The following is a 142,630-nucleotide window of genomic DNA, read 5'->3' on the forward strand; positions in this document are numbered from 1 at the left end:
TGCTCTGTTAGAATAATAATGTACTATGAGGTCTTTAAGATATAATAGAGGCTAATTATTCAAGACTTTGTATTTAAGGAGAAGGATTCTGGATTCTACATTGAGCTGTTGAAGAGAAGCCAGTAATGGAGAATTGTGTCCAAAAATGCATAACTAATGGACAATCACGCCCCTATACGAGAGAAAAAGAAGTCCACACATGGAAGAAACAGGAAGCAGACAATGTTTGGCATTCCGGCTTGATAAATGACCTCAGTGTTCAATCAATTAACAAAATAGATGTTGGACTAATCCCTTCAGCAGTGAGATGGTGTAAAATCCTGTGGCACAGTCATGATCCTCAAGTCCCATTTAATCTAATACGGTGCATAATCCATGAACATGAACTGCATAATAACACAGATGATGGATCTGTTCGTGCCACCAGCATTACGGCTGAAGCTCTTGTTCTTCAGTAGGAAGGGAAAAAAAATGATGACAAAAGTGAGCCTCTATTTCTGCTTTCCCCATCACTTAGAAGATTAAAAACCCTACACTCCCGCCTCAGGAGGGCCACATCAGACTGGAATCAGATACGGGTCTCTCAAAGGAGAGCTCAGTGACTTTTTAATGGACACTTTCCCCTCTGGGAAAAATGTCTATTACGGGTTGGACACCTTCTCCTCGGATAAAAATGTCTTTAATCACAGGAGCGAGCTGAGAAAAGTACCCAGAGTCAAAGCTGAGAATATGAAGCCTCTTGTCCTGAGGGTCTGCTCTGAATCAATGGCACTGCTTCAAACTGCACCGTGTGTTCATGAAACAACGCTCAATTGCTTTGGAGTGTGAAAGAAGAAAGAACTAAGGCACAAAGTCAGAAACACAAATACGATTTTTTTTTTCTTCCTGGGGTTTTTGACGCAGAACGTGACTCAGACGTTAATCGTTTTTGTCAAGATTTAAAAAATAAAATAAAGGGGCTGCACAACAGTTTCTTCTTTGCTGTTTCACTGAACTTCCATCACAGATGGCAGACGAACAGGATGCATTGAAAACGGTGGCTCACCCGCAGTGAGGGAACACTGAACTCCAGCAGACATCTTTTTTTATTCATCATGTCACACGCCCGAGCCTCAGTCTCAGCCAAAATAGGGAACAGTAATGAAAAAGAGTGCACAGCCTCCCACCTCCCTGCTGGATACCTTAGCAGAGCTGCGAGTTTGGCACAGCCCAATAAAATGTGTGGCATGAAAACTCTCTGATCTGGAGCAGGTATTGACAAGCTCAGACAAAGCCTTCCTACATTTCAAGCAGGACTCATCTGCCTACCAGATGTTTCATTTTTAGGGTTTTGGTTTCAGCTGCCGCATGATGTTCATTATGATGATGTTTTAGCAAAAACGTGACAGATCGTCACAGATGGAGGAATAGATGACCGCTACCCTTCAATGCCCAAAGGAAACAGCACATATAAAAGGTGAAGTTAAACGCCAGGTGGTGCTGCACAAAAGGAGCACTAAGACTGGGTTTGGGTGAAGACTGAATGTTTTGATTTTACACCCTGAGATAAAGCTGTGCTCCATTTTTCTAGAAAATGTGAGAGGGGGGAAAAGGAAAGGAAAAGGGAATAAAGTTAAGTAGATTTAAGATTGATGACATCTCCTCCAAAATGAAAACTAGTCATGCGTGATGACATGCTCCCACTCAAAAGATAGAGTCCATTTATGTATTGCTTTTTTAGACTTACTGACCATTTAATGTGCTACAACATACATTCACCCACTCGTTCACTTCTTAAGAAGTGTTTACAGCAGTTTCTTAGGACATGTTTTCCAAGGACACTCTGTTTTGCAGACTGGAGGAGCCGGGGATCAATTCTCTGATCCACTGATTTCTTGAGCTGCAGTTGCTATGTAAGTTCTCTATTAAACACTCTGTTCTGTGGCACACTGAGGTGTGCAGATGAGCACACTTCAGTTTTCCGAATTGGTATTATGAGAAAAATGAACCGGATTGCTCCGCGGAGTCGCTGCCGATGCACCATCAAAACAAAGTTAATGAGACTGTGTGATTTTTCGCAGTCATTTATTGTACATTAAAACATTTCCCACAAACCTCCAGTGGCAAAAGCTCACTAGAATATATTCACACAATGATGGGTGCGCAAGGAGGCCCCTCATCAAAAGACACAATCATCATAATAATCATTAAAAGTGTCATAGATACTATCGTCATTTTAACCATTCGCATCACCGTCACCAGTAACATCACCTCACAATAATCTCCTTCTTAATATTTAATATAAAGTCCTAATGAAGCAGACAGCACAAGGGTCTGCAACAAACTGGGGTCAAGTTTTGTTTTAACCTGGGGGGTTACTCCAAGGATGTTTTCCATAATAACAGATCGAAGAGAGAAAAATAACCCACTGTGTTATCTGGAGGCATTTTTGTTGGGTATCTGAGGTGTGCCAGGTGTTACTCAGCCACATCAGATAACTGGTGAATAACTCACAGGCCCCTGCAGATCTGTGCAAGCTAAGACAAGCGCACAGAATCATCTGCAGATTCACAAAATTTGACCCTAGTTTGCGTCATACTGCACATACTGCAATCACATCCTACAAAAACAGGGGCACTGCCCCGATTTTTCTTTTACACGGACAAAACAAGAGGACACACGTACTAATGCAAACGTGTACAGAGGCGATGGAAGGTCAAACTGATCCTTTTTTTGTGTTTCTCATTTGTAGATTTCCCGCAGAAGAAAAATCTATTAAGCTCTGCTTGATAGCAGGGTATTTTGCAATAAACATTTTGGCCGCTCCGTGGGTATGCCTGGATGGCCAGATGGGTGTTTATCAACCACAACCAAAGCTGGATTTAAAATTATAGCTGCAGCAGGCTGCACAAACACACCCGTGAACATCCCCTCCGAGCGCCTCACGCGTCTCTCAGTGTGCCGGAACTGGCCGAGGGACAAGAGCCTCTTAGAGCAGATTCTGCTCGACTTGTGTTTAACTAATGATAAACAAGAGCACTTGAGGCACATGTCAAAAACACAAGTGAGCCTCTGAGGACTTCTCAGTGATTCTAATCACAGCGACGGCGGCGGCTGCAGCAGCTTTGGGAATGCAAGTCACAGGAAACATCCTATTACTGCTCGAGTTCATCCATCCATCACCTTTTATTTGATAATTAAAAGTTCCTAAAATGTACAGTTTACACAAATGACAGGATTTAGAATAACAAAGCGAACAGTTGGTCTCAGAACTGATCTATAATGGTCAGATTTTTCACATCTGAGAATTTATGCATTTGTCTCTGCTCAGTCAGTATGATTTACAAATGTTTTTGACATCAAGACATATGATCAAACATCAGGCGTTGTGTAACTTAAACATGATCCAGCATGATGACACTTTTGTTTTTTAAACTACTGATACTTTATACACACACACACACACACACACACACAAAGTATTCATTTCCACCAATGAGCAGCATATGTCTGCACAACCTCATCACCTCAGCAGCCTATGGACTTCTATAATCATTCATTTAGGTGCTGGTGCACACAGAACTGGAACTTTCTGCACAATGATAAAACCTGTACAGACACATGGATGTAGGAGGAACTACCATGGTGTCAGAGACAAGTTTAAAAAAAAAGTGCCAGCAGACTTGACGAGAAGATCGCTGTCCAACCAAAAGCCAAAATAGGAGCCAAGTGCTGTCAATCACATTCCACAGACAAAGCTAAGCCAACTGTACAGCGAAGAGAAGACAAGTGACCGGTATCCACTGTCCACTTGTTTGGACAGGGAGACGGAGGGAAAGAGAGAGGGACGTCAAGTCTGAAAAGCCTGGAGCTTGATACGGAGAGCAGAGCCCCCTGGGAGTGTGCAAGGTGGGCCTTAGACAGTTACTTTAAAACTGAGGATAACTTTTATTTATTTATTTTTTCCACTGCTGCCACAGACCTCAAAATAAGCCCAGGGGTCCCCACTGTCTCCATTTAATGCCATCTTTTTCATAAAAGATGCAGAATGAGGCTCAACAGCAGGCTGTACCTGTACGATCACTTCAAGTCAAAAAGAGAAGAAGAAGAAGAAAAAAAAAAAAGAAGTTTTTAGTTTTAAGAGCAACATCGAGCACAATTCCTACACCGAACTGAAGGAAAGAAGCATTTCAAACACCCTATTTAACATTTTGAAAGTGATTTCTTAAACATCTTTTGAAACACGTGAAACCCGTGGATTCATCGATGACGGATTCATCTGTCAGGACAACTCAGATCACAGAGGCGAGCAGCTCTTAAAGGCGTACAGTGTTGATTCGCAGTGGCTGCACATTCTTGCCATTAGCGTGACTCTGGCCAGGGCTGAAGTAGGGGAAGACCTTGGGGGGGAATTTCTCTCGGTAGGTGTAGAGCCAAGACATGTCATCTGCGTTGTAGAAGATGAGCAGGCCTTTGGGGTAGTCCAGGAACACCCCCACCTTCTCCAGCTTGCTCTTGACATTGAGACGGGTCCAGGGCTCAGTGCAGGCGCTGTACTGGTTCCCGTCGTGCATAACGATGCAGTAGAAGCCGCGGCTCGGCTGGATTTGGATGCTGCCTTTGCGACTGACTGTCTCGTTGGCCACGCCGATCATCCACTGCGTCTTCTCCGACACCATCACCTCCCAGTAATGAACGCCAGACGAAAAGCCCTCTGCACCCAGAACGGACACCTCGACATCAAAGCGCCGAGGGGAGTCCTGCAGAGGCTGTGGATGGAGATTCCCGTAGGCCACAATGGTGCAGTCGTCTGAGAGAATCAGTCTTTGGTGGGCTGTGATGGGGTCGAGGGTCAAAGCTGCTGGCACTGAAGAAAGAAATGAACAAGTTGAAGTTGAAGTAAAGAGCGAGCATTTTATTTAGTTTCAGATTTAACCCTGAAAAGAGACTGAACAATGAAAAAGAAAACACCAAAAAGTAAAACAAGGAAACACACACATTAATATGTTATGACTCAGCCAGACAGAAAAGCAAGGACAGCAGTGTTATTCTCAGCAAGTCCGTTTGCTTCATCGTGCTGCCGCTGCGGGAACAGTTTTATGCTGAGGCAGTGAGTGAACACTCGAAGGTTGCTGGTCACTTTGTAGGAGAGGTGGGGTCAGGGTGATGAAACAGAAAAGTTACCATCGATTTCGTCATTTTGATCACAAACTGAAAGTTGGAAAAAAAGTCCTGGCTTTATTCTCAGATTCTGATTTGCAGTACTTTGCAAAAAGTTTTAAAACTTAAAAAAGTTTAAAACTTCAGATCTTCTTATCCATCGGGGAGGCTTCTGATCAGTCCCAAATTTATTCTGCTGCATGACAACAAGCTCAAACCTCCAAGCAGAGTTATGAAGAACCGTCTTCAGGATCTGTGATTGCTGCTGTTTTTAAAAGGCACAGGATGGTGACAGCAGATATTTTAATTAGGGGCATGATTTTGGAGGGTAACTCATAGTGCAACAACTTGGCCATATGTTGTCCATGGTAACTATGACAACCAGCCAATCTGGGATACATCACAATTTCTCTGTTTGCCTTTATTTGGTGAACTGAACCTCTGGTGTTTGTATCATCATCATCATCATCATCATTATGACGACGACGACAACGACAACAATGATAATGATAATAATAATAATAATCTTTATTATTGAGTCTCTTACAAGTTAGTTTCTAAAAATGATTCAGGGGCTTAATTGTTGTGTAATGTTTCTGACATCTGAGTGAAAGCACAGAGATCCAAGTTTCATAAACTTTACCAATCCACACTCACCAAGCTGTGAAATTAAAATTTAATGAATCAGTTAGTTAGAGATGCAGCAGCTGTGAATGTGGCTGACAACCAAAATCATTTTGTTTGCTCAGATGCTAATCGCTGTTAATTCAACAAAGCTGGTCAATGCCGATGTTTGACCAATAATGTCCCACTAAAGAAAACTTTTGTGACCGTGTGCAGTGACCCTGGGATCTCGCTTCCTTTAATATGAATGCTTCACAGACCACTTTCAAACAGTTGCAATCAGTCTGCTAACAGTCTGTGGTTGAACGGGGCCAAATCGTCAATTTTAAGTAATTGTGTCACAGACAGGTTGCACTTATCAGTGGTTTGACTCAGATTGCTAACATGTTGCCTCCAATCTATCTGGATTTATAAATTAGACGTCAATTAATTTCAAACCTTCATCAATCTGTCTGAGACTGCAGTGAGTCCAAGTTGGGTTGTGACTGTTTGTACAGGTCACATGATGGGAAGCAACCCTTCTCCAATCGCCTTGTAACTATAAGTCTTCAATGTAGCTACATTTGATTGGTCACCAAAGGGAGGGGGGGGCTGAATGCAATCACGAAGTCTGACAAACCAGATTTTTCCAAGCCATTTTCACTAGGAGGCATTTCTCGTTGTACATTTCTTTTTTGCAAAGTACACTCTGGTAAAGGTCGGCTCCTTAAATACCAAAATGTCTGCACTACCACTGAGTTAAAGTAAGAGGTATTGTGTTATGTTTTGGGAAAACCAATCATTTAACCCAAACAACATTACACTATAGTGTATGTATAATTGCTGCCAGAATTGGAGAAGGTGACCAGACTCCTGGCCTGTGGTAGAGGACGAGTAATGACTTGTCATTATATGGCACACCCCACTGCAGCTCAACTCCTATTTCAGGAACATGACCCGTATGCATGTGAGTGTGCATACACTGTGATGTAGTCTTCATAATGAGTTTTTACATTCTTGTATATATCATATACTTCAAAAATGAAGTGCTTTCATGAGTCTGCACAGGATGTGACCATGTGAAGAGAAGAAGCAGTAATTACAGGGATGGGAGGAGCAGCTTCAGCTCACAGCCCTCCTCGCCTGTAGGAGGCCATTTCTCAGTGCAGTTAAGCAATTTTAGGCGGGTCTGCAAATGTTTAGTTATAAGGGAAGCACTTCAGGCCAAACAATAACATCTTGTTCCCTTTGCCCTCTTTTATATGAAGCAAATTCAGGAAAGAGAGGCAAGGGCAACTTTCCAGTTCTCCCGTATTTATATCAGCCGGGATAAATGGAGGTGAAATGTCTGGCAGCCTGCCAGTGGACAGCACAATAGCTTCTTCACACAATGACATCTGCAGTGTTTGTTACAATCGAGTCATTAAAATTTCATAAGCGGAGTGCCTCTGTGTGTCATATGAAGAAACATGAAGGCAGACACACATGAGGAGACTATTTCCCCGCTGCTGAACATGAGGAAAAAAAAAAAAAAAAAAAATGGGAAAAGAGAAAGGAGGGGAAAAAAAAAATAATAATGGCACAGGGTCTGGTAGTTATTTCTGCTAACCCATCAGTGACAGCAAGGGATGATGGGAAGAATGTCTTTGTTGCATCTCTGGCAACTGCTGGTGATGGATCGTAACCAATTGTTCCATTTGGCAGGCAGTCAAGGGAGGCCAAGAAAGTGCCCGGCCTCCACTCAGCCAGCAACGGGCTGAAATGAGAGAATTGATTGAGGGAGTAAAAAAAAAATCCTCAGCACATTATTTTAAATAATCTCCTCTGAGTGAGTGATGGCTGTAGGGCAGAGATGGTAGAGCTCCTCTCAGGACCGCAAACACAGAAGGACATTACCAACCTGCAGGTTCGATTACAGACGAGAAAGAAGCTCAAAAGCTTCCCAGAAATATTAATGCTGGATGTTCCTGCACTCTATATTTGTGAAGAAAATTAGATTATCAACGTATTCTAGGCTCCATCTTCTATGGAAGATGTGGTTACTTGTTTTCTTTCCAGGTTAGTTGAGATGATTAACTCCTTTCTAATATCCTTGGGTAAAATATCAACACAACAGCTAGAAACAGGGTGAAAAGAGTAAGTATGGCTCTGTCCAAACACAACCAAAGCCAGCAGCCAGCTCTTTTAATTTCTCTGATTAACATGTAAAGTCTTGTCTGTTTAATATGGACAAACAAAGTATAACCAGCAATTTGTGGTTTTAAAGTCTTAGCACAAAGTCAAACAGGCCAAAAAAGAAGCTTTAAAACAGGAACAGACAGCCACACAGAAAGCAAAGTGCTGCTTTTAAACTGATTTAACAAACATGCAATGTAAATGAGAGCTTTAGAGGGGCTGCTAGATGGATTTCTTTCAGTTATGCACAAAGCCAGACAAGCTGTTTACTTCCACTGTATCTGAGAAGCTAAGCTAGCCACTGTCTAGACTCATTTAGTGGTAGGATGTGGGAGCGGCACTAAAAGCAAGCAACATTTTTCAAAAGTGAGTATCCACTCCTTTAACACCTGTATATTTACTAAACCACATGTCTGAGTACATCACAGCACAGCTATACATCTCATGATGTAGTTATAGTCACACACCAGAGGATCAGTGCATCTACATATAAGCAAAGCTCATTTAAAACTTTGAGATCTTTTTACTTTACATAAAATTTAAGATTATACTTGAGATTGAAATGCACATCAAATGTGAAAATATACGAAAAAACAAAATCCCACTCTTATTGTGTACAATCTCGTTATAATTCTAAGCTGCATTGCATTGGCTCAGTTTTGAAACACCTTGGACACACAGCAGTTTTCTTCAGGCTTTTAGTGCTTTTGGCACAAGAGTAATAGTTATTCTTATGCCATTAATTGTTCCACTTGCATCTTCCCATTTCCAGAGACTAACGAGCAGGTTAGCTTGCAAAGCTCTTCTTCATCACCATCTGGCCTAAACGGACCACCTCCTTTGGCTCAGTCACACTAGATTAAAAATAGGATGCCAACATCCTTGTGACTAGGAAAATAATTTCTGGTTATCTGGTGATTGCATTCAGTGACTGACTGCAAGTACCTGCAGTGATGCAATTGCACAGATCGTCTGAGGGGTATACTATGCAGGGAGTTCAACACAGCAAGGGTTTTTTGTGTTAGCTTGCTTGACAAAACTTAAAACCGCAGTAGGAGATAACATATCACGAGGATAATTATCAACTTTCTGTTAAGCCGGACTTTCTGCCTCAAGTTTTACGGACATGTGACTGTTTTTCCACACAAAACGATCCCTACGAGCGCCACCTACCCGAGAGATTCAGATTATGATAAAAACTTACTAACAATAAAAATACTAACAATAAAATATGATTTTATAATTTTATAATTTTACACATGCCCATTCCTGTGACAATGTAATACAGTTTGTTTTTCTGGTTTTAGTAAGGTATGGCTTAACTTGCACATATAAAACTGATTTCCCCAGAAGAGCATCTATATTGCACTTAAAACATGCTGTAAATAGAAGAATCCATGAAAATAATGCACTTCCAGGCATCTTTAAACTGAAATTTGAAATATAACCAACTGCCAGCCACATTATGTGTTTGGCATGGTGCGACAGTGATTTAGCCAAATAAAAGAGCAGAAAACTCTGACATGGTCAGATCGACATGGTTTATTAAGCTATTAATCTCACTTCGTGGTACATCCTGTTGTTTAAAAAAACAACAAAAAAAACAAAAACTAAACTAAAAAAAACCTTTTGTTGTAAATCCCAATTCTTTTGATTTTTGTATTTATTGCGTTCACTTTCTCATACCTTTGCAAATGTTATGTTACCTACCCCGTTTGCATTTCTTTCATTCAACCCATTCAACGTACTAGGTCTGTACGTAAATTAATGGTCACTTAAATTTGAACCTGTGACAATGAAATACACAAATACACAATGAAGACTTTATTTTTTTCTTATAATATAATATATTGCAAACTTGGCCCAAATCAATAACAGACATATGGCAGACATTACATTTTTTTGCTGCCTTGAAACCAAAGTTGCTTTGACGATGCAACTGTGAGTTGTTGCAGACCTGGTTCCCATCTTTCAAGCAACCATTTTTTAAGGCAACAGGTCAACTTTTTCCAAGTTCATTGCACACGGTTGTAATAATTTTTGTCAGGTTGCATTTCCCTGGTGTAGATATAGCATAAGGTAGGATCTACAACTGTTAAGTTATTTGAAGTATCTTCAGCTTACTTATATAATTTCTACACATTATTACAAATATAAACCTGAATGAGTTAGCCAAACAGTAAAATGTGTTCAAACTGTGAAAACAGTAGCATTTTGTTTTTGGGAATTCTCGCATAATGACAATAAGAACATTTCAGACTCATTCAAATTGAATTTAAGACATAAGACTCATACCTGGTGAAATGTCCTGGAAGAGTGATTTCCATATTGTATACTGTAAAGGGCCCATGTACTTTGATGTCGGGAAGTCCTCATACGTTAGGTTGGTCTCATGAATCTTCCCCTTGATCCTGAGTCAGAAAGAGAGATCAATAACAGTCCAAATCCAATTTGCTGCTTTTCCCCCGCCCTTAATAACACTGCCTGTGGTGTTCAGACCACAACATTGACGCCTCAAGTAATAAATCTACTTTGTGTGTTTTAAATATGCCATTAAGCAGCTGACAAACTACTTCATGAATCTCAAGGCACAGGGAGTTAAAAAAAAAAAAAAAAAAAAATCATCACTGTACAATTCAATATGAACCTCTACATGAATCACTCAGAGCACTTACATGAAGTTCAGAGTTCAGGCAAGCAATCGAGTGGGTTGTTTAACACTGAAATCTTCATGGGACTTTCCTACGCTTCTGAGCTCTTCTGTTTGAATGCTTTTTTAAGGCAACCTATGTCGATGTGCTAATTCTTCCTCCTGTGTCAAAACAAGATTTTACATGCGTTTTCGATATCTAAGATCTTGGGTTACTCTTTCTTTATCCCACTGAAATATTTCTGTGCCTCATCTTGAAATTGAGAGTGCAAACTTTTTTCTTCTTTTATCTGATCACAAGGTGATTTGGGTCAAGCAGCTACTGTAAGCCATCTGACTGCATAAAAGAAATGACTGTAAGCTCGCAGAGAGATGGTACGGGTCACAGAAGTGTTGCTGGATCTGCATTTACAAGAACAGCATGTTTCAATTCATCTCCAGATCAATGGAGATGGGGGCTTTTTTTAAACCATGACCACATCACATATTTTAAGAACACTTTTGCACTTTACTCTGAAGAAAATATTTATAGGCAATGCCAAGTGATGTCTGCACAAACAAACAGCCTCTTACGCACACAACTGCATATACGGACAAAGTGACAATTTCTTTACGTAGAGCCCATTGTACACCTCTGACCTTTGCACACTTGTGGTAAAACGAGAGGAAAGGGCGTCTAGAGAGACTTCAAGTAGCTTAAAATGATGCCATGATATTATTACAAAAGATACTGAGATGGATCAGTGCAAGTATCTTAAGAAATTTCCTTTATAAATTATTTACAGGCTCAATGTTTCTGATAATGAAATTATTGCAGGTCTAACAAATATAAACTTATTACCTTAAGTATGGACGCACTGACACAGTTTGTCTTTCTGTATTAAAATGATGAGTTTCTTGTTTGGACCATTTGAGTCTATAATAAAGATGGAATGACTGACAGTCTGCCCTCATACACTGATTTAGAAAATATAGGACAAAATGTTAGGACAAAAGTATTATGTGACACTCCTTTTAATCTTCCAGTTCAGGTGTTTTCATTCCTGTTGTCAAAGGTGTATAAACCTAACCATGTAGCCTGCCTTTACAACCTTTGATGCGAAACACTAAAGAATGGGTCGCTCTAACAAGCTCATTGAATTCCAGAGTAGTACTGTAATAGAACACCACTGTTGCAACAAGTCAGGTCATGAAATTTCTAGCTATGTAGATATTTCATGATCATCTGTAAGTGGTGCTATTGTAAAGTGGAAGGTTTTAGGAAATACAGCAACTCAGCCACGAAAAGGCAGATCACATAAAATTACAGAGGAAAGGCGCACAGTGCAGAGCTCCAATCCTCCTCTGGCACTAAAAGGAGAACAAAAACTGTGCGGTGGGAGCTTCATGGCGTGGTTTTCCCTGGTTGAACCGCTTCTGCAGATGTAATGTGTAGGTGGTCTAGTACTTTCTTTATTGAAGCAACATGTAGCCCATGTAACAAAACTACATGACAGAAAAAAAAACAAAGAGCATTAAACATCTTTGTAAGGTGCCAGGCCACCATGAGGCTCATGATTACACTCTACTGGGAAGACCGACATCATTTCTGTTCTTCATTTCTCTTTTTGTTAGTATTTTTGTTCCTTCGTCTTCTGTGTCCACATTAACAATTGATGATGTGACTGTATACATCCCCTAATAATGTTTGTAATGTTTTTTATTTTCAAAACTGGTGCCAAAATAGCTCTTACCTCTACCTTTTTAAAAATACATCAGGATTATAGAATATGCTGTCATCATTTAGACTGACTACAAAACCTTTTATTCCCCCATACATCAAACAACATTGCTGTTCAACATTTTGACATAGCCTGTTCTAAAACGAACCCAATAAAAGGTTGAGGGAGTTGTGCCAGTCCCTTCATTCGATGTGTGCCCATGTTTGATTTTGAGTGCTTCAAATGCTTCATTTCATGCCCTCTTCAGTTCCCGGGACTGTTTCCAGCTCACAAAAATCTAAACAAAACAGTATTGGTCACCCCTCATTTTGATTACACCACATTTGTACCAAACTCTAAATTTAAGGCATCCTTGACTTAATTAAAGCTTTGCCAACTCTAAAGTCAACCTTATCAAGACAATTTAAAGATATTAAACTGTTCAATTAAATCATAGTCAAGTGCCACTCCCAGATTAAACATTACAGCTGGTTTATTGCAGCGCTAATGCTCCATCTGCTCTGGGATTAGCCACTGCTGTTACTCAAATCTGTACTTTCTCCTGAACGTCAGCACAAGCAGAACACACATTTGGCCTGTTCTGAGATACTACTACAACCATTTTACTTCCATATACCTAAATCCTCTCTCGTATTTTCTTACTGCACTACAATACATTTTAAGTGAGAGAGAGAGTGGGGGAAAAAAAAGAAGCACCTCTCAGATGTGACTGCTACACCCTCCAGGAAGTCGTGTCGCCCTGTCTCGTTGAGGCGCTCCTGCAATATCTGGATGCCCTCCTTGACATCTCTCAGCTGTTGACTGTAGCGCTGGATCTTGTGCTCAATGTCGGACAGCTTGCGGGCCGTGTCCATCTCCAGCTCCTCCAGCATGCTCTTCTGACGCTCACGCAGGAATCGATGAAGGCGCTCAAATGCGTCACCGATAGTTGCCCGCAGACTCTTGGCCGAGGACTGAAAAGCAAAAGACGGTGGGAAAATTAGACCCTTCTTAGCCAGGCTGTTTGAAAATGCCATTACAGGATTGTGAAGCAGACTTCATACTGTAGTTACTGAGTGATTCAGTCACAACAGTCTAACTCTTAATTAGACATGGGTCAATAATTCAAGGGCTTACACAGTACTCTAAATTGTGTTAATATTACATTAACACCCATTCATTGATTCAGCTTGTACATGTATTGATTTTAAGTGGCTCTCTGAGAGCATGTGTACAACCTCCCAGGGAGGAAACAAACAGATCTGTTTTATAATACTGTGCTGAGGAGAAACAAGAGCACACACTAACAGAAATAACCCCAACAAATGACCAGTAGGAGGTCACAATCTTGTGGAGGAAGTCGGCCGACCGCGAGATCGGCGGAGAGGCTACTGCAGAGTGAACCGAACAGTTGACAGAGAATGGCAGATTGGAAGAACTGGAGAAAATGATTTGTAGCTTAACAGGAAGAATGAGAAGATGGACATCAAAGAGAATTAATCATCTGAGTGTTAGCAGCTGGAGTGTCAGAGAGGCAGAACAAACGGATGTGACGTAAAAACCCAGCAGAAATTGCACTGAGACGAGGGGAGAGATTTCAGTTTGAAACGTCTGAGCAAGATTTTATTAAAACTTTTATTTTTCAAATAGTCATCATTTTAATGGAAAAAAATTGAACTTGTGTTTGCACGCTGACTGAAAAGAAATCCAAACATCTGCCCATCACAGAGCAATTCAGAATTAGAGAAAATTAATGACCTCAGAGCGATCCAAAAAAGAATTTCAGATGAAAGTCGTCTCTAAGAGGCTTCAATGAATATTTTGCCTGATCAGAATTTCCTCTGATCTTTACAGGACGAGCTGGATTTTGGAACTATCATCTGGGTCTTTTTTTTTTTGTAAATTACGCTCGCCTGAAAATTCAATCAATCCTCTTCAAACAGCAGGCATGTCTCTCTGGGGCTTTTCACAGGCGAGGGACAGGTATTCTTAGTCTGCCTGTGAGAACCCGTTAACATGACTTTGAGTGCTGTGGCATTAAAGTGAGCTCCAACACAGCCCTCCTACCTAGTTAAGAGTTGAAAACTGACGGTGAGGAGGAGGACTGCAGCAGCCCAGCTATCAGTCACACTGACGTGTTTGCTGTTTTGGCCCAGCAGGCTGCGATGTCTGTGATGGCTGTTTTGCAGCCCTTGGAGACAGCAGGCTGGGTACCTTTCCTGGGAGCAAGTGATTATCAAGAGAATCCCTGGCGGGCGTGTGAATGAGAATGTCGATCCTTCACGTGGAGACCCTCCGCATCTAACGTGAGCCAAGGTATCAAAACTGGAACCACATACAGGTAAAGGCCGACCTGCTGGAGGGATTGTTCCTCTGTGTTGGTACCAGAACTAAGATGGCAGAAAGGTTTAATGTTAATGCAACTGACATGTGCAGAAAAGAAGTAACACAATGATCTTACATTAATCCATGTACTCATGCTCTGGACCACACCCATTCTTAAACTTGGCCTTCATTTTGACTTAAACTGCACAGCTGTTCAATTTCATGACTTTGCTCTGCATGGATTCTCTTTGCTGAGATGGAAACTACACCCACACGAACACTGCCAGCTACACTACTGCGGTTGCAACCTCTCTTTCAACAAAACAAATAAGCAATGCAAGGAGACATTTCATTGTCAGCTCCCTAAATGCATCAGAGATCGATATAGTCACAGTGCAGCTCTCTTCCAGGCAGAGCACTCTGTGCAAATGGATGTAAATCTAATGAAATCAGCTCACTTCCAATGAGAAGTGGGGGGCAGATAAAAGGCCCGCACGTAGCAGTTAGAGCGATGAAATGGACAGGCCAGGCTCGCTCTGGCAGGTCTCGGACACTGAGGTGAGTTGTGTGGTGGTGGACGGTGCATACAAAAACGAGAGAGAAGACAAATGTACTCCCTGAATAACAAATAATGCTGATAGCGGCAACACAGTCAGAGCTCCTTACCTGGTCAATATCAGTTACAGGAGAGAGGAGCGGTGTGCGTGAGAGGTCAAAAGACTGACATATTGAGCGGATGTTCACAGCTCCCTGATTAAAACATGGTGTCTAGATTAAACAGTCGCTCAATAAACCAATTTATGCGTTGGAACTTAACTGTCAGTCGAAGCGGTAAGAAGGAAAGATGCATGATCAGTGGCTGAAAAAGTGCACATAGTACTCTGAGCTTTCCCTTTCATTTCTTGTACCGCTTGTAATGAGGAAGTTTTACTGTCTCTATTTGGATGTCTAAAATGGAAACAAGATTTCTTGCTTCTCTAAGTATCTTTGAAGTCTTTTCAAACTGACATGTTCGGGCATTTGCTTCTTCAAGCTATTATACTCATTAGTTAAGTTTTCCGGATTAATTGTTCCATCTTTGAAAATGCCAGAAAATAAAAAAAACAAGCCTAAAATCTCCTTGTTAGCAATTATTTATTTACTAAATGAAAGCAATTGAAAAAAATCTTTTTACAACTGATTTTTTTAAGCAAACATGCCAAAATGCTCCTACTTCTCAACTGTAAGTAGTTGCTCAGACATTTCCTCTGATCTATTTGTATATGCGCGATTTTAACTAAAAGGTAACTGAGGGGGGAAAAAGCTAATGAAAAAGTGTGAGTTGCAATTTCACTGAGCATATTTTGTTTACTATTCTGAAAGGGAAAAAGGCAGCAAAGGCACTTTTTCTTAAAAATAAATAAATAATTCCAACACCTTAAAAAATTGCAGATCTTATCTACTAATAGATAAACCTATGTGCTTTAGCAGGTGGAGGGATATTTAGAGGTACAACAATTACTCTTACTCCAAAAATCACACAAATGATTCATGGTTCAAGGTGCATTTCTTGTTAATATCATTGCAAACTGAATTTTTTGGACTTTTGGATGCCAAGCTATCACTATTTTAAAAGAGCTTTATAAATGATATGGATCAAGGAAATTATCTGTAGTTGAAGCTCTGTATGAGTTGTTTTTTTGTTTTTATAAAGCAGAGCTGTTACAGTACCTTGGTCTCAGTGAGTTGTCTCTGCAAGAGCTGCAGGGCCTCAGTGTGTCCCCTCTCACTGTCCTGCAGGGTGGCCAGCTGCTCCTTCATCTCCCTCTGCAACACAAACAACAAAACACAGATCAGCGACTAGTAATTGGACTTCAATATGAAAGAACTGTTGAGCTTAACTCAATTGTGAAACACACTTGAAAGATTTCCCTTTCCATTTAAACCAATCAGCTTCTGCTCGCTTCCGGTAAAGTCTCAAAAACACCATCAGTCACGTTGAACTAATGCTAATCGTGTTAGCAGACCAGTATTTTTCCAACTCTGTGATACTGTATTTATTTAAATTGTGTTATTTGGGTAAGAAATCTCTTGATTGGGTATGAGGCAGCAAAGATTTAAGCTGCAGCTTAAACAAACAAGCCAGACGGAGAGTAAGATATAAAAGAGATAAACTGTAATCTCTGGAGACACTGGGCTCTGTCAGACAAAAACTGGGTCTCATCTCTAGTCAGGCACATGCTGGCAGAACCTGCACTGCTCAGCCACCTCCAAGTCTCCCTAAGGCAGGAGGCTCTGCAGGAAGTGGCTGGGATGTCCGTTGTCATGAACGGTGCAGAGTTTTTAAGCAGGTCTCACTTGCCAACAACACCGGTATTTCAGATTCAGGTTTTTGGACATAGGCATTTTAGCTGATGTACTCCCTTAAGCACAGACATCAGTAGACAAATCACCTGCATCAAAAAATGATCTGACGGATGAACTGGGATAAAAGCAGCCCCAAAACAAGCCCAGAAATGTCTCATGCAGACACATTTCCACAAAAATTGAATAAGCAATGATCCCCATGCAGACAGGGAAAGGACTGACCTGTGTTGCTAGCGTAAGCAACAATATCTATATATTTTTTAAAAAAGACATTTTTCTTTAAAAGGGTTAGGGCACATTGGACCTGGAAAATCACACATTCTTTGTATGATATTAAAACAGGGATGAAACAACACCAGACGCTAAACAAATCCAAAATAACAAGGAGGAACTATCTTGAGAAGCTTAACACCTCTTAACATGAGTAGATGAAAACGTGTCACAGTTTTGTTGCCAAAGACAAAGGCTTTAAAAATGTTTAATTATTCTTTATATAATATAACTGCCTTTAATTTCCAGGCAAATAAGGGCAAAAAAAACAATAACAAAAAAAAGAGCATGCATCTGTATTGGTTAACAGTTATTTAAGCGTCGGCATTAGTATCTGCCCAGAACTCCACCATCAGTGCATCACTAGCACCAACTGCTTTGATTCAGGGGAAATTAAAACTAAACTGAATCAAAGGAAACAACCTCAAGCCTCATTTATTTCAAGTCCCCCCTGTTAAGCTATCCCGCTGCCTGGTGTATTTGCTTGAGTAACCTGTGTGCCCCCTTCTCTGTGATCCACTAAGTGTCACTTCCTTTGAACACCAACTGCAGCAAAAATCCAGCAAATGGAACTGTCAGCTTAGAGGGGCTAATAAAACAACTGTCACTCCTCACTACCATCCAAGCCTGTCTGACAGGGAAAAAAATAAATAAAAAATTACTGATTCGAGTATTTTTTCCTACCATGGGACAGGAAAAATAAATAAGAATGAATTTAGCAGAAAATGTAAGACCTTTGTTATTAGTTGCAATACTAAAAGAAGCAAATGTGGGCAGGGGAAATGAAGCATGTTTCTTCCCAAGGACAGGAACAGAAAACAATGGATGGTGCAGAGGGGGAGCGTGACTCTCCATGTTAATGATAGGAGTGCGGCAGGCTCAGCAGGCTCTCTGCCTCATCGCTACGCATTTGTCTGCAGCGGGTCAAAGGCCACTCCCACACATTGAGATAGACCGGCACTGACAGACTGGCAGAATAAAATAAATTAATAAATTAATAAATTAATGCTCCGCCACTTATCTGCTGCACGCTGACTGACCAGTCAGGGAAGGGCAGCTTTAACAGTTGCTGCTGTCACAGCATTTAGATGGATGTACAAACACGAACCCCCAACATCTGTTGAATGCTTCTAAATAAATACAATTTTAGATTTACATTATCTGGGAGTTTGGCAGCATGCATCATTAACTTGCCACCTTAGCAATAGTCTTTAAAAAATGAAATTCACTGGAGAGCTCATGTACTTAAAGAGATTTTAAGGAGCATTTTATAAACTGCAACCCCCCCCCATCTTCAGATGAAGATTTTATGAGAGGACATCAAATGGAAACCGGAAAGCACGTGTACACGGGTACCTACAGAAAAAGTTGGTCTGTGCAGGAGTGTGTGAGTATTTGTGTGTTTTCTGTGGAGGCGTCTCTTTCCTGTCCATCGAATCTGGCCAACACAAGTCTGACATGACATTTTCCCCAGGACGTCGAGTTGCAGGAAATGGGGGTCACGGCTTGGGGATTATAAATCTAAAACTCATTTCATCCTGCTGTCATTTCCTTCGTCCGCTTACTTTCCTGTCATATTAGCAGCTCCTGGGCAGACACATTGAAGTAAATCAATTAATATAGAATAGTCTATACCGCACAACACTCTAAACTACTGGCACGTTTTTCACACAAAAAAAAAGAAAGAAAAAAAAATGTAAACAAGCTTTAAAATTCCTCAAAATTTCCATTCTGCAGCTTGTTTGGGATTTACAGAGCATTATTGCTAGACTCGACAAAGAGGCGAACAAAACAACATGCAGTCGCGCAGTGTCGCAGCATGAATAATAAAAAGCTCACAGGATGAAGAACTTCCTCTCACACACAGACAAGAGTAGCTTCCCGTTATTTCATTCACACATAGTGACAAGGAAAAAAAATAATGAAAACCTTGGAATTCATATTCTTCCTGGAAGATTCACAGAATGCAGAGCCAATATGCTTTTTGGGCTCTAATTATCTGGGATCCTTTTCATTTGTTTATTGCAAGGCAATGGGCACAGGCCTCGGTAACTGAAAGTGCTGCAAAGTGACTTTCAGGAGGGCGGTTTGGCATAACCTTCATCGAGCCGAGGGTGTAATTCTGTCAGGTAGCAGACAGTGTGGGTAAATAGGACGTCAGCCAATAACAGAGCGGTGAACAAACTGCAGTCATCACAGTCTGTCAGTGAGCTTTATGGGCCTGTGGTGATTTAGCTTTTAGAGCAGGACTGAAATATCTTGTTCCTATACTCAATATATTAGAAGACCCAAAAGAAACAAAACATACTGTGTGATCAAAACTATCAGCCTGGATAAAAAAAAAAAAAAAGGAAGTCGTGCCTAAAATGTTTGGGCAGTAAGGTACACTGATCAGCCACAACATTAAAAGCACCAACAGGGTCCCCTGCTGGGGAACCATGGGGGCCTGATACTTACTGCAGATGTAAATCTGAAACTAAACACAGCAGCACACCAGCACATGGGGGTAACAGCCTCCTCGAGCAGGAAGCACCACACCACCTGGGTTACTTAATCGTGGTCACCGTGATTAGGAAGCTGGTATTAATGTTGCGGCTCATGTGTGTCATCTAGAATATACAAGTCATTAGGGATTTCAACTGGTAATAACCTATCTTTGAGACTCAAGAAGATGATTAAATAAATATATAAAAGTTTAGTATATTACTATATGACTTCTGTCTGTATGGTATTGGTGATGTAGGTTGACAAGACCAAAGCTGTCCAGCCACCTTTTTATTCTGTATAGATCTTGGTTTGATGGCAGAAACCATTTATTTGTTTGTTTTCAGTTTAATTTATGAATTTAATTGAGATACAGAAGCTACGTGGAACTGATCTGCAAGTTGTTCCGACGCTCACTCGCCCGTGCGTGGTCCTGGCTGCGCAATGTGAGGGCCCTTTCACAACGCTTGATACCAAACTGAGGGCAGTCTGAAGACACTGACAGGCTGCAGTGAAGGAGCTAACAGCAGAGCTCCACAAGCAAACAGCAACGACTGATGTCACCGCTGCAGAAATACCTGCTACGATATGTGCTGTGTGTTCTGGGGTGGAAAACTTTAAAAATATATATTTTGCCATCTCTGATGCAGTTTTCTTCTCTGAAAGTGCCAGCCTGTGCAATTTAAAAATGCAAACCCATGACCTCTGGGAATACGACACATTGTGTAAGCTTAAATGTTTCCTTCTCCGTTATGCAGGTCATCATTTCCTTGGATAAAAACTATAATGGTGGATTTACTGGAACTGTGTTCAAAGTCATGCTGAAACTGTTTGCCAAAGGATCTCAAATGTTTCACCTGCCCAGTGTGACAGTCTGCAGCCTCCTCTGGCACAGATGGTAACCAAAAACAAAAACTTGTAAACTGATACAGAGAGCAGGACAACTAAAACGCTGTCTCAGGCTGCAAACTCTTGCGTACATGTTCCAAGACATCAAACTGAGCTCAAGCTGTGCCTTACATTCCAGAGCCTTGTTTCCTCTAGCATCAGCAGCGCCTGCAGCCTCTCTGGGGGGACGAGTGCGTCCCTGCAGCCTGAGATCAGCCAGCAGAGCAGGCCGAGGCCAGCTGAGCTGACTGAGCAAGCCTGGCTCGGGAGGACAGACACACTATTCACTTGCAGCATCTGCTCTAATGAGACAGAGGCGCCCTGAGATGAGAACGGCCTGTACAGTACATGTGCAACTCTCTCATAGGACTGGATGTATTCTGCTCAGCATAAACATGTTTAAGGCAAGTAAATTTACTGCCTCATTTAGATAAATATAGATTTTAGAAGTTAACTATAGAAACATGCGAATGATGGGAGCTGTTCTCGTCTGCGGTGACCCTGGGTTTGTCAAGAATGACCCCACCACCACCATTTTTTTTTCCCCTACCGACAACATATAGTAAAAGCAATGAACTCTGGGAAAGCACTGATGCTGGCGGCCCCCGCCAGTCCTCTGAATATAGGGCACGTCATGTAAATGATGAATGCTCAGAGGCTGCTGTTCCACTTCCTCGAGCAAGGAAGGGCACAGAGCATGCAAGTGTATTACTCTAAACACGAATTGCTAAGAAAGAAAGAAAAAAAAAAACTATTCTGCCAGTCAGTTCTAACAGATTAATCCTTCAAATGAAAAAGATTCATGACGTTTAAAGTGTTGACAAAGGTCTACAAAGGAGGTGCGTGGCTTTATCAGGGCAGTAAAGTAGGTCGATGTCTCAGGATTTTAAGAGATGCAAACAGATCTCAGAGTCATCAGTGTTATGCCTGATAATGTACACACTGCAGGACAAGCCATTAAAGAGGAACAGGGGGGGATCTTCTTGGCCTTAAAGTGGAAATCTGAGAGGTGTTGACCGATAAGAGAGAGCCTGCTGCTTGTATAAAGTCACTCAGCAGCTCAGAGCTCAGAGCTCCTCGCTGCTTCACCTTCAGCCCTGAGGCTTTTAAAGCGTGTCCTCTCCTGACTGCCAAACAGGAGTTCAAGACATACACCTTTTTTTTTTTAAATACAACTGGAGTTGGCTGTCTGTCAAACACATTTCCAAGTTTAAAGGGTTATAAGCCTAATGTGAGATTTCAGAATAATTTCCAGTGCAGCAACCAGTTAGTCTCTCTCTTAGGCACTATCAATCAATGCTGTCAAGAGCAAGATGGTAATCTTTGAGAGAGCTATACATCATCTCCGCAGGCAGCGGATTAAAAAAAATAAAATAGCGCTTCTTTTATGCATGTGAAATGAAATAAAGTCCAAAACAAACTTCTAGCTTCGCACATGAGCCTTCTAAAATTATTTCCAAAGAAATCATTATTATTAGGATCATTATTAAAGCCGATTTATTTTGCAGCGTTGTTTGGAAGCTGGATCTGGTAGTGAAGAGATCTTTACACTTTTGAAAGTACAAGCTGTTACAACTGCTGACTAGCATTTGTGCTAATGTAAATAACATTTTACAACTAACTTCCATTTATTTTGTATTAGTTATTTTTAAGTAACAGGATTTTCATTTATTGCCATCTTTTTTTTCTTTTTTTTTTTTAAACCACACATCATAAAACCACTGATCGGAGTGCCAATGGAGTGCACTGGACCCCTAGAGCCCTTCCCTGACAACACAGCTTCAAGGACTATGGCACATAAATCGCTCTATGACGAAAAGGTGGCGATTTGAAACGAACCAGCTTAAGTGATTACAGCATCTGACTAGGATGTCTCCCAAGTGCGACCTAATTGAGGTGTTCTGGATACCCTGGGGCAGACCCAGGACATGTTGAAAAGAGATCCCTTGACTGGCTTGGGAATGCCTTGGTGTCTGCCTGGAAGAGCTGAAGGAGGTGGCCGGGGAGAGGGAGGTCTGATCAATTAAGACCACAAACTTATTAGCAATGTTTTCACTGAGCTTAGATCAAAGGATCAATAAGGTTGAATATGTGCTGATCTACAACCATGACATGACCACATCTACGACAAGTTAACCAGTAACCTCTATGACTTACTGGTTAACCCGTCTAGGATGCAGCCCAATTTTTGCTGCCCAAACATCAAGTGGGCCTGTCATGACCTACTCGAAATACAGCTAAAAGACGCATGTCATTACAATTGTACAGCAGTTTTGTTTTTTTCTTTTTCTTAAATACCGAGTACTCAGGGAGTGATTTTTGATAAACCTACTCATCACCTCATATTTTGACTTGAACTACAACTCGTGCAGGTTTATGAACACTGCACTGACTTTCTCTGCATTCCCTTCTAACACCATCATCTCTCTTCTGCCGCAGAGCGACTTCACCCTTTGGTTACACTTTGTAAACAAAACCTGAAAATGACCCTTGGATCTACACGACTGCCAGCAGATTTCCACCACAACTGCATACAGGCTTGTGTCATCTTTTAGAAAAAGCTTCTTAGGATTAGTCAGACCTCTAACAGTCAGCATGTTGTTAATATAAAACCATGTAGTATGTGTCAGCCGCACAAATCACCTTGTGAAAAAAAAAAAACATGATGTGGTTGTATGCCAGCCAGTGCCACACGGCAGGGATAAACAGATTTGTTTGCCTCTAGTTCATCTTTGCGGCATGGCTGCAGCTGGAAGCTATTCTGCTGGTGCGTATGCACTACGCAGGCTACAGCTCATAAACAGCTCTGACCAAATAAAGTATGCGCCTGCTTCTCTTTCAGTCAGTTCCTTGACATCAAATAAATATTTGGGATACACACCTCTTTTGTCAAGTCACACAGTAAAGCAACACACTGGTTCTGCAGAGGGAGGGAGTACTGTTGTTTAAATTATAAGTATAGCTTCAAGTGGGTTTTGCATGGTTTTAAATTTCCTAATAATTTCAAATAACATATGCCTGAATCATCATTTTAAAAAACAAATTTCAGGAGACTGCTCATGCACAGAGTGGGATTATAAAAAAAATAAAAGGAGCCGTTTACAGTTAATGCATGCCACGTTGTGCAGTAATGACCAGTTTCAACCCACACAGGTCTTCAGACAAAACGCTATCAGCAGGAATATAAACAGGATGAGAAAGAACACGCTTACCCTTGGAAAGAAATGGAGGCCACACAAAGTACAGCGTGCTGTTCAAACTGTTAACAAGAAAGACTAACAACAACATTTAAAAATCAGTACACTTATGGCTCAGTCAGGTGGTTGCCTGGCGAATACATTTAATTTCTTCGCATTCTGCAACTGTTGCAAGTAGTTGTAGCAACCAACTAGTTGCACAGAGGTTGAGAATACAACACCCGCAACCTCTTAGCGACTACTTTTGAAATGATTGCACATGTAGTCGATATGAATTTATGCTTATGTAGACAGCAACTGATTTGTGATTGTTGCTGATTTGTCACTGATAATTGGAACATTATCGCAAAGAGATTGTGTGTAATTTCCAACAAAGCCTGTTCAATTGCAAAGCAATAGCTGACAGTTGCAGACTTGGTCCCAATCTTTGAAGCAACCATTTAAAATGCTATAAGATTAGAATAATTAGAACAGAATAATTCTGAGAGCTCGGGTGCTTCTACATAAAATGCACCCTTCCAGAGGTTCAAACTGCCATGTTTTAGGGTCTAAAGTTTTACTGAAGTGTGAAGTGTTACTGTAAATAAGCCAAAAGAAAAAAGAAAAGGATATTTCTCCACTTTGTTTACTGCGGGCACACACTAAGATTCTCATGAATTAAGCAATATTTCCAAACACCACTACCTCTAATGCATTTTTAATGAAACAGCAAATTTTTTGATGAGCTTTTGATTGTAAAAATTGTGGATTTCAAAGGGGAAGTTTTGTAATAGATGATACTGCAGATTAGAAGGATGTTCTTCTTTGATTTTTTTCTGATTAAATTTGTAACACTTTTCACACTTTTAAACTGTCTCACAGCAAGTGACTTTATGAAGAATGCTCACTTGTGTTTACAGCTGGAGTTATCATAAGACACTGTGGATAAAAGCGTGGGCTAAATGGTTAAACTGTAAACAGCTGCTACAGGGAGGAAGTGCCTGCTAATGGTGCAGACTAAGAGCGAGTACAGGGAATGAGGTGAGTGGGTACAATAGAACTGGCTTCTCCCCACTAATTAGCTTGAACCTTGCAATGCATTATAATAAATGAACAAAGTCTAAGAATTCCTGGCCACAGAAACCTAAACTGGCCATGTATCACTTTAGCAATGAGGGTGTTTAAGTTTCTAATTGAGGTATCAATTATTAAAGAGGCCCATTTCCGGTTCACTTGTGAGGTGAAGTTGCACATTAATTCTTTGTGCTATTGCTGGCCGTTGGCCGAACTGTCCAGCCAACACCATTTTGTGAACGGTTCCTACACTACACCAAACTTTCGAAGACACCTGAACTGTCAATTAAGACATTCTGAGTTGACTTGCCTAGATAGAGTGCAATCTTTCCAAATTTGTAGACTGACTGATTCACACAACTACACAACAAGATGACAGTAATGTGTTGCTTATGACTTTTACTTTACTATTCAGGTAAATTTGTTATCGTTATCTACTTGTAAAAAGTAGAAAAATCATAAAGTTGAGCCCTCTGATTGATCCAGTGTTAACCGATTGATCTACTTTAATCCATGACTTCCTACACTACTAAAGGCAAAACAAAGGTGCCATCCCTCCATTTTTGGTTGCACAATAAGGTCTTAACGACACAAGTTGGAAATCATATTTAAAGTAAAAGTGAGGGTAATAGGAAACCAATCTAAATGCTGACTGTGTCATTATTCTGTTGTGGTTACATTTCATAATGATAATTAAAGCAAGACATTTGTTTTTGAATATTTGTCTCACAACTAAAACTTACACCAATGTTTAGCAACGAGCCGTTGCTTCAGTTGACAACATTAACTAATCCCACCATTAGCACGAGACTGGTCATGTGAAAGCTTTCCCAGCACCTGCCTTGCTGTCAGTCATGCCCTGCCCCTATGCACCTGGTTTGTAGTGAGAACCAAGGGTTTTTAGGTAAACAGCAACAGAGCTCAACTCTCTCGTTTATACAAAGGAGGCATTTAAAAGGTGAACATCTACAAGTTCCTTCTCTCTTCTTCCCAGCAACTGGTAAGCTCAAGGGAGGAGTCTGACTGCCTGAGAGCTGAAAATGAGGACTCCTATCAGCAGCAAGTCAAATTAAATCATCGGCAGCAAATCACGGACACGGGGAATTACAAGAGATTACTGCCCCGGTCCAGCCCTACCCAGACCCCAGAGAACAATGGCTTGTAATCTGTCTTAATTCCCAAGCTAATCAACTCAGGGCTCAGAGTCTCATGGCAGCAGTGACAGGGAACAGCAGTTCACATCCACCCAAATGCCAAACTGACAGACAAAACTAAATGCAGCAAAGCCACAGTGTAACTCCTCAGATCGCTCACCACTCATGGATTTTTAACATCTACCAAGATCGGTAATTGTCTCTGCCCAAAACCATCTTCTTCAATCTCTCATTTCATATTCAATGTGTTTTAAAGCCTATTCCATTTCTAAGGGACTTCATACAACACCCTCCACTGTCAGGGCTTTTATTTTTAATGTAATCTTCATTGCAGTGCTACTGGTGTGCAGGCTGCTCTCCCTGGTGATCTGCCTTGCGTTAAGGAGGCTGGGGGCTCAGCATTAAGCCTCACTTAAAGCTGCAAAACTTTAAGAACAGCATTTCTCCTTTCATTGACTAAGATGATACATACACCTCCCGTCTTTGGTCATCCTCCGTCTTACTCTCTGGCCTGTCAGACCAGTTCCAGCACTCTCAAGCCCTCTTGTGATCTTCAGGTTTCACTAGCTGACAGGTAGACGTACAACTACTGATGTCATGCATTCAGCTGCAATGAATCATCTGACTAGAGTTAACATGTGGGAGTTTGTGCATCTCTGATGAAACCCACTTCTACAGAACACATCTTCTCAGAAGAAGTGATTTGAGGCTGTATAATTTACGATGTTGCTAAGCAAACACATGCACTCAGATGGCATTTTTTCCCCAGCAGCTTCTAAGTTTAGCACAATTCTGCAACACAACATACCTTTACGAGAGTGATGTTTGTTACCATAGTATTACTGTGACTTTATAGTCATACTGCAGGCTATGGAACACTGATATCTGTTTTTTTATACAGTATTAGTACCACCTTTTTGTCCCACTCTCCTTTACGTTGCTTTAGTTCATTTAGGTTTGAAGGTATTCATTATGCACAGTTCTCTTAGAGAGTGTCTGTTGGGATGTCCACTGTGAGGAAGATTAGAAACTCTCTTGAATGCTTTCCACTTATGAATAATGTCTCACTGCAGAGTGATGCACTTGGCAACCTTTCCTGGACTGATGGGCATCAATAATTACTTATCTAAGATCACTGCTGATGTCTTTCCACTTTTCCAAGGTGCTTTTTCCACCTTGACACTTTGTTTGCTTCAGACCAGCAAACTGCCAAAACTTCTGCCTTTATAGGGGAGCCCATACTCACGGCATCTGGTTGCTACTTACCTTTTTAATTCCTGTGGAAGCATGAAAGGTATACTTTGTTTTTCACAGGACGGTGAAAACTCTTTGACATGACAGCAACCGCAAAATTACATAGAAACTGAATACATGACATCAGGACAGTGGCATGTCAGTTACAAGATCATGAAGGTTAATGAGATAAAGTGTCATTAACAAGCCTTTGTTTTTATGTATGCAAGTCTAGTTTTCTTAGATTAGTTTTTCCCCATGTTTTGTAATGAAACATCACTTATTTTTCCTTTAACAGAAAGCACTGGTAGTCATGTTTGTAAATACCCTTAAAACCCAACCAAAAACATTTCATCTAATGGATATCTTTAAGGTTCAGGAGCTTCCTAAGATGTCCTCAGCTTTCTGCGACGAGGCAGGGTGTACTTGGTAATATGAACTCATTTGAAAGGTTGTAACTGTAACAACAGTTGTTTCGGAGACACCTGTTAAGCCTGATGCATTTTAAATCATGTTAGCCTAAAGACACTGTTCAGAACAGTCTTTAACAGATACATATTGCAGCTAGGCAAACAGCTTTTACCTGTATGCGTCCTGCCCTCTACTGAAAGGAGAAATGACTAGTAAACATATGGCAAGTCGCAAAATCAACTCTTTGCAGAAGGCATGCATAAACATTTTAAAAGAACAACAGATGCAGAGACATCTGACTCACTTGGCGCAGGCCAAAGTAATGATCTAAACAATACAAAATGTTTTGCGTGATGGAGGCCGCACCAGCTCGCTTTTTTCCAATCAATGCAGATGTTTATCTGCTAATCCAACAGCTTGGGCTGAAGTAAACATGCTGCCTGGCTCTGTTCTGCCTCAAGCATCATCAGTGCTATCAGTAATGAGGGCAGGATGAGCTACCACCTCTCCCCGTTCTCTAATAGAACATGACTGTTCTGTCTTTCCCCGTGGCTCCATTTCTGCACAAACGAAGCTCCTCTGCCACAATACCACGACCAACCGCTGAGATGGACAAACTAATTTGTCTGGGGTGTATGGTTGAAAAACAGAAGGGTGGAGAGCTGGGAACTGGTTTTCTCAGAAGAACCAGTTATGAGGTACTCAATAAAGCCCATATTTTAGAAATGAGAAGATTATCGAGAAACGCAACGAAGTAAATGGAAAAAAAAAAAAAAAAAATTTACAGAGAGACGGAAGGAAAGATGGAGCTGCTGGAGGAAAAGAGAGCAGACTGAGGCAAGCCACAGGGGAGATGGCAGCCGTGGGTGCCCTTGAAATTGCCTGACTCATTACTGCAGCAGCACGGCCATGCGTGGTGATGGCAGGCTCAGAGAGAGAGCTCTCGGCCAGGCACTGACAGTCAGAGAGTGAAAGACAGCCCTGTTTTTAAACCACCAGAGGAACACTTCAAAGGCTGGCGTGCTCATTCTCCATTTTCAAACACCACCCTGCACTAGAGCGAGGCAGACGGGAAAATGCTAATGGGTTTCTGTGATTAACCCCCGTGTTTGTGCCCCGATAAGCATATAATGCCTTGCTATAAGAATGGTGTTAATAGATAGCAGCACACAGGTACATCTGGACACCCTGAGTGACAAGTCTGTGTGGGTGACTCAAGACTACAGTAATCATTTAATTCTTCTGCAGCGTGGGCTTCAGTCAAACTGAGACTAGCATTACTGCACAGCTCACACATATACTCTACAGCATCTATAGTGTCTGGGAAAAACAAAACAAAACTTAAAGCTCCAAATTCATGGTTAAGCGGCGGTTGCAATCCATTTTCCTCTTTATCTGGTCCAATACAACTAGAATGTAGAGTGGAAACGCATCCCTCGAGCAAGTTGACAGCAGGAAGAGTGTGTCAATCTCTGCGATGCTGTGGTTGCATACAACCCACTGACAATCTTCATCATCACAATTAAGGCAAAGTGGCTGCTGTGTCTTCCATTTTGTCCTCCACAGGAATTGACTTCCAACATTAGGGCCACAGCAGTGTGGTAATAAGTATGCAACTCTGTCCAGCACCAATCAGGGTGCAGTAATCCAGCCAGCCTCTTTTTAAAATGGCTCCAGCACTCCAACATTAACATGACTGATGCATGACTGAGTTATTTCCCACAAAATAAAGCTTCTGCTCAACCTGGTTAAGGAATGAAGCTCTGTGGATAATGATATGCGGCCTCTTGGATAAACCCTTATTTGATGAATTAACCATAAAACCGACAGGGGAAATTTTATATACATGCCATAATGAGTTGTCTGGAGTGTATTTAAATGGTGATATTTATGAGACTATCTGCGGCTCTGTTTAATGTTTTAGATTACAAGACGTTTGGAAGAATGTTGTATTAAGAGTGCTTTTTGCTCTTGTACATTTTAAATGGGTGTCCCAAATCATCCAATATGACTGCTGGAATAAAATCCTACCTAATCAGAAAGCATTAGTTCCCTGTCAAATCTCTGCTCCCTGAAGCAAATGGCAGAGCTGCAGACAAATCCTCCCAGATCCTACCTTAATGTCCTTTATGTTGAGAAAAAAAAAAAAAAAAAAAATGTGTGCGAGCAAGCACTTATGTGCTGAGTAAATGCCTGCCAGATGTGTACACATCACCATGCAAAAGTCAGGTGTCATATGTGTTTGTGCATTACAGATTTGGCCACAGCAGCATTTACCGGTTAAAGGATGCAAATCAGCAGGAGGTAAAGCTCTCAACGTGGCATCAAGACTCAGGGCCTGAGGTCAGCAGAGTGACATGCCAGGCTAAGGAGATTACATTCTGCTACAGACTAACGAAAGGCTGCTCTCGTGAGTAGACCAGCCAAAAACATCAGAGTTAAAGCAGTAGTGGCATGACATAACAGAAGGGTGTTCCATCTAAACCTAGTTTGAGAATAAGAAACAAAAAGGTATCTCATATGGAAATGTGTTGAGAAGAGTCTAAATACAAATATAAGCCATGACTGACTTGACTTTACACTGTAAAATGAGCTATTTAAGGGTCAAGTGCTCAGAAATTAGGCATTACTTATTCTGCAAGTTTCTCCAAAATAGGTCTTCTGGCAGACACACAAGAGTTAAAAAAAAAAAAAATGTTTGCGCTGAATGTCTTTGTATTTCATCATGAAGGTCTATTCTATGATCTGATCTCAGTCTGAGTATGCTTCCTTCAAATGTAAAAAACTTGATTTCTTCCATCCTTAGACTGCTGATTGTGAAACACAAATCATCAGCCTTCTGCTTTCTGGAAAGCTGAGATTAAAAAAAAGATTACTGAGGAAAAAGAGGTGTCATCCACTTGCAGGGTGATGAAGATGTTGACTTAACCTAAATTCAAACACTGCTGGGAAACTGGACAGTAATGCTGAACTATTACGACTGACAGTAAGTTTGACTTTCATTTTCCCCATGAACAAAATCATAACCAAACTAGGGAAACGCTCCTTGCACTCTCTTCAGAAGATTTCTGTAAGAATTCAAAATGACTTTGGCAAAGACTGCTAGCCTCTCCAGCATTTCAACATAATGAGGCAAAGCTTTGGCACTTGGCCTTCCAAATCCTTTTCCCATATCTAAACAGTTCCCCACTCTACAAAACCTCTAACATTTATTTAAATACACCATCATACTGGCAGGGCATGTGCCCCTTTGGTCATGACTGTCAAAACACTGGATGTGATCTCTGCTGCATTTTAACACATCCTCGCCATGTTGTTTTGGCATTTAGTGAAACACTGCCGAGCCTCACGCTAAAAGTGAAGTTTAAGCCTGCAGGCATAGCTCTCGCATTTGTTTCTGTTTGACACTCAGCTCCTATCTGCTCACTGCAAAACAAATAAATAACATGGAAAATGTGCAAGTTGTTCGTCTGATATAGATGAGGCATGATGTAACGAGCCACGGACTTGCAGATCTACAAATTCGAGTTTGCCAAGATCATCATGGGACATGCTTGTGTCTGATGGGGCCACTGTGTGCGCACACTCTCTTTCAGTATTGTGGATCTGGGAAGCCTCCAAGTCTCCTGCCAGAATACAAAATGCCAGATCGCCGCCATGAAAAGAACTCCAAGCAGAGGGACAAGCCGGTGTCCAAGAAAAGAGAAACATCTTGTGTTGGGCCTAATTACTTCTGCTCCAAGATTACACAGTTTTGACCTTTCTCAAGCTTCCAGCACACAGCCTGATTGGAAACTGATGAGGACAGCATTAATACACACAGCACTGTTAATTATATTTAATGCAGAACAAGGAAGGGAAAATGTAGCTATTTACTATCCACAAACTGCCTAATTATGTTTACTTGTAACCCTCACAAACACCTAGATCATACAAATTGGTTTTAATCCAATTAAGCACTTTTTTCCCCCAGTTAAAGAGGTCTCCACAGATTTTACAAGCCAAAGTCTGTTTAAAGCTCTAAGTGAAAAAGTTCCATGAAGACATTTGGAGCTCCAGAAGTAGCTGCACAAAGTCAAGTGATGACACTTGAGTCAGAGTCTGTTATGGTTGAAATCTGGGAATGTGAAGACAGAAAGAAGTGAACTTACCTGACAAGACTTCCTCATCTCTGCTGCTACAAGTACAACACATCCAACTGAACTGATGGTTGAGTGCAGTGCCAAATTATTGTAACTGGACAAATGAGTTGGGGTGTGTTATCTGAAAATCCGCTACTGTGGATTATGTACAACAGTAGATACACTATGGGTGACATTTTAAGAATTATAAGAAGTGAAATGGGAAAGCATAAAGCCAATCACATCGTTTTATCTGTCCATGGCAAAAGTTGAGGTTCATGAAGGCTTCAAGTGTGGTGGAAAACATATCTCCTGATGTAAGAATGTGAATGATAAACCAAGAAAATGGTAAATGCACAATGTGAACGTGGAGAGCAATTCTTTAAGTGGACTAAGGTTGATGAAACCATAAATTTGTAAATACTATTGACGCCACTCTCCCTATTCTTTATTCCCTTTATTCGCAAGGGGTTGTCTGACTGCTGGGATTTTCTCTGTATTATTGCATCATCTTTTACAGTATAAAATACATAAAATTTAATATGTTTAACTAGCGTGGCAAAATTACCAAATGTACTTAGTTTTTGTTTTAAAACAGATTTGACTTCTAAATTTGCATGTTTTGGTGATCAATGCAATATAGGTTATGCCCTGGTTTTAGTCTCACCGAAAATAACTGCCTTACCTAGATGGCTGCCAAGTGGCAAGACTTGCTCCTAGAAAGACTTTGACCCAACGCAGCTTGGAGGTGTGGAGACATTGCCTATGAGCCCTCTGCAACTGGGAGGCAAATGGTTGCTGGCTAAATGAAACTGATCACAAGGAAGTATGTGGTGCTGGTTGGGACAAAATTATTTCCCTAGAATCCAGTGGTTGAGAAGCAGCAGAGATGTGAATCACCACTTCCACTGAAAACTTTCAAAAGGCAGTCATCAAACATATGATGCAGATGCAGAGTTGGGCCTTTATTTGCTAGTTAAACTGACAGTCTCGGTGTTCAGTCAACCATACGCATAGTTAGTAATATAATCACAGCTAAATCTGTGGACAGAGTTGTGGGCAGGCAGACTGCAAACTAATAATATGAGGAAGTTTTGAATATTCATGGTGGAAGTCAAAAATAAAAGACACATTGTGTTATTTGGCAATTTTTTTTTAATTCACTTGCAGTCTGCATATAACCCTTCTCACTGATTAACAGTACCACACCACAATGAGCTTGCCAATGTCAAAGACATACTTTCAGGAGAGTGTCTGAGGTCAGCATCATGAATAGTCAAAGGCTGAGACCATCTCGCTGATAGACTTTCCCTGAGGGGATTAATGGTTTTTCTGCTCCTGACTGAAATTCCAATTCTAAAAAGAAGAACAGTAAGCCTCAGCGTAAAAAATAAAGTATACAGCAAAAGTGGCATCACGACACTGAAACCGAAACTCAGACTTCATTAGTGCGATATCTAAAAGAGACTTGAGGTTTTGGTTTGAGATGCACTGAAAGACAGTGAAACCTCAAAAACCCCTCCGAGTAACTATAAATCTCTTTTATCAGAAACCTCACTGTGCTCACTATCAAGAAAACAGAAAGTGTTTTATGTTACATACTGCAGACATGAACATGAACTACACTGGCAATAGCAGGCATGAGAACTGAAAGGAACTCCATAACATTAGACTGGAATGTGTTGCTCTGTATACTGGAGCAGAGAAGGAAAAGGATTAGGAGCTTTGTTTCACAGTTATTGGATTTTGGCTCAGTGGGAATGGAAATACCCAAATGGTGAAGGGAAAGCAAACACTGAACTATTCTCGTTAATGTGGAAAACATGACTCAGGGTAAATGCAAATGACACATTAAACACACGCTTTATTGAGAAGTTCATTTCTTCACAGTTACAGTCAATTAGTTCCTAATATTCTAGATTTAAATGAATCACTGAGGTAGTTTTTTTCCCCCTCTCCTATTTTCAAGCATCTGTTAGTTGCTGATGTCAAGATCTCTAAAATCAAATTTCCCTTTTAAATTTTAAATTATTTCGGGCTAAGCTGAAAGCAAAGAGATGACAAGAGATAGGGAGAAAGAGAAATGACGTTGATGTGCAACAAGGGTCCCCTGCCAGATCTGAAATGTGGATGCTGCATGTCTAACTAATCTAAATGCTTTTTTCCTGGAATATTTCCAGGATTTTAATTAGTAATGTGAAAAAAAAAAGCCATGCGTTTCTGCGTAGAGAAGCACTTTGCCTAGGCAGGAATGGTGCCCAACCGATTCCAGAGATCAGCCTGGCGATATGAACTTTATTTGCAAGTTTGTTTGTTTCTTTTAAAGGAGAAACTGCCAAACCAGAGGCATAACAATGAAAAAGCAGACGAAGATACTGACAGCCCAAAACTAAACTTAATTAAATAAAAAGCTGTTACATAACTAACATGTACTTGTATTTAAAAAAAACAAAAAAAAAAACAGGAAGTCCGAAAAAGTAAAGAAGTAAAGAAGAAGTAAAAAAAATCTAAATAAATCAGATTTCTCTTATTCTCTTAACTTCCTTGAACAAACCTAAAGAGTGACTGCTTCTTTCAATTTCTTTCTGATTCATTCCAGGAAGCAGGGGCTGTATTCCTAACCATCATTTCAGTTCAGTTCAAACCAAGAAATGAAACTATTAACCTCTGATCATAACGAGACTTACAAACTGGAATCTCATTATGATTTCAGGTCAGTGGACTTGTGGGCATCAGGGAGAAGCAAATTAGATGTGCCTCATTCATCAGCACCTGCTGTACCTGAAAAACTCATAAGCAAAAAGCACCAAATCCCCAAACCGCTTCAGTGCAGCTTCTCTGGGCAGGAGCGGACTTAATGCTGAACTGTCTGGGCAGCTCCCACGGGGTGAAAGAGTCTGAACGTGGAGCAGAGTGCTGATGGGTTTTAAGAAAATGTCAGCCTCGCTCTTGCTAATGAGCTGTCAGAGTGTGCGCGCTATGACTGACCTGTATTTCCTCGTAAGCCTCGTCGATAGTGGTTACTTGGTGCTGCTCGTGTAGCGCCGGCTCGTCGCAGAAGAAACACACGAGGCTTTTGTCGGTGAGGCAGAAGAGCTTGACCTTCTCGTGGTCCTTGCAGGGGTAGGAGCTCCTCTGCGCGTTAAGGATGGCGTCCAGGGGGAAGGCTGAGTAGCGCTCCACAATGTTGGACAGCTTGAGACTTGGCGAAAGGAGTGGATCGGCGAAGGTCCTCCGGCACTCGGGACAGTCCCGTGTTCCGTGAGGCTCCTGTCTGCTCCAGTGCTCGGTGATGCACTTTCTGCAGAAGTAGTGCTCGCAGCCGAAGCTGACGGGGTCCTGGTAGATGCTGAGGCAGATGGAACACAGGAGCTCGTCCTTCAGAGAGCAAGCCATTTGCAAAAACTGACACTGAAAGGCATCTAAGAGGGCAACGTTGTGGAGCAGAGTGTACTTGGTTCAGTTTGTAAGGAAGTGGTTCACTGCCATGTGGGAGTTGACTTCAGGAATCCTGAGATTAATGTCTCTGTTGGGGTGTAAAAATAATAAACAAAAAGACAATAAGGCATCTCAAACCTTTAATCAGCCAAACCCTAAATAAGTTATGGGAAGACATTCTTTTGGTTACACATTAACAAAATCAACTTCAACAACAACCCTTTAATATTTAATCTAGAACACAAGAGCTTCTAGTAAGCTGTAATAGCTCTGTACAAACTGATTACACAGGCTAAATATGGGTTTTTAGATTAGACCTGTAATTAGTATCAAAAATGACACAAAGAAATCACACTTTCCAGCTTCTCAGATTGGGATATTTGCTTGTGATTTTAGTATTTTATGGCAGTGTACCAAGTATCCTTTTTTTCCAGAAGCATTTAGCACATCAATTAATTTGAAATCAACTGCACATTCATGGATAGTCAATATAATTATCCGAACTTTATATTAAAGCACTTCAAAACCTCATGACCTAATGAAGGCAGTGGACATAACTTTCAAAATATCCCTTCAATAATTTCGCAGTAGCATGTAGCACCTTTTTAAAGCAGTCCTTTTTGCTCTCATAAAACAACGCCTGCTATTTGCTTTCACTTTGTGAGCTTCCTCTTTACCTGGCGAAACACCTGACGTACATTAACGTTTCTACCAAACTAGTTCTCTACTTTGCTGCACCCATTTCCTCGCTCTTTGAAACGGATTTGATCATTTCTAATGGCAACAGTCTGCAGCAGTCAACCAAACCAACAGGCAAACACCTGCAGCAGTCAGTATTATCTCCGCTCCTTGTCCACCTCCTTCCCCGGTGTTAAGAAGCTGCCTTTTAAATACCCTTCCGTAAAGGGTTTCAAGATCCTGTGCTGCTCTTTTTATTTAATTCGCACCATCTATCACAAACTATCGGACCAATATATGAGGTGTTGCTTAGGATACATACACATTATATAACATATTTCATCCTCCTTGCTCGCTGGCAGGAACTGTAAACATAAGCGACCAGGACCACGACACCGCCAACCACAGCGGGAGGAGATAGGGACACAAAAGAGGCATAACACTGATTTAATTAGCCGCATAATTAGAAAAGTGTATGTGGGAATCTGTACGGGAGGTTGAGGGTTCCATAAAATGCCCATTACTAATAGAAGAAACGAATTAAAACAGCAAAAAGAGCCTGAACTCACCAGCTTTCTATCAGCGACATCAGCAGCTCCAACGCAAGTGTCTTTCAGGAAGGGAGCAATACACAGCGGTAACGGATTCAACCAACTGTACCGAAACATGAGGGGGGCCGGGAAATCGACCACACACAATGTTCGCAAGATAGATACTTGTCATCTATGACTAACATTTGGAAGATAATGAGAGTAATTTATATGTAGCGTGGTAATTTAAATGATTATCAAGTTGAGTACGAGACAAGGAATAAAACTGTGTAAAGTTTTATCCCCCTCTCCTAATGAAGCGACTCGTACATCCTCTCTCTTCGTTCAGCAGCTGCTGCTGCTGCTTAGCTAATTGCAAGAAAGAAATCCACAGAAATCGACCGTTAGCGACTTTTTTTGTAGAGCAAATTGCCTGACGTTAAAAAAAAGTTCAGCAACTGCCATGAAAGGTAACTGCCACTTCTAACTGAAAACAATTTTATTAGTCAAAGGAGAGAGATGTTGTAGTGTCCACCTTCGACCAGCAGGTGTCAGAAGCGTCCGCAAAAAAACTACCCTAATCTTCAGGTTTAGGTATTGTGACAGAGGATAAGCGTTTGTTTTATCAAAAATAAACGGTTTCTTCAAGAGTCAGAGAAGAACCGCGGGTTTTGTATATTAAAGCAAAATGCAACAGTTTAGTTTATTAATACTATAAAGAAGAGTGGCTCTGCTGAGACACTGATTAGAGTAAGCAGATCCTTCCAAACTGGGACTAAAGTTAATAATGCTGAGAGGTTTGTGTAACTTAATGAAACACAAGCGAACTATACTTCTTAAAGGTTAAGGATAAATGTGCTGTATATTATTTGAGTCCCAACTTATTCTAATCGTAAATGTCTTTTTTGATGTTTTTGTAAACTTGTGCATTTCCTTTTCCATTGTGATGCAATTCAGAGCAGCTCTTTCCTTTCTTGGCTCTGTTTGTTCTGTTCTGTTTTGTTTTGTTTTTTGTTGTTGTTGTTGGGTTTTTGTTTTGTTTTTTTGGCATGTTCACTTTTGTAAACTAGAGCCAAACAAAATCTGGGACAGGGACCCACATGTAAAAGTGAGTCACTTGGTCACTGATGTATCATGAATATCTATAATATGTATAATTGTGTGCTTCTAGGCCTTGATTTATACAAATTTAGCTATATTTTATATTTTCTCAGCTGTATTATATATTTTTCCTAAGGTGTCTTGATATATTAGTTCAGAACCTAAAGGTGTGTGTTATATGTTATATATACATACATATATTTTTAAAAAAGACACCCCATTAAATAATCAGCCCTTTATTAAGAACTGTTCACATATCAATGTCCAATTATGTTTTCATGTATTACTGGAAAAGAAAGTGACTTAATTGCAATTAAACAACAAAAATTAACATTTTGTTACGCATTAAAAAAAAAGAAAGAAAACGATATGAACAAAAATGTGTATTTTAATGGAGGAAAAAGTTAGGACACCCTACTCCCTAATAACTAGTGTTGCCCCCTTTGGCTGATATAACTTCAGTGAGACACCTTTTACCAGTCTCTGACATTGATTAGAAGAAAGTTTGCCCCACTCCTCAACGCAGAATTCTTTCAGCTGGGGGTTTCTTGCATGTACAGCCCGTTTCAAGTCACCACATAGCATTTCAATGGGATTAAGATCAGGCCTTTGACTTGGCCATTCCAGGACTCTCCACTTCTTAGTTTTTAGCCAGTCCTTGGTGGATTTGCTGGTATGCTTTGGGTCATTGTCATGTTGCTGTCTCCAGTTCTGCTTCAGCTTTTATTTTTTTTTATTTTTTACAGATGGTTTCACATGTTCTTCAAGCACCCTCTGATACACAGTCGAATTCATGATGGATTCTTGACTTTCCTCCCATGAAAGTCAAACTTGTGTAGTCTCTTTCTGATAGTAAAGTCATGCACTTTCACATCGACAGCAGCCAGAGCCTGCTGTAGTTCCCTGCTACTCTACACCAACTACACCCACTACAACAAGATGCCACACCAATAAAACCACTGTAGAGGAAGTAAACAACAGTGATTATCTTGTTAGAATGCAGTGTTCTTCAGGGAAACCTTGGTTTCTGGCATTCATGTGGATGTTTCTTTGAAACATAACAAGTGCCCAAACATTGTTGCGAACCAGGCAAACAATGAACTGTGCTCCCTTTCCTAAAGAAAGGAAAAAGCTTTTGATTTAGCCTCCAAACTTCCCAGATTCCAAGGACCATGCATCCGCATGATACGTGAGGTCTTGAGGAACCGGAGGTGTGAAGGGTCAGAGGTGATTTGGCCGCAGGTCGGGGACTTACACAATGTTAGGAAGGTGGTTTTAATGCTGTGGCTTGGTGGTGTATTTCACATGAAAATATGCTGCTTCTTTTACTCCCCTACCCAAAAGTATAAAACCTTTAAAACTATCTTAAAATACAAGTAACAAAGCTATAGCAGAGTTTCAGTAGCCTGACGGGTGATGGGTACAACTACCTTCTTGCTTTTAACTTGTCACCTCATACATCATTACAAAAGTAAATATATGACCTGTAATAGGGTACTCTTTCCATTTTCGAAAATAGAAATACTAATATAGTTTTAAATAGTTTTGCCATGACCAACTTCACTACAGTGGTTCAAAAAAGTATTTTTTAAAATTATAAATCATGTTGTTACTTCGGAAAACATAAACATGTCACTGTATAAAAATGTTTTTGGATAAGTTGCCCTGGCCAATCTTAGCTGAAATAGTCTGTTGTTCAGACTTGTGATTGCTCAGCAACAAGAACGTGAGAGAAGAGTTTTTGGAAGTTACACTTCAGTTATGTTTACACTACTTGAAATAAACTGCACAGATCTCAGAGGCGAGTGAAATTAGCTCAAGGAAAAAGTCAAGCTTTCTTTCTTTGCACAGTTTGTCAAATCAGCAAAATCTTCTGTCTTTCACATTTGTTTAAAATGTTAAAGAATTAAATGAGAAATGGAAGACTTCTGACTGAGAACATAAGGTACCAGGCAGACAGAGAAAGCGTAGCAGCAGATTGGACTGAATAATTGTGAGCAACATCAAGCAGAGCAGGTGTGAAACAGCAGCAGGGATCACTTCTAGGATAAATGAGACTTACCAAATGTAAGTCTGTTCACAGAACATTTAAAGTAGAATCAAGGAATTTGGATAAAAAGGGTGTGTGATGTTTAAAACTCAAAAATTATGGCTATGATTTTCAAACAGACATGTACTGTTGTTTGTTTTTGTAGTGGTGTGAGTGAGCTTGTATGTATCGATGGTACTATGACGTAGAAATTATGAAGTGTAAATGTTTGGATGCAAACTTAAATCATCCAGATACATAAATAGAAATACACCTTGTATCTACACTGTAACTGCATACCCCTCTGAAATCCTTTGCTATAACGTGATGTACACCCCCCTAGAAATGTAATTATACGTCGACACTCACCTACATCTTGGTTAGGTACACCTCTTCAACTCCTGATTAGCTGATTACATGGCTTGATCTCAGTGCATTTGGGCGTTGTGGTCAAGATGACTTGCAGAAGTTCAAGCCAGGCATCACAAGGAGAAGAAAGGTGATTTACATGACTATTAATGTGTCATATTTGTTGGTGCCAAATGAGCTGGTCTGATTATTTTAGAAACTTTAGATCTACTGGGAATTTCCCACATAACCATCTCTTGAGTTTACCAAGAATTATCTGTAAAAGACAAAACACCCAGCCAACAGCAGTTCTCTGGATGAAAATATCTTGTTGATGCCAGAGGAGACTGGCCAAATTGTTTTGAGCTGCTAGGAAGGCAAAAATATGTCAACCACTTGTTACAACCAAGGTTGTAACCAGAAGAGCATCTTTCAATGTACACCACGTCAGTCTTTGAAGCAGATGGGTTACAGTAGCAGAAAACCACAGTCTGTACCACTCTTGTCAACTAAAAACAGGAAACTGAGGCTAGATTGTGTATGCACTAAGCAAAATTAGACAAGAAAAGAAAGATGGAAAGATGTTCCCTGCTCTGATTCTCAATTTCTGCTGCGGCATTCAGATGGTAGGGTCAGAATTTCGTGTAAACAACTTGAAAACATGGATCCATCCTGCCTTGTATCAACGGTTCAGGGTGGTGATGGTTGTGTGATGGTGTGGGGGATATTTTCTTGGCACACTTTGGGCCCCTTAGTACAAACCGAGCATTGTTTAAACTCCACAGTCTACCTGAGTGTTATAGCTGACCTTGTCCATCCCTTTAGGAACACATGGTACCAAGTTATGATGGCTTCTTCCAGCAGGATAATGCGCAAACCTCAAATCATAAAGATCATCAGATCTGAATCCAACAGATCACCTTTGGATGTGGTAAAACAGGAGATTTGCATCATGGACGCACATATGACAAATCTGCAGCAACTGTCACACAGTTGCCTCAGTGGACCAAAACATGGACTAAATCTCTGAGGAATGTTTTAAGATAATTAAGACTGTTAAGACAAAAGGGATTTAACATGGTACTCGCAAGGTGTACCTAATAGAGCGTCTGATGAGCGTATGTGACTGAAGTCAATCTTTTAGCAGGGCAATAACACACCAGCCCCCTGTTGTAGAAATATTTTGCAAATGAGGAAATTAAATTCACAGAATATCGAAAATCCCACAGAGCACATGCAGCATAGAGAAGCGTGAATGAGCGGATATCTGTGCCCTCTGTCACATGGAGGAAACCACAGCTATTTCAACTAGTTGACTTCATGGCCCAACACTGTCAAGCAGTTTCTGCAAACTGCAAGGAACCCAGCCTAGTTTCTGAAACACTGTGACTGAACTCTTTAGGGGAGCCACTGCTGTATGACCAAAGTTTTTTTTGCTTGCATATGTATTTTTTTTTATATAATTTAAAGTGTAGCTGTGCCATTTTGCTTTAAAATAATGTGCTTAATCTTTGACATTTTGTCATCTAGTGCAGTTGACCTACATTATTTTAAAGTGTGGTTTTGGTATCCAAACACATTTTTGAGGCTACCTTACATGTAATACATCATAAATATGATAATGTGTGGTATCTTAAAAAAAGAAAGTGATTCTTTCATCAAAACTGTACACACAAGATATGCATTTTACGACAAACATTGGATATAGATGTAATATATTATGATGATTGTAGACTACACCTCTTTCCATCGCCTTTTAATTTGCCATTCCTTGGTAATCAGTGAAGTAAAACGCCATATTTACATTTTTATTTCCAGCACGGCTTATATATATTTATATATACATATATGTACAAATATAAACAATAGGTAACAGTTTCTGCCTTCAAAACGGAAATAGTTGTGTACGTGAACATCAGTCTTTCATGCATATGAGTCTTGCTCTGTGTGCTCGGTGCAGTAAGTGGAACTCTCCGGCACTGACATTAGTGACTGTTTGCCATCTTCTTGCTGTGGGGTGCTAAAGGACTCCTCTTCCTCTCCATAGGGGAGCTTACAGTCAGGTTTTATCAAGTCAGCGGGTATGAAAGCTGGTGTCCCACAGGACCCGTTTCCTATGTGCAAAGTGATGTTAACGTTGACGTGTGGGCTGGTAGTCATGGGCGTGATGATCTGCGGGCTGCTGGGCTGAGAGGACGTCTGTGTTTGGATACTGGGCTGTGGTGCAGCAGATTCTATGTTGGAGAGCAAAGTCATGGGCTCGGACAGAACAGACAATGGATTGTCAAGAGCAAAAGTGGAGTGTAAAGGGCTGATGGATTCCTGGCTGCTGCAACCATCAGTTCTAGTTAAAGTTTCGGTATTGGTTGTGCAGTGACTGTGGTCACTGCTGGCTTCCCCTTTTTCTAGCAGGCACTCATTTTCTTGTGATGCAACTTTGAATAAACTCAGCTGAGTTTTCCCAGTGTATTTCTGTGGGGAGGAAGAAAAAGAGAAGTTCATTTCCAGCGGATTTTTAAAAAAAATCACAAACACTGAACTATTCTGCCATAAAGACTACTTTTATGGTGCCTGTAAAGCTCAGTTTTTATTGATGCTGTTATTGGATGTTGCACTGTGGTTACAGCAGTGGTGTTGTACTGGACTGGATTATATCAATAAACGTGCAAATGGGAATGTTACATGATTTAATCGTTGTAAAACTGAACACAATGAACTTTAAAAGGGGACAATAAATGGCAGTGATCTTGTACTGAATTGCAGTAGACCACAGAGGATGTGTACTTTACTAAATGTAGGGTGTATTCAGTATGAAAGATAGAAAGCTGAGACTTACTTCGTCAGCAGTCTCACAGTTTCCGTTTGCATCCACCTTAGGAGATAAACTTGCAGTGTCTAAGAAAAAAGAACAATGGTAGTAAGTAAGAGAGGGAAAGTGTAATAAAAACAGTTCCTTGTAAAGAAGTTAAAAAGTAATTGGTCCTTATCATTCTGTTATGTAACTCAAAAATAAACATAATATCTATAAAAGCATATATTTACCTTTCTTGCAGATTTTTTGATAATAACATAGCAGAAAAAGGATGAGGAGGGGGATGGTGATGATAAGGAATCCAGTGACGGAAGCAATTATTATAACTAAGAGAGGTAAGCAGAGATACGTCTCAGAAGAAGCAAGAACAAGAGCACTTTTGAAATACTTTTCATATACAGCAGTTTCCTCTATGAGTAGTCTGAAAGTTAGTCAGTTATAGTACCATATTTACTGTCAGGCTGTTGGGTCACTCGGCTTGTTATTAAATAGGTGGAGGATTCTTCTGAAACTGAGATAGATTGTGCAGTGCTTCTTAGCGGAGCCGTCGAGCCTGAGCTTGGTGCAACTGTGGTCGTGCTTGTGCTTGGAGTTGTACCGACACCCTTCTTGTGATTGTCAGCTGTTGAGTACGGTTCACACACAGTGTCTGAGGTAGTATTGCCTTTTCTAAGAACAGCCCTCCCATTGCAGCTGAAGAGAACAAAGAGAAGGGTCAGCAATTTGAGTTTGGAACACCTTTGTGGAAATACCGTAGCTCTCCTTCACTCACTCTGTGTGGGGCTGGCAGGGGTCAGTGGAGGAGGTTTTGTCAGAGAACGTGCCTTCGGGACATGGTTTACACTTCACATCTGAACTTGGTGTGCCTGGCAACAACAGACAAACATTTATTTTAATGACGTGTTTCACTTTATGACTTCTATTGTATGGAACATGTTACAAAAAAAACATTAATATTGATCCATAAATGAATCTGTAACAACATACAACTTTGTCCATGAGTGGAACAAATATAACTTTTTTGAAAAATAAAAGCTGTGAAAAGGCTGATGGGGTATTTTTGTCTCACCGCTGGGTGGGGAGGTGGCGTGGATACCTAAGATTGTGAATGCGATAACTCAAGCACAAGGTGACATAGGAGTTTCATATTGATACCGTAGGTGTATCTACTAAAACTGTCGGAGGAGTTTGAATCTCGTCAGGTTTTTTGAAAATCTTGTGAATGTGATGACTTCAGAACAAGGCAACGTAGGATTTTGAAACTGATATTATAGCTGTATGTACGAGGAGGCTGAGGGTTACCACTGGCCGGCATCAGTATTTTTTCTATTCCAGTAACCACTAAGGTTAAAGCTATACTTAGAAAAGGGCCTGTTCTTGTTAAATCAAAACATCAACCCAGATAAGTGTGGACTGTGGGAGGAAATTAAAGCACCCAGAGGAAACTCACACAGGCAATCAGGAGGTCTTGCTTGAGGCAAAAGTGCTAACCACTGCACCAGCATGTACCCCTCTCCTTTTATTTTTGTTATATTTTTATTAGTAGTAATTACAGAAGACCCTCACAGAAAGAAGCTGGCTCATCTGACAAATGGTACATCCTTAAATTTCAAAATATCATTTTAACATGTACCATAAAAACATAGTGACTAGAGAAGTTTTAGTTTTACCTTTTGCAGTCACTCCAGTGCCAGGTCTGCATTGTTTGTATTTTCTACAGTCTGAGCAGTATGGATCGTCATATCCCATGATGCAGTACCTCCCAGGTCTGCAAATACACTTGGACGGTGTTGTAGAGGAGCAGCTCTGTGCATACTGTAAACCCTTTTCTAGTTGAAGACAGAAAAGTATTCTTTGCTCACATCCATTGCTTGTTGTTATTAAACAAAACAATAACTGGACAAATATGAGTGTAAGAACATGGAGATGTACAGTTTATCCACTGACCTTCTCTGCATTTTTGACAGGTAGCACAGTTTGGATAGTAGTTAAAGTTCTCTTGATACTGATCCGGAGGACATGGTGTACACACAGTATCGGTAGTTTCAGTGCAACTTGTGCCCCGTCGATAGCCTGTAATTATATCATTTTAGGTACTTAACTTACATTTATACTTAATTTATAAGTTTTATATGCATTTTATTACTGCACATAGGCACCGTAACTCCACAAAAGCCTCAAAAAGGCTAAAAGGATACGTTTAATGTTATTTGTCATAGTTGTTCATTGTTCAGCATAATAAAATCTGGTCATACTTTGATAACGTAACAGTGACACATACAATGCATTATAATACAATACTTTATACTCTCTCACTTAGTGCATCAAGTTATTGCAACTATAGCATTTAATACACACATTTAACCGATAAAAAGCAGTCCAATAAAATGGCCGCTGCACTCACTCAGTGGTAAAGTGGGAAGTAAAACAATTAACTTCATACTGAGTGGGAGAGATGAGATTAGCAAGCATGGGAGATCAAGTTATCTCATGAGCAGGGGTGGAGCGAGGACAAAACGGCTGAAATGCTTCAAAGCAAAACTGAATTCCAGCTCAGCGTGGCCCAATTCACTGTTGTTACAGCAGGAGGTTCACAAAGCCAAAAACACACACAAGCCACTGCTTAACAAAAGAGGAAATAAACAGAGGGAAATCCTTGTGTGAATGCACCTTTTGTTAGTGCAGTCATTACGAGACCCAGCCTACCTGCAGTATTAACCAACATTTTTTGTTCAGAGTCAGGGAGTACACCTTTAACAAGCTGGTAGTTTTTGTTGCAGAAAGAACAAAAAAGTCCCTGTTCTCTATTCCCCAAATCACATAAAGTGCAGTACTGAGTAATGCCTTAGTAGTTAATATATCTGTATCATTTAAAAGAGTGTTCATTGTTACTACTTGTTGACAGGTACAACCTGTTTATGTTACAGTATACACATTGTATTTTAACTATGAAATTCTACATAGTAATAGCTTGATTTTTCATGTCTATTTCAGTTTGTAATAGATGTGAAACTGTGGAATTTTAGGAGGCTTTGTGTGTGCACCTTTCCAAATGAAGTTGGGCGATCTGTGTTTGTTACGCTGTGTTATGTGTAAGGTATTAAAATTAATGGACTCTGCTTTGAATTTTTAAGTAATCAACAGTATTGCGCATTTGCTTTCCCTCGTCTCTGAGGATGAAAGAGGGTAAACAGCAGCTTATAAATACATATAATTAGTCACAGTAGGTGAAAATTTCCTTCTTTCACACCTTCACACCCAAGTTTTACTAACACGTTTCATGATATGCGTTAGTGTTCATTGTATAGTGATGCAACTTTCAGTATAGCTTATGCCTGACCATTGTAGTCTAACTGTTGTGGTGGAAAGTTTTGTAAAAAAAAATGCAGTCTTTATTATGTTTACAGGACAACTCTTACCAGGGCGACACTTTGTACAGCACAGGCCACTGTCCATGTACTCTGTGTCATTGTGACACTGTCCGTTTTCACTCTTGTAGGGTGTAGAGCAAACCTATGGGAAACAGACAAATACTTAAGCGCATCTCATTTTCTGCTCCTTAGATGTAGACAACGAAGAACACTGTAACCCTCCAGAGCCAGTAATTCAGGTAAATTTAGTAATTCTGAAATTACAAATTTATGTGGAAAATTTAGAAGTAGACAATAAGCGTAAACTTTAGCCAACTCAGTTAAGATAGTAATTTCAAAATCAAAGATTTAGTCATTGTCTGATATAGGAAACAAACAGGTTGAGATGTAACCTGCTGTACTTTTGAGTATGTTAAATAGGAGCTTAAAGTAGAACCAGACTACCCACACCTTCGCCCACTTTTTCCTTTCTGGTAATGCTGCTGGCCCCAGTGCAGACATGGTCAAACAAGCAAACTCTTGTTCAGAATTCATAGGAAGTGACTCTTTTTTCTGCAGTATTTCTGGGCGTTTGGGCAGTGCACGCATACCAATGCTGTAACTTATATGCCATCTCTGCCGGTGCTTCTGTCTCACACACCAAAAGATAGTAAAGACTGAAGTACATTGTAGCTGCTTGCACACCTGTCCTATGCACACACAAAAAAAACATGAAACTCCCTCACCGCAGTGGCCTCCAATGACAAGCAAAATGAACGATTATGCTGACTGCAGCACAGTGTTTCTCGTATTACAGGAAACAGAGGCGGCGACCTGGAAGCGCTGGTTCCTAAGCAGTAAATTCTTGTGTAGTGTGACCACCGGTAATGCCGCGAGTCATGAGAAAGGTGATTTATGAAGCACTTTGTTCTTAATTCCTGACAGTTAATCAGTGATAATAGTCTGTTTTTTCCTCTGGCTCTTGGCTTCATGCCTAAAATAACTAATGATTAACAGAAATGCACAGTGATACAGGGAGATAAAGAAAGAAAGAGCTGCAACTTCATTTCTGCAATGAGATATTCAGTCTGAAACTCCATTAGAGAGCAAGTAACCGAAACCAAACATTCATACAGGTTTACCACAGCACAACCTATTCATTAAAATTCCACGGTAAAACTTACTGTAATATGAACACATTGATACAGACTATTAAGAAATGCTTTAAAAGAAATGAAAAACACTCCGTTTGTTGGTTTCAGGACAGGTGATCAGATTAAACAATATACAGAAAGACATTTAAAAGGTTAAATGTGTTTACGTGACAGAAGGTAGATCTCTACATTAAATCTTTAATGTTAATGACGGTCTTTCAGTGATTTCAGAGAACTGCGTCTTTAGTTCCTTTTCCATTTAAACTGTCCCTCTGGTCATTAGCTGAATCCCACCGCACTGGTATTCATCCAGTCTGCGATGAAAAGTACAATCAAGCATGACAGACGTAAAGACAGCGACAAAGCCTACCTTGATAGTTTGGGCACACAGCAGAAACAGCAGTAAAAGCATGTCCTTCATTGCTTCTTTAAAGTAAACCACAGAGGAGACGAGTCGGCAGCCAGCGTGCGCACTGTACTTTTCATTTCTAGGCGGGTCAACACTCACTGTGCTCATGTGTAAGCAGGAGCAGTTTCCTTGAACTGAGTTCAGTAGTTGGAGGAAGGAAACCAGTTACCCGCACTCACATATCTCGTGAAAACCTAATATGAAGTGGTACAGTTCATGTTTAAAAAGTGATGTTGGACTCCCACATGTTTACATGTGATATCCGTTATAAATGCGCAGTATAAGATTGCTATGATCTCAGCGTTTGTTTACCTGGGGGAAGAATTTAGTGTCTGTTAAAAGAGTAAGATTCACTCCAGCTGCTAGCTGTGCCATAAGGAAACAGTGGTGTTTATGGATAATATTTCTTTCATGTTAAAGTAAAATTTAGACTTCTACAAAGAAATGTCTGCCTATGGACAGAACACCAGTATGAAGAGGTAATAATTAATTTAGTACATATGAAAAGGGTTGTTAAGTCAGTAACATGATGTGCCAAATAGAAAAAAAAATTAAGAAATAGACCTTGGAACAACAGCTTGGAAGTCATTTTTAACCTACATCTTTTCGCATTATGTAGATTTGCTAAGTGGTCTTTACTAGCTTCAACAAGAAGGTAGGGCTTTATTATCAGTATCTAAACATCTGAGTGAAAAGACATTGGATCTGGCATTCTCAGCTACTAAGTTCTATTTAGTCATGTAAACAAAGAGTTTTATTCAGCTAAAATGCATGTGACATTGTTTAGCTGTAAACATTAAATTTGCTGATGTGCATCGAGATGAAGATTGTGTGTCTGTTGCTCTTCAACGCTCGAACTTAGATCAGCATAAATGCACCAGACTTCTGTACTTCCCATTATCGTGGTTACATCTGCCTAATTATGCTGCTTTAAATTCAAACTCAGCAATCAAGTCCTGCTGCTGAGGGCTGTACTGCAAAATAGCATTTGGGACTTAGCAGGGTTACTTAAGGTTCAGCCCTGAGTTTTACGTGTCACCAAGGTTGTTTGAAGATGATGAAAAACATAGTGTTGGAGTTGTAAGACTCAAAATAAGGACATTGTCCTAAAACCTAAGTTTTGATACTTGTTACCCTATATACATTTGTAAGCCTGCTTACAAGTTTGAATTGTGCTTTTGTATTTGTTCAGTCCATTTAACACAACCAGGGTTAAGGCTGAAAGAGCAAGGCTAATCTTGTCTTACCTGCCATAAGACTAGCATCATTTAAGCAACAACACACTAGATACAATATGTAATTATAGTCAGGTTCACTTGTGCCTTAATGAAGGTGTAGTGATTCTGGTAAACGTTGGGTTTTGTTGCCAGCTTTCCTTTCCGGTTGTAAATGGACTTTATCTGTAAGCATTTGTCTAGTCTAAATCACACACACACACACACACACACTGCTGCCTTGGATGCAGCAATTACATTGCTTTTAGCCTGTATTATGCCAACAGCATACTTCTCTATGTGGTCGGTAGACTAGATCGGGAGACCTTGGATCAGCTTATGGAGCTGAAAACTTTAATTTGATCATTTAATGGGATTCGGGATGTTCTGGTAAAAGCTGACAGGTAATAAAAAGTTAAGTGCTGTGTCAACAATTCATTCAAAAAATAGAAGTGCTGAAAAAATACGTATTGAAGTCGCCTCTAAAACAGGAAGTGAATGCCCTAGATTTCTTTATACACAGCAACCTAGATGCACAGCCGTCTATAAAGCACAGCTTGCAAATTATATGGGTCAAATGTAATGGCTATTGTACTACCTAATTTATTCAAAGGACTGATGTGGATAGATATGTGTGGCTAGACTTCTGTGTGTTGGCACAGTTTATAGTTTTGTCACACGAATAAAGATTTTTAAGTTTCTTTTTAATGATCTAAAAAAAGAAACCAGAAACACAGGTTGAACTCTGTGGCTGCTAGTTGACATTGCTCAAGAGTCTTTGGGTGAGACGTTCTCAGCTCACCCAGCTTGATCTCTCTGTGGAGACATGGGAAATAGTAAAAGGCAGAGAGGTTTGTTTTATCATACTCTACACCTCAACCGTTTTATTCTTGTTAAGACATGTTTTCTGCTATGACACTGAATGCGTTTGTGCTCTGCCCAGTCTAATGCCCCTATGCCGCAGTGTTTGTTCCTGTGTGAGAAGTTGACATTTCATAATAAAGTTTCCCCTCCCACATTCTCATCATGTCTCTGCTGCTCAGCAGTAACAGCCCTCTTGTCCATTACAGTTTTCTAATGTTTAATCTAAAATAAAAAACTTTTTTCATGAAATTCTGAGCTTATTTTAGAGCATTAGCCTCACCTGAGTTTCATGTTGTAGTAAAAAACCACAACAAGGTGAATTGAAACCTGTTTTAAAGGTTTTTTTTAATGTCTTAACTTTCACGTGATAGGGCACTGATTTTGCATATAGTACTGATGACTAATTTCCAAAAGTACAGCATGATATTTGTTAATGACAGGCATGAAACATCTTTGAGACGGGAATGAACGCGCTGCCTGCTTCTATTTCTAAAGAAGTCAGTCTAAATATTTCACAGCAAATTGCGCATACCATTGAAATCCCAAAATGCATTTATGCCACCGTTACCAGCCATAATGATGATTATGCAATGCCGTCTTGTCACTCTCTGAGTTTCAGATCCTGTTTTCGCTGAAGGAAGAAAAAGTTGGTGAACCAAATGCCTTTAACATTGCGGTGCCTCTAAGAAATACACTGAAAGGTTTAATCACCATAATCAACAGGGTTAGTTTATTGACAAGTGTTAGAGGCAAAAACACTTTTGCTATCACAAGGCCATATCTTACACAAAAGCCTTTCATTTATGTCACAACATCCGCAAAGTAAGGCAACTATCGGAAGTCTGTCTGTCAGATAACTCAGTCTCTGATGTTTGTGGCACAAACCTTCAAAGTGCTTCACCAGAACAGGATGATATGAATTATTACCCAGTCATTATATCCCTGCTGAGCAGCAGAAATACATCAGAACGAAATCAGTAGAATCATATTTACCTTATTTTTGTGGATTTCATTGGTTGAAATACTTTGCATGTATATTGTTTAATGTATTCAGACATTCAAATTAGTTGGCTTAGAGGGGACAAACTGGAAAGTGAGAGTGTTATGGGTGGGATTTCTACAGCATGTGACATTTAACATAGGTGTTTCTTTGGTTTCCTGTGAACTACTGCTTCTGTACCCTACATCAGCCCCTGCTTTTGCTTCTATTGTGTTCTCAGCCCAACATTAAGGAAGTGTCAAATGAAGCTAAAAAACAGAAGTAAGCTAGACCCTCGAGCCAAAACAAGTAGCTGGAAAGGGAAAAGCAAACTTCTGCTTGAGACATCCAAAATGACATCCTTTATGTTGCAATGTTGTACATACACTTCACTGAATAAGTCTAAGTAATTCTAAGTAGTCTTGCTTCACATCCACGAGGCTGCTGACTAGGGCTGCCACGATTAGTCGACTAGTCACGATTACGTCGACTATTAAAATCGTCGACGACTAATTTAATAGTCGACGCGTCGTTTGAAGCTTTGTAAGATCCCAAAAGACGCAGGAATAAGTAGTAGTATTTAAGAGTGTAATAACGGACTGAAACAGAAGATGGCAGCACTGCATGTACAAGGATGCCAGCTGCCGTTAAACCCCGAAGAAGAAGAAACTGTGTTCCAGAATTCATAGCGCGGCCCAGCGCAGTTGTCAACAATGGCGGCAGCTAGTTAGTTTTAATATTACAATTATTATTCTTTCTGGGTCACAAAATAAACGTTTAACATATTTTCAGGTGTACATTTTACGTCCAATGGATGCATGATCTGATTAGTCGACTAATCGCAAAAATAATCGGTGACTAGTCGACTATCAAAATAATCGTTTGTGGCAGCCCTACTGCTGACAGTAACATGTGCAGTCTAAATCTGTTCAGCTTTTATCAGAGATGAAAAAAGGAACAACCAAATTGGAATTGTTGCAGTTACTCAAATTTTATTGTACAGACATGAATAAATTAATCAAATCTGTCATCTATCACAGAACTTTTTAGACATTCTCTCAAGTTTTTCCAGTTAGGGTGCTTAAAACAAACAAACAAACAAAAAAAGCCCACTCAGTATACTTCGATAGTTTATCAGCACGCAGGGTAAGGAGGGTAAGATATGCCGCCCACTCTTCTTTTTGGATTGAACCGTTGAAAGTTGTGACGAGCTAAGCGCGCCACATCTGAGATCTGGTTCAGGTTTGGGTTATCAGACACCTTCAGTGCAGACCGATCCTGAAAAATGTTTTTAAAAACATCGTTTAATTTGTGACATGTACAGCGAGAAACTGTATACTAGGAACAGCTGCTTATTTATTAATTATTAAATCAGTCAGCCCTGTGGCAGCTTGGACTGTATAAAAACCGCACAGTTGTCCAGTTTCTCACCTCCAGTTGTTTATTCAGTGGTCCCTTTGGGTTCTTTACATTAACACTGCTCTGCAGGTCGAGGCTGCTGGGTGGTGGCAGGGTGCTCTGCCCTGTGTTGGACCACCCTGATAGACAGTGCTTGAAGGTGGAAAAAAAGAAAAAGAAAAGAAAGAATCCATTGAGATGAGTTTATTAATTTAAATACAGCTATACAAACTTCATGGTCAAACTCACAACTGTGAGTAATTTACAATCACAACACCCGACCAATCAGTTCAAGAGTTAAAGGAGAAAAAAAAAAAAAGACGCTAAAGCCTTTCTAGAGATGGGATACGCAACACTTCTGTATTATAGTGTATGGTAAAGTGATGGCATTATTTCAGACACAATAATTTTCCTCAGAACTATATTCATACAAAGTCATGGTACATGTGTAATATACCTGTACTACACCAAGTAGTACATCAAGCCATACAGGATGCATGAGGTCAAAATTTTCTTTCTGCGTCATAACAGGCTACAGTACTGCAAGTGTTCACTATGCTGAGCAACACACATGCTGAGAGGTGCACATTTATCAGGAGTAGTAATCTCGTGCATGCCTATCTGTTAAAGTGTGCAGCATTTAAATGTGCTGTGTCAACAGCACCATGGTAAGGTGTTCATTGGTCTATATCGCCTGTATAGATACAGGCGATGCAGATTTGTCAGCTGCACCTCCATGATGTGGATCTCCTATTCTACCATATCCTAAATATGCCCTCTTGGACTGAGATCTGGTGACTGCGGAGGACATTAGAGTACAGTGAACTCACTGTCATGTTAAAGAAACCACTCATAGATGAACATGGCCTCAGTCTCCTGTTCTTAGCTGATAGGAGTGGCACCCAGTGTGATCTTCTGCTGTTGCCTTTTCCCATCAGGTCAAAGCAACCTCACCCAGAGAAATGCAGCTCACCGGCTGTTCTGTTGCTTTCAGACCATTCTCTCTTAACCCTAGAGGTGGTTGTGTGGGAAAATCCCAGGAGATCAACAGTTTCTGAAATACTCACACCCACCCGACTGGCAAAAACAACTATGCCACGCTCAAAATAAGTTAACTCACCTTTCTTCCCTATTTTGGTTCTCACTTTCAGCAGTTTCAACACGTCATGTTGACCATGTCTACATGCCTAAAGGCATTGCGTTGCATGTGACTGGTCGATTAGATATTTGTGTTAACAAGCATATTAATGTGTGTACCTTACAATTTGGCCAGTGAGTGTGTGTTTGTGTGTATATACTGAAACATTACAGTTTATTAGATATAAGAGCAGCAAGTAAGACAATAACTCGTGCACACGGTCTGACTGTTTTTAGAAGTGAGATGTTGCACCTTCAAATCTCAAATGAATGGAAAGACACAATGGCTAGAAGGGGTTTTATATTGCGGGACAGTGATTCAGTCAAATCAAGTGGTGATGATCTTTAGTCATTAACCAGTAACTCACCGATGGTAATCCTAAACTGTCAGAAGGGTCAAAGCTGCATCGCCGATGAGCTTTGTACTTGTAAGGTGGCAGAAGCCTGGTGCGAGGGATGCTGACCCTTAGAAATACAAGAGTAAGAAGATGAGTAAGAAATCTGAAGAAATCTATTGTGAGGTGATAATTTTTTCAAACTAATCCTGATAACTTTTTAGTCAATATCACACAGCAATGCTACTGATTACAGCACATTTGAACAAAATGTAAAATAAGAATACAGGTGTTGTTGCTTTTAGTTATTAGAACTTGATCCAGTGGACGTTTCAGATTCCCTTTTCACAGGTTTCCCTTGCCTTGTTGCAGTGTATTATACTACAGATCAAAGCTGCCATAGCTAGCTTTTTATGTGTCGCTGCTGTCGTTTTACTGAATTCAGAAACAGCTTCAGCTTTTAACATGTAAAATATGTGAAGGCAGAAAAAAAATAACACAAGGTCTAAGTCTCTGCTGCACACAGTAGAGCTGCTGCCTCGTGTATTCAATTGAAAGTGACAGACTAATATCTTTTAGATAAAGCCAATGAAGTGCTTTAATGTTCATAAGTGGTTTAACAATGCAGTTCAAGTGCAGGCCATCAGTACCTGATTAGAGCAGGTTCAGCAACAGTGTGGGGGTGGAAGGATTTGGGCTTTTTGCACAGAGGACAGCACTCCTGAGAGTGGAGGGGGACTGGGAACAGTCTGCTGTTAATCCTGTAAGAGAATGTACCTGCACAAAAGGTGAGCAAGCAGAGACAAGTGTTAGATCAGCCTTAATGAGCGGAAATAGAAAGTGGCCTGTTCAGATAAATGCTCCCTCTTACACTGATGAGTGTCCATGTTAGCTTCTGGGCTGTCCTTGTCTGTTAGCAGTGGTGTGACTGGATGGTTCTCCTCAGAGAATCTGTGAGGGAAATCTTAATGAACCACAGGAACACACGGTATAGATATATAATAAAGATACTTAAAGAGCACCACTCACTCGGTTTGTCCACTGTGGACACACTCGTCCTTATTCAGCGATCGAAATACACAGAGATCATTGAAGAACTCATCTGAGCGCTCTATTAAGGAGTCCTCAGTATCCAGCACTCCTAACAGGGGTAAAAACAAATATCAGCTGTTATCGGTCCTTCTGCTTCAGAGATAAAAAGTGGACTCAAGGGGTGGAGATGCCAGAAGGCAGCTATACAGGACAGTTATGAGCACTTGGGTACCCCATCGGCCAACAGGAACCACGATAACAATGCATGAAGGTCAGCTAAAGCCAAATACAAGGTAAGACAGGTGCTGAGAAGCCAGCTCAATGGTAGGAAAAAGATCCAAGGCATCAATAAAAACACCCTACAAATCACCAGATACCCAGAACCCTTAAACTCTGGTAGAGGATCAGAGCTTCAGGAACACACATAGCACACTCCCAGAGGGCAACAGGGAGAATTTTGATATGATAACAATTCATCTTTCATCATTATTGAACAATTTAAAGTTCAGAAAACAGGTCTGTGTAAAGAAAACTTAACATGCAAAATTATACTAGAACGCATGGCAGGGTTTTTCCACCTTAATTCAAAAGAAAAAGCTGTAATAAATGTATTTTGATGTCTGTGGATGTCTCCACAATCAGACTTTTTAAATTATTTGTTAATCTAGGATGCCACAATAGAAAATGCAAAGGTTATATCTAGGTTATATCTATTTCACCACTGCAGGTTCTATGAGTCAGTACTTTCAAAAGCACATTGTGAAAATGTATTACTTGTGGGATTAAAAAAAAAAGAAATCATGTAACTTGACTTTTCAGCATTATAGATTTCCTCCTACTAGGACGATAAAATCCAAGGTCAGAGGAGGGGTCAAAAGGTTAAATAGATCTAATAATAAGATTTGAAATGTATGCAAACATAATTTAACCTAAATTAGCAAAGCTTGGCTCCCTATATTTCAGGAGCATTTTGGCTACAGATCAGTGCGATATGTGACAGACCAATAAAGCTTACCTGCTATCCAGTCATATCCGAGTAAGGGTGGTAGATGATGCCTCTCTGGGTCACGGATGTCTTCGGAATCGTCCGACTGAAACGTGACCCTGCTTTGCACACCCCTCTACAAAAAGAAAACAGGCAGTGCATTAGCAATAAGCATATTCTACTTCCACCTTTTCAGTGGACATAAAGCACACAGCTTGTTGCAGACTTGTAGTTTATAAACTAGTTGTAACGATATAAATACAAAGCTCCCAAACCAATGTAGATACGAATTAGCTTTTTTAAAGGACGATTGTCAGTGAAATACTAGTGAGCGCCCTTTCTGTTTGAGATGAATTATTTATTCCTACTGACATTACCCTGCCTGAGTAACACAGGCAGGGTAATGCTGATGCTCCTTTGCTTACCTGTCCTTTGCTCGGATTTACTACACAGGGCTTGGTGCTGAATGGCTCCATGTCCTGTTTCTTGCTGCCTCTAATGAGATCTGATTTAACTGTTTGTTCAGCAGTTCCTTCTCTGTGTTTGGTGAAAGATGGTGTGAAAACAGTCTTTTTGATGACTGTTCTTTTCTCACAAGTGTCTGATGAAGACAGGAAGAAAATGATTTCTAAATGATTATTTCACACATTACATGCGGACCACAGGCTCACAGTCAAATGGAAAGTACCAGCAGGATAAAAAGGCAGCGCAACAACAAAAAAAACAACAAACAAACAAAAAAAGACTAATGTCAATAGTGAAAAGGTGATAATGACACAAATATTTTTTTATTTTAGTTACATTTTAACACATATCAGTTAATTGTCATCTGATGAATGGTAATAAAGGTGCACTTTGTAGTTTTTCTTCCAGATACTTTCAAATTGTACACATCATTTCATTATGTATATACTAAATTTACTATTAAAAAATAAAACTAAGCATCATCCACTCTCTATAATAAAGCTCACATCTCCAGGGAAAAAATACTTGTAAAATATTTAAAGTACTTCATTAATAAGTACTTCAGGCCTCAGTCACACTACACCACGAAAAACCATTTGTCTTGCATTTGATTGCGAGTGTCTGAAGTGGAATGTTGAGCATATTAATTTAATAAACCCTAACATACAATTAAGGGGCGTGAAAGAAATGTGAATATGTTGCACTGTGTGAGCGCACTGCTGAGGGGAAACGTGGAGAGATGTTTTCACTGCGTCGCAATCTGTGTGCAGAAATGTGACTAAAAAACCTGAAACACCCACTCTGCTTGCTGTAAAAAGAAAAAAAAAGTTTTATCCATTTATCTGTTCAGTTCAGTTCTGCTCTATTTCAGGGTTGTTGGGGAGCAGAAATATGTGGGCCTTTGCTCTAAACACTTGCAGTTACGGGGCAAAGCCCATGTTTTGGCACTGCACTCAGCTTTGAGAAATCCATCAGTAAAAGTTACGCACTCATTCTGATAAACTTGCTCCCCTCTCATTCCAAATAAATGAACACTCCTAAAGACAACTAATGCACAAATATCGGGCGCAAAATAAGACATGCTTTTTTGTGATAAATTTAGAGCTATTTGCAGCCATTTGCTAAAAACCTTAGCAACTCAGTTGTATGTGATTTATTACATTATATCCTCACTTGGAGAAGTAAATGATGAAGCAGACCAACTCCGACTGATTGCAAAGTCTTGGCAATTAATTTTCCATTTACAAATAAGACAACGATTAACTGCAGACCTTGACAAATCCGTTTTAGAGTAATTGCATTGATTTCAAGTCAAACTGACACAGGTTTACTCCCACAGTGTGGCCTATGCAGTGGCTTTGCAACCAAAACTGGTCACTGAGAGGTTAAGGGTGCTGCACGCTTAACCTCTGGATGACCATTTGGTTGGTGCAACTATTTGCAATCAGTCCCAGACAGCAAAAAAATTCATTCCAGTCACTCACCAACCACCACCTCTCGTGATCGCACGGAAGTTACCGGTCTATTTTTCCTCTAGTGTAACTGAGGCCTTCGTGAAATCAGAAGCAGACTATCAGAGTTTGAGAGTAAATATGTGAAGTTTGGCTCTATAATCCCTGTTACAGTATCAGGAGCTGCAAGTTCTAACTGTGAATGATGCAGTAAAGTGACGGTGAGGTTAGGGTCTTTTCACTCAGGAGTGAGGCAGCAACTGCACCTTCTGTTGCAAAACCAACAAACATTGCACATTACATTTCTTCAGAGACGCCCACATAACAAGACTTTCTGACTGCGAGATGTGAAACAGCAGCCCCGGTGCATAGACCCAGTTCAGTTTCACAGACTGTAGAACAACCCACATGGCACAGTAGCAGTATCTGTATTAACACACAGACTGCTCTGGATATGATAGCAAATTACCTTTTTTATCTTGTACGCAAATATTTTGTTCTTGGTAGAATACTGAAATGAATGAGCTGCATTTGTGTTTATACATTTATAAATTTGCCCTGTTTCAATCTGGCTCTGTCTGTGGCTGAGAGAATCAAACCCGATGTGTGGCTTCTTCGTGGTCTGCCAGTAGCGAGTCCACCTCTAGACCTAACAGCACCACAGATCTGATGCAGATAGCAACAGATTAAAGATTTATCGCAGCTAATTGGGGGATTATTGCAAATAGATTGCATGTAAGTGGCAACTTGATCCTTTTCAATCAAAAACTGATTAAACAGGATCAAGACTGAGTCCATCTTATTTTCATTTTATTGCAGTCTTGACACACAAAGGTCATTTTGCAGATGGCAACTGACTGGGAGTGGTCTCAGACCTGGTCACTGACTTCGAAATAACCATTTTAAACATGTTAATATTTCATGAAAAATATTAGCTGACTTTCATTTTGATGGCAGCAAAACATGGGCCAGGGGCAAACAAAGGCCAGAAAAGTAAATGGTACTAAAAAGAAACAGCTAGAGGAACATTTTTTTAACTAATTGACAGCAGGTCAAGATGATTGGATTTTTTAAAAAAAGCGTTTTAAACAGGCAGAGTTTCCCAGAATCAAAGATGGGCAGAGGTTCACCAATTTGTACAAAACAGCATGTACAGCTTGTGGAACAGGTTCAGAATAATGTCTTCAATGTGAAATTAAAAGATTTTGAATATCTAATCTACAGTACATAATATCATCAAAAGATTCCAAGAGTCTGAAGAAATCTCTCTACACAAAGCACAAGGCTGAGAACCAATACTGGATGCCCATAGTCTTCTGACTATCAGGCAGCACTACATTTAATGATGATTCTCTCATGGAAATACTACATGGACTGAGGTAAAGTGGAAAACAGTTTCTTTTTGGAAAACATGGCTGCTGTGTCCTCTGGATTAAAGAGAAAAAGAGGGCATAGAGCTTGTTAACAATGCTCAAAAGTATGTATCTCTCATGGCATGGGGATACATCAGCATCTATGGAACTGCCATTCGGAAAGGTCTCATGAGTGCTGAAACATATCCTCCCTTACAGACTTCTTTTTCAGGGAAAGTCTTGGATATTTCAGTTCCTCCATACTGCATCTATTTCAACAGCATGGCTTCACAGTATGAGTCTGGGCATTGCACTGGCAAGCGTACATTTACTTTTACCCAAGTAAAAGCATTTGACACAACATGAAATGAAAAATTTGACAAAGAAGACCGTCTGAGCAGCTAGAACCCCCCACAAGACAAGAATGGGATATCGTGCGAGATCAATCAATTGGAGACCAGAACAACAAACGACGGAGGCACCAGACAAGTGCAATCAAACGATGAGTTTGTTAACACAGGAGAGGAAACATCAGCATATGTCTTCCTCTGACAAAAATACAATGGATGCGGGTTTTATAGCAGTGAGGATCACGCCTCCACGTACGTCAACACAGGTCAAAAATACATTGTGTACAGTCATTCTTTACAGACAAGGGTACATCTTGTACATCTCTAATAACTATAAACAGTCATATAACTTCTCTTTTCTATAACACCTGCCTTTTAAGGTAATAAACTTCAAGCTTCAGGGTCTCTAAGGGCTAATAATTGACCCTCGTCACCAATCACTAAGTAGACAGAATTGGCGCAGGTCTCAAAGAAAAGCAGAAGACACTTGGGCCTTCGCTCAGGCCTGCTACTAGATTAATATGTGTATTGTAAGCATGCATGCAATTAACCTGCTATGTTCTCATCTTCCCTCAACATGTATCACCTGGACACTCTCACCAGTGAAGCTTAAAACCCTCTTGGATGGAACATCAACTCCAAACAAGCACAGATATGCAATGTGTATAAAATGAACTCAACCTGTGAATAGAATGAATGTGATGACAGACATATTCAATGCAATATGAACCCTGTAAGAAATATTACTGATGAAATAATACTGTAAAACATGTTATTAATGCATTTATCATAAGGCAGATTATATGGTAGCAATAAAAGAATCTCTGAATCCCAACAGGGACAACATTCCTGTCCCAAAAATCCACCATGTGGTTTCCTCAGTGTCCAGACGGTACACAGTGGTAAATATGATCCTGTCCCAAGTTTTTTGAGACGTGTTACTGCCATCAAATTCAAAATGACATTATCTTTGCCCCTAAAATCGTACATTTTCTGGTTTAAACATTTATTCTAATGTGAATATGCGCCTACGAGATCTGCAGATCATCGCAGTCTGTCTTTATTTACGTCTTAGACATTTTTGGAGTTGGGGCTGTATATATGAAGGAGTTTAATCTGGCTATCTCGTAAACAAAACGTCGACAGCTTTGGTTTGTTGTGATGTGGGGTCCGGATTGATAATGAGCAACTCTGATGCGACCTTAGCTTATTGCTAATTACTTCTCTCGTGCTGCCAGCGTCAAGTAAACAAACAGTTTAATTACCGGCAAACTTCACGGAAGGTTTGGCTAGGGCTGCCCTTGCAGGGCCGCGGTCTTCACCGGTCATCCAGACCGTTTCTTCAAGTGGTCCTCTCTCCTCAGCTCCATCCTCTCTCTCCCTCTTGCGGCTTTCACTGCAGCCGCACAGCCGCTCCAGTTTCTCTCCATGCTGCCTCAGCTGGTCCAGTAACTGTTTATTGCGCTCTCGCAACACCTCCAGCCGATCCATGGACAATTATTTTTAATATAGAGAAAGCAAATGAAATGTAGCTTTAATTAGAAGTACATCAAACACACAGGAACTTTCGGAGTCTCCTATGCTTTAAATTGGGCCGACTCCATAACAACGCGTTGACAACAGTGATTTGATTGGCTGTTAACATTTTACCCACAATTCTGAGCATTTCTTAAAGTGACAGGCACACGTGTAACTACATTTGTAACTACAAGGCCAGGTGTTAAACAACAGAGGGCGCCACACTTCCATGATGAAAACACTGATGAGACTGATGGGTGACTTTCCCAGAAACCACAGGACCCACGTTTTCTAGGATATTAGCTAGTTTTTTCTCTCCCCCCCCCCATTTTTAAAAGAAACACTTATAAGTAAATTTTTATGTTTCTGTTTTCAGTAAGTAGACGTTTCTGCAACTACTTTTTTTTTTCAAGATGCATGAAGGAGTGACCAAAGTCTAAAAAAGATCAATTCTTCAGGAGCATTATTTTATATTGAACCCGATGTTATCCAAAAATCCACAGTACCCGACAACTTTATCTCGCAATAAAGGTATCCTGTTACCTGTACTATTTTAATGAATGTATATGTATAATATATGTACTTTAGTAGTTACTTGTTATTTTCTGTTATATTTTTACTTTTGCCTTCCTCTCCACTCAAAGCACTTTGGTCATTTCCCTCTAACCTTTGGCATCAACAAGGCATTTTCTTTCAGAGAACCGCCACTCACTGCATATTTTCTCTTGTATCAGACCATTCTCTGTAAACCCTACAAATGGTTTTGTGGGGAAATCCCAGCAGATCAGCAGCATCTGAAATACTCAGACAAGCCCAAAGTCCCTTAAATCACCTTTCTTCCTTCAACAGAACTTCTGTACTGTAAAATGGTTCCAGTTAGCGATTTGCTATTAAATATGATATTTTTTGGATTAACATCACCTTCTGGATAATTCATTGCCAGGATAATAGAGGAGTTTTGAAATAATGTATTTATTTTTAAAGTAGGAGAATGTTTTTTAAAAAATGCCATAAAGGAGAACATAATCCAAAGTTCATTATAAATATTAAAATTACCAACATCATGAACAATGTACCTTAAAAGCAGTTTGTTCCTATGATGTACTAGTTACATTCCAATACATTTTTAATGTTGTTATCCGTAACCATATTATATTTAATCATGCCTCTATAACTGTGCAGCCTTTTGTTTTTTGTAAAATTTTACAAGTTTAGTGTTTCTATAAAAGTATTTGGTTGCTCTCTACTTATTAATAAGGTCAATGATGTAAAAAATATGAACTCACAAGGTCAAACTTGGTCTTAAAGCCCTTCACAAAGCATGTTTTAAAGATTTAACAAAACACGAGCCCAACAACATCCAACTAATACATGAAAAGAAAAATGTTATTTATAGCACAAGAAAAACAAAACAAGATACGATAGACTACAGAGAACACAACAAGCCTTCAAAGGCTGAGTTGAGCCTAAACAGTACCATCGGGGTTTCAAAGAAAACAAGGACAAAATGCTCCCAGGAAACCCATATTAGGTGCAAGGAAGACCGGGCAGCTCAGAGGAAAATCCTCCACAGGCCCCTACAAGAGGTGCTAGAAAATAATAAAACCTTTGGTGAATTTGCAGTTAAAACTACTTGCATTAACAGCCTTTAAATCATACACAGTTTAGGATATTTGGCATGTAGAAATGAACTTGTTTGCAAATTTGCTAAATGAAGACACAGGCTCCCTAATAGCTGCAAAACCCACCCATCACTTGCCAGCAAACTATAATTATTCTACTTCAGGGTCTGACATACGTCTTGTTTTCAGTTACAACGTATACTCGGACATCTCCAGTTTTCATAGATACTGCCAGAGAGGCATTCATTTTTAAGACCACAATTTGAAATGTTACTGTGTTATACTGACTTGTCCTTTTACTATTTTGCATGTGCATTTTACTAAAACAAATGGAGATGAACAGCAGAAACAAGTGCATTAACGTCTCTCTGAGCCCTAACCGTAAATTGCAGTAATAAACTATATAAAGGCACTTTAAGTGACTGACCTGTTGCATTTGGACAGGATTCAAGCCTATGGGTGTATCTAATATTTTTATCTAACATACAAGCAGTTATCGTCATGACTGTACATGAACATGACCTACCTGATGTTTTTGCCCAGCTGCTGCTATTTACTCATAAGATTAAAAATATAGAAGACAACTGGTAAACATTTGCTTACAGTTGTACTTATTGATAATTTTTGGGCTTGTACTTCAAGGTATTTATTCTGTTTATCTGTCTCAGTGGCAGCCACATAACTATACTTTGCCCATGAAGTTCAGGATGTGTCTTTATCCCGTGATTCTCTTATACATACAAACTTTAGTCTCTATGAATATAAACTGAGAGAAACTACAGCAAATGAACATGCACGCTTCAGTAGTTTCCTGTTTTTCTCAGTTTGAAATGTGATGTCGTCATCAGAACTTTTTTTTTTTTACCTTAGAGTTCTCGTAATACACCAAGTACTACCAAATCAGCACATTCTTTTCCTGTTGCCACGCTGCCGTTAGCTGATGATATTCTCATCAGATAAGAGCATGCAAAGATCAATCAATAATCAGAATTTCTTGCCAACTTCCTGTAGATCAGCACGCTCATTTTCTTCTCATTGTATGACCTTTCAAGGGCAATCAGTGCTTGTAAAAGTGTAGACAGCAGCATGTGGTCAGTCTTTTTACTGGGTGGCTTGATGACATTAGTTTATTTACATTAAACTGTCCATGCGTGGTAGCACTAATGACATTGTTGCAGGTGTTGCAGGGTCACACCTATAATCATATGCCTGATCCCCTGCGGGGTGAATGGTGTGGAACTGTGTGGGCGAGCACCTGCTCAGTATTCCAGTCACGGCTCGTTTGCACTGAGAGCTGTCCAGGCCGGCCCAGTATGATTAGCTGACCACAGTAGTGTGGCGTTGCACCCCATTATCATTAAACAGTACCAGTCATGAAGTCATATACTCCTCCCTGTCTCTCTAATTACACCCCCACTGTTGGGCTCTGAGCAATTACTGCCCGCCGCCAGAACGTTTCATTGTTCATTAGGCACAGATAACGGACACATCAACAACAAAAACAAAAGAAAACGTGAAAATATTCATATTTCTGATAACGAAATCACCTAAGAAAGACATTTTCTTTTCAAAGAAACCACTGATGTGTTCAGGAGAATGGTTGTGCAATTATTAGAAAATGAGTCCCATGACCCAGAGAAACCGTTATATTTGTCGTGATGTGTTCAGAAGGACCGTTTCAAGTCTTTGTATCCTTTCCTGTTTGGTTCTGTGTAATGAAGCTCTTATACTAAATCAGCATAGTGCAATTGGTTCACATATAGAGGGAAAAAACTGTTTACCATTACAGTTACTTAAAGCTATTCATGTATAACTAGCTTATAATAACAAAGAAACAAATAGCATTAGTGACAATTAGTAATAACAAGAATTAACATATAGACTGTATACAAAAGCCTGGAGAGCCGTTGCTATTTTAGTTTTTGTGTTTTTGGAGTGAGAATTGACCATATTTAGATGAAAGGATTGAGAGTTGTCAACTAACAGGCAAGTTTATTTAGAAAATTATTTCTATGTGTAATTTGTGATGAGATACAAGTAAAATAAAACTGGAGCATAGCCTTCTTGGACTTGCTGGGAGTACATTAAATGCACCTTAAGCTGTAGTATTTAACAGATAATTCAATAAAAAATGCTCCAAAGGCACCAACGCCACAAATATGAGCTGGCGTTACAGCTGCCCAGTCAGACTCACCCAACCTTCAAAAGAGCCACACCCTAATAATATATAACTTTTGTCCAACAAGATTTCTATAAAAATCAAACCTCAGTAGCTGTTACGAAGAAGAAATCTAGGATAGCAGGCTATAAACATGTTGTTAATTGCTCTAAAGTAGGCATTTTAACATTTGAAAAAGGAGAGATCATTTGGAAGAATTGAACATGAGTTGAGATAGACAAATAATATTATTTGGCGATGACTAATTATGGCAGAACGTAGTGCAGCAGTGATACAATTTAGGATAGGACCACCCGCAGTCTAGATGCTAGTGGTGATGAAGATGAAGATGGAGGCTCGGATGGACCTCTGAGTGACTTGGGTGAGGTGGCGTTGGGGAGAAGGTGGGCTCCACGAATGACAGCGGTGGGCGGATCAATGCAAATACTGATAGTATTGATATTAACACTGGTATCAGTATCAGAATGATGCTAACATGATAAGATTGATACTTTATTTCTATCCTAATGCAGTATGTAGCCCACTGAATTGTGTTAAATAATTTCACTTGGAAATGAAAGAATATACATCAAACATACACTATAAAAAATGTCCCTTTTGTATTGACTGTCACGTCAATTTATTTATAGCCTGTAGCACATTTAAAAATCAGAAGTTGATCTAAAGTACTTTAGAGGCAGGTACATTGAAATTCCGAAAATCTGAAAGATTTGTTTTTATTGTCTTAACTAATTATTGTAGAAATTAAGAATCACAACGATTTTTGCAAACTGATGATGATTCATCTCATGAGTTATGACACACTGCTCTCCCCTACATGAACCTTAATAGGTTAAAAGTGTCAGTATTGATATTGGTATCATCAGTACTGTCCCTGTATTAACCTGGTATTAGATCAATATCAAAATTTTCAATATTGCACAGAGTGGCAGAGAGCACTGAGATTTAAACAACGCAGACTGGAGGCTGATTGGCTCAAAGAAAGTTGGGAAGAAGATATGTAGACTCGTATAATGATATCACTAGTAATGATGTCACTTTGCCGCATTGAGTTTGATAGCATGGGAAAGTAGTAGTGAGGTAAAGAACAGACTAGCAGCCAAACACCCAGGAAAGCAGGCAAATGGATGATTACAGATCTCACTTATTTGAAATTATGGATAAGTTCATTAAGGAAGATCTGCATAATAGTAATAGAAATCTTGCACTAACGTCAAATGGCCAGTGGAGCACCTAGGGGTGTGCCCACAAGGTGTTGCTAAGCAAGACAATTTTAAATCGCAGGTGTGATTGTTACCTCATTCTCCAAGAGTGGTCATTGTGACAATTTTGTTGTGTGCACACTGGACGCTTGTCACATATTGCTTTGAAACTGACGGCATTCAAGGCCGTTGTTGCCTAGATGCCTAGATGTATTTACTACCGGGTCATATGTCAGTTAAAAGTTTTCTTCATTGTTATTAGTGGTAACTTCATTACTTACCTGGAAGTTGAGGAGTTTATCTGATGGTCAAAATTAATTTTTATTTTCACATTCAGCACATTTTGGTGTCAGACTGATCTCCTGAAATGACAAATGCACCATTTTGTATAAACTGTTTTAGTTTTAAATGCAAGAAAAATGTGGTGAAAGAAGACAATGTAGCTTCCTTGTGCTACAGTGCATGAAACAGAAGAACTAAAACACAAAACTAACAAAAAAATGATCCAACTGATGCTGACAGCTATCAGCTCCTGAGCAGCAATTATTTTCCAGAGCCGATTATCATCCATGGTAAATGATTTCTGCACACAGAGTATTTTGGACAGTGAAAGTCTTTCACGTACAGCTCAGCTCCTTTCAGGTTCACGATGAACAGAAAGATAACAACACAATAAGACAAAGTACAAGATTTAGGCTGAGCTCAGGTTTATTAATATGAATGCTGTTTAAGCATTCACATTATTGAGATCCTGACTGGTGGATTCAAATTCACACTGATATTTTGGTAATCTTATGCAGTTAACCTCATTTAACAAATTGACCTTTTAATATTTCAAATATTTTTAAGCATTTCAAGCAAAATCTTTGCATTGACTTTGCATATTCGCTAGGACATGCTTTTTCTGAGTTTTAGTGTTTATACAGCACATATAGTTTTGCCTGGGAAACCAGGCATATCTACACTTGTTTTCAGTCTAGCAATTACCTAGGGAAACCCAAGTTTGTTGTTATAAAAGCCAAACTGTGATAAGGCTTTGCAAAGAAAATCTTTTTTAAAAATCTGAGCTACAAAGCCTCTCTTGACTCCCCTGTTGCAAAGTCACTATTGCCACAGTGGGAATATGGGGAGGCAAAGAAAATAACCCAGAGCCAAGATACACATCCAGCCTGTGTGTTCTGTGTATTTGCACATACATGTGAGTGTTTTGTTTTTTCAGAAACATCAGCCATATGCCCATTTCAACAGCAGCGACGTTTCCCGAGAAGCTTTTTTTATGTTTTCCTGGAAACATGCATCTGGACATCAACTGAGGCTGGGATTATGACATTGCACAAGAAGATTTGGTAAGTTCAGAGTGAGACAGGCCTACTGATGGCGAGAGAGCAGGGTGACCAACAGGATTGGTGAGGGAAGTGGTTTTTGCTGATAAAGAAAGGCAAAGGGTCGATCTTCCCTACTGCTCCAGCGATAGGGCCGGATGCCATTAAGATAAGGCGGATTAGACCTGCCACGGTGCTGTCCTAGCTGCTAAAACCTGAGGGACAGGTGGATAGTGGGGGGTATTTTGTCACTTCACCTTTCTGTGACCAAAGAAACTCATCCATTCACGTTAACGTGTTTTATTTAGTTTAATATTATTGCAATTGACAGCAATCCAGTTATTTTTCACCATCAACAGTTCTATCTGAAGCTTAAAAAACTCTCACCGTCAATATTTCCACAGTAATGAAATAATGAAGAGCTGAATGATTCTCACTGTTCTCTTGTGATTAACAGCTGCAGTGAAAGAGCACTAAATATCCAACAGAAATGAACAGGTTTAAGGAAAGGTGGTGATAATATGTAAACAAGAAAGGTCTTGCAGGACGCTACTATTTGCAGTAGTACATTAGTTAAATCATCAGTGCAGAAAGTAATGAATATTGATTACAGTTTATTAATAAGTAAGCTGTGCAGATTAGAATACTGTGTCCCTTCCAGCACGAATTACGATCACGCTGTTGAGTAAGTTCAGCCTATGATAATGAATCATATCTTACAGTTCAGCATAAATTATACCTTGACAAATATAATAATGTTCAGTTGTGATTGACACTGTCAAAGAGCTACTGTTGTGGTGAACTGGGTTGCATCATATTATTAAGTATTTCAATGATTTTATACTGATTTTAGTTCAGTACAGTGCGCAGCGCACCGGGTATTTTGTTGTCAGGGGTCACTGGTGATTGTACCTGTTGTAAATGTGTCAGTAAAATAAAAAGTGGGAAACATTTAAGCAATTATTAAGCAATATCATGAAACTTTTAGTGTTGTATTTTATTTACATTTTTACTTATAGAAGTCTTTTGTTTTTATTGGGTGATTTTGTTTTATTTTATTGAGCTACTTTATTTGGGGTGTTTTGTTGTGTTTAATATGTAGGCTACGGATATTCACAACTTTGTGCTAAAAAGTCTTATTTTAAATGCAGTATTGGAAGTATTTGTGGTCCAACTGCAGACAGACTTCAATAAAGCTTTCATAAACGCACCATACAAAGTGTATCCTAGTGCTTTCCATATAAAAGCCTAACCTAATTCAAGCTCTTCATGCTGCTGTGACTGTTTCCCCTTTCTTGTTATTACTTTCTAATTATTTCTGTGCAGGTTTACATCTGCTTGACAAAATAGTTCAGGGAAAAACTATTTGTTCTTATTAGTGTCTTTGGCATGCTAGACAATATTCACAAACTGAGAAGAAACCATGAAAAGCAGAAATTACCCTATGTTCCATCTATAATAGACTTTTTCAGCAGAACACAAACATATAAAAAGGCAATGCTAATAAAAAATATGTTTTTAAAATCTTTTTGTATGGCAAAATCGTCTAAAGAAGTATACTTTTATACTTTCTTTTCCAAAGACGTTATCCCCAAAGCAATTATGCTCAGCCATGCTTATGCTGCATTTGAGGAATGAATATACCAGCGGCCACTCGTATTTCAACACATTACACCTGCAAACTGTGATCTAATGAATGCTGATTTGTGAGATGAGGACAGAGACCATGAGGTTTGCTTCCCATTTGGTTCCTCAGAGTTAGTCTGCAGCGGGACCTCATTTTGGAGCTTTTATGTTAGCTCTGTGCTTAATGGCCTGTGTGGCTTTTCCGAGGCCTATTAAACACATGCAGTAAATCAACAGAGGAGGAACATACCAGTTAATCACAGCCTTTCTTTCAGGCTGAGGGAAGACAATGACTCTAACTGAATGCCACCAGGCTGACAAAGAGTGTCAGCACAACATACACTGTCAGACAGACAGACAGACAGTCTCAACATCCACCTGCTTCTAACAAGATTCAATGCCACTGTTTCATGCAATCTCTGCCTCTTTCAGCAAACCACTCTTACATAACCAAGGGACTATAGTGGGTTTTGAAAGAAGAGACAAATATAAGTTCATATCACCTCATCAGAAAGTCCCAATAAATGAGCTTTTTGTAAAATGGCATGGTTTTAATTGTTGGGGTTGAAATATTCTGAGCTTTTTAAGCTCAGGCTGACTGCAGGCTTAATCCAACAACCCACAGGACGTAATTAATAGGGAGACGAGAATGTAAAGCCATGATTGCTGCTATTGTCGAGCACCAAGCTCTAAAATAGGCAAAACCGCAATGAGTAGAAATGAGAAACTGTTTTATAAATGTTTATTAATTAAGGCGTCTACAGTTAGAACATGCTGTTTTCTTGTCTATTTTGTCTAATGAAAAAAATTAAGTAAAATTTCAATTTTTTCCAAATTGCATAACACATAATCTATTATCATTCTTAGTTACAGGGTCTAAATATACAGACTGTCTTCCCACAACAACAACATCCTTCTAGCCTCACTCTGAGAGTTTCTGAGCGCACATTACATTTTCTGGCAAAAGCTTTTTAGCAAAGTAGATCAGCCTTCTCCATCAAATACGTACAGTAGCATTCATCAACAATAGCCTAATTAAAAAGCTTTCAAGCTTGTTTTTCAGATCCACTAATCACCAAGACAGTCCAGTATTTGTTTATGGCCTGCGCGAGAACAAACGGTCTTACAGCAAATAAATCTCCGATAATCTAATTTCAGGTTGCCTACTTAAACGCTATAAGACTCTTGCAAAACTGCATGTAAAATCTGCACTTCAGTATATGACATGCAATACGTGGAATTGAAAACCGCCACAAAAAGTAAAGACTTGATGCGAGCAGAGCAGCTTGTTTGAATCGTGACAAAATAGAAAAAGCAGAGTATTCAAAACAGAGGGAACAGAAGAAAAAGAAAGGTCAACCAAATTAACCAACGCTTTTTGTTTGCCTACTCCGAATTAAAGCTCGTATATGTTGAAACACATAAAAACAAAATAGAAGTCCTTTCTTTTAAAGCAGCAATATTTTTATTGCCTAAAAAGTAATTTCACAGCTCTTTGTAACACTTAAATGAGCATCTGCGCAAGTCCTCTGCTTTTGTGTGTATTTAGCTCGGTCCTTGTGGGATGACTTCATAGTTCAGAAGCAGAGAGCGATGACCTAACACTTTTATGCCTGATTGCATGTTCCCGTTTCTGTGAGTAAGAAGTACATCTCAGCATTCCCCTGCAGGAATTATACGTGGACCATGCAATAAGACACATCTCTCCGTAGAGCCGACACGTTAAAGTATTAATAAATAATAATAATGATGTCTTGGGAATATGTTTCAAACTGTATTTAAAATCCATGTGTAGTTCTCTTTTTTTGTATTGTAACAAGTTATTCTACTTTTTAGTAGTTATTAAAGTTAGTCTGATCATTTCCTCTCACTGTAAACCTTAATTACATGAAATCAGTGAAATCAGTGGACTGATGACCAAATTCAGGATCAACACTGAAATAAATTGATTGCAGTCTTGCAGAAACATTATAAGAGAGGAAACATTCTCCTGCTAAATAAAATCTATGAATAAATTATTAACTCAGTTTCAAATCTCCACTCCCTGCCGCGTTTCACTCCATCAGTCATGCTAAATGACTGCAGCTTTTGCACTTGTAAACATCTCTGTGCAATTCCTTTTTCTAAATGTAAATGATGCTGCATGTGAGTAATAAACACACGAGTGCATCTTCAACAACACGTGCTCTTTATTTTTATTTTTTTTAGTTTTGATCAAGATCCCTTAAATTTGTTGTCAATTTCTTGGGTAGCAACAACACCTGACTGGGAGTCTATGAACATCAGCCAAACACATTACTTTCTCTTTATTATCAGCTAATTAGTGTGGTTAATCAGGCTGATAATGAGCCCAGGCGCCATGCCATTTAGATCTGACACCAGGCCAGGGTTCAGATCCCCATCAGGCTCTCCATAGGCATCTAAGAGCTCTGCAAAGACAGGTTTTCCTGGACACTAGGGGAGAGAGTTGTGACAGGAGAATCAGCGGTGAGTGGTGCTTGTACTGATGATGACTGGAGTAGTATAGATCCATATGTTTGTGGCAGCTAGGATGAGAACAAAACAGCTAAAACAGGTTTAAACACACGATGTGTGGCGGATTATTTGTCAGCAGAGGGCTTTGAGGACGTGTTTGTCTTATCTCTCTGAGAGCTTTCCAGATTTTTCTGGTCTTTCCGCTCAGCAGCTGGGCACACTCCACAGTGAGAAAAAGAAATTGATGCTCACTGTAACACAACCAATATCCTTTTGACCCCTCAGCTCCACACCTCAGCTCTTCATAACACACACACTTGTTCCTGATGTGTGTTTTTTTTCTTATCACAGTCATGCAATCAAAAACAATCTAGTACTATCACCTCCCATCTGCCTCCTCTTTCTCCCTCCCTCTATCCTCTCCTTCTTTTATTCTCCCTCCCTCTCGGCTGCCTCACTCATTCCCTGAGCAGCACACTGAACTGGATAACGTCTCCTTCAACCCGCAGCACAGACTCATTTCTCTACACACCAGCTCTGAGTGGATGCTCAGCAGGGGTGTTTGAGATATTAGCACGCTGTGGGGGAACGGCTCAGGGACTTCTGCCATCCACATACAAAGGTAAGCCTCCGGGTCCTCTAGATTGCATTCCTGTTTGCTGTCAAGTGCCAAAGTGAAAGTGGTTAAAGTTACCCTGTGAAGCTGCAGCCTTCAGGTATCAGGTAAGCAGCAGAGTGGTCCCAGGACAGATTTAAAACACTAAGCTCTTCAGACATTGCTGTGTGGAAAACGTAGATGGCACCGTCACACAGTTTAGGGCAAAATAAGGGAATGAGACTGAACGCCTGTGAAAGTGTGCAGATCGCTGGCTGACCTGATAATCCTCGTTTTGTTTGTAAGACAAAGTTCAGCGAAGTACAGTACCAGTCACTGAACAAAGCCGCATATAATCTTAACGTGATTAAAACAAAGACTCCATAAGACATTTAGTACAGATTGATCTCACTTACAGAGAAAGGCTCTTATTTTGGAGACCCTGAATCTCCAACTGTTAGATTGTGTTTGATACTTTTTCTAGCATTTAATGTCAAAGCTGCTGTGAATACCTTCAGAAAATGATTTAAAATCAATCTGAAAGTGTTTAGCAGAATTTTAACTTTCAATCTGCAATGTCACTTAACAAATGAGTTGGTTTTCACTTGAATGCTCATCTCACTGTTGACAGAATGTACCACTAACTTAAACACATTAATCTCTGTTGGTTCTTCCGTTATCTTTTTATATACATGTGTAGAAATTAACACAATAGCCTGCAGAAGTTGTTTGCCCTTGTAATTTGTCATTTTAAATATATTTTAAATAAGCTATACCATTTATTGTCTTCGCTCTTGTCTATTCTCCTACCCTCTTTGGCCAAATATCTTCAAATATGATGTCATAATTTCAGTATGGCTTTTACCTGATCAAACAAAGGAGGCTAGAAATAGAAATGCCGTCTCAGCTGTGACAGACAGTGTTACCCTGCCTTGCTAAAAGCTTACTGACAGACTGTGATGGACTCAGGAATATTGAAGATGTGACAAGCCTGCTGCAGTTAGGGAGTTTCAGAGCTGTGAGTCCTTTAAATGGTGCTTATAAAGGCTTAGCGTTATGCTACATTGAGCACAGTAATCTCACAGTGTTATGCGCAGCGATATGATTACCTGCCAGGTAGCCATGTGAGCCTTTGAACTCAGCTAAACAAAGTAATTTGAACCAACAACGAGAGAAGGAAACTCAGTAACAATCTCGATCAGTGATCCTGATGATAGAGTTGGAAATTTTTACTTTCTTGGCTGATTAAAATTTTTGTCTTTGCTCACTTATGTCTGTTTGAGCCCTACTTCAGTAAAGGTTATCAAGGTGATCAACTCAGCAGCCCCCTAAATTTCAGCACCCATATTACTTCTGTGTTTTTTTGCCTTTCTTTTACAAAGCAAGTAAAACCCTGTGGATCTCAGCTAGAGCTGACACAAGTTGTCCTCCACTGCTAAAAGCTCATGATTGATTCAGTGACAATGCTGATTCATCTCACTTTGAAAGGATGTGGTTAACATGTCTTTTTTCAATCTGCTGAACATCTGAACACCTCAAGCATGGTGCCCATGCCGTCTCTTAAAAGTGTTGCCAGCTTTATAGTTGGTAAAATGCAGATAAATCAATACGCTGGACTGACAATGATGAGTGTTTTCGGTCCTCTTTTATCCCGAGTTGTGTCTCTCAGGCTACAAAGAGCCTGTCCTAACCATCTGCTTGGTCATGTTGAGGAATAAAGATGGAAGCTGGGGGTAGGCAATATTTTTTTGGCTTCACTGGACATAAAAATAAATGACAACTTTTTCCCACATGATAAAGAAAGTGGTCTGAGAAGGAATTGGACTCCTGAACCTCCTCTGGGGTCTGGTTATAGGATTTAGAAAATCTAATTTATGATAGGAAACGCTTGCCAATTACAGGTGTCTTCAGAAGGCTACATCTTGGCAGAGCACGGTTCAGATGCTGTGTGAATCAACACTGATTTAATTTTAGTGCATGTGAAGCACATGCGTTTGCACACACTCATCTGCTTGTTGTTCATTTCCATCTATAAGATACAATTTAAAATTTCAAATGCACTAATTCAAACAAATCAGCACTGAGAAATATCTCATTTTAGGTAATGACGTGAAGCACAAATTAAAAGTGACATCCTTGTGTTCAACTTTTAACCAGCTTTTCCTAAAATGACCAGTAAAAAATAATACATGATGGTTTTAAAGGTTTCTTGTCATATTAGAAAAGGGAGTTCTGTAAAGAATAATGAATGTTGCTTCTTTATTGTCCATTTCTTTATGCCAACTCAGTTTTGCATTCATTGGAAATGAACCTTGGATTTAATATTCACCTGAAAATCCAGATTTTAAAACCTAAATCCAAAAAGCAGTGAGACTGTCTGAGAACATTTGAATTATGTAAATAAGTCCCTGTAGTGAGTCACAACAGACTGAACATTATTCCTGGACAGTTTTCTATAATATGAGGTCGGTCTTTAATGCTTTATGTCAGGATTGAGCCTCCGAGGGTGTTTCTGTGCGGTCTGATGCTGATACAGTCTGCGGCTGGTAGTGAAGCTTTAACAAGCCCCTGCCCGCTCTTCATCACTATAGAGCCCGATATGTGCACATGAGTATTCATCAGGAAGGGCTAATGGGCCACAGCAGTGTGAACCTCTGATTTACAGCCCGTCCCTGTCAGGCCTAATGATAGGGCAATGGGAATGGTTATGGAAGAAACAGGTGCTGCCGAGTGAATAGATGCAAGGCAATGCTGCTGAAAGCCACGGGTGATTGTTGTTTTGTCCCTTGCACAAATGCTCATTTGCAATATTGTGCTCACAAATGCATAATTATTGTGCATAGAAATTAGCTCTCTTGAAGTAAAGCATGGCTCAGTGTGGATGCGCATGTGTGTGGGGCTGTAAGGTGGGGCCAAATACTTGTATTTAAAAAAAAAAAAACAATGAACAGAGTAGGCAAGTTTAATGTTCAACTGTTTGTTAAATTGTTTTCAGCTTGAGCGTCGCATTCGATGCACGGTGACTCTTTTCTTGCCAGATTAATAACATATGGACCTTAGCGATAAAGGTGCACCAGTGAAATGACCTTCTACAGAGTACAAAATATACTGAATATAGTAAGTATTAAAACATGTAGACTAACCTCTGTAGAATCATCAGTATTATACAAAAATATTTAACAACCAAACATTCCCGTGCCCCGCTGACATATTAAAGCTACATTGTGTAATCCAAATTACAGACAACAACAACACATTCACACGCCTGCTGCAAAAAAGTCTTTGACCCTCACACTTGGCCTTAAAATGTGTCGGGGGTGATGGGCCCACAAGTGGACAGCTGAGACACATAATCATTTACACCTGTGTATCTAAGGTGTCCAGGTAAACATTTCGCTCTACTGGAAGGCCAAGATGCCTCGAGCACAGTTACCGTATCTGTCTGTTCATTTTTTATAGCAAAGATGTGTGACCTATGCCTGTGGTTCCTCTCCATTTTGGCACATGGTTGCTTAAACTGAAGCACCTACTGTTTTGGACTGTGCCGCCGACTTTTTTCTGAAGGACTTAAGAGATAAAGATATCCACCAGTTTCACTGAAAAATGTGTGCGGGGGGGCGGCGCACAAAAGTACCCAAAAATGGAAACATAATTTCAACATTTTTTTCATAGTTACTGTCCCTTAAATCAGACCAAAGCGTTTCATCTCCCCCCATCCGTCCACATGATGAAAACTCATTACCCACATGGTGACCTTTTCAGTTTAAATATTAACAGCAGAGTAATTTCTCCATATTTATATTTCTCCATATTTATAATTCAGCATCTCTCCTCCTCTAATAAAATAAAAAGATTGAAGGCAGTTTAACCTCTCCAGCTACTTGGATTTTATTAAGTTTATAATATATTGTTAAGCTGTGTAAAGAAAATCTCAAAACCTTATTTGTGTACTGAACAGGTTCAGAAGTCTTAATGAAAGACTACAGAATGAAACCTGAGCTAAAACATTTTATGTCACTTTACAAAAGAAAAATAAATTGCATCGTGCATCAAGACCAACAGTTTCACTGTCAGTGAAACTCCTGTCAGTGAAGTTGTTGTAGGTGTTCGGCAGTTGAAGCTCACTCACTGCAGGTCAGCTGGCACAGTTTACCGATGGATCACTGCACAGCCCACACACACATACACACGCAAAAACACACGACGGTAGCTCTCTGCCTGGACCATCCCACACTCCAACGGTGTCTTTCCTACAGAGCCGGCAGTTAGGAGGAATATGGGAAAATCCGAAAGCCAAATGGATATCATGGAGAAATCAAGTAAACCTGGAAAGCGTCGCTGGACTGTTGCAGAAATCGGTCTGTCTGTGCTGCTCCTGTTAGTCAGCTGTGCCTTGGCCGGGCTTGTAGTCCTCTACACGTCAGCTATGAAAGGTAAATGCTTTGCTACGATCACCGTGGAAAAATCCAGATATTACAGCAGTAATGACATGTGTCTCCCTACTCTGTTTGTAACATTAAGGCAAAATTGACACATGAAATAATCCTGGAAGTATTTTTCAAAATGGTCATCTTTATGCAAAAATGATGTGTGTATGTTTTTAGATATCCTTGGTGGAAAGTTTAATGCTTAGTGTCACTCACAAAAATGAGTAAAATATGGACTTTCCCCGGTGTTATCATGTGTACACTCCACACCAAGGTCCACACTTTAAGTTGGAAAATGCAACTGGCTTCTGTCTGATGGCCTTGTGTGTCATATTTTCTTTTGTTTAAAAATATCATTCAACCCACTCAACCCAGTTATTAAAGTCATGATACATTATTGCAGAGTTTGTCTGATGTTTTGATCTTTTTCTTGCATCCGACTCAGAACAATCAAACAGGCCGAGTGTGTCCAGGAGCTCAACAGGTGAGGGTAAGTGTAATCTTCTAAGCTCAACACAGAATACACTGTGGGATGAGTGGGATGGCATGTGTCATATTCGAGCCTGCACCTCTGAAAGACACTGTAATACTGGAAGTCCCTTTACTGCCTGATCAGCAGAGCCACACAAAAGTGAAAGAACACAGTCACTGCTGACACAGGCATTTCCTCTCTCGCACAGAGTACAGATCTAGGCTACTTAAAATTGGGTCTGAACTTCACACAACAACATCCTCCCTCTCAGCTGGGGCACAGTTTGTCAAACAGTTCTCTCGTAATTGTTCGCACTGATTTTTCCAGGCCAGCTGTTACGCTCCAACCCCAGCAATGTGTGTACAACTGCAGACTGTGTTACTGCAGGTGAGAAATCTGCTTTTTCTTTTTTCTCCTGCTGTTACAATTTTTAAACTATCATCTTCCACCAGTTGCCTCGTGAGATTTTCACCACACTGTTCTTATGTCTCTCTTTCCTCGCCGGCATCTTAAAGCTGCCCGGCTCTTGCAAAACATGGATGAGTCCGTGAAGCCTTGTGATAACTTTTACCAGTATGCCTGTGGGGGTTGGCTGGAGCGACATGTTATTCCGGAGACCAGCTCCCGTCACAGCGTCTTTGACATTCTGCGAGACAAGCTGGAGATTGTCCTCAAAGGTCAGCTGGGTGAAATCTTCAGTGTGGGTCAGTGTGGGCTGCAGTATTTCGGTGAGAGATTTTCAGACAGAAAATGTTTGTGTGTGTTTGGTTGTTGCAGGTGTTCTCGAGACAGTCAGTGAAGAGGACAGAGATGCCATCAAGAAGGCCAAAATCCTTTACAGCTCCTGCATGAATGAAAGTAAGGCTGCCTACAAAGGGGCAAGAGAGCACAAGATATACTGACAAAAAACTGTTTGCTGTTTATTATATCAGTCAGCCTTCCTCAGCCGGGGTATCAGCAGGGTTCCCCAGCTTGAACTGAAGACTTTTTAAGACCTTAATATTTAATACTTACCAGCTGTGCATACCAGTAATTTCTGCTATGCAACCTGGGTCTGGCTAAATTGCATAAAATCGTTTGCTAGAGTAACCTGTTAGAGTCACTGGGCAATTTATTTAAGAAAACTTGCCTTCTGAGTAAGTGAATAAATAGCTTTGTATCTCAGAGCAGTGTAGGTGCCTGCCACTGGTCTGAACTCAATATGGCGTGATTTCTTTTAGTAGTGAGACCATAATGTTCCTGTTATGTTCTACAACCTGAGATTGTTCTTTTTTTCCTGCAGGCCTCATAGAGCAGCGTGACTCGCACCCCCTCCTGAAGCTCATTGAGAGTATCGGTGACTGGCCTGTGGCGTCAGAGGACTGGAACACCACCACAGGTACAAATCACACTCTGATTAATGCCTCCTGCCTGTTCCATACAAACAAGCACGTGTGCACATGTAACACCGGCACGCAAACAAGTGCTGTTCTTTCTCAAAAACATCACGCAGAGCCTGTGCAGCTATATTTGCTCTCAGTGAATAGCTGCGTATAAGCTTTGTTGGTGGGATCAAGAGGCCGGTCGAGGCTTTTCAGTCGAGCAGTCAGGTGTGGGGTTTGGGAGGGTGATGCGTGGGCAGAAGAGCAACTCCTCAATCAGGACTGTGAAGGATGCTTTAAATAGTCCGCTCTTCCCCGTGCTCCTGGCTCTTGCCACTTTAATTAAATGTAATCATGGACGGTGGCTCAAACAGAATTAGCCACGCATAGCTGCATCTGCGCACACCGATTTACACAGCGAGCCCAGAAAATGTGCAGCAGAGGCATAGGGATTTCTGCAGCCAGGTACGCTGAATAGCTCCTTACAGCTAGATAAATGTTCTTAAACTGAGTACAAATTTCTCCTTTTTATTTTGCAGAGGAAGCGTGGAGCCTTGAGGACACACTGGCAACACTTACTGCTCGTTTCCACAAGAAGGTTGTGCTGGACATGTATGTGTGGACGGACGACCGGGACTCTCAGCGCCATATTATCTACGTGAGAAAACATTTTGTCCAGGCACAATTAGTACATGACAGCTGTTATACAACTACTACAGATAAGCCTGACGTTTGCTGCTGTCAACAAGGTCCGTCAACGAATGAAACGAACATCTGTCCAACTTCCTTCATTGACTCAATCCTAATCACACGTACTCAGACATTTGTCTGGTTTCTTTTCTTAAGAAGGATGAATAACATTCTGAATTGACTGGCCACTTTTTGGCAAATGGTACTCCAACAGGGGTAGGTTTTCAGCATGATTAGTGCTCTGCACCGAAGGACAGTGTATCACTCATTCATTGTAATGAAGATACATTTCTCACAGTCCAACAGTGTGTCCCATTAATGTGTTTACAGAGACATTAGAGAGCGTTGTTCAGAGGCATGGCAGCACTGTTCTGTCAGTCAGTCCATCCTTTCACTTAAAACTAAAACAGCTCAACAGCTCATTGCTCATGGATAGCTATGAAATTAATGGTACCCATTAAATTAGACAGACCTCTCTCTTCTTCGTTCAGCTGGTCTTTCTAGGCGTCACCACAGCAGCTCACCCTATCTCTAACATCTTCCTTTGTCACATCAATCCTCTGCATCTCCTTCTACTACATCCACAAATTTTCTTTGTGGTCATTCTCTTATCCTTCTGCCTGGCAGCTTCATATTTGACATCTTTTGTCCAACATACTTTTGTTTCCAAACCACTCAGCCTGAGCCATCACTTTGATGTACTCATTTCTAATTCTGTCCGCTCTGGTCACTCCCAGTGAGAGACTTAACATCTTGAACTCTGAAACGTCTTCAGATCTGACAATCAGACAGATAATTGAGTTTAGCATGCAGATTTTTGATTATCATTCTGTTAAAAGCACATCTTTGCAAGTATTTTCTGGATTATTGGTATGAAAAAGTGTTTAATTGCTGTCTTTATTCTTGTATTTTGTTTAGATTGACCAGCCCGGGCTTGGGATGCCATCTAGAGACTATTACTTCAATGATGGAAACTACAAAAAGGTGATACAACATTTCACTCAAATCCTGATAAAAAAACATACTGTTATCTTCATGAAATCATGTGGATGTCTTCTCTTGTATTTGATTTTGAAAAATGAATGCATGAGATATCTGCCTCCACCACAGTTCAGTGGAGGTGAAAAGGATTAATATTAAAAGCTAGTATCTGACTAAAGATCTATTGGAACCTGCAGTCCAATGAAAACTGCTCATAGTGAGATCTTATCTTGAATAACAGCCAGTTTGGTTTCGGAAAAAAATGTGCTGTTGAGTTTCACTTTTGCACTTTTTTACTCATATAATACTTAAAATATTCGTTCTAAGCTTTTATTAAAATAAAATGAATATATTCTAAATTTTATTGAATCTATACCACAGGTTCGAGAGGCCTACCTACACTTCATGGTTTCCATTGCGAAGATAACCCGAGAGGACAGGAATTTGACTCAAGATGACGACCGAGTGTGGGAGGAAATGATGCAAGTGCTGGAGCTGGAGACAGACATTGCCAATGTGAGTGCCAGCTGCAGCAGGAAATGGAACTGTGAAACGAGGTTCAGGAAAATTAACAATGACAAGATGAAAAATGAGCACCTCCTCTCTGCTTCCAGTAAATGAGAGAACCAGACAAATACATATTGGAACCAGGAGATCAGCCAAGCTCTTAACCATCCTTTTTTTTTTAATTCATGCCTCCCAGGAGCATAACAAATGAAACTCTGCCGATGAAAGGATAGCAAAATGTGACTATATAACAGAAAAAACAAATCAGTTTAGCTTTTTTGTTTTTCCTTCCTGTTGCTTGACAGGCTACATCACCAGCAGAAGAACGCCAAGATGTCACCGTTCTTTACAACAAGATGGCACTCGGTGAACTGCAGAGCACATACACCTTTAATGTAAGAATTATTTCACTTCATTATTGTTATTATTGTTGAGGTGCAGGCAGGCCACTCTGAAGTAACTCATCGCAGACTCTTACATGTGATGGCCAGCAGGGCAGCTTTGGTTACAAAAAGTCAAATTTTATAGAAGTCTATAAGAAAATAATCGTACTGCTCGCATGATGTATAAACTCACTAAAGCCTTTCCTGATGACTCTTTGGTCTCATTCACTAGTTTCATGCCTTACTTTATAAAGCATGACTTTATTTTTGTATATTTTGGCCCTCATTGTAGTTAAAAGTGGGATAAAGCAGAGTGTGCTTTAGGGTGAGATTCCAGTCAGATTCCCTTCCTCTCTTCTTCTCTCCAATTTACCAAGACATCGACACCCAAAATGCTCGGTTTAAGGCTTCAGAATAGGACTTCACTAAAAATGGATGACCTCATAATAACTACTAGGACTCAGTTAGCATGTAAAATGTTAAAATCCATGATAATAAGATCAGCAAAAAGACTTTGGAAGGGTTGCCAAGAGAAAACCTTTTCTCTCTAAAAAGAGCATGACAGCACAGCTTAGGTTTGCAAAGCAGCATCGGAACGAACCACAAGACTTCTCGAACAATGTCCAGAATGGACAAAGCCCAATTTCAAGAATGCAACAATGGACAGATGGGATCAAACCACCACATTTGGTAAAAACCAAACACCTCATACGAACTGTCAGCACAGAGGAGGGGTGATGATTTAGGCTTGTTCTGCAGCCACAGCTCCTGGACACCTTGTGGTCACTGAGCTGACTGAACACCAAAGTATTGTAGTGTCAAGTTTCTGAAAGCTAAAGCTTTGTGCCATGAAACAGGACAGTGATCCCAAACACAGCAGCAAATCCCCAGCAAAATAACTGAACATTGAAAAAAAATATCACAGTGTTGCAATGACTCAAAGTACAGACCTCAACTCGAATGAAATGATGTGGTTGTACATGACCAACTACCTCCAAACCTCAATAAACTGAAGCAAAGTTCTAAAGAAGAGTGGGTCAAAATTTCCCTGCAGTTATGTGAGAGACAGATAAAACCATCCAGAAAATATTACTTCAGGTTATTGCTGCTAAAAACGATTGTACAAGCTACTGAATCATGGGGTGTGGTTAGCTGTTTATAGGACTGCATACAACCCTGTGAAAACTTTCTTTTTCACATGACTCCATGTACTGTTTATGAGAAAACATCAGTTTCTGAAATGTAAATGCAATTTATATGCCTTGTTTTAAATTTTGCAAAATCACCTCATCCTTTTTACTATTAAGAGTTAGGCAAGAAGATCGATGAGCCTTTCCTGTAAAGGAAATATGAAGATAATACCGGCAACTAGTTAGGTCAGCTTTGCATAAAAAGTCCCCAAAATGCAAAATATTTCTCCAAAAATCTGCAACAAGAAGCCCATATGACAGTTAACAAGCACGAGACTGCTGGTTAATAAGGCAGCATTGCTTCTGAATTATTCAAGTTAATGCTTTTGACTCTTACATGTGATACTTATGTAGCTGCAAAGAAAGTATTTACAGAAAAAGAAAACTTTGGAAACATCTCTTGGTTCCTGTGCACAACAAGCGGCCAGTGTTCGAAATCTGCCGTGTTATTTTTGTGAGTAATGACACCTTGTACAATGTTTACACCTTGCACATTGTAATTGATGGTCCCACTTTAACTTGTTGTGCATGGTGGCTATTTTGGACACAGCGACCTGTATCAAGGTGGGGCCATATTTGATAGCTGAAATTAGAAATGTTACAAAAAAAATGGCTGAAAAAATAATGTTATTCAGTTAAAAAGGAACATTTCATAAGCATCCCCCAAATACTCACATAAGAAAAGAGCACACTGACTTATTGGAAGGTCAGTGGTTTGATTCATGGCTCCTCTAATCTGCCTGTCTCTTTAGGCGAGATACTGAATCCCAGGAAAGTTCCTGTTCTTTCCTTCACATTGTGTGTGTGTGTGTGTGTGTGTGTGTGTGTGTGTGTGTGATAGGAAAGAAAAGCTTTGTGTGTATACTTACATGTGGCTCTTTCAGTAAAAAGCGCCATATAAATGCAGTTAACTCATAGTGTTTGTATGGCTTTGGTCAAAAAGCAAAAATCAATAAGTAATTATCACATTTCTTTAAGAAATACTGTTTATCAGCCATTGTTCAACCTTATTTTAAACAAAGGAGGTGTTGAAAACCATCTTAGTTGAATCCAATGAGATTTAAAGCTTTAAAGTTTGTACCTATGAGCGTCCCCTCACCCTCTAAATTAACTGAGAGCTGGAAGGCCTACAACATGTAACCATATTAAATTATAACTATACACAAATAAAACTAAATATCTTAAAAATATAATAAATTTGTCTTGCAGGGTTTCAACTGGACACGATTTATTCAAGGTGTGCTGTCGAGTGTGTCCATTGATGTCCAGTTGGACGAGGAGGTGGTCGTGTATAGCTCTCCCTATCTTGAGAAGATGAACGATGTTCTCTCCAGACACAGTATCAGGTCAGTCCTGGACCATCATCCTAGAAGGAGTCTGTAAAGATTATATTATAACTGAAAATATACACTGCAGCACAGCTTAACAAAAACTATTAATGTTTGCAGAACTATGCAGAACTACCTCACCTGGCAACTCATCATTGACAGAGTTAACAGCTTGAGCCGCCGCTTTAAAGATGCCAGAGCGCGATACAGAAAGGTTTGACATAACAGAACAACATATGCTAATGCGAGCTTATTTGAAGACAAAGTAACTGTATGTGTGTGCGTGGTTAGACTCTCTATGGGACCACTGTGGAGGATGCTTGGTGGCGAGAATGTGTCCGTTATGTCCAAAGCAGCATGGAGAACGCAGTGGGAGCTCTGTACGTGCGCGAGACTTTTGCAGGAGAAAGTAAACGAATGGTGAGTGCTTTTGGCCCCAAAACTGCTTCGAACATATCAGAAAGAAGTTTGAAAATGAGTTTAAATTCAAGTGAAACTCAAATTCTGCTTTGTTGTTTCGTATTTGTAGCATATGTGCAACATATGGCTACCTTCCAAACGCCAAATTGTATAAAAAAAAAGTACATATCATTTATTAGCACTGATGCTTTGGAAGAATTAGACAGTATGGGGATAACTTGCCTTCTTTATTTAGAATTTATTGCAGGTTTTAATACATTCTGAGTCAGCTGAGTTAATTAAATGCAGCTTTACTTAAACAGAAAAATTAAAAGGGGGTGCAGGTTACAATGATTAATGCAGGAAAAGATAAAGACATGGATCATTTGCTCTACGGTCTAGGCCTGAACTTTTTTAGCAGTATTTTTGAGCTGCAGTGCCACAAAATTAGGAAGCCAAATAGGATGGGATTTTCCATTATGCCATGCTCAACATTTTTATCACACTATTTGTAAACTCAAAACATATTTTTTTTCTGAGTTTCTCCTTTAGTACAGGACTCAGATTCTCAGTCTTTGTCATTTGTTCACAGGTGAGTGACCTCATCAGCAAGATCCAAGCAGCGTACGTAGAAACACTGGAGGAGTTAAGCTGGATGGACACTCCCTCAAAGGAGAAGGCGAGAGAAAAGGTATAATATGAATAAAAGTTTCTGTTGCTTTCTTCAGAGGGTGATTGGCACTATCATACTGATTGCTCTGCATCACTTCAAGGCCATGGCAATCAAGGAACATATTGGCTATCCAGATCATATCCTGCAGGAGAGCAACCAGAAGCTTGACCAAGAGTATGCACATGTAAGTAAAAGCCTAGTTTCTAGTTTGCATTGTAAACAACTGAAAGATTCTCTCACCATTGATGTGTCACATTTCTCTTTTTAGCTAAATTTCAGTGAAGAACACTACTTTGAGAACATCCTGGAGAACCTCAAGTCAGAAGCCCACAAGAGTCTGAAGAAGCTCCGAGAGCCCGTTGATCCTGACTTGTAAGTGACTGATACAATTTGTCCTGTTTCAGAAGTAGTAAACACAGATGTAGTTCTATCTAAAATGTAGCGGGTGCACTGAATGTACTGCTGTGTGCTCTCAGAGTTCTTCTCAGAAAAAAACTGAAAGGATACTGAAAGTGGAAAAATTCATTTTTCATGGTGCAAAATGAGCTCTGCGCATGAGCTGTACAGCTACTGTATTAAGTATAAATGTGCCTTAATAAAGCCTGTCACTCCTCAGGTGGATCATTGGTGCTGCTGTGGTTAATGCATTCTACTCACCCAACAGAAATCAGATTGGTAAGAGCTTTACAAGAATCACACAAGGCCACCGGCAGCCTCTCATCTTTAACACATTAAAGATGTTTTTTATAGTAACTCTCGCTCCTAATCACATGCCTGTTCAGCACTGCTAGTACTTGTGATTTCACTCCCTCTTTGCCTGTATCCATCCAGTGTTCCCTGCAGGAATCCTGCAGCCACCATTCTTTAGCAAGCATCAGCACCAAGCTCTTAACTTCGGTGGAATAGGGATGGTTATCGGACATGAGATCACGCATGGATTTGATGACAACGGTGAGACGCTGGTGACTGATAAGTCATATTTTTAGGAACCTGAAATGATGAAGGCAGTTTGTTTTTAAGTAACCTTTTATTTCAAATTTGTTATTGCTACCTAATGACAATGATGAGTTAGAGCAAACAGTACTTGATGCAGTGTGTCTCCGTGCAGGGCGTAATTTTGACAAAGATGGTAATATGCTGAACTGGTGGAGTAATTACTCTGCTGACCACTTCAAAGAGCAGTCGCAGTGCATGGTGCAACAATATGGCAACTTCAACTGGAAGCTAGCAGGCGGACAAAATGTAAGCAGTTGCGGCACGCACGAAATAGCATGTTTTTTCTTGGCTGTAATACCGTTTATTAAGCGAGCACCACAATGAGTGTTTTCACACTGCTGTGTGTGAATGGTTTTGTCCGTGTGATTGCAGATCAGTGGAATCAGCACTTTGGGGGAGAATATTGCAGACAATGGAGGGGTTCGTCAAGCATACAAGGTTGGATGTTAGACGCACAAAACCCACATGTTACTATTTCAGCAGCAGTGACAAACTCCAGAAGGCTTATAATAAACTTTCTGTGTGTGGATGTGTGTTTACAGGCTTATCTTAAGTGGGTGGAGATGGAGGGTGAAGAGCCTCGTCTACCTGGTCTAGACATGGATCACAAGCAGCTTTTCTTTCTTAACTTTGCCCAAGTAAGTAATGAGGGAACATGAGCTAAAACCCGAAGCTCACAAGGAGCATTTCTTTCAATGGATACTTTGCGCTGTGAAGTAAACAGAGCAGCAGAAGGAGAGGTTCAGGGGTTCAGAGGGTGAAGCAATCCCAAAGCAAATCACTGTTGAGCAACACACGCAGGGGATGAGAGCAGCTGCCAAAGTAAAGAGCATCTTGGTGCCACAGAACATAAAGCAAAGGCAGAAAGCTGTCACTGACAATAAAACAGTACAAATAATTAAAAACCAAATCTGCTCCTCACTGAGATAAGGAGATAAAAAAATTGGACATATAAAAACTGAGAGTTGATTTATTAGGTGGGAAATACTTTAAATACACAAAGTATTCAGAAGTATATTTGGTTGGTTTAATACAAAGAAAAACCTGTGCAGTGATCAAAGTCTGCAGAAATGGAGCAAAGCACTAATGCATTATTTTTTTCCAGGTATGGTGTGGTGCTTATCGGCCTGAGTATGCCAGCCAGTCCATTAAGACTGACTCACACAGTCCTTTAGAATACAGGTAAGAAGCTTTAGTGCGGAATAATTTCAGACACACTAATAACATTTTATTTTTGTCAGAACCTCAGACATACCCTTAAGTCCTTCCTCTCCAATCAATTGTGAGATCTGTGCAGTGTCATTTCTCTGCACAGAGAAAAAGGACTTTAGGATCTAATTTTTATAGAGAGCACTGAAGTAAATGTGTGTGTGTGTATATGTATATATATATATATATATATATATATATATATATATATATATATATACATACATTTTTAAAAAGTGCATGATAATGTAGTTCTCAAAAGCAGAAAGAGAAAAAACGAAACTGAATAAATTTGACTTTAAGAAAACATTAGAATTTATATTACGTGTTTTGTTTTATATAATGACCCAACGATGAAACCTTACTGACTAAATAAAGATTTGGATGCAAAATAATTGCTGCAGAATTAAAGTGTTAGTGCAGCTATGCTGAAAAAAACCCTACTTTTTACAAGCAGCAGTCCTTCGTTTTTTTAAGCATGTTTGTTGGAAATTTTAGACATTTACAACACTGGAAATTCATTCAGCAGGGGTATTTTATATAAAATCAAACAAATCTAATGTATTAATACTTATATAAAGTGTTTTGAGTTTCATCTATTTTTAAAATTCACAATAACTTTAGTATATTCACTTAAGGCATGTAAAATCTTACCTTACCTTAATAGTATGAATATTCTCAGACGTACAGATGCTCTCAGTACATAGGGGTGGATCAAAGCTTTTTTTTATTGCACGTCATTCTTTCCAACATTTATGAGCCCTCATGACTTCTTAAGTACAGCACATACCCACGTGAAGTTTTCAGACACATTTAAGCTGTTAAAAACCACAACCAAATCATACACCCACTCCAAGTGTCAGCATGATGTTTTTCCATAATCAGCTTTGAGCACGGGCTCACACTGATGACGTAGAAGTCTCAAAAATGTATTAAACATGATACACTCAGTGTTATATGGAAGTGGCTCAACAAATGAGGTACTGTGAGTATAATTATCACTCATTTACACTTCAGTTTGTAATTCAGGTTGTGCTTTTATGACTGGATCACCTTTCCTCCGCTCTGAGTGCAGCTGCACTCCTCAGCTGAACAGCTCTGCTTTGCCTTATTCAATTTAAAGATTCTCCATACTGAAAATATAAGCCTGATACTCCCACTTGTCATGACAAAGGTATATCCGTGAAGTACTGGTGCAGTGTGAAATGAGTGCTTGGAGACTGGACTAACACTCAGCGGTGCTCCTCTAACACCGTCAACATACTTTAGCTTTTATTATCCATGATGTTCTGCTTTTCTTTTGTCCTCAGGGTCCTTGGATCGCTCCAGAATTTTGAAGCTTTCTCAGAAGCCTTTCAGTGCCAAAAAGGCAGTCCAATGAACCCTGAGCTGAAGTGTCGGGTCTGGTAGAACTCCTGAGATTTGTTGGTTTTCTTAGCATGGGCAAGTCAAATCAAAAGAATAAGTTGTACTTTAAAACCCACAGAGATATCCTGCTCATGACTTATTCCAGTATGTTTGGGGCCGAGTGATGACGCAGACACATGCATATATGGTACCGTAGGTGTATTTTAAACGGCTGGCGTCCTCAGTACTCCATAGGTTCTTAAATTTAAAGCACGCAGATTGTAAAAGAGAAACTTGCTTGAGTATCTTATCAAGTTTGAATTATTGTCAGTGGATGAGGAGGTCAGTTGTTCCCTTTCGTTTTGTTTTTATTTGTATTTTTTTAATGTCTCACATCGGGGCACATGAATAGAAAGGCTACATGGAAAAGATGAGACTTTTTTGAAAGGTTTTATGAGGTTGACTTTAAATGCCCAGCGAGCCTTTGTTGAACAAATTCTTCTTATATCTCTTAAGTGGATTTTTGTAATTTAATGTGTAGCCTTTCATCTGATGCACTGTTTTTAAGACATCGTGCCACTTCAGAAGGAATAATGGTGAGCGAATCTGACTCTGGCTGAAGAGCATGAAATAAATGAGAACTTACGGCTTTGCTGATGCAAAGCTACAAAAGAATTAGTCACACTCTGAGAGTTTGGTCATTCACTGTTACGTGAAAACAAATTGCTTAAAGACTTTAAGACTGTTAAATCTTTGCAGCTTTAACCTTAAATTAACACTCTGCGGGAGCTGCTGCGTTTAGCATTTTTACACTCACGGCATGGATAAATATTTAACATTTTCAAAGCTAGCTAAGCAGTTTTCTAAGTTTCTTTGCCACATTTTGCAAATGATTGTTACTCAATACTCTACTACAGAAATGTACTATATACATGTACTGTATGTCATGACACTTTGCTGTGGCCTGCTCTTTTTTAGAATGTGAGAAAAAAAAACCAGGACTTGTTGGAGGTAGAGTGATGTGACATTGATATTAGTTGCATTATTGGTTACTCCCACTTTTGACTGTAATCTGTTTTAGACCCCAGTTGTTTTGTGTTTCTGAAGCCGAGAGGTTAAAGAGCTGAGCTCAAAATCCTTAACATGACGCGAACCTACATTCATTTTATAAAATAATGTTACTCGTGTGAGATCTGTAAGTTCACATTTAACCCAAAATAGTGCTTGGGTTTTTAGTTTTGTGCACTTTCTTTCCCCACATGAGTGAAAACTCACACAGACATTTAGCCTCTGGGCCGTAGCCAATTACATGCTGTGCTGAAATGAGGAGAAACCCCCCTCAGATACACTCGGACAGGCAGCAGATGAAGTGGTTTTCTTCTGATCTTGCATTGATCAGTGTCATATGAGATGAAAGGATGGAGCGCTGTGACCGCTGTAGCTGATCCACAAGCTCGCACTGAAGAATGGGGCTTGTCATTAACAAGATGGCCAGGGCCAGGACTGTTATTTTCTACCTTTATTAACAAGTAATGACAGGAGAATCAAAGAGGATGGAGACACTGGCTGCAGTAAGCCGACATTTTTGTGCTGGAGAGAGCTTTTAAACACAAACAACACACACACACAGACGGTTTTGAATGTTTGCTGTCACTGGTCACATTTAGGGTGGCCTTGGTAAACTGAACACGACTGTTAGGTCTCAACAGAGGCTGCTAAATTGAATGTGCATATTGAAGCTTTATACTTTCAGTCAGTCAGTCTCAGTCTTCGCGTACTGGCAAAAACTGTTGTTTCACACAGGGGGGGAGAGGAAATATTACTGAGAGATTTTTCCCCAGAATCTAAGTGATGACAGTGCGCTGCCATCTCAAAGACAAATGTTTGACATTTTGGGAAATGCATTAAAATATATACATGTAGGTATTCATTATCACATTTGCCCATTTAATAACAAAGAGGAAACAGTTACATCTGACTAATGTAACAAAATTCACCTTTCAGCACCTTTGTCGTTTATTAATCACAAGAATGTCTACTAGAAATTACAGCTACTGTATATATTTAAAATTTTCCCAGAGAACAACAATCACTTGGCTACGGTTAATAACCCTGTATCTAAAATCATTGCGTGTTATATTTTAATTAAGCCAGACCCAACTTTATCGCAGCTGGGTAAAAAAAAGCAAAGGACAAAGTAGTTAAAGTCTCTTAACCCCGTAAACCCTGAAACACGAAATAGTTACCAGTAAATTATTATTTTTTTTAAATCTTCTGACAAAATTTTCTAAACAACATGAAGTTAGGATGCAGACCTCTAAGTCAAGTTTAGCAAAAGTTCATTAAAAAAGCTAAAACCTGCCAAAGAATCAAAAAGAGGGGGGTAAAAAAAAATGTCTGAAAATCAGCTAACAATATGGCTCAAAATCAACTATACTTGCAATAGTTGCAATTTACTATATATACACGCTGAGAAAGATGCAAATAACTTTGTTGAGTGAACTGGTAACTCCAAGGGCGGGAAAGGCAGGGGTTATCCTAGGGCAGGTGGCAATAGCACGATCTGAAATGACAGGAGGGTTAGAGTTTGAATAAGCTCTGACAGAATCTTCTCCCAACGGAGGCCAGAGACTAACACAGCCAACCCATAGTGGACCACCAGGAGCAGTCATGTAGAAGATAAAGGGTGCAGGCGGACAGACAGGAGGGACGAATGGTCCTGCTGGAGAAGTTGAAAGCAGAGCTGGGACAAAGAGACAGGACAGTTGCTCAGAGCAGGATACCTACTCGCCACTGTGGAGCTATTTTAGCTTGAACCTGATGTCACCTGATGTGAGGATAATGTCTTTTTCATTCCTCAGTTCTTTGTTTTTTGAACCAGAGAGATAAAATACTGATAGCTCAATTCAATTCAATTTTATTTATATAGCGCCAAATCACAACAACAGTCGCCTCAAGGTGCTTTATATTGTAAGGTAGACCCTACAAAAACACATACAGAGAAAAACCCAACAATCTTATGACCCCTTATGAGCAAGCACTTTGGCGACATTGGGATGAAACCTCTGGCAGAACCAGGCTCAGGGAGGGGCGGCCATCGGCCGCGACCGGTTGGGGTGAGAGAAGGAAGACAGGATAAAAGACAGAGGAGAAAGTCAACTACACTGGGAGGAGTTCAGGTATTTGGTGAAGACCATGCACTCCAGGTTCCCGTGGCCAGTCAAAAACCAAAAAAAGGCTACTCTCAACCAATCTCCGTACTCCTCCAGAGCAAGCTTGACAGCTGTCAGTTCACAGTTGTTAGCATCTTCTGTTCTTTCTTTACCGGAAAGCTTCCAGCAGAAAAACAAAGGTACATGGATGGACATACGGTGAACGGTCACTCCCAAAGTTTGTTAAAGTCCTGGAAGTGCGAGCTGATGAGCTTCTGTATGTCACCAACAAATATGAGTACAAATGAAACTGTGAATCAACATGGATTGCGAAGTAGGAAAGAATCATGACAGATTCTGGTCAATTTTAATTAAGTTTTATTTATATAGCATCAAAGGTAAAGAGCCTACAATAACACAGAGAAAACAGAGAAGCAGAGATTATTTGCACATGCAAGAGAAACTGTGTGATAGCATTTGAACATGTCAGACTGTAAGCATAATTTAAACCAAGAGCAGTAGAGGGTCACAAAATCAGAGTGACAGGTGCATTTTTAACTACCAGAGAGGGCGTTTTCTTTCTGTAGCTTTAGGCAATTTTAGTTCCCTTTGGACTGATTAGCGATTTCCTTCTGTTTCAAGTTTTTTATGCCGAGCCCAGTGAGGTATCAGCCCTCTGCTAACTTTCTCAAAATGTCAGATGTTTCCTTTGAACAACATCGCACATTTTAAAGCGATGCTGGGAGATGGTTAGAAGACAAACAGGTTAAACTTCATGTTTTGTGCAACAAGTTGTTAACTGAACAAAGGTATATAAAATAAAATGTGTTATTGTAGATGCTTGATGTTCTCCACAGAGGAAAATCAGGTACAGAAGAAAGTGTGTCTTCACTTAGTTTTAGCACCACATTTACCTAAATTGTGAAATTGTGTCGTTTTGAAATTACCAACTAGAAATGCATTTTTTGCTATGTATGAACATGTTTGACCTGTATACCCATTTAGAGTTTATTTAGCTAAATGAATATTTATGAAATGTTATTGCTTTGCAAGATTCCAGATGTTTAAGATGTTTTATGAATGTTCCTGCTGCTATGTAATTATCTAGACTGCTATTTTTGTGACTCAGATATGTTATTATTGCCATTAAAGTGACTGTCTCAACTGGCGCAATCTCAAGTCTCTCCTTTAAAAGTGCAATTTATTTTTTTAACATAAAACATGACTAAATCTTTTAGAAACCATTCTCTAACTGCAAAAGACTGTAAAAGATGAACACAGCCACAACTGCATCACCCATCGGTTTGTGGACTACCTTTATAAACCTCATGGCTAGCTTAAAGCCGTCCCTATCTCTCTTTCTGAGGCCAGGAAAGGCCATTTGTGGACAGGAAGGTAGAGTGCAAAATTATCAGTGAGCAGACTTGGTTAGGAAGGTCACAATTTTTGTCAGATAACTGCAATAAAAATGCTCCAAATGGCACCAAGACTACAAAATCTGGACAAGAAGTGCAGTTCAGTTTGTAATGGTCTATTTTTAAAGCCAGTAATTATAATCACTCACTTTATCAACAGACACCAAGTTATTCTTGAACAGTAAGACCCTGCATAAATAAAACACAAACAGACTCGGCCTGCAGACCATCACCTGAGTCCTGGTGATCCACTCGGCCTCTAACTGTTTCAACTTTAAAATAAACTCTTAAAAAAAAATAGATTTGTTTACGGTTTACTCTTACTTGTGTCCCAGCCTGGCTCAAGGAACAGACAGAGGAGAGGAAGACTTGAACTTTTAACTAAATATTATTTTCATAAAATGCAAGATAACCATAACATGAGGAGAGTAACTCAGTAACATCAGTGGAGTGCATGCATGAGGAAATAGACAAGTGTTAGGTATCATGACAGAGTGCCTTTAAAGGGACTGGGCCAGGACAGCACATACAGGGTAAGGTAACAGGGAACAGTAAATAAATATCTATGAAAAAGGGAAGTCAGAGTCTGGAATAAAATATCATCTGAATCTAAGTTTATGTTACAGGTTTGTGAACTTGTCCAAAAATTATATATAGTAAATTTCATATATGCGCATAAAATGACTCAGAAGTGACATTTTTTATAAAGTGAAGCTACAAAATGAGCCAATTTCAACTTAAAATTATAAACAAAAAGAGCTGTAGGTGTTAATATTTGAGCCCTGTGAGTTTAGATTTTGTTTTTAAAGTAAATTTTTGTGGATTTTTATCTTTTCTCCTGAGACGACAGTGAAGAAAAGACAGAAGAGAGGAGACAGACATGCAGTGAACAGTGTCAGAGCAGAGTCAAACCCAGACCTCTGCATTAGCTTTACCACATATGGGTCACCTGCTGTACCCAGTGAGCTAAAACAGCCTCTAGAGTGTTGAATTATTAATGAAAACAATTCTTCTCTCATATCAAGAAGTCCAATACCTCCTGACCCATTTTGAAAGTCTTTAAATGAAGTCAAAGGCTTTTTAATGAGCAGATATTGTTAGACACATACAAAGTAAAGCATGTTTGTTATAAACTGGATATTAAAAAAAAGACAATCACAGTGATGTAAACACAATTTACTCCAAGTTAAATTTAAAATACCAGCTGTTGTAAAAACAAAGATTAGAGCACTCCATTTGTACCATAAACCATTACAGTTTATTAAAAAACAAACAAAAAACAGATTAAAAACTGTGGCACTGGAATATTAGTAGTGATTTAATATTTCAATGTAAATCATTTTAAATGGTATCCCACTTCATGAATCTTCCAAAGAGGTGAGACGTGCAGTTCTGGTATGAAGAGCAGCTCCGTCATCATCGTGTACAAACGTCATCGTTGCACTGCAAAAGATGACAAAGTTGCATTAAACAATGAGAACAATAAATAATGAGCCTCAGCCATGTATTTAGGAGAAGCAGCAGCTCATAAATAAAGATGCTGCTCACCGATCACCTTTTGTGGATAAAGCTCCATCAATAGGAAGCCTTGTTTGTCTAAACACTGCGTCTTGTTTGCGGTCCCTCAGAGTGATTGCTCAAGTTAGAACACGAGTCATTCTTGTGGGAAATCTAGTTTGAGAGTTCCCAAACTTGGGCACAGATAGAAGAACCTCCAAAGTAAACAAAGGTTTGAGGAGAGACATTACTTCTAAACCCATGAGTGGTCTTAGTGGTTTTATCGGGACCAGCCTGTGACCTCTCTCTGTTAACAAAACATTGCCCGGGCCTTTCCAAACCAGACATTCAGCTTGTGACTTTTACTCGTTCCTGACACATTTTGACCCCTCGGAGATAACAAGGTCTATTCTGTTGTGGGTTGCAGAGATGACATCGTTTGGTCGTCAGAGATCATGGGGACATGGTGCAATAGTTTCGACACAGTGGATTCTGTGGGAAGCGAGCAATAGCGCTCAGAGGCAAAGTGGTTGAAGAGCATGTGCTGGATGTGATGGGCATGTCGAAAGCCCTGACGATCACAGGACAAACCCTGCAGAACTGAAAGTGTTAGGCCCACAAATCTGTGAGCAGTTTGTTTTGTGAATACACTAACAAAAAACTAGGCCACATTTTATTTTTGAAATCTTATAAATCAAACTGAAATTTTAAATCTTATACCAACACAGCAATCAATGCGGCTCATTCTCTGACGCAGAGTTTCTCAAAGTATATCTAAGGTTCTCAGAGCTACAGGGATCAGGCTGTGGATGACCGGGGGGGGGGGGGGGGGGAATCTAAGTTGAATGAAAATGGTTGTAGAGGAGATAAACAACAGTTTGCTGATCTGACCTTTACTTCACTAAAGTTCAGATTTATTGTTGTCAATGACTGATAAAAACTGACAGGTATGGGGCTTTTCTTTTTTTTAGTTTGTGAAGAGAGAAGCAAAGAAAAATAAAACACTGCACTTTCTGTCTGAGATCTGTGCAATGCCTGCATTTACAAACTGATAACATATAAACTGCTGCGCTTAACTGATGTTAAAAAGACAGATTTTTTGTAGCCTGAATAGGTGAAATAGGTGTTACCATTTTCATTAAACACAACAAATGCTCTGATTTTGCAAAAAAAAAAAAATTGTAAGTGTAATAATATGAACACTTAATCCTGAGATTATTCTCTTTCTTATCAAGAACACAAAGCCAGCGCAGCTCACCCTGAGGAGTGAAGCAATACTGAAGCTTTGATGTTTTATGATGTTTTTATTACGACATGCTGATGTCAGCCTGTTATGGCGTCATATATATTACTCGATATGGCTTCTTGAAACTTTTTTAGAGGTCATCCTTGACCTTGGGTGCTAACTGTGAAAGTCAAGGTCAAATGCTTAGCCAACCTAGGTACTCTTGTCACCCAAGTATATTGTTGTGAAGTTGAAAGACGATCCAAAAACAAAACAAAACAAATGTGAGTAATATAAAGTTTTTACTGATTTTGGCCTGACCTTGACCCCATTTTCACCAAAATGAAATCAACTCATTATTGTTATCTGCTAGACTGCTAACAAACAGACAAACAGAACATATTACATACCCCATAGTGTTACTCCTGTGGATGTTTTTATTATATACACAAGACCACAATCAGCAGCTGGTTAGCTTATCTAACAAGTGACTAGCCTGGCTCTGTGGGAACATAATAAATATCACCTCAGAATAAGACGTGCAAAACCTTTTTTTAAGTTTGGATACAGCAAGCCATTTCCATTCTTTGTGTTGTATTAAGCTAATTTTAGCCTGGCTGTAGCTTTATATTACAGTCCTGTTTCAATATTCTTGCGATGCTCCCAGCCAGAAAGAATCTCTCAAAAGATTTAAGAGTAAATAGTGTTGTTGGGTCTTGTATGTTAACATAAACTAGTGGTTTTGCAATAGATACTAAATTCCTGTTTGCAGTAAGCAAACAGTTAAAAAGCAGGCACAATCTGTCACTAAAAATTTGTTAAGTGCTGAGACTTTGCATATAAACATAATGATGGTAGTGCAGTAAGCAAACAGGAATTTATGTTATTGTTAAAAAAAAAAAAATCCCTATGCAAGCAGACTACTTAATACTACATAGCCCCCCCTCCAAAAAAAATACATCCCATGATTTAAAAGGTTCATGATTATGGAGGAATTTTGATCCCCTCTCTTTGCAACAGTCACTGTTGTAGATTTACTGCTGACTGGAGTCACTGGCCCTGTCCTCTTGTTACATTTCTAGGAAAATCCAAGTCAGGTTACGCTGTAATTTACGATGTAGGGTTCCAGAAGGGTTTGAAGTTACTGCTGAAGCATAATTCCCAAGTAAGTGCTCAACTTCAAATTTGAAGTATCTGAAATCTAAGCAGCGCTTCATCACAGTGGTCGTCATCAATGAGGAGAATCACATGGATGCTACAGCGAGCCTCTAGTGAGCCTATTGCCGGTTGCATGGTGGAAGAGAAGCAATGATTATGAGCTCGTTACACAATAAGGTTGAGTCAGGACATTTTGTAGAAAACAAATCCTCAGTATAACCATTTTTGAAAAGGCAACAGTGCTCTAATAAGGTACTTTTCTCAGTTTTACACTTTAAATCTGTTACAGTTTTAATATTAATTATCTGTAGTTTCTGTTTTTCATTCACAACATGTTTGCCTGCCACAGGCTGTTTATTATTTGTCTCTCAGTGGTAACCAATTTATGACACTGTCATGACAACACTGACCTTCCAGCTTCTTAAAATCCCACTGTGCACATTAGGTAAGAAAATTCTGAGTCGCCTCTACCAGAGGGTTTAAAAAAAAGAAAAAGGATGTAAACAGGGCAAAATGACTAGGGTGGAAACCACATGAGGTAACAATGACCTCAACAGAAATGGTCACCGCAGCCAGTACTGCCAGTCATTCCCATGTCCTCTTACTAGACATGTCCCATTTCTGCTGTGCTGTATGAATAATCTACAATACACACACACACACACACACACACACACACACACACACACACACACACACACACACACACACACACACACACACACACACACACACACACACACACACACACTGATGGTTGTGATCAAGGACTTGCTAAAAAAAAAAAAAAAAAATATGAATTCCTCCATAATATAGTGATAATTTAAATCTGCAGAGCACTTGTGCTTTTCAGCTTGCACTACAGCACCGCTATTATATGGATCTGTAAAATAACTGCTGTGTTTTCAAGTACGGACATCATCTTCAGTCAAGTTTAAAAGGTTTCGGGGCCTTTGACACAGACACTGACAGACCATGAAGATGCTGTAATAAGTGTGAAATTGTCTGTGAAGAGGATACTCTGATGCATTTGTCTCTACTGACGTAAAACGGACTGTTGAAAGAAACTGATGATTAGATCCGTCCAGTGTTTTCACACACACAATGACACCAGTTGGCTCTATCCCATTTAACCCTTTGCTTTACAGCTCAGTTCATAGCATCAATTATAACATGGACATGTATGGTATGCCTTACCACTGGCCTCTGTCCTGCTTTTACTGTGGCTGAGATACCCAGAGCCTTGGTAATCTCCTCCAAAGGCAGGTAGTCTCCCGGTGAATCTTGGATAAAGTGTAGTAGGACCTTTTCTCCACCTTTGGAGTGCAAAAATAAATCACTTAGATACCTTCATCATATAAACAACTTGCTGGCCCTGTTTATTACAATATAATAATGTAATTTTGCTTTGGTTGCCTCACTAGGGATCCTTTATTAAAAGCAAAATACATGAAAACAAAAAATGCTATGGCACACACAGAACAGTATTTCAAACATGTGTGTATAGTGCAGTTTGGTTTAACACAAAGCTTCTGTTTGATAAACAACTAAACTACTTCCAAACACAGAAAAATGTTAAAATAATATTATAGAAATAAAACTTCAAATGTTTTACTGTGTAGGTGTTGAAGGACTTTTGGTGGAGCCAAGGCTTTAACACTGGGAGACACACTAGACAAAGTGACCCACTACCTACTCCACCAGATGCCTTTTTCCATAAAGACAAGCTGTTCTGCCGCACCGTAAAAAGACTTTGGCACACTAAGAGGGAGAATTAGAGTGACCAAGCATTTTATTTGTATTGTAAAATTAATTGAATACTGTCAAAAAACCCTTTTAATATAGTCTTAGTTTTCCTAATGTTGTGCTATAATGTATATATGTAATGTATTTAGGACTGTGTCGTTTTTATTTGGTGAGTATATTCGCTTTTATATGTTTAAATATGGATAAGAATTTAACCTTAATATATTCCAACAATTGAAAAATAATCCTATACTTCATGTAAATAAGAATAGTCAGCAGACCTGTGGAAAACTGGATTTAGAAGTAAATGCTGCTCCTGATTGCATCGCCATAATGTGATGCTGCACTGCCCTCTAGAGGACGCACCACAAAAATGCAACTTAAAATGACAGAACACCTTTTCTGTACTCCGTGCCATGCCACAAGGCGAATTATGAGGAAAATCCTCTAATTTATCATATGTTTTAACTCCTTATCTCCTGAACGCCTACTAGGGGTAACCTCTGAACTGAACTGAACTGAGCTGAGCCATTTCTGTCATACTTCAGGCCTGCTTCCAGAACAAAATACCTGGGTTTTCATCAGAAGTTAGCAAGGGTGATCTCTGCCTATACAGCTTACTATAGATACCCTTAAAACCTGGAACCTGTGCTAATAGTTGTCAAACCACGTCTTTATTGATATAGACTGAGGTAACAAAACTTGTCATTAGGGGTACAGGGGAGGTGGTCATATGTCATCTTTATTTGGTAAAGGTTTAAACAATCAGTGCCTTTCCACTTACTTTTACATAATCTTAAAATGGACCCTTGCACCCCTCCACCCCACTGGTGTCCACCCAGTTTACCTTTGGCCACAATGAGCATGCCTCCACTCTGGAGCAGATCTCCTGAGAAGTTTCCCTGGATTCCTTCAGCGCTGGCCTGAAAAAAGCAAAAATAATCAGCTTGAAAAAGTCACCGTGTACCACTGCTCTTTTGTTTTTAATTCATTTTAGCAAGTGACAAATATGTCTACCTTTGCTGCTACATCTCGTACTTTTTTCCCCAATGCTGCAGGAACCACACTTACAGCGTTGTATCTGAATGGGAAGAGAATACAGCTTTTCCATTACGGATCATTAAATATTCGTGCATTTGATTTGATTTGATAAATGTTTTTTTTTATTCCTGTTATGACATCCCAAGATGATGTTTTAAAATGATTGGGTTGATGAAATTTGTTTACTAAAATGAATTAATTGAGTAAAGATCAACACTGTTTAAGTTATTCCTTTTCAGTAAGTTTGACAATTTAAAGCAAATCACATCTTGGTCAAAGCATTGGTCTTAGGACCTTATCCATTTTAGGTTTGCAAGAGGGAGTGCTGAAAACTACCCCAGCTGTCATAGGGCAAGAAGCACTGTACACCCTGGGTAACAAATACGAAGACAACAGCTCATGCTGACATTCACCTGCCAGGGTGCTTGGCTAATTTACAACAACTAGTTAATTTAACACTGATTGTAGTAAAACCCATGCAAAACAAGGAATAGCATGTAAACCCCACACATAAAGGCCCCAGCAGGTTAAAACACAGAACAGGGTTGCCACTTTAATCCTAAGTGGGCCAGAATGGGTGAAACTCTTCTCTCCGTTAGTGTAAAGAGATTTAACTATACATTTAATTCCTGAGATCTGCATGCAAGAAGTGTAATTTAAACATTACATCTTTGTTTTTCTACATGATTTTAAAAAATGCTGCTTTGGGCTTGAATTTAAAGAAATAAATGTGTAATATTACAGAAGAAAATTCTGTTAGCTCATTGCACAGACTGTCCTTTAGTTATAAAATGGAAACATTTTGTTGATTCTTGTTTCTTTTCTTTTTTACTGTGAACCCACTATAAAAATCACAAGTTTCTATTAAAAATAAATAAATTAAAAAAAATTAAGTATTACATATTTACTTTGGTGTTGTCTCTTCTGGGCGTCTTTATCAGTAGGAAAACATACAAAACTTATGAAAATACAGTTAAAAATGTATGTCCTCAGTGTTTTTTCCAAAGATGTTCAGTGGGCCATATTGGAGTCTTTGTGCCTTGTGTTTGACACCCTTGACCCAGAACCTTCTTGGTGTACTGACATGAGCTCTCTACATTTATTGCACTCACCGTTTGAAGCCCAGATCCTTGTAACATTTCTTTTGTTCATCCACATAAAGGGCTAACAAAAAAAAAAAAAAAAAAAAAAAAAGAGGAAGCTGATTAATGATTATTCACAATCACACAGCAGGAGTGGCTGCTGACAATTTTGAATGCTCTCAACAGGGAAGTTCTAGTCAGTTACAGAAGACCATCTTTTCTTTGATATTCTAATAAACCAAATATAGTCTGGTGTAACCTCATTTTTCGACAGCTTTTATAAGAACTTACCAAAAGATAAATTAATATGCACTGCACTAAATGATTAAGGATGCTTACGTCCTTTTAAAAAGCCTCCTTGCTTGAACTCCTGGAGCCCAAATTCTTCTGGTCCGATTCCCACTAGCGCTACCCCGTTGGCCCTCAGGTCTGGCTCCAGTTTGCTGATCTCTGCTGCCGTCCACCGACATACCTGACAGCCAAACCTGCGCAGGAAGAAGAGGACCACCGGCTGGTCATGCCACAGAGACTGGAGCTCTACTTTCTGAAAGACAAGCCGAAAGAAACAGCAAGCAAACACACACACACACAGTAAGTATATAAGGAGCTGGACCTGTCTGTTATATGTGCTAACGACACGTTGTGTCATAAGTGAACATCATCATTATGTCACCCTAGAGGCCTCGTTACTCAGCAGTTGTTTCAGTGCTGGGGTGGGGGGGAATACACAGGTTTAATTTAGCTGCCTCGGCGGAGTAACAAGTCTGCTACTTCATATCACAGCTTCATTTTAAAACATTTAAAAGGGGGGGGGGGGGGGGGGGGGCTTTAAAAGCAAAGCAAGTATATCCGAAACGATAAATAAAGCCCACAGCTGTAACCCTCAGCAGCCGCCCATCTACATAACTCACCTCCTCGCTTTCACCGCTCTTCAGTAAGTTTTTTCCAACTTTAGCAAGGTCGACTGACGCCATTTTCTCCGAGCCGGGTAAAAGAGTCCAAAACACCACGAATTAAGTTCACAGATCAAGGTGACAAGCTTCGGGAGTGAGTGACTGTACAGTAAAGACGTCTGTTATACCCGCATAAACTGTTGCAAAACATCTACATCCGTATACGCCCACTCAACACGAACCTCCAATCATATTCAGCTGGAACTGAAAACACAGCCAATCAAGGGGCGTGCTACGAGTCTCTTTCAGCACGTGCACAGAGTACTACAAACAGCTTTTTTTTCTTTCTTTTTTTTTCTGTCTTTTTTTTGTAACAGTGTAGTAGTTGTTGTTTTAAGATATCTGTTGACGCACATGTGAAGCATAGGAGGAGCAATTTTAAGCTGAACCCATGCTCTGTGCCTACAGTCGTGGTAATATCTATATGTTGTGTAAGGTTCAGCACAGGTGAGCTCAAAGGTGGGATTTAATTGCATGGTCTCTGTTTACTCTCTTTGGTCGATTACATATCCATTTTACAGCTCTGTAAGTTCATCCCAGCCTTCTGTTTTATATTAACTCCACAGCAACTTGTGCCACTTCATCTGAAATCACCTCAGGCCCTGTGGGCGGTCTTTATCCATCCTCTACCCTTGTGAACAGAGATCTCCGATGTCGTTCTGGGATCTGCTGGAGCCACCCGCCCAGTTTGGGGGTCCCTGTCTGAGTGCTCAGATTACCACTGGGACCACTGTTGCCTTCCCCCTCCACATCTTTTTGAGCTCTTCTCTCATCTCTGGTATTTCTGGAGCTTCTCATGTTTCTTCTTCCTGATGTCACTATCACTTGGTATAGCTACATCTAGCACTACAGCCCTCTTCCTCTGCCATTTCTGATTAGATACCCATCACCAGTTTGTCCCTTTGTATCTGGAAGTCCCACAGGATCTTAATTCAGTCATTCTCAACCACCCTAGGGGGGATGTGGCATTTTGACCTCCGGACTTCGAGGCCATACTTGGCACAGATGTTTCTGTATACTATGCCAGACACTTGCTTATGGTGTTCCATGTATCCCCTGCTTGCTGGCATCTTGCGCCCTGCTGTTATGTGCTAGATTGTCCAAGGGACATCTTTGCAGAGCCTGCACCTGGGGTCTTGGGTGGTGTGGTCGACCCCACTGCAGAGATACTTTTGACAAAGGTAGGGGAAAAAATCTGAAATGATTAAATTCCTATGCACACATTTAAGATGCTGTTGTCTTCATTTTCTGCTGCTTATTGTACTCAATTTTAGAAGAAAATTGTTTCTCTACTTACTGTAGATCAGCCATATTACACAATGTAACAAAACTTTTTTCCTCTGTATATTTCTCGATTGCTAATACCTTAAATGTAGAGAAAAATATTATTCTTTTCAGACTGTTCTCTCTTGTGACCAGGAAAAGTAACATTTTCTATTCTTTCTACTCCATTGTGTTATGAGACATCACTGACTATGTTACTTGCTACCTTAAACAAAAAAATATGTTTCTATATCGATGGGATGTGTGTAAGATGTATAATATTTGCGGTCTCTTTCTGCTCACTGCTCAGGCTGGTCAAGGCAGATGGCTGCCCATGCCTAAGTCTGAAGGTCTCTTCCTGTTAAAAAAAAAAAAAAAGTTCTTCCTTCCTGCTGTTGCCAATTATTTGCTCATTGGGTCATTGGGGGTTCTTTCTCTCTTTTAAGATCTTTAGCTTACAATATAAACCAACTTGAAACAACTGTTGCTGGGAAATGATTATATAAATAAATCAGCCTTCAATCTAACCATTTCCCCAAATAGAAACCATTTCATTAAAAAGATATCAACCTCAGTAACAATAAATTTAATACACTATACCTATGGGGGTGTTTCCATCTCTCATGTACCAAGGTGAACATCCTGCAGGCCAGATTAACCTGCTACAAGTCAATTAGACATAATGAGCCTGCTATCAGAGGTGGCCCTAAAACCACTTTAGTATTTCTGCAGGGACCAGAGCTATCTTTCGTGCTGCCATTTTAAATAAAGGGCGGTCGACTCCTTAAATCTTGAAGGAGCTGTTAAAGAAAGCAGCCTTACATCCACCTGCTGATCTGGGAGCGGCCTCAACTTTGCAGCGACGCACCAAACTGAAACCCCCATCTGCTGTTATTTCCCTCTGTCAGTGCCAAACATCTAATCCAGGTGGGACTGCTCATGTAGAACAAGTACTGTTTTACAAAACAGGCATTTTCAAATGTCATCATGCAAAAACGTGTGAATTTGCACGAGACTTTAGGCCAGCTACAGTTGACCCGAGTTTTCTTGATATGACAGCTCAACGTGTCTCCTAGCAAAAGGTTCTGCAGCTATTTGACCTTTCCTTTAACACAGTCCTCTCACTCACTGCTAATGAGGGGTCTAACTGTGCCAGCAGCACCTCGGGGGTGGGGTGGGGGGGTGGGGTTGCACATTTTCTAGACTGAAAGACATGTTTTATAGACACAGTGTGAAAGGGCATGCAACACTCTTTGATGTAGCCTAGGATTCCACTCTAGCTCTGGTGGGTGTGTCACATGTATTACCCAACCGGCAGCAATGTGAAGCCTTCATAAACATGCCATACTAAAAAGGCAGTGCACACAATGGGCCACACCCTGATGTGCTGTGGATACATGCTATAGGGACAGGAAGCAATGCAACACCATTTGACTATCTGACTGAAAAAAAAGCAAAAGATCTGCACAAACATCGTGGACAGGAAAATAGCATACAAGCACATTCACGATGCACACAGAAAACGGAAAAAAGCTGAGCTGTCTGCATTTATATGTGTGGGTTAGTTAGGATTTCCTGCTGCTTTCTTATCCAAAAACTCTCACAGTTGAATAAAATAAAAACTATTTAGCAAGTCAAAGTTTCAGTTAAAAAGCAGGAAAGACATAAAAAAGTAGTTCAAGGATGCATAATTAAACAAAGATTAACCAATATGATCAAATAAAGGTGTGAATTTCTTTTCCTATAAAAGAAAAAGGAGTGGAATTTATTTAACCCGTTTACCTGAATTTGGAATATAATTATTACATTAATATTGCTGCTAAGTACTAGGCTCATACTGGAGTAGTGCTGTATGCAGATAGATGGGTCCTCTGTGCTGATGTTGCAGGGAGGGGCGTGACGTCACGGGAGAGACCGGGAGGAAGACGCGAAGGGAGGGGGACAGACAGGGAGGGGGGGATGAGGAGAGGGGAAAGGAGAAGGGACGAAGGAGAGAGCGGGGGGATGACTGCATCAAAGGAAAACAAAAAAACAATCATGACTCCTGTAATTCATACTACGGTTTCTATACATCACAAAGGTTGCTGTGGTTATCTACACAGTATGCCGCAATAAATGACGAGCCGCCCCGAAAAGGTAATTATCCTCTTTCACGTCGTAATTTGCACGCTTTTTATTTATTTATTTCTTTATTTAAATTTCTGTGCATCCTTCACACAGTAGATCGATTGCCTAATCGTCACCTTAAGAGTGTAATGCAAACAGAAGAAAACATCGAGGATCATGTCTCTAAAAAAAAAGAAGAAGCAAAAAAGGCTCTGGGTCGGCAGGCTATCAGTCAAGTATTTCTATTAAATGTGAGCGATAATGATGCGTTATCCTTGTGAATGTCCTGAAAGCCGTCATTGACATCCACACCGCTTACATTGTCTCCCGTTTGAGCTTCCTACATGAAAAATTAAAATGGAAACAGGCGTCATGAGCGCTGCCGCATAGTACACTGCTGTAGTCAGCCACGCCGAGCACATGGGCTTTGCGCACAGCATGCGCACTGGTTGCAGTGCGTCGTGCCCACCGACGGTGTCTGCACATGACTGCAGTGTCCTCTTGGTCGCACTACATAACCATTAGCAGCACCAAGTTAATGCTGTGCTAGACCGTGCTGATCTTGAATCAAGTCCAAACAAACTTTTGCGCATGTCTGACTTGTAACTCATCATTGGCATCACCCTTTAATATGTTCCAGTTGCTGCTGGCTTGAGAGAGATGTCATCTCCAGGAATGGGCACCCCCACTGACCCCCTCTTGGCCAGTCCAGGAGGGAGGTTATCCACAGCTCAGGAAGGTATCTGGAGGAGCTCACTTCCCAAAACTGCCAGCTTTCCAACTTCCACCACTCGGCACCTCAGTCACAGAGCCAACAACTTCCAAAGACAGCCAAAGCGGAGGAAGCTGATAAGACCTTCACCTCCTCCGCCACCCAACACACCTTGTCCCCTGGACCAGCTGGACCTCAGTGAGCTTCCCCCGAGACGTACCTTCCAGGAGCTGCTCTTCAATGGCTGCATCTTGTTCGGGATTGAATTCAGCTATGCCATGGAAACAGCTTATGTGACTCCAGTGCTTTTACAGATGGGCCTGCCTGATCAATTCTACAGCTTGGTGTGGTTTATTAGCCCCATTCTCGGTAAGTAAGCAGCAGAGGTAGAAGACTAGCTGCTGTACAGGCATATGTAATGTATAATAAGAGTCCTAGTTGTATGGATTCTAACTTTGTATTTCGTTTTGACTTGAAGGATTCCTTGTTCAGCCTCTCATAGGAGCATGGAGTGATCGTTGTACATCCCGGTTTGGGCGAAGACGACCTTTTATTTTTGCCTTGGCAATAGGTAAGACAAGTTAAAGCAGTACTACAGTGTTTTTGAAATGCACTTATGTGAAGCTGCGTAGCTTGCAAGTGACAGTGCTGATCAAATGGTAAATAATCTGCAATTATATGGTATCGTTACCTCAAACGTTAGCAGTTTTGTGAAGTGCATTACAACATGTTTCTTATTGCTGTTATTTAGAAGAATGGTCAAATTCATAGCAGCTGTGGCCTCAAAGCAAATCCTGCATTTCCTCTGATGCAGCTCAATCAATAAGCAGTTCATTCCTGTAAAATGCTCAAATAAAACCATGGATGGATAATCATAACTAAAGATGATAGATAGGAACTTGCCACAGGTCCACAAAAATGCATGTGCTCCACCTAAGCACTGAAGTGTGGTTGCATAACACAGGGGAACTTACAAGCATACCTACTCAATCTACTGCTTTTCTGTTACACTCTATACATGCCATGTTAGTACGTGTGACATAAAACATCTCAGATACATTTTAAATAAAACCACTGTGAAAAACATCCCACCATAAGGCGCAACTTTTCATCTGGAGTTCAAGTAAACTCCCAGACAGTTCAGATTCAATGGTTATAAGATAACTGGCTGTGTCTCTGTGTTGAATGTAATTCAGAATCAATCCACCTGGGAACTTGTACTGCTTCTCCATATTGACTGCAAGATCACAATTTTATTTTTAATTTATAGCCACATATTTTTGATGGCCAAAGATTATACACAGCCAGTAAAAACATGTAACTATTTGTTCTGGTCTACATCAAAAAATTGGAAAACCCAGAGTTCAGGAGACATTCAGGTCTTCCACCTTCATCTAGCTCTCATCTAGTTCATCTAGCGTTGGTGCTCATGTTAATTTTTTGTCACTTCTTCTGCTCTGCATTGTAGGAGCACTGATTGGTCTTTCTCTGGTTCTCAATGGACGGGATATTGGGAGTGTCCTGTCTGACACAGCATCAAATCACAAGTGGGGAATAGTCCTGACAGTGTGTGGTGTGGTTCTAATGGACTTCAGTGCTGATTCAGCCGACAACCCAAGCCATGCTTATATGATGGATGTGTGCAGCCCAGAGGACCAAGATCGGGGGCTGAACATCCACGCGTTACTGGCAGGTAGGTAAATACTTCTGTAGCAGGGAAAGCTGAAGCTGTAACATATGTCCTTTTGAGATAATTTTGCAGAAAACAGTAGAAATTTAGCTTTACAAGTATTTTGTGGTTTCATTTCTCTACTCAGGACTAGGAGGTGGATTTGGCTACATCGTAGGTGGCATCAATTGGGACCAGACACAGTTTGGAAGGTCAATGGGAGGTCAACTCCGGGTCATATACCTGTTTACGAGCATCACTTTGGTGATCGCCACAACAATGACTCTAATGAGCATCCCTGAACGGCCCTTACCAAAAAGCCAGCCAAACAAGAACTCAAGCAAAAACAGTCTGAAAAGCCCTAGCCTCCCTCTTCCCCCCTCCCCACCCGTCCATCCTGGACCAGATTTGGGACTAGACGAGGAAGACGAGGACGGTCTCTACAGCTACAATTTCTCAAAGTCTCACCCATGTAATCCTGACCCCTTGGCCCATTCTTGCAGTGCAAGTGCGCGTCTTTGTGCGGGCCTCAATAGCCCCATATCGCCCCTAAGCCCCCTCACTCCAAAGTATGGCAGCTTTATTAGTAGGGACAGCTCTCTCACTGGCATTAATGATTTTGCCTCTTCATTAGGAACCTCATACATCGACAGTGTGCTCATAGACTGCTACACAGGTCAGCAGACACCACAAGCTCTGCCCCCCAGCTCCACCACTGTGCCCCTGCCTCCAGGGGACTCGCCTCCCCCAGACGGGCCCACGCAGGGGCCAGGGAACCATCCTGCAGGTGCAGGACAGACCCAGGCCAATGTGGTGTCTCATCCAGTTGGGGACGCACAAGATGCAGAAGGGCCTCAGCCTGCCGGAGATGCACAATCTCACGGAGCATCTCAGGTCACAGCTGGGGCTCAGACTGCTGCGGGGTCACACCGGGGCTCCACGGCTGGCATCCTGAAGCGACCTCAGAGTCTCGCGCTGATGGAAGAGCCCATGGCGACACAGATTGTTGGGCTGGAGAATGGACGTAGGAGGACAGTGACTTTCAGCCAGCAGGTCAGACGCATGTTTTGAATCTGACAGAAGGTGTTTTGTGGGAAGCCAGAACAGAGCTTTTTAAACATGATGTCATGTGTTTTTTTTTCTCCTCCAATGAAGGTTGCAAACATTTTGCTCAATGGAGTGCGTTATGAGAGTGATCTAAGTGAGAATGTGGAGAGTGGAGAATCCCAAATGTCAATGAAGCTGCTGTGTATAGCCATCTACAGGATGCCTCCCTCTTTGCGGAGTTTATGCACTAATCATTTTTTAGGTGAGTAAAAAAAAAAGCTTAATTGAAATGTATCTCTTTTTCTACACTGCCGAACCTTAAAATCAACCTGTTTTGCATTTAATTTCATAAAAACGTGATTTTTTTTTCAATCTGTGCTTTAGGCTGGCTGTCCTTTGAAGGGATGCTGCTCTTCTACACTGACTTCATGGGGGAGGTTGTGTTTGAAGGAGATCCCAAAGCACCCCACGACTCCGAGGCTTACCAACGCTACAATGCTGGTGTCAGCATGGGCTGCTGGGGCATGTGCATCTATGCATTCAGTGCTGCTTTCTACTCAGGTAAGTACTCACACATCACATCACGTCTGGCAGGTGTGATTCCTTACCCTGGTTGGATTTGTGCACTGCTTCGTCTTACACTGAACCTCTCTCTGCTTTCCCTTCTTCAACTTTCAGCCATATTGGAAAAACTAGAGGAGCGTTTCTCTCTTCGCACACTATATTTTTTCGCCTACTTGGCATTTGGTTTGGGCACCGGCCTTGCCACACTATCCACCAACCTCTATGTGGTACTTTCTCTCTGTGTCACCTACGGGGTGCTCTTCTCCTCTTTGTGTACGCTGCCTTACTCTCTGCTGTGTGAATACTACCAGAGCCCTCAGGTCAGTATCGATATATATAAGTGCAGCAATTACCTAATTAGAGTTGCTGGATGATATTTTTCCTGTGTGAACGTAAAAGAATAGATCAAAATTTATATGATCACCTTACCATTGTCGTGTTTGTTTGATGGCTATGAAGCCACAGCCATCAGCCAGTTAATTTAGCTTAATGTTAAAGAAAGGGGGGTAATAAAATCTGCCTCTGAGCTGAATAACTAGAGGTTTTATTCCAAATCATACAAAAATGAAATATGAAAATAAAACTTTATTGTTGTGAAGCAGCTTTTTTTAAGCTCTAGAGTTGCAGGAAGTCCTATTATGTTAGCTTTGCATAGCACCAGATTTGCTGTCTCACTGTTTCTTGGACGTTCTACAGTAGAGTGTTTTTCTGGGTGCTTTTTGCCAGACATTAGCATCGCCCTGGTTCATTCATCAAAGAGCCAATTTAATTTTTAGGCCTTTTGAATTACTGCAGAAAATAGCCTTTCTGGGAAATGAACATGAGTTTTGTTCAGCGAGATCATTTTTCCCAATTAACACAAAGTTTAGGATTTTTTAAAAGCTGTAAAATGCGTAGATTTTACTATAAACTCGTTACGACACAAAGCTCTCATATTTTGCTGTGATCAAGTTAAGTTCTGGAGTTTCATTTAGCTACTTTTTTAGGAAACGCCTTCTCTGATACAGATAAAAGAAGAAGAAGTTGAGTATTTAGGTATGTATTTTATGTTGTAGAATAAAAGCCCGTGTAAGCATCTAGAATCTAACTTCCAGTTAAGGGACCCAAAAGTGCTCAAGGTCCATTTTCAGATTTTAGGACCTTTTCCCACAGCACTATCTAAAGCAAAGCTTTGTGTAACTTGTATTGGCTGTAGCTTCATATTTAGTTTAGCGATGTCAGAAGAAAACAAATGAGCACACTGTCAAAATCTTTTACAGCTTTACCCAGCAAATGTTTCAATGGAAAGAAGACTTGAAAAATAGTAATCACTCTCACTTTCCTTCCTAGATGCTTCTTGAATATCATTGTTGGAGAGAAATTTTGTTTTCAGAGATTGTTTTGATTATCTGTTTACTGATTAGATCAAAAATCAAAACAAAGAAATCTTTGTTTAGTAAGAGTTAAAAAAATACATACAACACAAGAATAACTTGATTTCCTAACTCTTACTCTGGATGCTTTTCTTTAGGGAGCAAAGAGGCAGTGGTTGTGACAGTCCAAGTTCATCATGGCACAAATGAGGCAGAATTTACATGTAGATAACCATAAATGACTTAAAAAGGTTCATATTTAAAAAACAAACAAACTTTTTTCTACTTGATTTACATGGAGTTGACATCAGGCAGCTGTCTTCATAGTTACATAGTATCATTACAAAAAAAAGACAAGAGTGTTTGATTTCTCCACTCCTGTAAAATGACTTTGTCCACTGTTGTACATGTTAGAACATCACCTTCCGGCTAGCATGTTTGCTGAGTACTTGCTTGTAGTGCTTAGACTGTTCCCACACTGTAATTAAACCAATTTTGTCTTTCAGTTTTGCGGCTCATCGGAGGAAGGGACCAGACGAGGGATGGGGGTGGACATCTCTCTGCTCAGCTGCCAGTACTTCCTGGCTCAGATCCTGGTCTCTGTGGCGATGGGACCTCTGACTTCCCTGGTGGGTGGGGCCCAGGGAGTGATGTACTTTGCAAGCCTGATGTCATTCGTGGGCTGCCTGTACTCCTCTCTCTGCGTGGTGTACCAGCTGCCCCCCCCTGAGGGTGAGCCCCCCGAAAGCGAGACCCAGCCACTATTGGTGCACATTTAGAAAAGCCTCTTACAAATTTATTTTTACCTCACACACAACCGCACGCACGCGCACACACTCCACAGCACTGTTGCTTTAGTGTCTGCTGTGTTGACCTTCACAGTGCGACAGACGCACTGTAAATCCTGCCGCACACTGTACAGCACAGATTCATATATTGTTTTACACCAATTTAGCACTGCTCCTCTCAGAGCTAGACAGACAGACAGACAGACATTGGCCACCTCTCCAGTCTGTGTTTATACATGACCAGCGTGTTCATACAGTGTGTGTGCCCATGCATTTTTTCCTAACTTTTGCAAATGAATGTGTGACCTCTCTGAATGTGTGTGTGACTCTGAGTGACTCCTGTGAGTATAGATAAGCCGTTCTTGTGTCTGATTCTTTGCTGTCAAACTCTTGCATCATTTTTCTTGCTCATTTGTTGGTGTTTTTAGGATAGAAGTGTTTACCAGTATGCGCAAGCTAACCACTGCTTTCCCTCTCTTTTTCTTCCTTTTATCAGTTGCCTAACGTCTGCATGAGCTGCAGTGTAATCTCTTAAAGCCCTGTGTTAACGTTTTGTTTTGGTCATATGGCCAAGGGAATGTCTACCTGCCTGTTTCTCTGAGTTAGCATACTACACCTTAGGCAGGATTTTCTGACTAATTGAATGTGCTGCCAGTAGCCATTCAGGCTCACCGTTCATTCCTCTTTATTAATTCAAGAGCTCTCATTGCATAATTTAGCAAACACATAGTTATTATTCACGTGAAGCCGAACTACGCCTAATCACAGTCTGGAAGGCCTTCACATTCTCCACATTTTAACAGCAAATACAAACAACACTTTCCACACTATCCAGTCATTATGAGACTTAACCAGTGTGCTATCCCCAAAATTTCACAGTTTGGTGCTGGGTGACTCTTAATCAAGAGTCCAAATAGGAGTACAATGTCAGCTACTTAATCATCATAGAGCCGTGTCTAATAGGATGACACGCGTACTCGTACAAAAAACACAGAGAAATGTGTACTGGTGGCTAATTCTTGTCTGGGCCCTCACTAAGCCATGGACAGCCCTGTGAGCTGTTACCCTACTCCTGGCCATACCATTGTAATAATGACAGTGATTCTTGTCATTATCAGGAAGAGGAGAAGTTGAAACTGGGGTCTGAATCAGCAATCAGTCGGAAACCGAACAAAACAGGAGAAGAGAAAACAAAGAGAAGACTCATGTGAACTATGGGTAACCCTGAAGGTGGACAGCATTAAAAAAAAAAAGCAAAAAAAAAGACTGTGGGGGTTCACAGAGCCAGCGGCGGCGAGCGCTTATCGTCATCATTAGGGCGCATGCTTAAGGTAGTAGGCTTCCGCTCCACTATGCTCAGTCCATCAGTGACGTATAGTGATGACTTTTCGTTTGTTAGCTGGACGTTTTAAACCTCATTCCTTTTTCCATCATCAAGAAGCCATCTACATCACTAAACTGGTACATGCAGTTTATTTTTTCATGGCAAAACGGTACGCTTTGTCTGTTCAGCCAAACACAGGCACCAAGCCTGATTTCAGGGCTTCAAACGAGCTTTTCGTTGTGTTGGTTCCACTGACTGAGCACCTCAACATGCAGGTGCCCCAGAAGAATGTCTGTAATTGCCTACTATCAAAGCCTGCTGGACTGACCAGATGCACGCCACGCTAACGTTTCTGAGGAAACAGTAAATGTGCGGATCATGCTGTTGCAGCTTGCTTGGGAAAGAAATAAAACACAGTTTTTGTGTTACATGGTACCACCTATTGCTCAGTATTAGCAGTGCTACTGTAAAAGCTACTTTTATTCAGGGTTAAGTTAAAACTAAAATGATCATTTTTTTGCCACGCTTGACTCCTGTGTCAATTATTTTGTTGCAGGCCACATCAGTTGTAGCTTCCCTTAATGATGGGGTGAACTTCTCATATGCACCACATGGGGGAGCAAGTGTACACAAGAAAGTAATCCATTGATTCTGTTCACCCTTTTCCATTACCAAGTGAAATTATTCCTGCTCATTCCTGCATCTAAGCCAGCCATTTTCCATGTTAAGAAAAAAAATAGGTCAAGTGACATCATCCACTTATAAAACCGTGTTTTGTTTTTTTAAAGAAAGCACTGATGATGAGCTATTAACAGATAATAAACACACAAAGACATTCTTAAGTAAAAAGACAATTTATTTGTTAATCAGAATATACAAAGCAGTGGCTGAAGTAACCGAATGTCATTCTGGTTCTGAAAAAGGCAGTCTTGTACACAAAACTGAGCTACCCAACCATAACATAACACTCATTGAAAATGTAAGAGAAACAAAGTATAAATGGTACAAACTTGCGTGGAATGCATACAGAACAAATGACCAAAGCTTTAAGATTTAAGAGGGGTTAATTAACATTGCAAAATCCTGCCTCCACAGAACTGGGGAGTTTGGGGGGAATCAGGGGGTCAAACTATCTAATCATGGAGGTGCAAGACAGAGCCCCTTTAATTCATTTGCACCATCTGCTATGTTAACAGGGCAGCCAAAGATTAAGTAGCAGCTCAAACACAAAATATTATGCCTTTTAACTAATAATGCTAACAACTGTCCATTATCCCCTGCTTAAAACTTATCTTTGGTCCTTTAAGTGTATCTGAGAGGTCAACATGAGCCTTGGAGGTGAGCAGCTGCCTGTATGTATGAATCATCTGGTCAGCACTGACATAATAGAGATTGTGCTTCTAACATACTGATATCAAACCTCAGGAAATTTAAAAACAAAAACAAAAACTGATCTCGTGGCATGGCCCGATTTGTACAAGTAGAAAAAAAAAAGCTCATTTTAAAGACCAATAAATAACATTTCATTTAAAAAAAAAAAAAAAAAAAAAAAAGGATGCAGGGCCACTATGTTTCAAGACTCCAGTGCAATGTGATAACATGGGAGCAAACAAAAAGAAATTTCTCTCCAAAGATACAAAAAAAGCACAAGCTCTACAACACGATGTTGACCAGGCTGGTAAGACAGTGCTGCAAACAAGTAGCAGGGCAGAGACCTAAGCCTCCACTTCTGCCTCTTTCGAATCCCCATTTTCCTCTGTCTTCTGCTTTTTTGTCTCCACCTTTTCCTAATGGAAAAAAGAAGAAGAGTCACATTAGCAAAGGCCAAAACCAAGACTAAAACTTGCATACTTAAGGCCTGAAGACAACCCACCTCCTCCTCCTCAGCTGCACGCTTCACAGGCTGTGCATCAGTCTCCTCAGCAGGGGGCGCCTCCTCTGCATTCCCTATAAGGACAGTTTGTCACTTCAGAAATTACAGCCTTCACTTCCAGTGTATTTTTTTTTTTAAACATATCAAGATTCACTTGTATTAAAAAAGGAAGATTTTGAGGTCAGTACCACACAAGAGAAACAATTATAGGGCAAATCAGAAAAATCTGAATACAGTACACATATAGTTGCAATTCCAATCTTTCAGAAAACACTAGTAGCACTTAAAATTAACTTACCTTCCCCATTCTTGTGCTCCTCCTCTGTGGTTTCTTCCACTTTGTCACTGTGTTCAGCACCGTTCTGGATGAAGCAGAGGAAACGTCAGTCTGGTAAGGGTATACAATGACTGGCCTTCAATTATGTAAACAAATTATTTGCAGAATAACAAGGCATCCCGAGCATATTTTAAATTATGCTCCCAGAGACTTGCATGTACAGGCTCCTTTGGGGATTCTTTAAAAGGCAATGTGTAGTGAGCTGTTATTACACTCCCAGAGGATTAGCTACCAAGCTCTGGGAAACCTCAGAGTAGAGAAAAACCAATGGAGACGTCCAGAGGGTTGCTAGCGAACATCTGCCATTTCACAACCCAAACAAAGCACAGTGTGGAGAGCAGCTGAACAGGAGGAGGGGGGAGGCGGGTGCAGCGACACCTGCATGATGAGGGGCGCTAAGACAAAAGGCCATGAGGCTGCTTCTCTCGGCTCCAACTTACTGTGCCATTGGCAGGTGCGTCCCCGTTATCGGTCTTTTCCTCCACTTCTGCCTCTTTCTTCTCTTTCAGCTCCTACAAAATAAAAGCCCCTTTGATCAATGTTCAGTTAAGAAAAAGAGTTAAGTGCCAAATGTTACTCCCACGTCCGAGTTTGATTACGAGCTCGGATTAAGAAAAAAAAAAACACGATGAAAACCGTATTAATTTTGTGTTTTTTTTATCAAAACTAAGCGGGAATGCTGGTCGTTTTCACCCCCATGCCGCGCTGTTACACAGCAGTGTAACCGTGCTGTGGCTTCCCGCCCACAGCGGCAGCTCCGCTCCACCAGCTGTACCGTTTGTGCCGCTTTGTCTGCTTAACAAGACATTTTTAAGCCAAACCACATCACACACATTTCAGTTTCCAGTCACAGCAATTAGTCGTCGATGCTGAAAACTGCTAAATGAATCGCCTCCACGAAGTATGGCTTTCGCCATGTGATATTTAAGACAAGTTACTGGTTTAACTTACATGAACTAATGTTAATTACAAGCTTTGCTGCTGCCGTCAAATAACTCACTTGTTCAGCCGTAGTTAGCTAAAGAAACATAAACACTGTAACAACTTGTACAAGTTTTCTAAATCTTTCAACACGACGGTTCAACCGAGAAGAAAAAAAGAAAGGGAAAAAAAGGTGAATGAAACGCACCTTGGCTGTAACCTCTGCAGTGGCGGTTGTGTCAACAGCTGTATCGGCCATGGTTAATTTTGTGTATTAATTTAGCTAATTATATTCCTGATCTAAAGAATAATTATTTCTCGTCTCTTCGCCTCCGTGTGAGCAGTCCAAAGACGCTGAGAGAGAAACGATGTCTGCCTGTCTCCGCTTTTCTCTCGAGCTCGTTGAAAATCCACTCTCGTTGGATACAGCGGCTCCATCCTACACCTGATTGGACAATGTCGACCACCGGGATGTTTGATTGGATGAGTATCTTTTCAATCTTGAAAACGAATCCCACCTCCGGTCTATCTCACCGTTGATTGGTCAAATTTTTTTAAAGCGCTGCACTATATCATAATTCTTTTTCCCCCCCCACTACCCTTCACTTTGCGTTTGGTTTTTTCACTTAAATATGAACAATGAATACTGTGAAAGTTATAATAATCAATAAGAATGTATTATTTATTAATATTGTTTCAAGTTGATGGATTGTAAAAGTTTATTCATACACAGAAAGACCCAAGGGCAATATCTTTTGTCTCAGCGCTCTTTCTCCGCAGAGACGTGGTGTCAAATTACATGCAAAAAGGAATAATGTGACGGGCTTGAAAGCAGACGGCCACTCCTCCTTTCTATATTTAACATTTTTAACGAAATGTACTCACGCCTGAGTGTTCTTACACTTTCATTTTTTTCCTTTACAAGACCCGATCAAAGTCACTTCTGTTTCAATAACTTCAACACACATCTTAATTAATTAAGACCACAGCTGTAATCTAAACAGCAACACTATGCCCCGCAACCCTAGAGCCTAACATACATGTTAAAATGAAAGTTTAATTATTTCCACAGATGCTGTGCATTTGGACTGTATTTATTTATAATTGAATGTCTCGTCGAACTATTGGATGAATAGTGACATTTTCATTTGTTTTGTTTTTTTATTTGTTTTTCTTACTGAAAACAGTGAAGGTGATCAATTAGTACTTTAAAAAATGTACAAACCCCTATCTGCCTCAGTATGTATTTATTGCAAAGCTAGGAGGGGAGATCAGTTAAACAATGTATATGATATGTGATTTGTGAGCTTATCAAAGATAGTAGTAGGGTGTGGTGTGCCTACAGTTGTGTGAAAGCCTTTATAGCTGTCACATGACGTTGTAACCTTTAGTACGCTGTCAAAAATAAAATAAAATACAGACTTCCTTTTTAGTGGGAAAGTATAGAGCGAGCATGAGCTCATATTTAAAATAAAATTTAATATAGGCTATTACATAGGCTATAATTGCAAACAATGAAAAGCTATGCCATTCACCCCATGAATACAGTAGCTTATATAGTACTCTGCAAAAGTCACCCCTATCTTCTTTATATTTTTCTAGGAAAATGGGAGCTAGGTGCAGCGACTTATTGAAATGTGCAAACATATGTGGAAATACAGCATATAAGGCAAAAACTGAGTTTGTACAACTGTAGTAAGCTTGAAAGTCAATATTTGGTAATGACCACCTTTATTCTTCAACAGGGGCTGAGCTCTCTTGGGCAAGCTTTCTTCTAATTTCTTTAAGTAGCCTTCAGGAGTAGTTCTTCAGACTTCTTGTAGAAAATTCAAAGTTCTTCTTTGGATGCTGGCTGCCTTTTATTAAGTTTTCTGTCAACATGATCCCACACTGCTTCAACAACATTGAGGTCCATGCTCTGGGGAGGCTAATTCATGACTGATAGTGTTCCATTGTGTGTTTTATATCCAGGTATGCGTTTACTGCATTGGCAGCGTGCTTGGGAATACTGTTATGCTGAAAACGGAAGAGGTTTTCCACTGCCTGAAATGCAGCCCCAAACCAAATTTGGATTCATCACTCCATGAGACCTGTTGTGACTGATTTTCAGTCCAGTTATCTTGTAATTTGACATACCTCATCTTTTTGCCACATTTTTCCTTCCTTGAGAATTGGAAGAATGAAGCAATTTCTAATGAGGCTTTAGCGAACAATGGATGGATCAACTGAAGCTCCAGATGCATCTCTCAGGTCCTATGTCAGATCTTTGCTGGTCTTTTTTGACGTTCACATGCTGTTTATCACCTCCAGATAACTTTTTAGGCCTGCTGCTTCTTCTTCTGTGCTCAACTTGTTCAGTTTCTTCAATATGTTTTGGCACAGACATGCACACCATGCCATGATATGTCAAGCCTTCCACTAACAGCTCTTTGGGGATCAGCTTGGTGCGAAAATACTATTATATGTCTGTCAAACTGTGTTTTGTGACAGCTTGCTAGTAACAAAGTGCCTAAACTTTCGATTTATAATGGGTTCTTTGCTAAGTTTTCTGTCATGTGTAGACATCCCTTTGGTTAGATGTCATTTTTTTATGTTGAAATGATTCATAGGTCAGTGTTAACAGACAAAAAACATTCCTTTGAAAATGGTGAAGGCAGAAGGACTGGACTGAAAATTAGTGGAAAAGCAGCCAATGTCCAAAGAAAAACTTCAGAAAGAGCTTCAGAAAATCTGGAGAACTATTGTTCAAGACCACTTGAAAAAATTACGAGAAAGTCTGACTCCTTGGAAGAAAAATATAAAGAGTGTCACGTATAGCCATAGTACTGTCTGCAGTTTGATATGAGGTGCTATATTTTAATTTCTAATTATATTTCCTCTTGACTAAGAGAAAAAAAAATTGGTACTGCCACGTGATGTCTCTAACCAAACTATACACGCTCTACTTCAGAATATTTCTGAGATGAACTTACTTTGCCATCACTGCAGTTGCTCATTGAGCAGTTAAACCAAAGGAAGTGGTAGCAAACCACGTTGTGGGCCCCGAAGTCTGTAATTTAAGCCTACATCTGGTCACTGCTTCACTGTCAGTTGAATACAAAGGAAAATATTTTTATCTCAGGTAAAATCTCCACATTTGTGCCATTACAGTCACAGCTAAAAATCCTCCTCTTTGAGGCTGTTTAACCTTCACCAGCCTTCACCACCTCGCTCAGAGTTCATTTTTAAATTATGCTTAATGTGGTGTCATTTCCACTTGTTTGCGCCGTTTCACAAGCCATATTTGCATGTGTTTCACATAATGTATAATTTTCATTTGAATTTCAAACATTTATAGAAAGTCTTACTAATGTTTGTGTCTTGTGCTTGTCTCAACACACCCTAGCAGAATATTTCAACACAACTATATGTTCACCCTCTAATTTTAAGACCTTCCAAAATCTAATCCCATGCTGCGTCAGTTATCGTCTCTGTGCATGCCAACATTCAAGCCACTGATTCTAAAGAAGCCTCCCGGCTTTATGTTATCATTCACCTCACATTCGGCTGAAACACAATTATGAAGAGTGTAATTACGTTGCGAGAGATCAAAGGGTTGTGCTTCGTTCTACAGGCTTGCTACTTAAAAATGCATTTTCTGTCTCATGTAAGTTTAATTTTTTTTAAATGATGTTAAGTTTATTGTTCTATAACATTACCTGGTAACTGTACAGGTGTTGCCAATTTAATGTGTGAAAGATGGACATTTAGATGGTATAAATATTAAACAAGGTATCAGATGATTGCATTGATAGAGCATTAGTTTTTACGACGAGGTTGAAAATTCATGCGCAAAGCTGCAAAAAAAAAGGCATTCATCACACCAGTGTCCTTGGATTTGGGAAATGAATGACCACGGAGAAGAGAATCCAGAGCACTGAAGCAGGAATCCACAATGTAATGAGCTCAGTGTGTGCAAAAGCTAGTGTGAATCCATGGCAGGAACAGTGGAGCAGACTGAAAAGCAGCAGAAGGCATTACTCACTCTGTTTCTGCAACTGGAAAATGGGAGCAATCAGAGAGAGGGGAGGTGTTTGTGAGATCATTTCCTGTCTTTTTTTTCCTCATTTGCCTACCTCGACATGTTTCCATGTGCCAACAATATGCTAGAGAGAGAAAAAAAAATCTATCTATGGGTAGCTTGTGCTTTCTGCAGGTAAAAGAAAAGACCAGCCTGGAGCTCAAAGAGGACACTCAAGCATAACTAAAACAGAGATGCAGTGATTTTCATAAACCTCTTATTTGCCATGAACAGTGTTTACCATACTTTCCACAGGCGCAGGAAAACTTTTTATGGCACTGAAAATTATTGAGACCACAGAAAGTAATACTGCATAAAAGCTTCTTTGTGTTCACAGTGACTCATGTTTGAAAATAAATGAAATATTTTGCACCCGTTCAGCCTTGCCTGGGGAAACATTCGCTTGAGTGCTAAGCGGTTACCTGCTGGGGTTGAAGGTTGTAAGATAAAAGATGGGAAGTCTCCCAGGTTAATTCAGGTTAGTTCAGCCCGGTAATTTCTTGTGGACAAAGGAAAGGACAGACCTGACTTGTGGAATGTCAGCACTTGAGAAAAGAACAAAGTGGGGTTCATCATGGAGCAGAGCTCAGGATCAGGCGGGGGGAAGGGTCCTGATAATTGGAGAAATTGGTGGGGGAAAACTGAGCGCTTTTGTTTTGTGTCCCGCTTGGGCTGGCTGCTGATTTCTGATTCTCGGGCAAGTCTTGCAGAATATAGAGACAACATAAAGTTGACTTCTCACTGGGAGTCAAGTGCCTAGTCATGGAGCAAGTGTGAGAAAATGTGGTCTTTAATTAACACCATATATACTGACCATTGACAAATATAACAACCTGTACACTTGTAGTTTTGCCAAAAGATTTCTGGAAACTATCTCTCATCAGTGGTGCATAGGCCACTGACAACACCCCTCCAGCACACTCAACTCCGATCTTCTCCTAAAATCCACACAGGGGCGTCTGCTCTGGATTTTGGTCTTAGCACCTTACACCATATATTCTCTTTCTCTCGCTACCTGTGCATTCCAGGTTAAAGCCTGCCTAGTGATGTTATTGATAGGCTTCCTAAGGGTGTGGCGAAACCAGCTCCACATTCTTCTCAGCATATATGTGGCTGTTGGCTCCTGCTTTGTTCTCGTCCACAGTTTGTCATTAGTAATCCTCTCTGGTCACTGGATAAGACAGTACAAGCTGTAGTTGTCTTGGATGTCAGAAAGCGGGTCAGCTTTGTAACTTCCATGAGGTCTAAGGAGCTTAGAAAGAAAAGCGTCTGGACTTCTTTGAGTTGCTTGAAGACGTTTCACCTCTCATCCGAGAAGCTTCTTCAGTTCTAAGGGTCAATGGTGGAGAGTCCCAGATTTAAACCCAGTGGGCGTTTCCTCCCAAAGGGGGACAAAGGACCCCCTGATGATCCTCTACCTAATCACATGAGCCAAGGTGTGAAAGTGGGTGGGGGTCCTAATCAGCCCGGGTTTCGGGTGAGCTCATTGTGAAACCTGGTCCCACCCTATCATGTGATTTCCTGAGGTCAGATGGCCCAGGATGTGAGTGGGCGTTAAGGCGTCTGGGAAGGGATCTCAAAACTGGATTATAGATGGCAGACAGTTGGTTTCGTAAACCACCACCTCTGTTCAAAGATGGTCGCTCACAGTGGAGAAGCCATTTACGTCCACTCACATCCTGGGCCATCAGACCTCAGGAAATCACATGATAGGGTGGGGCCAGGTTTCACAATGAGCTCACCCGAAACCCGGGCTGATTAGGACCCCCACCCGCTTTCACACCTTGGCTCATGTGATTAGGTAGAGGATCATCAGGGGGTCCTTTGTCCCTCTTTGGGGGGGAAACTCCCACTGGGTTTAAATCTGGGACTCCCCACCAATTGACCCTTAGAACTGAAGAAGCTTCTCGGATGAGAGGTGAAACGTCTTCAAGCAACTCAAAGAAGTCCAGACGCTTTTCTTTCCAAGCTCCTTAGACTACGATGACCTGGTTGACTGAGAACCTTCACAGACATAACTTCCATGAGGCGTTCGCTGCAACATGTCATACTCCATTACAGGAAAGATACTTCCACGCCCAAATCTATTTGTTTTGAGTTTGCGATCAGTGTTTCTGAAACAGTTGTGCTTTTCCAGTATATTATGTTCTCTTTACCCTTTCACCTGTGAGCATGGGCGTCCCTAACAGAAGCTAATGTTCCCTGTAGTATAGGTCTCTGAGTTATTGAAGTACCAGCCAGCACACTGTGATTAGAGATGGACCAAGTGGTGGAAAAACTCATACTGCATTTTGTAATAATAACTGCAGGCATCCTTCTTAAGTAGCTACTGTCTAAGCCACATTCAAGGACTGTAACCTGTATGATAACATCTGTCAAGTAGCCTTACCCAAAGATACTTGACATACAGGTTAGGGGAGCCAGGAATTAAACCACCGCCCCACTACAATAATGTTGTTTTATTGTAGCAATACCTTAACATTCAGTGCAGTGTGTATTAATAAATGTCTAAAAAAACAGAGCTTACAATCAGTTTGCTTAAAGTACAGAATAATTATATGAAAACTGGGGCACAGAAAAAGCCAGAGCTTCAGCTGGATATTCTCAGGGTTGTTGCGGTTCTCTTTATTTATTTTTTTTGCATTAGTCTGTGGAGACTTCAAACATTTGGAAAAAGGCAGATGTAGAGTTTTTTTTTCTTTTGGTCTGTGTGCTTTCATGTGAAGCAGAGTTTGTCATTAATTCAACATAATTCAGATCCATCCCTTTGTGTGATAATTATGATGCAATGATGTTCTGCTATCAAAAAAAATCCCACTTCATGTTACAAACACTGTTACTATTGACTTAATATCTAATGAAAAACTGTGCAGTAAATGAAGTAAGAATTAGGTTCTCCTAAACTGAGGCACACATTTTTATTGTTCAGTAAAAGGTGTCTTATCCCATTCAGGTGAGGGGAAAACAACTACCACAGAGAGGATTAAATGGTTTAGAGGCTCATTATTAATGAATGAGATTAGGAAATACTGTGATCAGACATTTGGGCAAAATAAGCCCTCAAAGAGGTGGTAACTACTGTTAAAAGAGTGTGCTGTAAACAGAACCATGATGGTTTCTTTAAACCTAACCAGCTAGTTTTGTTGTTGCATGGCCTGAAAGTAAAACCAGAGAACTACATCTCCCAGCTAGCATGGCTGGTGAACATGCTTAAGAAAGCTGATGGGCAAAAGAAGATCACCTGGGGTACGCTAATGGTTATGGTGTGCATCTGACGCCTAAAAGCACTCAAAAGAAATCAATGAGTGAACAAATGTACGACTGATATGATGTGCAGATGTACTGTAATAATGGTGCAGAGGCAAGGACACTGTGCTCTGTTTATCAGGAACTCTTCATGTAAGTCATCTGTCTGAAAACATATCTCTGTTTGCTGTGTAATCGTCCACAGTTTCCTGTTGCTTTCTTTTCCAAATAATTATCAGAAACTGAACATAGGAGCCATTTTTGAGAAATTATTATTCCAGTGAAGAAGCAGCAGGACATGCTGGCACATTTTCTCTCAGTGCAGTACTAAACAAAAAGGATGCATGACAGAACAAGCATTATAAGAAAGAATGCAAACATCTGTTTACATCTGTTATGAGATCGTACACATAAAACAGGAAACTGTGCTGCAGGTAAAGTTAAAACAACTGAGAGCACTGGTATACTATGAAGATCTACAAAAATGCATATTGAGCTTCCTAAACATAACCTCTAACAGTGGAAGGTGGAGGACATGCTTTCCTCCAGCCTCACCACTTGAGTTTAACTCATACACTTCTACCTTATTTATTTCACCTCTGTAGCTCCACCCATGTAACTGTCGCCAGAGAAAAGTGGAAATTTCCAGTAATTCCTGCTGCTTTGCAAGCAATGCTCCTCCTCCTTCTAGTTTCCCGCCTTTCACTCTACCTGCTCTTTACTGCTTCACACTGGCCTCGAGACCTCATGGCTCTGTTGCTCAACCTTGCAGTGCCTGGCAGTTTTAAAGAAAATATATTTCACTTTGCACACTGAACAACTTGGCGATTTCTTGCACAGATTTTGTTTTATACTTCTGGTGTAACCAGCATCCAATACAATGCTTTACATTATCATTATAGATACCTCATGTTTCTCTAAAGATGTCAAAGATTAGAATGGTTAATCTCCTTTTTATTCTGAGGGATTAGCAGATTAGGAGTTGAAAAATCCCTTTTCAAAGGTGCTGTTTGCACTTATCTTTCTGTGAGAGCTTGCCCCACTGTTTCTTGGTTTACTCTTCTGAAAACAAAGTATCTTATTGCCTCTATATTACTGGTAAAAATGCGTGTAACTATTACATTAGATCTTGAGTGATGAACACGGGGTAGTTTGGGATCACAGAGCAGATGGTAGATTTGCATTTCTATTTCTCTGGCTGATCTGATATTCTGGTGTCTGGTTTGTCTCAGAGATCCTCCAAAAGCAAGCACGACTAAAACTGACACGTCATTTAAGATTCATCAAATGTGAGGAGCACTATGGTGATTACATAGAGGACCTCGGTGTAGTGCAGTAACGGCAAACGAGATCATAACGGCTCACGTGTTCGCTGACTGGGATGTCCATGCTATCTCTAAGCTACATGTGTGGTTTTATGACTTCCTCTTTATTAAAGAACATAATGCAACATTTTACATGATGATGTGTGCTAGAAAATCAGCTCGGACAAACTGCAAATAAAGCCACGAGACAGCTGGAGTGAAGAAGTTTTGAGTGTGTGGATGGCAAGAGGCACACTGACCTTAGACCCATTGTGAAGCACCAACAAAGAGCCATCTGCACGGCAACCAAAGCTGAGATGAGGGACTTGCACACAGGGGGACAGGAAGGAGGGGAGGGGGGGCTGGAGAGTAATAAAAGGCAAAACAAATCAGTGATAACGAAAAAAAAAAATTTGACTTGATCAGTTGAATGATGTGCAAAACATCAAAACAGCCAGAGGTTTGAATACATGGGGAACAAGAAACTGCACATCAGCCCAGAGAGTACACAGATCTCTCCACTGCTGGTAAAGTGGAAGACGAGAGCTGCAGGCCTAATCACTCGAGAGCACATTTCCTGCCTTGTGCATGATGAGATGAAGCCAACTGAAACTGTCAAAGGCTAATATTTAACCCGAAGCTCATTCATTTTCAGCAGAAAACACGCGGGGTTTATCTGCACACACATCCGAACTGCAACAATATCCCGGCCTAGCGGGTTAAAATCTCGGATGTTGAGCAGCTCTTTATTGTGCGGCGATAGGTGTGCTTTTCAAAATGGTGATAACAAAGACAAAATGGTGTCAGGGACATCTGTAAAAAAAAAAAGAAAGAAAAAAAAAGAAAAAAGAAAAAAAGAAATCACAAATGTTTCACAGGTAAGGCATGAGAATCAGGATTGCTTAGCAACAGCAGTACAAAAAAAAAAAGAGATTCGCAGCATGTGTGGTAAGCAGAGAACCGGCCGTGCTGCCACCTAGCGGTGGCCTGACGGCACTTGCAGGAGGGACACCGGCACCGAAAAGCTGTCCTCAGAGGCATACATGCGCAGTAAGAAGAAGTTGCAGCTATCGTGCAACGTGTGAACCATGAAGAAGGGCTTTATTTTAAAAGGTGATATCATCTTCGTTTCCTCGACGCTTTGAAATATAGGCTCAAGTGATTTGATTGGCTAGAAAATGCACCGGCTCTCATGGTGGCTGGTTGCTTAGCAACGTCACTGGTGGGGAGGGGAGGGGGAGTGAGAAGGGTGCTTCGAGGGGGGAGGGAGCATTGTGGGTGCAGGCAGACTGACTGACTGGGGAAATACCTGGCAAAGTTCCCATATAAACAAATAAGAGCGAAAAAGAGAAGGAGGAGGAGGGCAGAGCGCAGACAGAGTACAGGGGTGTTTTCTGGTCCAGATAACAGTCCCGTAATAGACGGCGGGAACAAGGCATTGTACTTCCAACACAGTTTGCCCCCAGAGCAAGAGGGAGGTCAGCGAGTAAGAGCAGATTTTTTAAGAAAAGTTCAGTCTTTTGTGATATGAAAGTTGACCAGAACTTAAAATCCCGGTTTCTTTAAACAGTGTTTTTTGTTTTATTTTTTTTTAAGAGGAACTGAGAGGAACACAATTACTGCCATAAGAGGACATCGGCTGCTGTAGACAAGGAACAGATAAAGATGGGGCCCTGGACACATACTGTAGACAGAGAAGCATGTAGCTGCCAGATGCAACTTTGGATAAATAGCACATGTACCTGCATGTTCTCGTTTGCATGACTGTGGGTGTTGTAGGTGTTTCAAGGAACAGATCTTTGAATCCAACTGAAGTTGAGTTGAATTGAATGAAATAGCCTCAACCAAAGAGTGCAGAAAAAAAGAAAGAAAAAAATGGAAGTTAAAAAAAAAGGAGAGATGAAGAAAAATGTAAAGACGTATAAAATGGCAGTTGAGCTAAAGGACAAGAAAAGGTGGAAAATGTGCTTATAAAGAGAGGAGGGGTAAAAAAAGAAAAAAGGGAGGGCTGCTGCTGCTGGTAGGTTGAGATCTGAAGAAGGAGGTGGGCTTTGGAAATGGTTGATGCAGGGCGGTCTCTACAGGCAATGAGGACTCTTTGTCAGGAGCAGGAAATGAGGTTTCTGTTGTGATTAAAAGGAAGGTTTCTATGGCAATGCAGAGAGCCGTGTGCACAGAGAATTTCTTGGCAGTGGAGGGGGCTAAGTGAGAGTTGAATGTCAAAGAAAGCAGCCTTCCTCCATCTCATCTCCCACCACCCCTCTGCTTTGCCACAGCACCACTTTTTATCTTTGATAATCTGTTTTCATAGACACACAGTTGAGACTGCACCAGGGGGATTATCTTGAGCAAACTGAGTCACTGGTCGATCAGTCATTTATGTTTACGGAGTAGCAGTTTCACTTCCCCAAATCGCTACTGTCAAATTAGATCAGGAAAGAAAGGTTTAGCTGAGAGGCTAATTAAAGCAAACAAAGAAAACAAACCCCACAAAACTGAAGATGATTAGCATAATGACCTGATTGTGTCTTTTCTTGTTTGTACAGACAGGTACACTTTTCTTCACTTACCCCCCTTTGCCTTGTTAGGCCCACGAAGTAAAAAAAAGCACAGTGGCATCAGAGTGACCTTTAAAATCTAAATATAGTAAAAAGCTTTGTTAATTGTTTCACTGAGTTAAAATATATTTCTTTAAAAAAATCCCCCATCCTGATTTTCTATTTTCTCCGCTGGAGGAAGTTGCTCTCTGCAGTGAGTGCCATATTTGCCCCGAACACAGACTTGATACAGGATGTTTGGATAAGGAGACATTTCAAACCCCTGGGGATCAAAGCGATTTTTTTAATGCTGTTGATATTACCGACTCATGTGAAAATAATATGTACCTGGTCTCCCTTCACCTCCAAACAGACCAAGTGGAAAAAGGGACTGATCTTAAATGGTTGTGATGTGCGAGATCAGAAAAAAAGCTAAAGGAAAAGTCAGAGCTCAGAGTTTATTTGATGCTCTTCTGACTAATGATATCTATCTAATTTGCACCCCCCCTTCCCCCGGTTAACAAAAACATCTAGTTACCTGCATATTCTTCTCAATGATCATCATTTATAAAATAAACAAAATAAATATAATAGAAATATAATAAACGAATGCATTCAAAATCCCAAAGTACATAGATGCCTTAAAAGGTCCTAAAAATCACCTTTTTTATTCTCAGCATGTCAATTAGAATTACAAAAGGTTCTGCTGCCCCCAACCTTTTTGTCTGAGCATGGCAGCAAGTATCATGTAATAAAGCGCTGCCAGGGAGGGAGGGCTGTGCTGGAACCGGATTGTATAGTCAAAGCCAGATGGCAAGTAACACATCAAAAGGACAGCTGGTTACTAGAGACTTTATAGCTCCTAAGCTAATTAGTCCCGACTAAGCAAATCAGAGCTACGTACAATACAGCAGACCATGCCAATGATTCATCATAAAAGATGGCAAACATACAACATAATTAGGCTTTGAAATGTTACATGTGGTAGCTGGTTCCATCAGCTATCATGGCCTTCGCTGATGGGTATTTCAGTAAATGACAATGATCCTGTTTTTAAAATGTGCATCTTTACTGGACTGGTTGGGTCAGTGTTTCAGATTACTGCCTCTTCCGGTGGGTGTGATCTGACGCTGAACTGCAGACTGATCTTTGATGGTCTTGTTGCTGCCTGTCGTGCAGAACTCTTTCTCCAGAACCTGGAAATCAAATAATCCCCGCCCCAAAAAACCCAGATGAGCTTCAAAAACTGACCAGTGCATATATCCCAAATTATCATGTTGGGGTACATCTGGGACTTATTACTGCACTCACTCCCTTCATTATCCTTTGGCGAAGTTCCCCTTGTGAAAGTGGCCGTTCTTCTTCATCAGTAACAGGAGACTCTTCTGCATCATACACCCCGCTAATGGATCCAAGTTAGATGCACACATTCATCAACCCAATGCGCTGCATTTATTTATTTGCAAATACACAGTTCTGACCCAAGGCAAAAGTAAAAGGAAAGATTTACAAGACGGCAGTGAGACCTGCTTTGATGTATGGTTTGGAGATGGTTGCACTTATAAAAAGATAGGAGGCGCAAGAGCCGACGATGTCAAGGTCTTCAATGGGAGTGACCAGGATGGACATGAAGAAATGAATGAGGGACAGCTCAGGGTGAGCGGTTTGGAGACAGAGTTAAAGAGGCATGGCTTAGATCAGGGGTCTCAAACTCCAGTCCTCGAGGGCCGGTGTCCTGAAACTTTTCCATGTGTCCCTGTTGCAACACACCTGAATAAAATTAGTAGGTCATTAGCAAGAGTATAGAACTTGACTGCATGCTGAAGTGGCAACCCCTAACCCTACTCAAGTAAATTTAAGTAAATGTAAGTGTTTGGAAAAATTTACTTCTAAAAGTACTTTTATTGCATCATGTTCATTCATTCATGAGCTGCTGTAACATTAATCAAATGGCTGAACTGCCACCTCAGCATGCAGTCAAGTTCTATAGAGTCTTGCTAATGACCTACTAATTATATTCAGGTGTGTTGCAACAGGGTAACATGGAAAAGTTTCAGGACACTGGCCTGGACTGGAGTTTGAGACCCCTGGCTTAGATGGTTTGAGCATGTGCAGAGGAGGGATAGTGAATATACTGGAAAAAGGGTACTGAACATGGATCTGCCAGGGAGGAGGAAGACCACAGAGAGGATTCGTGGACGTTGAGAAGGGTTGTTGTGACCAAGGAGGATGCTGGGGATAGAGTGAGAAGGAAGCAGATGATCTGCTTCTCCTAAATGGAGAAGCTAAAAGAGAGAAGGAGGAGGAGGAGGAGGAGGAAGAAGTAGAAATACACAGTTTTCAAAATGAACAGATAAACAGCTGACCTGTTGACTGCAGGTTGGATGCTGATATTCTGCTGAAGTAGTTTTGGATTCTGACCCAAAGGGAAGTTGGCCGGGTCTTTTAGATCCTGTAAGAGTTTTAAATGCAGAATGTTTGTATCACAGGAAAGAAAACAATATATGCACACGTTAAAAGACCAGCCTGATTACTTTAGTACTGAGGAAAGCCTGCACAGTGAGCAGTTCGTTGGTCCTCTGCTCCACTAAGCTGAGGTAGGACATTATGTTGTTCTCAGTGATCCCGCTGGAGGAGCCCAGCATATCTTCTATCGCTGAGCGGTCGCACTCTACTTTAGTGAAGATGTTGTTTACACCTGCGAGAAGGAAGAGAAACCATGAACTGTTTAATTAGTTTTTTTTTTTTTATAAATATCCAGGTGACAGCCTCAGCATGTTTTAGCTATTTGTTTTTTTTGTTTTTTTAATTAAATACATGTATTACTACATTATTCATTCGAACAGTCTTCATAATATTCACTGAATTATGTGATTGCTTGTAGGGCTTTGATAATTTGCATGATTATTGGGACCTTCACTGCAAAAAAAGCCTTAAGGATGTATGGAATTATGAGAAATTACTAGTTGTAATGATAACATTTTAATATTTAGTAGAACAGTAACTGCAAAATAAATCAAACCCGTTTTTGTCTTGTCCAGGATCTCGCTTATGATGCTGGCTTGGTTCTCGTTGGCCTTTCTTTGAGATAAAACTCCCTCTAGTTGCTTATCAATATCTTGCAACAAAGATCGGTGCTCTCGTTCCTGCTGTAAACCTTTAACCTGAAACTGCTCCATGTCCTGTTTGATCTGCCGAGAGGCAAATTCCATCACAAACAGACATACGTATATACAGTGCATGTTAAAAACATAAATGAACAAACTTCCCCACCCAGCACACCCTGACACCTCCCAAACTTCATCATTAGCTTTGATCTAATTTCCTAATATTTCTTCTTCTTCCACTGTTTTTTTTTTGTTTTTGGCTTATTTGTAAATTGTATAACAAAAGTGTGTACATAATGCATAACTGCACTGGGAAAGAATATGTAATTTTTCTGATTTAAAGGGGAAAAAAACACACTTACCTTGCTAATTTCTTCCTTCAGTGTCTCAGCGTCATTGGTTTGCTCATTAACAAAATTGAAAAGTGCAAAGTTCCGGTCTTCAACTGAAGAGCATAACAGCAACACAGCAGTGAGACACTGAGTCCAATTATCCCTATTTTCCAAGTGGGATCTTACATATATTGAATTTTACTGTATGTAGAGAATGTAAGCTAAAGTAAAAACAAAAAACACAGAGCTAAAAAAACTAATAAAATAAATAGATGGATTTGTTCCAGAGCTAAAAACAACTACAAGAACTGCTAGCTTTGTCTACAGAAAACTATGTAATCTTCTGACCGGTTTGTTAGACTTACCCTGAATGTACCTGGTGACCAGCTGGTCCAGGTTCTCCTCCCCTGTAGCAATCCGAATCCTTTCAAACGCCTCCTCTAGAGCATCCAGTGACTCTTCTCCAGAATCCATCCTGGACTGCTCTTTCGGCTCCAAAGCTATGAAACACAAAGCCCATCCCCCACCTTGTCCGAACTTGTTCCTCATTTATTTAACCAAATTAATCAACAGTGACAATCTGTACTTAACACTGTTACACCATAAATGTCCCCAAGAAATTTACACAGAGTTTTCTTTTCGTTTTGAACAGTTAAGTCACTAACCAGAAATGCAACAGCGATCCTTTTTGAGATCTATATTAAAGCAGCCAGGGACACACTGGCAAGACTGACTGTGCCTTCCCATTTTCACTGGTTTCTAAGCCAACAGCAAACTTGTTTTACTGAATTTTCTGCTTTGTTGCTGCTCATATAAGTATGTTATTCTATATTAACATTTAACAATTTGTTAACATTTTTCCTGCAGCAAAAATATATCAAGTGACATTGGAAAATCCTTCCCAGTGTTTTTGGGACCCCCCCCCCAAACAAACAAAAAAAAAACACTGGAAAGGATTTGCCAATTTACAGGTCATAGCCATGGAGATGGAGAAGACCACATAAACATACACTATTTGGACCAAAGCAATAGGCCACACTGATTCATCTTTGAATTCAGGTGTTCTCAATCCCATTAACATAGGGATATAAATTATATCTGTGGCAATTACTTTATAAAAGTCATTAATCCTCAGTAATGCTCAGGAAGCTTCAACCCTTCTCTTAACATCAGCACAAAAACTGTGCACCGGGGGCTTCATGGCATGGGTTTCCATTGCTAAGCAGCTCCTATAGATGTAATGTGTAGGTGTCCCAGTAATTAAGCCTGTATAGTGTATTTTATCATTTGAAACATTCTTAATATTCATATTTAAGTACTATCTGTAATGTTGCTAGAGCACAGTTTCCAACTTAATAGTAAAAAAAAATGCAGCCGTATTATTGAAGGTTCTTTACCTTAGAATAATAAGAGCCTTGAGGCAACTGCTATTGTGGTTTGGCAATATATAAATAAAGCTAACTTGATTAATATCATTAATATAAACAGACATAGCAGCTACAACACACTGGTTGCCTCTTACATTGTCTGGGTCCCATTTCATGCTCGTCGTCCTGCCTGCCTGCATCACTGCACTTGACGATCATGAACGTTTTCAGGGTGGACTCATGCGCAATAACCCTCTCCAGCTCCTTCAACTCAGCGCTGTACTGGTCACGGTCCTTCAGTGCCTTCTCTTTTATTATTGTCGCCTTGGAGTGAGCCTCCACCCTAAGGTGCAGATAACAATTAGTGTTTGAACTGAATAACATGCAGATATTTTTTGCCCTTCATAGAAACTGAATCTCAAATTTCACCTTGTGTCATAAGCAGCAGAGGACTGATTGATTACTTCTCCAATTTTCTTGCGTACGTCCTGCAGTTCCTATAACACAAATGTTCATGTGGAGACATGTTTTCAGTTTGCATCTGCTATTTAAGTGTAAAGAAACCCGAGTAAATAAATGCCAAATAACAAAAATATTTGCCTCCAGATCATATTATATGTGACTTGACCTCTGACCTTGCTTAGCCTGTTGTGTAGTTGCTGGAAACGAACACGCTCAATATAAAGAGTATGCAGCTCCTCTCTCACTTGGCTGTTTTTGGTCAACTGCTTATTTAAGCGAGTCGAGGCCTTGACAAAGAACACATGCAAACATTAATAACATTTTGTATAACACACACCATGATATTTAACATTCAGTTCATTTTTCTGGGTATTTGGCTGTAACGTGCTTCATGACTCACTCTGTTCAGTTTGTATTCCGTAGTGCGTATGGACTTTTGGATTTGCTGTTCTGGGGAACTTTGAGCGTTACTATTACTAACCGCTCCATTTCTCAACTCTGCTAGCTTCAACTCCATGCTGGAGATCTAAAAACAGCACATAAAAATTGTGGTAAGCATGAAACAATATGAGGAAGTAGCAAATAATGTGAAAGCTCATAATTAACCTCCTTCTGCAGCTCTTGCTGGCATTTTTTGCCTTTCTGCAGCTCCTCTTCCAGCATTTCTCTCTGCTCAAGCAGGACCTGAATAGTCTGGATGTCCTTGTTTTCCTGCTGTTGACGGGACAAGCTGTTACAGGCACCAAGGTTTCGTTGCAGTTCCTCCTGCTCCTTCTGCAGCACCTCTATCTCCTGCCTTTATCCACATGACACAAGAGACTGAAGAGAAAAAAAATACACAGACTACTAACTATGTTGTATAGGTGTAGCTTTTACTCACTGTTGTTTGCGGATCTGTTTCCGGGTCTGCATGTTGTAGGCCTGCAGATCTCCTTCCATGATCCTGAACTGTCTCTGCAGTTTGGCTATCTCTTCTACTTAAGAACAATATCATGTGCACGTGATGTTACAGCTGTTTCAATCGATATATGAACAGTTAATAATGCCAACACAGAAAACCTTACCTGCTCCATCAACATCAACCTCACTGTTATCTGAGCGTGCGCTTGCGGCTGATCTTCCTCGAGGCATGGCTGCATTGAACTTTAGAACATCCCTGATTACTTGTTTGAGGAAAAAACATTACATTTATTATTATATTAAATCTTCTCCATGCTATTTAGTTTCATATTCTGCTTTTAAACTTAGATTAGATGCTGAATATTTGTTCAAATAAGTCAAAACTTTAAGCAGCTTTAGCCTAAATCTCAGAGACATATCAGTCATTTCTTCCCTAATTATTTATTTACTGTTGCTTATATCATGTGGTTTGTGCACTTTGAATGACATAGTTACAATAAACAATAAATATATCTTCATTACTCTTGCTGTATTTTCTGTAACCGCAGGCTAATTTAACAGGTTACCAAAAACACCAGCGTGTTTCTTGCCAGCTGTTGTGTAATATATATAATATGTTGAGTTTAGATATTATTAGCTTGCCCACGAAAGTTATGCGAGAAGAGTGTTATGTTATTAATGACAAATACCATCTTATCTTACCTGTTGTAACGATGAGGTCCACCGAGCCCTTCACCACCTTCCGTAACAGAGGCCTGAGTTGTTAGCAACCGTTACTAGGTGTTTTGGGACAAACAGTCCCTGGGCTTAGTCTTTCAGACAGCAGGCTCTCGCCAATGAGTTGTATATAATGAGTTTATCATTTATTAAAAATTTAAAAAAAATTAAACACATGATTAAACGATTGTTTCATTCTTATTCAACAGTGGTTGTGGGTTTTATAAAATCTACAAATTTAGAAAAATGTATTCATATATTTTGTTTTTCCATCTTGTGTATAAAAGAAACACTCTTGAAAGCAGCTGTGATTAAATTATTTAAACAATATATAATTGTGGATTTTCATCACACCAAAAAAAAAAAAGTATATATGTTTTTAAAATTATTAACATACTTTGTATTTGTGTATTATGGTGCTTACTCTGTCCCCCAGCCACGAACTTCCCTATAACAACTATTGCTCTGATCACCAAGTACACAGAAAAACTCCTAGAATTTGCATTTTGCACAGATTTACCCCTCTGATTTCCTTAGTATATTTAGTAATATGCAACACTTAAGTCTTATGATCTTGTACTGCATTTTCAGTTCTATTCTTGACCCCAACATAAGTATTATTTAAAAGTTGAATATTGTAGTTCACACTCTAGTCATTAATTTGACAGCTTGCAGGTTCTGGTACAAATGAGAAAAACAGAATAAAAAAAAGCAAGGTTATAACTCCATGTTTACCAGTTTAAAAAATTAAACTCGTAAAAACAATAATAAGATTCCAATAATGTCGCGTGTATTACTCTGAGGCATAACCTTATAACATAAAACACACGTCATGCCTTAAATTAACAAAACATTACACAGAACACTGTTTCATTGCATTTTTATTCACTTAATGCTGTTGTGACTCTCAAAAGGATAAGTGAAACAACAATCCTGAAAGATAATTCTTTCTTTTAAAAAATCACGTTTTAAATCAAGTATGAATATATTGTTGTAACAAGTAGTAAAATATTGCATGCTACTACTGTATCTATACACACTGTACTCTCGTGTTATGATGTATTTGTTACTTTGAGATAAAATGCTTATATGCTTAGACTTATCCCAATCTAATCTAGTGCATTTTATAGTCTACTAAACTACGGTAAATATTACACAGTTGTTCCTATTCTTGTAGGAAGTAAAAAAAAATGTACGTTTTTCAGAATGAATGATTCTTTGATTTTCTTATTAACCAGTTTAACTGTTTATTGTCTTTCCTGTGCTTTTGGCTGTTGCTCCTCTTCTGTTTGAGTTAGGGTTAGGGTTAGAGTATTTTCATAGAATTTGTTTGTGGTTTGAAATTTGTTTGCCTTTGGTGTAACTATCAATGATGAGTGTAATGATTCCTGGTTTGGTCACTGAGTTTTGAGTTGCTTTGGACTCCTGTTAAGAGTTTTCTATTCTCTCTGTTGTTCTAGTATTTTTGATTATTCTTTTGTTAAGTTTTTTATTCCTGTTTAGATTTCATAATCATTCTGATATCCTAGGGTTCTTGTGGTATTTGAGTTCGAGTAGTTTGTGTTTGTTCATTAATCTAAAAGTCAGGTTGATTTCTCTCTGTCTTTTATTCAGATCAGTTACATTTTATTTATATAGCACAAAATCACAAGGTAATACTACCTAGAGTAAGAATATGGTTAGTCAGGCGAAGTACAATAACCTCGGTTTTATCTGAATTTTATCAAGATCTTTATGTTTTTAAGACATTCTTGCAGTTTAGCTAATTGATGTGAGTCATCTGGCTTCATGGATAGATAAAGCTGGGTATCATCTGCAATGAAAATGTTTGCAATGCCTTCTAATAATACTGCCTAAGGGAAGCATCTATAATCTAAATAGAACTTGTCCTAGCACGGAACCCTGTGGAACTCCATGATTAATTTTAATGTGTGAAGAAGACTCTCCGTTTACATAAACAAATTGGAGACAGTATATGATTCAAACCAGTGAAACACAGTACCTTTAATACCATGGCATGTTCTAATCTCTGTAAAAAAAAAAAAAAGTAGCTTAAATACAGCTATATAATACAGCTCAAAGGCCTGTGGTACGTAACCCATTACCATAGATAGATTCATTGCATTTAGGATTGAAGCATTAATTAATGTTAGGACTTCTTTGAGGAGTCTGATAGGAATGGGGTTTTAAAGACACGTTGATGGTTTGGAGGAAGTGATTGGTAAAGTTGACTCAGAAGTACAACACGGGTACAAAAGAATAGTCAGCTCGACAGACCTCTAACTGTTTGTTAGCCTAGCTACAGTGCTGGGGTTGAGAAATCTGGGATTGTTCTTTTACTTCGAGGTTTTTGTTGTTGAGCTTTAGTATTGTTGTATTATGGAAGCTCTCGTCGTCACGGAGGTCTGGATTCCTGTTTAGTTTTCATGATATTTTCTCTGTCTTAAGCGTTACTTCGAGTTTTTGAGTTCCTGTTCAGTATTTATGAAGTTTTAATGCCTTTGAAAAAGACTTATTGTTCTCGTGTTTGGTTTAGATTCTTTGGTCTGTATTCAGCTTCAGTTTAGCTTTTGAGCTTGTTTTTTGCAAAGGTGTAATTGCCTCAGTGTTTCACTGCCAATTCTTTCAGCAGTCTCTTCTTCCACCCTTATCTCTTATCTCTGTCTTTACATTTAGTGTAAGACTTGTTATACCCATGTTTAGCTTTTTGTCTTTGGGATCTTTTTATTGTTTTATTTTGACAATTGGTTGCTTTTTGGTTGAGTTTTGCTTTCATTCAGTTTTCTCTTTTTCTGCACTTGTGTCACATTCAACCAGATGTCCTTAATCCCTAATCAGCCTACTGTGTGTACATACTTCAGTCATCCTTGTGTCTATTGTTTGTCTATGTCATGAGTCCTTTGAGCTCCCTTGCATGTGTTTCCTGATTACGCCTTGCTTTTGGATGATAGTTTTGTTGTTTTATGTTTAGTTTAGGTCTTCAATCAGCCACAAAAATGGGTCACTTTTTGTTTAGTATTCTGCCTGCAGTGTTCCACATTTGATTCCTCCCCTGTAAAATCCACACACTAACCATTGCAATGAAATGAACTCGTACAGTAAATTGCTGTATGTCTGTTTGCTGAGATGATATGAAACCAAAACCTTGTATCTTGAGTGTTTTGCTTAACTTGCCATTTTTGTGAAAACCTATGCCCTTTATTTATCTGTTAACCCATGAGAAGTATTAATAGCCTGACAATGATCATATTGATAACAATATTAATGGTAATCATTTTATTGCACGCTTTAAAGCACTGGTACAACGGTTTGAATAAAACATACATTAATGAAATTTACAAACACACAGTCAAACATACAGTCATCCATTTGCTCATATGTAACTCATATTACATTATGTTATGTTTAAAACAAAACACATATTCAGTTAACCTGAGAGACTGATGAAGATTTCCTGAGTTTCAGTGCAACAACCTAAAAAGAGTGGTCCCTTTTGAATTTAAAGGAAGAATGTGGAACAGTTAAAAGACCCCCATTAGATGACTGGAGAAGCGGATTCAGGTGTGATATGTAAACAAGGGCTTGGCCATGTATAGGTTTAAAGTAATTGATGAATTAACAAAATCTTTAAATGAATTTTGCACCTCACTAGAAGGGAAGCAAGAATAGGAGTAATGGTTGAATATTGGCTAGTTTTTGTGCATTCTGGTTCAGCTGAAGATAAGTTACAGAAGACTGAGAGATATGTGTGAAAAGTGAGTTACAATAATTGAGATGAGACAAAGTTCTACATTTATAGAACTTTTAGGACATTACATCTAAAAATTCTTTGTCTCAAAGAAAATTTGAGTCAAAAGGAAATTACTACTAATAATAATGAAGCATTCACTGAGGTAAGAGACTTTTGAGGTTTGTTAGACTTACCTGAAAAGTACAGCTGTGAATTGTCAGCAATGCAAGGAGATGACTTTAAAGCTGTTTAGTAGATAACTCAGCAGATAACATATATAGGGAAAACGTATATAAATTATATACATTTGTATTAAGATCTATGTTTATCCATTTAAACTTTTATGTTTTGTATTCACCTCACTGATGGTTTTGCATGTTTATTTGCATGTAATGTTGCTCATGCACAAAAGCAAATTTAGATATTTCCTCCCAAGATATTTGCATAAAACTACAGCAGGCATGCAAGTAAGCTCTTTTTAAATATTAATTTAAACACATTTTATATCAGCTTTGAATTTTTTGTTCATATTTGCATATTTTGGATTCATATTTTCAAACAATATGAATATTTTCATGTTCATATAAATATGAAAATCTTTTTGGGAAATCTTTAGTTACAGGAGTTTGAAAAACATGTAGCCATTAAAAAAAATCTATATGTATCGCTAAACTATCTTGTAACTACTTACAACTACTGTATGAAATGGTTGAAAAGAGAAAATTGATATTTGGTGTGCCTGATTAAATGCATTAAAAAACACAGACATATTTCCAGGTGTTAAGCTGAGATCTATACCAATAAAAACTTTCTGGCCACTTGATATGCCTCCTTTAATTTCCATGTAAAGCCAGCGTGAATTCAAATGAAACTAAAATGAGGTGATAGGGTGATTACTGTTCTGCTTACTGTGTATTTTAATTATTAAAATTATGACAAGCAGTAAGGCGTTGAGTTAAAAATGAAAAAGCAGCAACAACAACAAAAATAAATTTGTTGAACTGATACATTCTTTAATTCTTTCTTTTAACTTAACTGGCTGCAGGTTTATTTATTTCCCTGTGATCAGGATCATAGGACCTTGAACTGTTCTTAAATGTTAAGCTGGAGTGTCAGAGTCATGTTACTTCAAGGACTCATACAGCCCAATTTGATCTCAAGTGGGTCAGATCATTAAAGCCATTTCATAATGAACTGTCAGTCTTACTGTCTCTCCACTCTCTGCTCTCTCTTTCTCTTCTCTGTTTGTGTGCATGAGGGCGTGTGACTGCATAATTCTGCTTCAGCATATCGGAGGCGGAGTCTCGTTCTGGTTCCCGCTTGTTTCCTGCCTGTGGTACCTGGAAGCAGTCAATTAGTCAGTGACTCAATAATAAAATGTCAATAATTTAATGTTTATTATTCTGAAGCAAAGCTGTCTGCATGACGTGAGCACTGAGAGTGAGGTTATTCTAAAGCAAAATGCCATTAAATCTCTAATAGTAGGTTTCTAAACTACAACCAATAATGTTAGAGTAAAAATTTCACACCACATTGGTTATTACATCATTACTTTAATTCAGTAAATACTTTTGTCACCAACATCAACGCAAACAAAATATGAACCTGAAAAATAATAATGTCCTAGACAAATAATCTACAGGTACAAATCTATTATAGATTGCATGTTACTAAATAAAAATAAATGTTCTCTTTTATTTTTTGGCATTTTTATTTGATAGGGACTGTAGAGATTGACAGGAAAGGGGAGGTAGAGAGGGGAAGACATGCAGCAAAGGGGAGGTTGGATTCAAACCTGGGCCGGCAGCCACTCGGCGTATGGTTGCCTTCTCATCCCACTGAGCTAAACTGGCACCTGCATCATATTCTTTCTACACTATTTGCTGTATAATTTACATAATTGTGGCGTGATTGAGAAACAATGATTATTATATCATTATTATATCTAATCTAGTGTATTTTGTAGAGTACAGTCTCATGGTATACATTACACAACTATTGCTGTCCTTATAGAAAGGAAATCATTTTTCACATTCTTTGATTTACTTTATGAACAGTTTGTTTATTTTCCTTCCTGTGTTTTTGGCTGTGGCTCCTCTTCTGTTTGAGTTGGTGGGACGCCCTCTAAGAAGGTACAGAAGTATTTCGGTTTGTTTAAGTCAGGTTTCCTGAACAAAAAGTAGCATTTTGGAAAGTAGTAGGCTGCCAGCAGTCCAAAGTTGCTTGCTAGGCTGAAATAAACATGGACAATTGACCTGTTCTTGTTATTATCTCTGTTGTTGCCTACGTAGATTGGAATAAAGATCACCCAAATGACACAGTAGATCAGGGTGGAAAAGGTGATGTCCCTGGCTAGATTATACTGATGAAGAGGCTTCACTGCCATGAAGGTGCACATGAATGAGGCAAGGGCCATTGCATAATTGAAACCTTGCATTAAGGCAAATCCAATCAAAGGTGAAACAGGACACGAGAGGAATGATTCTACAAAGTCTATTGTCATATTTGCCACATATTCAGACAATGAAGGTCCTTCTTGAACAAACCAGCCACAGAGACCAGCCTGCACAGCGCAGCAGATCAGCACAAACAGCCAGCTCACAGGGCCTCTTAACATATGCAGGTGAGAGGCAGCCATCTCGGGGAACTCTGTCGCGTAGAGTATCTGTTTGAAAAGAAAGGTTGGGTTCTAAACATGCGTAAGATCTTATGGAAAGGCCTAAAATAATGTAATAAAGTTAGACATATTTAACCAACAAATGAGATTCTTTTAGATCAATAGTTCATTCATGTCAGCTGTTTGTTTCAAAGTTGAATACTGCTGCAATTAAGGTACAAAATTTAAAGTACACTAGAAACTGGTCAATAAATACATACGATTTCTCTAATTGGATGTGCCATAAGCAATAATCAAAACATTTTTTAAAACTAACTTAAAAAAGGCGGGAAAGCTGAGAGAAGAATTAAAGCACTGCAAGCTTTCTATCTGCTTTCAAAAAAGCTCAAACCTTTTTCTCTAACTGATTCTGCAGTTTCTGCACACTGCCATTGTGGGGCAGTGTTTCACCATTCTTAACTCACCTGCAGTGAGATGGACAGGATAACGGAGAGGATGACAGTCTGGAAAACAGAAGTGAAGGGCAGCTGAAGACGGCACACCACATCCCCTGGCTCCCCCAGGAAAAACAGTAGACTAAGATTGGCTCCCATCAGGCCGAGCACAGCCACAAAACTCAAGGGTCCCCCAGAGGCCGTTACCAGGGGGGTTCCTCGGTGCATCAGGAACACGATACCCACTGACCCCTGACATACCAAAAGCACGGTACCAACCAGCATCATTATCACAGTATCCTGGCTGTCCCAGGTAAAAAACTTAAAGATGGGGTCAGTGCAGTTCGTGCTGCGATGCTGGGACCACTGACGGTAAGGACAGTCAGTACACTGGTTGTCGTCTATGAGCGAGAAAGCACAAAAAATTTGGTTCCATTAAAAACAAAATAATCAACAAACCAAACAAACAACATACACACACCATTTAGGGATTCTATCACACATCGGCAACATGTTATGGATTATGCTGCTTTGCAGATAAAGACGAGAAAATGATACAACTTTCTCATTTGTGTTTTTAATCTGGTATTACAGGTCATTGATTTAGCTAAATACTGCAAAGAGGATGCATTAATTGCCTGAATACAGTGAGTCTTGAAAGTCTCTTTTCAGCACAAAGAAGGTTCAAACATAATGCCTGCACATCTACTACAAACCGGAATCCAAAAAAGTTGGGACACTAAACAAATTGTGCATAAAAACTGAATGCAATGATGTGGAGATGGCAAATGTCAATATTTTATTCAGAATAGAACATAAATCACGGAACAAAAGTTGAAACTGAGAAAATTTATCACCTTAAGGGAAAAATATGGTGATTCAAAATGTCATGGTGTCAACAAATCCCAAAAAAGTTGGGACAAGGCCATTTTCACCACTGTGTGGCATCTCCCCTTCTTCTTACAACACTCAACAGACGTCTGGGGACCGAGGAGACCAGTTTCTCAAGTTTAGCAATAGGAATGCTCTCCCATTCGTGTCTAATACAGGCCTCTAACTGTTCAATCGTCTTGGGCCTTCTTTGTCGCACCTTCCTCTTTATGATGCGCCAAATGTTCTCTATAGGTGAAAGATCTGGACTGCAGACTGGCCATTTCAGTACCCGGATCCTTCTCCTACGCAGCCATGATGTTGTGATTGATGCAGAATGTGGTCTGGCATTATCTTGTTGAAAAATGCAGGGTCTTCCCTGAAAGAGATGACGTCTGGATGGGAGCATATGTTGTTCTAGAACCTGAATATATTTTTCTGCATTGATGGTGCCTTTCCAGACATGCAAGCTGCCCATGCCACACGCACTCATGCAACCCCATACCATCAGAGATGCAGGCTTCTGAACTGAGCGTTGATAACAACTTGGGTTGTCCTTGTCCTCTTTGGTCCGGATGACATGGCGTCCCACATTTCCAAAAAGAACTTCGAATCGTGACTCGTCTGACCACAGAACAGTCTTCCATTTTGCCACACTCCATTTTACATGATCCCTGGCCCAGTGAAAACGCCTGAGCTTGTGGATCTTGCTTAGAAATGGCTTCTTCTTTGCACTGTAGAGTTTCAGCTGGCAACGGCGGATGGCACGGTGGATTGTGTTCACTGACAATGGTTTCTGGAAGTATTCCTGAGCCCATTCTGTGATTTCCTTTACAGTAGCATTCCTGTTTGTGGTGCAGTGTCGTTTAAGGGCCCGGAGATCACGGGCGTCCAGTATGGGTTTACGCCCTTGACCCTTACGCACAGAGATTGTTCCAGATTCTCTGAATCTTCGGATGATGTTATGCACAGTTGATGATTTTTGCAATTTTTCGCTGGGTAACACCTTTCTGATATTGCTCCACTATCTTTCTGCGTAACATTGTGGGAATTGGTGATCCTCTACCCATCTTGGCTTCTGAGAGACACTGCCACTCTGAGAAGCTCTTTTTATACCCAATCATGTTGCCAATTAACCTAATTACTGTTAATTGGTCTTCCAGCTCTTCGTTATGCTCACATTTACTTTTTCCAGCCTCTTATTGCTACTTGTCCCAACTTTTTTGGGATTTGTTGACACCGTGAAATTTTGAATCGACATATTTTTCCTTTAAAATGATACATTTTCTCGGATTAAACTTTTGATCTGTCATCTACGTTCTATTACAAATAAAATATTGACATTTGCCATCTCCACATCATTGCATTCAGTTTTTATTCACAATTTGTTTAGTGTCCCAACCTTTTTGGAATCCGGTTTGTAAATACTATTTTAACTCTGTGGTTATCACAGATTAAAAGTTACCGCATTTTAATTGTGAATTTTTACAGGTGTGACAGGTAGATTTTGTATTTATTAGGACAGTGAAAGGCTCTTTATGTTTACCTGTTTTTATTCTATTTTAAATGAATCTGTTGACATTTATATGCTTAGATATGCGCAAGAATCTTGAATTTTGAAATGAAAATGAATTTAATCCATTCTGGAATAAGGCTGTCACATGGCAACATATTAAAGCGTACCGTTGTGGATTCTTATTAGATGCACTGAATATCTTGACAAGGAAGCAAATAAGCAACATCAGATATCTGAGACTACCACATTACCCTTATTTGCCTGGTAGGTGCCTGCCAAACAGTCAATACAGTCAAAACAGCAGGAGTAGAAGCCTTTGACTCTGTGGACCTGGCCTTTGCCACACATCGCTGAGCAGGTGGAGTCGGGAACCTGCAAAGTTTGTGGTAAAAAAAAATTCCAAGATCTCAAACTGGATCATGACCTGGATATTAAAGTTTTTACATGCTATAAGTTGTACATATTTTTCTGAGTTACAAAAGTTACCTGATTAGTGTGCCATTGAAAGAGGGACTTGTTGAGGAACAGCTTTTGTTCAGTAAAT

At 40.0% G+C, this 142,630-nt stretch overlaps 9 protein-coding genes across 12 annotated transcripts in view; 2 read left to right on the top strand and 7 right to left on the bottom strand.

Moving 5' to 3' along the window:
- Window positions 1-2,047: 2,047 nt before the first annotated feature.
- Window positions 2,048-36,834, bottom strand: trim62.1 (tripartite motif containing 62, tandem duplicate 1). The gene is made up of 6 exons (XM_003459577.5): window positions 36,435-36,834; window positions 34,738-35,275; window positions 16,303-16,398; window positions 12,985-13,241; window positions 10,213-10,328; window positions 2,048-4,846 (listed from the first exon to the last, which is right to left on the bottom strand). Exons 2-6 carry the CDS (start codon window positions 35,143-35,145, stop codon window positions 4,296-4,298), a joined length of 1,428 nt encoding a protein of 475 aa, XP_003459625.1. The 5' UTR covers window positions 35,146-35,275; window positions 36,435-36,834; the 3' UTR covers window positions 2,048-4,295.
- A 4,833-nt stretch (window positions 36,835-41,667) lies between these two features.
- On the bottom strand, window positions 41,668-47,693 carry tnfrsf1b (tumor necrosis factor receptor superfamily, member 1B). Its single transcript, NM_001311338.1, is given in 9 exon segments — window positions 41,668-42,345; window positions 42,710-42,768; window positions 42,916-43,011; window positions 43,131-43,378; window positions 43,458-43,551; window positions 44,356-44,514; window positions 44,633-44,758; window positions 46,105-46,198; window positions 47,560-47,693. Coding segments are annotated over 9 exon segments (1,476 nt in total). The 5' UTR covers window positions 47,611-47,693; the 3' UTR covers window positions 41,668-41,796.
- Window positions 47,694-51,621: 3,928 nt separating this feature from the next.
- On the bottom strand, window positions 51,622-60,790 carry miip (migration and invasion inhibitory protein). The gene is made up of 9 exons (XM_003459585.2): window positions 60,426-60,790; window positions 55,968-56,143; window positions 55,573-55,678; window positions 54,555-54,666; window positions 54,397-54,476; window positions 54,176-54,302; window positions 53,559-53,655; window positions 52,087-52,206; window positions 51,622-51,933 (listed from the first exon to the last, which is right to left on the bottom strand). The coding sequence occupies exons 1-9, from the start codon at window positions 60,649-60,651 to the stop codon at window positions 51,790-51,792; spliced, it is 1,188 nt and encodes a 395-aa protein (XP_003459633.1). The 5' UTR covers window positions 60,652-60,790; the 3' UTR covers window positions 51,622-51,789.
- A 10,752-nt stretch (window positions 60,791-71,542) lies between these two features.
- On the top strand, window positions 71,543-88,657 carry mmel1 (membrane metallo-endopeptidase-like 1). Its single transcript, XM_003459576.5, has 24 exons — window positions 71,543-71,726; window positions 75,956-76,132; window positions 76,572-76,616; window positions 76,926-76,985; window positions 77,114-77,275; window positions 77,376-77,456; window positions 77,881-77,976; window positions 78,499-78,617; window positions 79,568-79,633; window positions 80,012-80,146; window positions 80,443-80,532; window positions 82,920-83,056; window positions 83,159-83,252; window positions 83,330-83,458; window positions 84,030-84,128; window positions 84,211-84,294; window positions 84,379-84,482; window positions 84,727-84,785; window positions 84,942-85,061; window positions 85,219-85,352; window positions 85,479-85,544; window positions 85,649-85,744; window positions 86,212-86,288; window positions 87,626-88,657. Exons 2-24 carry the CDS (start codon window positions 75,976-75,978, stop codon window positions 87,723-87,725), a joined length of 2,310 nt encoding a protein of 769 aa, XP_003459624.2. The 5' UTR covers window positions 71,543-71,726; window positions 75,956-75,975; the 3' UTR covers window positions 87,726-88,657.
- A 4,636-nt stretch (window positions 88,658-93,293) lies between these two features.
- On the bottom strand, window positions 93,294-101,094 carry prxl2b (peroxiredoxin like 2B). The gene is made up of 7 exons (XM_003459575.5): window positions 100,890-101,094; window positions 100,318-100,522; window positions 100,009-100,060; window positions 98,873-98,936; window positions 98,703-98,778; window positions 97,307-97,425; window positions 93,294-93,672 (listed from the first exon to the last, which is right to left on the bottom strand). Exons 1-7 carry the CDS (start codon window positions 100,950-100,952, stop codon window positions 93,646-93,648), a joined length of 606 nt encoding a protein of 201 aa, XP_003459623.1. The 5' UTR covers window positions 100,953-101,094; the 3' UTR covers window positions 93,294-93,645.
- A 3,058-nt stretch (window positions 101,095-104,152) lies between these two features.
- On the top strand, window positions 104,153-113,309 carry slc45a1 (solute carrier family 45 member 1). 2 transcript variants are annotated; one of them, XM_003459574.5, is made up of 10 exons: window positions 104,153-104,330; window positions 104,941-105,381; window positions 105,491-105,583; window positions 106,481-106,705; window positions 106,830-107,734; window positions 107,837-107,990; window positions 108,113-108,289; window positions 108,407-108,612; window positions 110,151-110,376; window positions 111,551-113,309. In XM_003459574.5, exons 2-10 carry the CDS (start codon window positions 104,961-104,963, stop codon window positions 111,577-111,579), a joined length of 2,436 nt encoding a protein of 811 aa, XP_003459622.2. In that variant the 5' UTR covers window positions 104,153-104,330; window positions 104,941-104,960; the 3' UTR covers window positions 111,580-113,309. The 2 variants fall into 2 exon arrangements, with proteins under 2 accessions (XP_003459622.2, XP_005469795.1); XM_005469738.4 differs by having other exon boundaries at window positions 110,151-113,309.
- si:ch211-222l21.1 (parathymosin) lies at window positions 112,595-115,300 on the bottom strand. Its single transcript, XM_003459573.5, has 5 exons — window positions 115,096-115,300; window positions 114,407-114,478; window positions 113,928-113,991; window positions 113,630-113,703; window positions 112,595-113,543 (listed from the first exon to the last, which is right to left on the bottom strand). The coding sequence occupies exons 1-5, from the start codon at window positions 115,144-115,146 to the stop codon at window positions 113,472-113,474; spliced, it is 333 nt and encodes a 110-aa protein (XP_003459621.1). The 5' UTR covers window positions 115,147-115,300; the 3' UTR covers window positions 112,595-113,471.
- Window positions 115,301-122,492: 7,192 nt separating this feature from the next.
- odad1 (outer dynein arm docking complex subunit 1) lies at window positions 122,493-133,006 on the bottom strand. Of its 3 annotated transcripts, none has more exons than XM_005469740.4 (15): window positions 132,905-133,006; window positions 132,367-132,465; window positions 132,183-132,279; window positions 131,909-132,098; window positions 131,703-131,828; window positions 131,476-131,589; window positions 131,270-131,337; window positions 130,996-131,183; window positions 129,839-129,973; window positions 129,504-129,586; window positions 129,057-129,225; window positions 128,569-128,732; window positions 128,401-128,486; window positions 123,758-123,859; window positions 122,493-122,968 (listed from the first exon to the last, which is right to left on the bottom strand). In XM_005469740.4, exons 2-15 carry the CDS (start codon window positions 132,431-132,433, stop codon window positions 122,920-122,922), a joined length of 1,638 nt encoding a protein of 545 aa, XP_005469797.1. In that variant the 5' UTR covers window positions 132,434-132,465; window positions 132,905-133,006; the 3' UTR covers window positions 122,493-122,919. The 3 variants fall into 3 exon arrangements, with proteins under 3 accessions (XP_005469797.1, XP_005469796.1, XP_003459632.1); XM_005469739.3 differs by lacking the exons at window positions 122,493-122,968; window positions 123,758-123,859 and adding exons at window positions 126,479-127,230; window positions 127,346-127,436 and having other exon boundaries at window positions 132,183-132,276; XM_003459584.4 differs by lacking the exons at window positions 122,493-122,968; window positions 123,758-123,859 and adding exons at window positions 126,479-127,230; window positions 127,346-127,436.
- A 5,705-nt stretch (window positions 133,007-138,711) lies between these two features.
- The window catches only part of LOC100690084 (taste receptor type 1 member 3-like), a 5,918-nt gene continuing 1,999 nt past the window's right edge, over window positions 138,712-142,630 (bottom strand). The window contains exons 5-8 of the mRNA XM_019358486.1: window positions 142,573-142,630; window positions 142,338-142,458; window positions 139,731-140,101; window positions 138,712-139,314 (exon numbers count right to left, since the gene is read on the bottom strand). The exon at window positions 142,573-142,630 is cut by the window's right edge and continues 146 nt beyond it. Coding sequence (XP_019214031.1) covers window positions 138,712-139,314; window positions 139,731-140,101; window positions 142,338-142,458; window positions 142,573-142,630 — 1,153 coding nt within the window. The remainder of the gene's footprint in view (window positions 139,315-139,730; window positions 140,102-142,337; window positions 142,459-142,572) is intronic.

Source organism: Oreochromis niloticus, linkage group LG5, assembly GCF_001858045.2.
Source record: "Oreochromis niloticus isolate F11D_XX linkage group LG5, O_niloticus_UMD_NMBU, whole genome shotgun sequence".
Classification (NCBI taxonomy): Eukaryota; Metazoa; Chordata; class Actinopteri; order Cichliformes; family Cichlidae; genus Oreochromis; species Oreochromis niloticus.

Bases quoted from the DNA above. Each gene is read 5' to 3' on its own strand.
- trim62.1 (XM_003459577.5), bottom strand. From the start codon at position 35,145: ATGGCTTGCTCTCTGAAGGACGAGCTCCTGTGTTCCATCTGCCTCAGC. The intron at 16,399-34,737 runs GTCAGTCATAGC...TTTGTGTTGCAG, and splicing joins AGGCTTACGAGGAAATACAG to AGGGAGATGAAGGAGCAGCT. The intron at 4,847-10,212 runs GTATGAGTCTTA...TTCTTTCTTCAG, and splicing joins CTTCCAGGACATTTCACCAG to TGCCAGCAGCTTTGACCCTC.
- miip (XM_003459585.2), bottom strand. From the start codon at position 60,651: ATGGATCGGCTGGAGGTGTTGCGAGAGCGCAATAAACAGTTACTGGAC. The intron at 55,679-55,967 runs GTAAGCAAAGGA...TTCTTTTTGTAG, and splicing joins TAAATCCGAGCAAAGGACAG to AGGGGTGTGCAAAGCAGGGT. The intron at 54,303-54,396 runs GTAAGAGGGAGC...CCTTTTGTGCAG, and splicing joins TAACATGGACACTCATCAGT to GTACATTCTCTTACAGGATT.
- mmel1 (XM_003459576.5), top strand. From the start codon at position 75,976: ATGGGAAAATCCGAAAGCCAAATGGATATCATGGAGAAATCAAGTAAA. The intron at 76,133-76,571 runs GTAAATGCTTTG...CATCCGACTCAG, and splicing joins CTACACGTCAGCTATGAAAG to AACAATCAAACAGGCCGAGT. The intron at 76,617-76,925 runs GTAAGTGTAATC...TGATTTTTCCAG, and splicing joins CAGGAGCTCAACAGGTGAGG to GCCAGCTGTTACGCTCCAAC.
- prxl2b (XM_003459575.5), bottom strand. From the start codon at position 100,952: ATGGCGTCAGTCGACCTTGCTAAAGTTGGAAAAAACTTACTGAAGAGC. The intron at 98,937-100,008 runs GTGAGTGCAATA...CTTCCCATTCAG, and splicing joins AAGGATCTGGGCTTCAAACG to ATACAACGCTGTAAGTGTGG. The intron at 98,779-98,872 runs GTAGACATATTT...TGCTTTTTTCAG, and splicing joins TACGAGATGTAGCAGCAAAG to GCCAGCGCTGAAGGAATCCA.
- slc45a1 (XM_005469738.4), top strand. From the start codon at position 104,961: ATGTCATCTCCAGGAATGGGCACCCCCACTGACCCCCTCTTGGCCAGT. The intron at 107,735-107,836 runs GTCAGACGCATG...CCTCCAATGAAG, and splicing joins CAGTGACTTTCAGCCAGCAG to GTTGCAAACATTTTGCTCAA. The intron at 108,290-108,406 runs GTAAGTACTCAC...TTCAACTTTCAG, and splicing joins CAGTGCTGCTTTCTACTCAG to CCATATTGGAAAAACTAGAG.
- si:ch211-222l21.1 (XM_003459573.5), bottom strand. From the start codon at position 115,146: ATGGCCGATACAGCTGTTGACACAACCGCCACTGCAGAGGTTACAGCC. The intron at 114,479-115,095 runs GTGCGTTTCATT...TTTATTTTGTAG, and splicing joins CTGCAGAGGTTACAGCCAAG to GAGCTGAAAGAGAAGAAAGA. The intron at 113,992-114,406 runs GTAAGTTGGAGC...TGCTTCATCCAG, and splicing joins ACGCACCTGCCAATGGCACA to AACGGTGCTGAACACAGTGA.
- odad1 (XM_003459584.4), bottom strand. From the start codon at position 132,433: ATGCCTCGAGGAAGATCAGCCGCAAGCGCACGCTCAGATAACAGTGAG. The intron at 132,280-132,366 runs GTAAGGTTTTCT...ATTGTTCTTAAG, and splicing joins GGTTGATGTTGATGGAGCAG to TAGAAGAGATAGCCAAACTG. The intron at 127,437-128,400 runs GTCAGCTGTTTA...TGGATCCATTAG, and splicing joins ATCCAACCTGCAGTCAACAG to CGGGGTGTATGATGCAGAAG.